Genomic DNA, 142724 nt, shown 5'->3' on the forward strand with positions numbered 1-142724 from the left:
GAGGCAGCAGTCGTTTTATTTGCATGAAACATGACCGCAGTCTGCTGCGCTGATGCCAGAAAGTCATTTAATCAGTGCTCGGAAAACAAAGGAGTGGAAAAAAAATGGAACAATGCAAAAGTTAGAAGCTGAACTGTCACATTTCGTAGAGACTCATTTATAAGACTTATGGTGAAAACAACAAAAAGAAAGCAACAGCTGCCAGGATGCAAGAATATACAGGATATATAGAGAACAGCCTACAAGACTACAATCATGTGTACATTAATTTTTAGTCTGACCTTTCTCTTGCAATGTCTCCTGTATCTGGTCTAATTGAATTGTACATTTTGGTACAATGGAAGCTATAGTAACACCATGATGGGCTCTCAACCAGTTTTTAAGGACACAAAAAAAGTACAAAAACTACTTCAAACAGATCAATGAAACATCATCAGAACGAGAGTTCCTCTTCAGCATGCTCTCACAGAGGCTCTGCAGAAGTTGCTGTCTGTGGATTTGACGAGCAGAGCTGGGTCAGGTGGGGTGTTTGATCTCAGTCGTTATCAGTATGATGCTTTTAATTGATACAGGTTCGTCCCCTGCAGCGGGTTCAGGTGAAACATTACATTTATCCCCTCTGTCCCTGAGACGTGCTTCTGAGTCACCTCTGTCCCTGAGGTGAGATCTAACATCTAAGACTGCAGAGTCATAACTTAAGTGTTTTTTTACAGGACCATACCAGCGTTTTTGTGCTTTGTGCCGATTTTTCTGCAAACTGTGCATATTCTATTCTGCTGCAAACCATTTTCCAAAGCGTACAACAGCATTTTAGATGAGTAACTGAATGTTTTATCCTTCTTGGGAGACACCGTTCACTTTCAAGATGATAATGACTTGGCAGAGATTTGGAATTAGATTGTTTATCCATTTTTCTTTGTAATTTATAAATTAAAACGTTAAAGTAGTTGGAAAACTTCAAACCTGAAAGACAAATATTTATGCAAACATAAACATAACCTTGTCATTTCTCTTAATATTCAGAATTTGAGTAAGCTCCTGGAACTGTAGCCACCCAGCTAACTCTGAATAAATGATTGAAAGAAACTATTTCCCTGTAAGGGATTAAAAAATGCAACTTAAAATAGTTTATTTTGTTTTATTTTACATTATGAAAGTTTTATACTTTTCATAAAACTTAGATATAGAATATAGTTCAGCTTATATGTATATGTAGGCATATATTCTAGCTCATCCCTAAAGTGACACTGTGTGTGTTCTATAACATATAAATGACATGTAATAACTAAGGGAGTAAAATATTATTCAAAAATACCTTTTGAAGGTTTAAAACTCCATGCATTATGTGCTCACTATGTTGTTCGAGCTAACCCATCAGGTAAGCAAACTGCCTAGTCACTGTTCAAATGAAGCTTCCACACAGCAACACGGACGTCCAAGAGGAGGTTTATTTATGAACCTGATACATCTTAGATGAGTATTGAGTCCCATCAAGCTATTGTTTTTGTCCACAAACATCTTGGTTTTCATCTCTAGATGTTGGATTTTCTTCACCAGTAAGAGTTTACATCAGCTCTTTGCCATTTCCTTCTGGCAAACAGTGTACTAGCCTATAGTCTGATTTTTTTTTATGTTTTTTGTTTTTTGCTGGAAACAGCTGCTCATGGTTTTAAAACACAGGGTTTGTTGAGAACAGAGAGACTCAGCCACGCAGTCCACACGCAGACCAGAAAACCAAAATCACGAGCTAAAAATGTCTGCGAGCTGTGAGCTGCATGACTGGATCGTATTTCTCAAAATTTAAATTCACTTCACTTGACTGAAAATGTGAATTCGGGAGCTTTTTGCACGAGAATAGTTGCTGAGATTCCTACAAGCCTTTGGTCACTGGAGCTTTCTCTGAGCTCTTGAAAGCATTTTCGAAACAATCCGGCCTTTTAAAGTGCATTACCACGCGACCATTAACTCAACATACAGACGAAGAATAAAGATGAATAAAAGTCCGTTATGATGGATTACCTTTCTCAGGCAGGTCTCTTGATGTTGAGTGTCACAGCATTTGGAAATGAACTGAAACCAATAGCTGTCTGGGAGGTGGAAAAGCTTCATTCATCAATCTAAAAACATATGGACAAAAGTCAAGGAGGTAAAAGGTCAAAGGCTTAAAAGTCAAGGAGGATTGACTTTTAAGATGTATTGGGGGGGGTGTCAACGGATTTCTACCGCCTGCATTACACTGCGTCGCCTAGCGTCTGTGAGAAAGCGGTTCAAAACTTCGACCCTTGTGTGCAAAGCCCTGTGGTCGTACGCTTTCATTTAAAACCATACATGAGTCATGACAAGTCGTTTGTCATGACGATGTTATATAGCACGAAACCAGCGCCATAAATGATTATGACCAGTGTCATGTCTTATCAGTTCTGGCATTACACAGGTTTTACAGTACCACTGCTTAAGTTTAATATCATCATAGGCCATTTACTGCACTGTTTGCATTGCTTTGAAGGATTTATGTCCGGACGACTCGCTGTCCAGCGTTCCTACAGAAGGGGGCTTATGTCGGTCCCAGGAGTGCAAAGATTGGGGATGGAAACAGTTGACTTGAGGGTAACACTCTCACTCGGCTGGGGCAGGGTGGGGGAGGCAGACATTTAAAAGAGCTTACTGCTGTAGCTTTCACTCTGGCTTTGATTGTCTTTGCTTTGATCTGGTTTGGAGCGGCCATGTTGTGCAGTGTTATCCTCCCATAATCTCTGCCATCTCTGAAACGCTGCAGTGGAAAAGACACTGACTGGATTTCTCTGTCTCAATGCTGCCTCAACCAATATTTTCACCCCCCCCCCCCCCGCAGAAAGCATGAATCACCTTATCTATGACTAAAAAAAAAAACTGGAGACAGATCTTCTGAGGGAACGCTGAATACATTATAAATAAAAAAACACATGGTTCAGTCTGTCAAGGAGGAAAATAATAGTTGTTTGAAATAAAATATATAAATATGACACTCACAAGGTGACTCGGACCACTTTTTTTCTGCTGTACTTCGTTTTTCGACTCCCTCGTGCGTGCAGTGCTTTGTTAATGAGCCGACCTTCCTCTTAATAAAATGCAACATTACCTTCCTTTCAGCAGCTAAAACAGTGAACCGCAGAGAAGCTGGTATGTGCTGTTTTCTAGGGGGGGGATTTTGAAGTGCGAGCACTAAAGCAGAACTTCAAAGGGATATTGTGCATCTTTCCCAAATTAGCAGCCTGAGCAACTGTCTGAGCACTTTTAGACCGTCCTCTGTTGGTAAGAATACATTATCTTGCGGTTGTGAAATTATAGGCATTTATGTTGTAGTGCACCACTGAGCCTGCCACAGGACAAAAAGGCGTAGATATTCCCTGCATGGAGGCACAAAGGAGACTGGGTGAAGAGAATTGAAACGGAGTGGAGTTATGTTTTTTGGGTCAATATTCCCAGACATATGTATAGTATATATGTATATGATACCTCTTCATGTGCAGTGCTCACCCAGCTTGGAGCTAATATATGAACCTTGCTTAAAAGCAAAGAAAAAAATGGGAAGCAAAGATATGAGGCATGTCCTGCATACTTATGGCTCTTGCTCCAAGTCAAATTCTTAACATCTTAATAAAAGCAGATAAAAAATGAACTACATGATAGTTTCAATTAGACGTTAGGCCTTTGCAATGGGTCATTTGAGCCTGTTGTGCGGGGTCCAAAGTACATATGCAACATAAATATATTCAGCGAGCAAGCTGTCACGAGTGTTGACAACATTTGGAAGACCTTCTGCAGTTTGCACATGATTTGTATCACCTGCATGTCATTAAACCATGAGCATTTGTTAGCAGTGTGAGCTGCGATAAAGACAGGACCTACATCACGCTGAAATATCTGATCGGTCCGCAGCTGAGGACGAGGCAACACAGTCCTCTCGGTGCTGTGAGGGTTTTTTTTCTTTTTCCATCTTAATTACATAAACAAATGCATGATTAAAAGTTGTACTGAAGCTCCGCGCCAGCTGTGTGAGGCGAGCTGACACAGCTGTATACATGTGTCTTGCACACTAAATCAAATGTCCCATTGTGCTCATCTGGAATGAATTAGGCTGCGGGAGGGAGGGGGACCTGGAGGCTTTGATATACAGAGGAGGAAATGGGTAATGTCCTGGAACCACATGCAACATCCTAATAGGAGCTGGTGACTGATAAGAAGGAGATAACCAGATCATCACTGTCCATCTGCAACCTGTAACCTCTTCTTTCGCTCACTCAAGCTCTTTTTTTTTTTTTTTTCTCACAACCTTGAAAACAGTGCTAATATTAACAAATTAACGAAGATACAATGGGGACCAGTATGAGACTTTCCTAAAAGCCTGAGACCACTTTCCCATAAGTGGTCTCAGGCTTTTGGACTCCTCTGTGCATTACATCAGTTTTCTCTCCTTTTATAAATCAGCGACACCACAATACATCATGTTCAGCAGTCAACAGCTTTATGCAGGCACTGCCACACCCACCATGCATGCCCTAAGTCCAACAGTTGTGCTCTTCAGGCCTCAGTAATCTTAAAAATGATACCAAAAATGTTCCATCATAATTTGGTTGGTTTGAATCTCAGCGTGAGGATGACAATTTAGGGATCCAGTGACAACCAGGAGCTGGATAACTGCAAATATCACACAGCTCACTCACTATAAATTCAGTTGATGTGCTGCGGAGGAAAGCACTTCAGCCCCAACCACTGGAGTGGAGTTGGTCGGTAGCCAACAGAGGAAATCTGTGGTTCTAGCTCCTGTGTGAATGTGTAGCAGGGTGTGTCTGAAATACAGCCGCTCCATGCAATATTTCAATCGCCTCGACAAATAAAGATTTAAAATTGCGTTAAAGTTACAGCATGTTTTACGCTAACCAGCTAGATTCTCGGCTACAACTACAAAATGTTCCCAATTATCGTTGCTGCGATTAAATCAAGTTGGATGCGTCAGGTTTAAATGATGCAGCGCAGTCCATGGTTACAGCTCCAAACAGGCAAGATCAGAAAACAGGAAAGATATGGCTTTTCATTCATTCATTTAAGGACATCAATCATTCCCTTTGAAGAACAGCCCAGTGTGTTTGCAAGGAGCATAAGAAAGCCAATATGGAGAGCAGCTGGTCAGTCGGGATGAACACGACATGCTGTTTGCTGGGAAGAACACAGAAAGAAACGAGGAGATAAAAGAGTGAAAACAGATGAGTGTCCCATTCAATAACAGAAATACCTCCTCACAGGCTTGCATATATTCTTTTATGAAAAACAAAAGGAGGCACTATACTTTATTGGCTGAGGGAAAACCTCTTGGATGACTAGGGTTACATAAAACTCTCAGATTTTTTTTTTTTTGCATGAACATACCACAGCTCTAACAAGACAATGGGGCATCATGTGTTTGCCCCAAAAAGTGCATTTTAATCACAAGAGAAACCCAGTTGACAACCCGCACGCCTGCATCAGCCAAATACCAAAATATCCTAATGAGGACATCTGAACAGAGAATTCATAACTGAAAAACAATTGATTTCGCTTATGAAATTACATCCAGTCACTGTGACTGTGTCCAAGGCTCAAACATCACCATCCACAGAACTGGCACACGTTCTCTCCACGGATTATGTAACAGAGATCTGCTGCCCTCTTGTGTACTTCAGTATAATAACACCTGAAGAGAGCACATCCACATCCATCGATAACAATACAACAGTTTTCATCACGCTGTGACAAGAAAAGCAGGACGGGAGAGTTGTTACTGAAATAATTGTTGATGTAAATGGGTGAATAACACACCATACAGTTCAAGTGTAGTCTAAAGATGTTGTTCACAGCATAAATGCCAGCAGGTGGTAGCACGGGGTTGGGAGTACAAACCAGTATTTTGTGTATTTAGAGAATAGTCATTTTGTTTGTTTGTCTTTAATATTTATATTGCTATTGTACCTTATCCAATTTTGGGAAATTTGGCTGCATATGTGTATTTATGTGTTTATGGGTTAGTTTATATGTTTGAGATTATTATGCACCATTAATGTGTTATTCTTTTTTTCATTTTGTGTTTATAAAGCAGTTTGTAATCTCTGAAGTGCTACATTTTCAAGATTGCACACATAAACCTGTCTGAACAACAGTGTACCAAGCAAGAAAAGGTCACACAGGCGATCGGGCTCTGCAGTGTGTCTGTAATCAAACACCAATCTTCAGACACCTTATCAAAATATGACAGCTGGCTCTGAGTGTGTCAGTGATGGAGGAACCTCCCTTCCCACATGGTAATAATAATTAGACCCACAGTATCTGCATGAGGCTGTGCAGTGACCTTAGCCATCACATCCGCCTCATAGTTAGCTATACATTACTCTGACAGTCACTTACACATTATCAGCAAGCAGTGGTAGAAATAAATAATCTTAACTTTTAATATTCTTTACAGTTGTCAATCAGTCAAATCAAATTTTATTTGTATAGCCCATATTCACAAATCACAATTTGTCTCATAGGGCTTTAACAAGGTGGGACATCCTCGGCCCTTAACCCTCAACGAGAGTAAGGAAGACCTACCAAAAAAAAACTTTTAACAGGGGAAAAAGAACACTTACACTTATGAATGATGGGTAAAATAAGTCAAATGTTAAAGGTTCAGTGTGTAGAATTTCTAGTGGTGAAGTTGCATGTTGCAGCTGAATACCCCTCACCTCATCTTCCCCTTCCAAAGATGAAGGAGAACCTGTGGTAGATGGGCTACTGTAAAAAAACACGGTGGTAGAGAGGACTCGCTCACAATGTAAATATAAAGTACTTCAATATAAAGGGTCCATTTGAAAAACAACAATTTTTACAATTTAGATGAAACACTGGTGAAAACATCACTAGGATTATTTTATATTGTATTTATCTTGTATTCTGCCAATCGATCCCTTTCACCCAAATCTTACACACTGGACCTTTAAAGCATTCATTTTCAGTTCAAATCACTTTAGATTATTTTACTGGATATTTAACTTTAGTGATAACGACAACAATAATAATGTCTGATACATACAAACTTACTGTTAACATCCTACTTACTTCAAGCAATATTACACAAATTAAATAAGGTTGTAAAAAAGTCATATTATTAAAATACAGTTTCAGAAAGAATTCAAGTGAGAATCTTTATCCTATTATAACTGTTCTGTCGGCTGTGGGGTGAAATAATCTTTTTTCAATTATGAATCTTTGTCTGACTGATATTGAAGAGGAAAAAGATGGTAAAATAAATAAAAGCTCTTACATAAATGTAGAGAATAAGTATATTTCCATCGCTGGTGTAACAGAGTAGAATAATAAAAGTGGTATTTCATCAGCAGCAGTTGGTCTCAGTTGAACATTCTGTTGCTATAGCAACCACGACGAGGTAGACTTCCACGTCAGTAACATTTCAACTGACATTCTTACATCCACCATTATGTCAGATTTGTCCATCAGTGCAAATATTGACAGACATCTGCTGGTATCTGCCTGCAACATTGTTGGAGCATAGTCTGTGGGAACAACTTTTTATTCTAACTGTTAAATAAATGTTGAAATGTTTTCCCATGATTGCTAATGTGCTGTTAATTCAACATGGGTGGAGCTATGGTGTTGTTATCTGATTGTTTTTATTTTAACTCTTTTGACATTACATTTTATATTCATTACTTTTTATGGGGACTTGTTTATACTGTGTTTAAGTATCAGTGTAATTTCACTTTTAGATATTTTTGTCTTGCCCTGTGTAAACATTACATCTTATCTAAGTACCTTTTATATCTTACATAAAGCTCTTTTTGTATTAGGTGCTATTTAAATAAATGTTAGTAAAGTTTGATTTGCCCTTTGTGAATCAAGTTTTTTGTTTTTGGTTCATATTTACAATTAATTGTGCCCCATATTTTTCATATTTGGTATAACTACTCTAAAATGTTTTGTGTTAGTTTCATAACTGCTTTCAGGGAATAATCCAAACCACGCTGCCTTTAACACTTACATGAGAGTGTATAATTATGATCCTACTCAAATATTGAAGTAAATTACAAACAACTCAAAATGTAGACTCCACCACCTCTATCAAGCAAGCTTAAACACAACTGTATTAAATTAGCTGTATAGCTGTACCTGGTGGCTCATAGTGGTTGCTACGGTGATTTAATGCTAATGCTTCATATAATTTCGACTGCATGCAGTTAAATGAGGCTACATTTTGAGGAAGTGAATATCATCTAGAAAAATTCACTTTACATGGATTCATGTGATTCTTGCCGTTAACCTTGAAAATGAAAACTTACTATTCTGTCATTTGAACCATTTCTTTATTATATTTTAGATATGATAAAGGCATGTAACAACTCTGAGTGATTCATTCAATCAAAGAAGTGAAGATTTATCTTAAATGGGTTATTTCAATGACCTGTAGTCTATTGGGAACTTAAACATGAATTCACCAACCCTCAGTTGATAAAACTTAGCACTAACAGAGGCCATTCAGCCTCAAGTACTTTAATTTGGATACTTTAAGGCCAACATCTGTCTGCACTTCATTGAAGTATTGATGCAGGACTTCTATACAACTGCATTTTGAGCTACAGTTTAACAGTCCAGTAATATTTACTTTTGACTCCCGATTATTTTAAATGTATTTTTATGAAATCCTTCATGTTTGACAAATGTAAAAACATACTTATATGCTTAAATGCTTTTATGCACTGCATGTGATAACATACAGTATGTGAAGCTATTAGAAAGTGTAAATGTAATCTCCTAATAGAGGAGTGCCATCTTTGCGCCATAAAACACCCTAGATTACCAGTGATCGAAATTAACTACTTTTACAAGCACTGCGCAAACGTTTTGAGGGAACTTTACTAACTTTACTTTGAGTATTTTACTTTAAGCATTTTTCTTTAAACCTCTACTTCTGAAAGGCATACACCATTAAATTTAATTACAAGATATACTTAAATAGAAATTAATTGATTCCAAATTCTTTTGCAAGCATTGCTTTACTTAGGAAGATCTGAGTTCTTCTTTCTTGTCCTTTAGGGTGAATTTTATTTTCAGATTGTTTTATGATGAATTATATCTAAACAGTTCAAGATGCATAAATAAGCAAATGAGATGCACAAGACATGAAAGTTTCAAGGAGTGGTTAAAAATTTAATAACGTCTAAATATTAAAATGCTAAATCATACTGGCAATAGTAAACACTTTTAAAAATAGATATTAACGGTTAGATTAGCAGTGTTAGAATTTAATTTAATTTACTCAACTGCTTTATATCAGAGGTATTTCTCAGGTGCTTTATTTGAGTACTTTATATGTTTACTTCACTACACTGAAAAGATTCATTAGAGAGTCTAGATTTGATGTGAGAGTGAATGGTTGTTTGTCTCTGAATGTTGGCCATACGATACACCGGCAGCCTGTTCAGGGTTTACCCCACCTCTCGACCCCAAGACTCTCAAAGGATTAGCAGTTGTAGCTAATGATACTTTGAAAAAAACAAAGAAGTTTAACCAACTTAAAGAGGCAGACGGCCGCCAACCTTCCGCTATTATATATTATATATTCCTGTGAGGTTTGTCATGGGAACTGTTGGATTCTTTAAAAATTGCTTTAACTGGTTACACATAAATAATTTAAGTTTGTTCAAAGTTAACAAGTAACATTAACACAATTGATAACTATAATTTGAATATTAAAATCCTAATTTGTTTGTGTGTCACAGTATATTTAATCATTGTTTCATAATCACTTCTACTTCAGCAAAGAACCTGAGCAGCCTACTTGTGATGTGATTTCAGGCAACTTGAATACAATTATTTTTGTTAATTTATTAATTTTATCAATTCAATTTTTGCTTTCCCAATATAAATACATAAACTTGCAAGTGTATCATGCATAGAATGAAAGTATTCTGTCTACGCAGCTAATAAACAGTGTAATTATCATGGGATAAAAGTTAATAGGAGCAATTTAAAACTATACATCCTGTTAATAACTAATATATTGGGTCATAATGGAAAGTCTGTTGCTGTCTGGGCCAAGTAAAAAAACTGGGGTGCAAATTAAGGGCTAATTTCTTTAATTAGAGTTAAAAAACTGACCAAAACAAAGTAATCAATATATAATCAAGACTACCAAATGGTCATGTGCACAAAAGTGCAACTTAGCGACTGAGTTCATAACAATACAACGCAAATAAATAAACTTGTAGACAAATATATAAGAAAACTAAAATAATAATCAGATGTCTAATGAGTGAGTAACATACTATTTTGGATAAATAACACTTGTTTTGTGTTCATGTATTTTATGATTTTGAATTCATATTTAAATATTGAGAAGTGTTTATTGGCCAATCTTCATTTGTTGGTTACATTTCCAGCCAAAATGATGGTGTGATGTCAAACATTTCCTTTTTTTTTTTTTATTCCAAATTTCACAACATTGTCATTATCAATTGTTGACTGAGAATCTTTATTCTCCAGGTTTCAGGTTGGACAAAACGATTCAGTGCAAAAAAACACTTGTTTCAGCCAATGTTGAACATTTGTCTTGAAAAATGTTGCTTCGATTATTGTCAACAAACGATCTGAAGTGAGTTTCTTTGGGGCTTCTTTCAGCCTCTGATAATAAAGTCCCGCTGACGACTCCCTGCAAAATGTCAAACCCGCATCGCGACGCTGGAAAACAACGCGGAAGCAGCGTCGGAGAGGAGCCGGGACCGCGGAGACGTCTCCAGACCTGAACCGTAACCTGGGGAGGGCCGGGGATGAGGACGTGCTGCGGAGGGGGGCAGAGCGGCAGCGGCTCAGTGAGGAACAAGTGACCGCTTTAGCTTCATGTCACACGGAGGGAGACACGGACGCTACCCTGCCGCTGTTAGCAAGAGGAGGAGCGGAAAAGAGGGAGAGTGAGGGGGGGCTGCCGGCCGGAAGGGACATCACTCGCTCGCGTCAGATCTCCCGTTTATCTGTTATCGATTTGTGTTTACCAATAATCTCCAAAAAGTAGAAGAAGAAGAAGAAGGGGGCTCGGGGGATACCATCCGCTAGCTTGTAGCCTACCGCCATCTCTCCTCCTCCGCCGGAGCGACCGCCGTGTCTTCCACACCATGGGGAACGCTGCCACCGCCAAGAAGGGCAACGAGCTGGAGAGCGGTGAGTCCGAGTTATTTCGTTTGTCGTGTTTTTGTTTTATTATTATTGTTTAATTGGACTCTCACCGAGCCTCCCGTGACAGTAGCTAGCTAACCCCGCTATCACAGTTAACGCTGTCCCATCCGGCAGCTGGGGAGGGCCGCCCCCCTCCAGCACAGTTATCCCAGCACCACCCGCAGACACTCGCTCTTTAGTTAGTTGACGATACAAACAACCATTTTGTGTGTTTATACTCAAATGCACGTTCAGCCATTGAAGGCCGAGCTAAAGTTAGCTAGCAGCAAGAAGACCCCCGTGCATGTTGTGGTTTTCTGGAGGCTTCAAGGGGGTTGGGGAGGGGAGAGCACTGACAGACTGTGGTAACAGTCTTTGAACGCGTATCACAGGGCTGCTAATGCAATGCTCATCGATCGACCCCCTCGATTATTGGTGATTTCACACGTTTGTGAACTAAAAGGTTGTTTGCAGCTGCAGCACAGGAAGGATCGAGCTTGATGACCAGCTAGCCTGCTAACTTTAGCTATGAAGAGGGGGGATTAGCCCTCAGAAGGCCCCTGTCATTGCATTGCCTCTTGGTGGTGGTGGTGCTGCTGCTCAGGCCTACACACAAACACACACACACCATGTAAGACCTTGGATAATGTCTAAAAATCTCCAGTGTAGCATCACCTCATCACATCTTCAGTTGTGTCACAATCACGTCTTGATTCTTACTATATTTAGTGTTACAGCCTCTTCCCAGCACACTTACCCTGGCATTAGACACATACTTAAATCTCTGATACTGAACCACAAAACCCTTGAGTAATTGTTATAAATACCCAGTAAATTTTTTACGTGTGGGACTGTTTCTGCCCCGGGCTTCGCTGCCACATGTTATTCTTGTCTTTATAAACAAAGCTCAGCACAGCACCCTGACCAAATATGGTGAAGAAATGACAAATGCCCTCTTTCCATTCATAAAACTGGGAGCTACTACTGTCTTCTTGGCATATGCACGCACACCTGCACACTCACACGAACACACTTGAATCGTGTCACTTGTGTTTATTTAGAGTCCCCATTTGTAATGTCGCTATGGTGAAGGTCCTCCAAGGCTCACTTCTCACACTCAGCTTGTCATTGACTGGGGCAGCTTGTCATCAAACCTTCGTCAGAGGATAAGGGGTATTACAAGCTTTGAAAGGTTTGACGTAATTCGGCCTAGGCCAATGTTACTTTGCACTTAAATACTTTGATGTGTGCAGCTGGTCATCGCTGATCATCCCATGCAGTGTATCACAGGCTGATGGTGTTTGTTGATTTTTGCAGAGTCGGTTAGAATTAGTCATTTATTCACTGAATGTGTCCACTACCTTCATACACGTTTTAAACTCTTAAAACCCTGTATGAATCCATCTGTGTTCAGTTACGCACTTAGTTTGTTTTAAAGCAAAGTCACTTTATGATGCAGTGAAACATTCCTCTGAAGTTTATTGACCTGTTGAGAGAGACCAGGCAGGTACAGTGAACTGTGCCTGCTGGAGACGTGCAGGTAGACAGAGATGATCATATCAGCAACACTGTCAAGCATTTCTTTTGAATGCAACAATGATTCTGAGATCTTGGGCTGTGGCTAACTGTTAAACCTGTTTAAGCTGACACGATGCCCTGAGCTGCAGATTTGTCTGGAGGGTAGCAGCTCTGAGAAGACGACCTGGTTACCTGCAACGCTGTTTATACACTAGACTACCTGTGTTTACTCTATTATAGCTGCCATTAGCTGGACCAGTTGGAACCGCACCAACCTGGTCACACTTGATCATGGGGAGATCAAACAGCTGCCATCATGACACCATTCACATGATACTTTGACAGAACAGAGCTGCATAACTAAAGTTATAAGCTAATAAGTTATTCTTGTCAGGGTTTGGCATTGTTTTCAGGGAAGTTTGGCTTAGGAACATTTATTTTTCCCTCAGGGCACAAAATATTGGCGAGAACTTTGTGTGCACGAAAACAGATCATATTATATCCATATGGAGAATATTAAATCAACATTGGAGTTTTGTTCTAGCAACTATTTTTTGACTTGTAAAATATCAGACCAGAACTGAAACAGCTGATATATCAGTTAGTTGATCACAAAGAATAATCAACATCTGATTTATAATTCACATTTTCAGTAATAGTTCAAGAAATTGGTAAAAAATCTAAAGTGTAAAGATTTTCAGTTTTTCTCTGTTTATGTTGTAAACTTGGTGGTTTATCTACTATTAAAACTTATATTATCTTTTCAGCTGCCTCTCAACTGATAGAAAGTTGGGGTAATTGTTCTAAATTATTTTATCTCAGTTTTCAGAATTAGATCTTCATTGTAAGTTAACAGAAACTCTGGCTATTTATAGTACACAGTAGATTGTAAATGTTTTTTTCTCTTGATTGTTATCTTTTCAGTCTGATCTGATATGCACGACTGACTTTCCACCACTTGACATTTCATTTCCTCCTGTTCTTTGACAGTCAGTCTGTTTTTAAATCCCACAGGTGAATGTCAACTCTGTTTTCATTCTTGTTGCCCTGATTCACTGCATATGTTTGTTGGTGTGTTTTGACTTGTTATGTACATGAACTCTATATTTCTCTCTTCTCTTCCGTATCACCCCATCCATGTGGGTGATTGTTCCTGCAAAACCTTGGTGATCAGTAGAGACCTTTGGTATGCTCATTCCTCCAAAAGATGACCAGAATGGCAGAACGGCATTGGTCTCATTGTGAAAAACTTGCTAGTTGTGCTTGCTTTTTAATGTGTGCTTTGATAATGAGTCAGTGTTTTTGTTGTCCACATTCTCTCAATCTGGATATCTGCTGTCTGCTGTGTTTCCCATACATTGGTTTGTCTCTGCTTACCATTTCTATGCTGTGTGTATTAGCTTTCCACCAAGTCGTATTAAGTGATGCACAAGACGCTCAGACAAATCTACCCTGTAACTTTTAAGTGTTGTGGTCCCCTCCCCTTTTAAACAAGGCTACTAAACAACAAAAAACCTACTGAGTGTCTTGGCATGCATCACTTGTCTGCCTGTCTTGAACTTTGTCGTCTTGTGTTTGTGTTTTCTTTCCTTTTAGAACAAATTATGTGATATTCTTAATATTTAATTTATATCCAGATGAGAGTTGACGTTGTCCCTTTTTCTTCTGCATTGATTTGCAATTTAATTTCAATTTACCGCATATTGTCCTTTTCCCTCATAGTATGATAGCATTTGGTCTTTTTGCCAGTCACATCTAATATCTGAATGTGTTTTTATACTAATAAACCCAAATTACATTGCCGAGGAAGAACAGTAGGCTAGCTGCATCTAAATATGCTCTATCTTTCTCTTTTAGTGAAAGAGTTTCTAGCCAAAGCCAAAGAAGATTTCTTACGAAAATGGGAATGCCCACCACAGGTGAGAATAAGTCAGGGCTGAACATAATATTTGCAGGAGCTCTGTCCACACATGAGGCTAATGCATTGTTATTTCCACAGAGCACAACGTGCCTAGATGACTTTGAGAGATTAAAGACCCTGGGTACTGGCTCGTTTGGGAGAGTCATGCTGGTGAAACACAAAGGAGCAGAGCAATACTTCGCCATGAAAATACTGGACAAGCAGAAGGTCAGTTGAAACCTGTATCATAAATATGCAGGTAAACTAGAATGGCACTCAGTGGAGTACCTCCACCAACAGTCTCTTTAAATTTTAGCAAGCTGCACCAGATTGCACACACTCCTAGATATATTTTTCTTCTTCAAGATCCATGAATTATTCCCAGGGGAATTAGTAAAACAATATTTAAAAAGCACCTCACTAGGTTAAAGAAAGTGAAGAAATTAATACTGGATCCAACCCTTTGTCCAGAGCTGTGCCAAGTTTTAATGGGCTCTTTCTTGACACATGTCCCGTCCCTCAACCAAGTTTTGTGGAAAATGGTTCACTAGCTTTTGTGTAATCCTGCTGTCAAACAGGGAAAAAACTGAGGTAATAAAAGACTGCTGCCATTATATTCAGCAAATGGTCTAAAATGACACATAACCTGTTTTTGTTGCATTAAGGGATTACCAGAGAACACAAGTAAAATATATAAATAAAGGACTCAAAAGCTTCCCTCATGCCTCTGTGTTTTCTATCTCTGTTGCTCTAGTTAGTGAGATTTGTCTGATCATCTTATCTGTTTTCATCTGTCAGGTGGTGAAACTCAAGCAAATAGAACACACATTAAACGAGAAGAGGATATTACAGGCTGTGAGCTTCCCCTTTCTTGTCAAACTTGAGTATGCGTTTAAGGTAAGTGTGCTTTGTTAATAATGTAGTAATTAAAAAGAAATACAATTTCTGTCAAATGTTCAGCAATTTAAGTGTTTTTTTGTTTTTCTAGGACAACTCCAATTTGTACATGGTGATGGAGTATGTTCCAGGAGGAGAGATGTTTTCACATTTAAGACGAATTGGAAGGTTCAGGTAAGAGATCATATACTCAGATAAGAGTATATACTTATTACATGCAATACACAGTGTGTTATTGTGCAGTGTTCCTTTGATTTCACCTTTTTTTTCTGCTATTTTCTTTTCCAGTGAACCACATGCACGATTTTATGCCGCTCAAATAGTGCTGACGTTTGAGTACCTCCATTCACTAGATCTCATATACAGAGATCTGAAACCTGAGAACCTTCTCATCGACCACCATGGCTACATTCAGGTGAACCAGAACATAACGAATGAGTGCATCATGCTTCTGTGTATCATCTGTCCACACTGTGCTCATGCTCAGTATATGTGCTCCTGACTTCTAGGTGACAGACTTTGGATTTGCCAAGAGGGTAAAAGGCAGGACCTGGACGTTGTGTGGGACACCGGAGTACCTGGCGCCAGAAATCATCCTCAGCAAAGTATGGAGCTTTTTGTTAAATTAATTGGAGAAAAAAAGCTAATGTTACTATCAACCCTTTCGGCATTTAAGACACATTTGAAAGTCCCTTTTTAAAAAGCAACCTCATATTCCTGTTTTCTGTCTTGACTTTTTAGGGCTATAACAAAGCTGTGGACTGGTGGGCCCTCGGAGTTCTCATCTATGAAATGGCAGCTGGCTACCCTCCATTCTTTGCTGATCAACCTATTCAGATCTATGAGAAGATTGTGTCTGGAAAGGTAAGCAGGCAGTTGTTTTTATTTATAACTTCTACATGAGGGAAACAATGCAACTGTCTAATAAGCTCGTCTTTCTTATTTCCAGGTCCGATTCCCCTCCCACTTCAGCTCCGACTTAAAGGATCTGTTGCGAAACCTCCTGCAGGTGGATCTGACAAAACGCTACGGCAACCTGAAGAACGGAGTCAATGACATTAAGGGCCACAAATGGTTCGCCACAACAGACTGGATCGCAATCTACGAGAGAAAGGCAAGACACCGAATACATTTTGTAGTGACACCACACTGTGCTACCCTTACAAAAGGGAATTCAGAGTTAATTAGATATTGATTCACTCACATTGATTTGTTTGCAAGTTGTAAAATTCCCAGCTATGATGCTGCAACATAAATTTGTCTGAGGACTGTACATCATCTTTTTTTATGGTTATGGGTTCCAGGTGTATGGACACTGTTTGTTTTGTGTGGATGTTCACAATCATTTCGCAAGTGGCTTTCAGAAATTAATGTCACATGCCATTTTGCAGGGAGGACAATAGTAACATGGTGTTTTGATCAATCAAAATAGACGTTTAGCTCAGGCGTCAGTCCTATTGATCTGTTGGTTCTGTTTAACCTCGGCCACCGAACTATCATACAATTACTTTAACCAAAGTTCTGGTCAAATGACTCCTTAGAGCTGAGTAGCTAGTTGTGTTTTATTTATTTATTTTTACGTCATGTTACCATTTATGATAATTTATGTCCTTCTACGATTTATTGTTGTCTTTATTCTTTAGAGTGATTCAAAAATATCTGCTTCAACAAGCTCTATAATAATGTTAGAGTGTAATATTATTCTGCTGGTTTGTTTTTAAAGGCAATTTTTAGATCGGATTTCTATTGAATTTTAAATTTCTCCATAATATTAATTTCTTAATGAATGAAAGATGAATGCAAAACTCATAGAACGACACCATCTATGTTGTTAATGATCATATCACTTTGCTTATATTTTAACACCTGCAAAGTCACAGCTAACGTCTTCTTTATTCGTCTGTCTCTCTCCACTGTCATTTTCTCTACCAGTCAAACATACGACATGTTTACTAAATACAGAGATGAGGGAGGTGGAATAGTATACTGTTGCCATACATCTGTCTCGTGTCAACCTTTAGCCAAACAAATGTAGATTCCTGTACATTGGGTGAAACATAGCAAACATGGGAAGTGTAATTTAGCCTTCAAAGTAGAAATAATGCCAACATTTATTGATAAGACTGAGTTTCACTTGAGAAAGGTTTTTAATGTCAAGTGATTATTTATTTAAAATTAGTTGTAATACAAAATATAAACAAGGACTGGGTGTAAAGTAAATATGAAATATGTTTTGGAATTGACTGCAAAACGAGCTACAGCTGAATGTTTGTTAAAAATGGTGGAAATAATCCGGTGTCACTTCAAGTCAGTGTTTATTGTCATGTGCAAAACAAAAGCCATGACAAAGCCATGTTGCAAACAACATCTTCTAAAGGCTTGGACTCCAAAGCGTACAGTACACTGTTGTCTGGCCGTATCTAAAGGCTCAAGAGTTCATGTTGTAACTGTTCAGAATGGCAACACTCAAAGTTGGGGAGATAAACTTGCTGTCGAACAGAAGGTGAAGAAAGGAGGAGTGGTAATGATTTTCAGTTTTGGAAACTCACAGAAATCTTTGGACCCAGACTCCAAATTCATTGTTTCACAAACTGATCATCTGTTGAGCACTTCATTTAAAACTCACTGACTATTTGAGTTGTCATCACACTGTGTTTTAGCATAACAATCAGTTCTTGCTCTTTTCTGGCTGTATATTGACAGTCCTGAAAGTTTTGGAGCGTTTTGATTTCTCCGAGAAATCTGTCCCTGACAAATACTGCATGTTGACATATGTATTTTTCTTATTCTCGCAGGTGGAAGCCCCGTTCATACCAAAGTGCAGAGGCCCAGGGGACACGAGCAACTTCGACGACTACGAGGAGGAGGAAATCCGCGTTTCTTTAACGGAAAAATGCACGAAAGAGTTTGCAGAGTTTTAGGATGCGGGAACATGGATATATCAGGGAAAAATAAGGGGATCTTTGCACTCTTCTAAAGACTTGAGAAGGAGCAGAGACCATCATTTTTTCAGATCTACTACATAGTCCCTTCATTCCACAGGGCTGAATGAGGTCGCCATGATCCTTGGGTGCCGATAACCTCTCACTGTCACGTACCCCTGCGTATTAAAGCAGACACACCACTTGTTTCTTTTACTTTTCTTTTTTTTGTACCTACCAACTGTTTTGTTTTTTACTTTGAAGCAGTTAGTCTTGGATGTTGTTATCCCCTTTTGAAATATGAATTTATGAGGAAAAACTGAGATAATGGCCAATAATAGTCCACACATTGTAGCTGACTTTGTCTGTGGCAGTTTGGCACACAGATGTGTGGGTTGAAGGGATCCCCTCTCGTCGTCAGCGGTGTATATTTAATGGTCTGTTACAAGTCCACATTACATTGGCTCTTGTAAAGTACTGGCCAGCTTTCAGACGTAGTGTTCGTCCTTATGTGCATATCTGTCAGTTTTGTAAGACATTTGAACACATCGGGTGTTTAAAGCATGACCAAATAGAAAATACTGGGTGACACAAGAAGAGAGGTCCTTTCCTTTCTTTGCTTTTTGCCTTAGAGAGCCAAATCCTCAGATCACCCCCCCCCCCCCTCCACACTAAAGCATCCGCTCACTGTCTTCTCTGTATTCTGACCCAGGCACAGCAAGCCATTGCAGAAAATGACAAAGGTTGTTACATTAGTGAAATGCTTATCCTGTTGTTTGTTTTTGATCCTTTTGGATCTGTGAGTTACATGTAAAATTTGTCATCTGGTATCTTTTTTTTTTCGTCGCTGTGTCGAACATTATAGTCATATTGTCCCTAGATTTCAGGTCTGCTTATAAAGACCCATCGTTACGAGTCTGTGGAACAATGTGACTTCAGTAAATTGAACAGAGTGAAGTGAAATCCTTTTTAGGGTTTTTATTGAGTGTATTGTTACGTTAAGGAGATCATTGTGAATAGTGTTGTGGCTTTGTGCCTCAACATTGTTAGTGGTACCTTACAAAAGGGACAGAATTTAATAATGTATTAAATTAAAGATCTTTTAAAATCTTAAGAAACAGGAATGCAAAACTGTAATTTGCCATATTTTCCCTTTTGCCACCCCCCCAAACAGATTGTTGTTTCATTCTTGTCAAAGAATGTAGACTTGCAACTTATAAGTTTGCATATTTGAAGGCTTGATTTCAAGGTACAGTTTTCCTCACAATACACTGTCTAAAATAAAGACTGCTCCTTTATATCACATGTAACCCTGTTATTGTTAAGCTCATTACATTATACGTATATGCATTGTTTCATATATGTTTTTATTTATACACATTAGAGATGCTAATAAATTTTATTTTTAAAAGTGTTGAAGGTATGCAGCTCTCCTTGCTTTGTGACATTTAGCACTGCACCACTGGAGATTAAATCAAAGGACTATAGTTCATGAATGTGATAGGACTTGTTTCTGTTGTTTGTCAGCAGGACTATGCAAAAACTACTGAACAGATTTCCATGAAACTTGGTGGAAGGATGTGACTTTGGCCAAAAAGGAAGCAAACACATTTCTGGGTGGTTCTGGTCAAAGGGGCATTGTATTTTTTAATTATATAACATTTTACATTCTATTTACAGTATTATATATATTCATTACACTTTTATTTACATTATATTATATTTTACAGTATTTTATGTTAAATTTACTTGTATTTACATTATATTTACACTATTTTATATATTCATTATACTTTAATTCACATTATATTTACTGTATATTTTTATTGTACTTTTGATAACGTTTTATTACATTTAACAATATATTTACAGTATTTTGTGTTAATTGTATTTACACTATATTTACATAGTATATTTTACATATATTTATATTTACATTGTATATATTCATTATACCTTGATTTACAATATTTTATATACTCATATATACCCTCACAAGAGGAGAGTAAAGTTTCCATATTTTAGACCGAACTTTGCCTTTTGAACCTTCGCTCTTGCCGTAGTTCCTCCAGCTCCTGGCGGCAGACACGTGGGTCGCTGCTGCTGCTGCTGCTGCAGAGGAAACATGGCGGGCATGGAGCTGCTGTCTGACCAGGGTTACCGTCTGGACGGACGGAAAGCCACCGAGCTGCGGAAGGTCCAGGCCCGCATGGGAGTGTTCGCTCAGGCGGACGGTTCAGCGTATCTGGAGCAGGGGAACACGAAGGCTCTGGCTGTGGTGTACGGTCCTCATGAAGTGAGTGTCATGGATGAAGGGCTCGGTGCGCCTGTTCCAATGAACAATATAAATATTGACCTACTTTAACACGATGCAGGGAGACGACTCTGTGTGTTTAGATGATCAGCTGGTTTATCCAGTCAATGTTTGACCCTCTGTTTTTAAAACCGACTCAGAAAACAACCGAGGATTAAAATGCAAATCTGGATTTTTAGCGTTTTATGATCAGAAGTAATGAGTACATTTACTAGAGCCAAAATAAACGTCCCGTTAACTTACTGCTCTGATCAAAAGTATGTGGACACTTGTGTGGCTTTCTTATCTTCCTTATATTAAGTTACAACACTGACATGTCCCTCCATCTCTGTGGGGAAGTTAAAGAAGAGGCACAGCCCTGACCTTTGACCTTTTCTCCATCCAACACCTCCGCACTAATGTTGTTATGGTAGAATGTTTGCACATCTCTGTGTCTGGGCTCCTAAACCTTGTAAAAGTTCTTTCCAGGAGAGTGGAGGCTGAACATGCATGACACATGGGTATAATGTTGGAGTGTCCACATACTTTTGACCAGAGCCCGACCGATGTGTTTCCTGTTTTATAATATTTCTTTTCTTCTCATGTACGTTTTTCATTGCATTTCTTGGACTTTGGTCGCCAACAACTCCTGCATATTTTAGCCATTTTCAACCATTTAACCATCAAAGCACTCATGGCATTATATATAAGCATAGTACATGAATATAAATATATACGTTATTAGATTGTGTTTGTTTGTCGCCCCTAGATGCGTGGTTCCCGGAGTCGGGCTCTTCACGACCGGGCCGTTATCAACTGCCAGTACAGCATGGCCACATTCAGCACGGCAGAGAGGAAGAGGAGACCTCATGGAGACCGCAAGTCAACTGAGATGAGCCTCCACCTCAAACAGACGTTCGAGGCCGCTGTGATGACCCAGCTTTACCCGCGGTCTCAGATCGACATCTATGTCAAGGTCAGTGATTAGAGCTCTAGCAGGGGAACGTGGATTTGACTGGGTTACGTTTGCTTCTTCTTGATTTGAATCAGTAAAACGTTTCTTCAAACAGATTCTTCAGTCAGATGGAGGAAACTACAGCGTGTGTGTGAATGCTGCCACTTTGGCTGTGATCGACGCAGGCATCCCCATGCGGGACTACGTGTGCGCCTGCACAGTCGGGTTTGTGGACGAGACGCCCCTTGCAGACCTTTGCCACGCAGAGGAAAGTGGAGGGATGAGCTCTTTGGCCTTGGCACTGCTTCCCAGGAGCGGACAGATAGCTCTGCTTCAGATGGACGCCAGACTACATCAGGACCACCTAGAGGCGCTGATGGAAGCGGCCATGACGGCTTGTAAAGGTGTGAGCAAGGTGCTGGATGAGGTGGTGCGAAATCATCTCCAAGAAGTGTCGATGCTCACTGGAGAGTGATGCGAGACTTTGGATAGAGTGTCTTGTTTTTATTATGCATTCATAGCAGTTACTTTGTACTTTTGTATATAAGTGGGGAAGCCAACAATAAATATGTGAACTCTGTACCCTGTCATTGTTGCTTATTTGTGAGTGGCTGAATTTATATATTGCAGTAGTTGTTGAACCTAATCTGACCAACTGCTAACATGTACAGAAAGCGACAAATTTGTATGGTTATTTTCAGACACTCGATCCCTTTCCAACCTCAAAGCAAGCGTGCAAAGAAGAAAAACAACAACAATCTTCTCACCACTTGCAAATGATTTATCTCTTAAACGCTTTCGATATGTTGTGATGTTGTTTCTTTTCAGTAAAAATGTCAAGAAATGAAGCAGGTCAGAAAAAGACGCATTTTTCATCTATAACTCAAACTCGTGAATTTATCAAATTTGTGTTAAACTTGTCAAGTTTTTTTGATACAATCAAATTATTTTGATATTGATATAATTTTGAAATAACACAAATGATAAAGTAATTGATTGACAGCAGTAAAGTCAACATCCTGTTTTATGCTTCGTATTTTTTATTTGATGTGGATATGAAATGTATTTTACTTTTCGACCGGAAGTCAGTCCGCCACGTTATTTTCCCCGCAGGAACAAGGAAGTTGAAACCTTTTATTAGCTGCTGTGAATGAGCTCCACCCCGGCAGGTGGATGTAACCGGCTGTAGCTTGTAAACAGGTACGTTTTCATACTTACTGTGTCCAGTGTCAAATCCACATCAGTGTTTTCACACAGTGCTGTGAATAACCTGCTCGGTTTCGCAGAGGGCCGCTGTTTTACCGTCCCGTGAAGTGAGCCTGCTAGCTAACAGAAGGCTAACCGCTGCTAACAGAGGCTAACCGCTGCTGTCAATCGATGCTGCAGCAGAAAACCTTAACAATGACTGATTACCAGATCTTCACATTTCATTCAAACTCCTGATCTTCAATGTTTGCGGTCGTTCATGATAAAACGATCTATGTTTCTATTTAAGTTGCGTATTTTAAATGTTGCAGTGACAGTGTGTGTGTGTTGCCTTCAGGGTCCAGTGTGCCCAGGCTTCAGGATCGTGTTACCGCAGACGACATCATGGGGCTGCTGTCCGACCCGAACAGAAGACGGGCTCTGATCAGCCTGCTCACCCGCCTCAACACCCCCATCTGGTGAGTCTGGAGCCTGAAACCAACTGAGGTCATCGGGTCCGGTGTTTGTGGAAACCCGGTAACACCAGCCGCATTCATAATATCACTCAGAACCTGCTCATATAAAATATTATTATACAGGTGACGCAGATATTTCACCTCACTCTTATTCATGGTGACCCCCACTGTCTGTGTGTCAAGTCTCAGAAGATTTTACTGTACAATCTTTGAGAAAATTAAAGTTGGCTACTTTTTCATAATGACACTCATAACCTGCCCACATTAAAATATTCATATTAATAAATCCTTGATAGGTAACAGATATTTAACCTCACTCTTGTTCGTTTCCCTAATTCTACAGTAAAATCATCTGAAAGTTGACATACAGACAGTAGAGTCACCATGAACAAGAGTCATGTGAAATGTCTGTCACCACTCAAGGATTTTCTTAAAATAATATTTAAAATGAGCAAGTTACGAGGGCCAAAATGAAAATGTAGCCAACTCTACCTTTAATTTTCATGAGACATACGTACAATATTCCATCTAATTTTACTCATCGTTAACATCTTGTGTGGAAATCACATCAATTGTCAATAATAATAAATTACTTTCCACTCCAATGACCTGTACCGTAAGATCACGAATAGACAGGCATTTTCAAAGGGGCGCTGCCGTGATCAGGTTTTCACAAACGATGGACTACATGACAGGAAACCTGAGAATGATATCCATTTTTTATTTTATTACCCCAGCCACTGTACACCTGTGTGTGTATACACCTTTATATGATTTCTGTCACTTCCATGTCACTTCCTCAGCTTGGTCTGCTACATGGCGGGCGTGGCCTGGTTCATGGGTTTGGCTTTTGAGCCATTCACTCTGCGGACGTACATGTCAGAGAACGCCATGGGGTCCACCATGGTGGAGGAGCGGTTTCCAGCAGGGGAGAGGGCGCTGGCCACCGGCAGAGAGTTTGCTGCTCATAAGAAGAAAACTGGGTAACATGTTAACACTTGAATATAATCTAGTGTCCATGGTTATTACAAATAAGTAATTTGTGAAATGTTTAATGCTCAGTCCTGATTTTTGATGCCATGCTATAGTGTGATCACTTGTGTCTCTGCAGGGGGATGCCTGTTGATTGGTTGGTGAAGACGATGCAGGCTAGAGGGTTAGAAGTGTTTGCACAAAGCTTCTCTCGCACTCTTCCCTTTCCTGATGAAAACACAGAGAGATATGTGAGTTTGAGACGTAAGACATTGTTCTATTTTTTTACCTTGGTGAAGTGACGGACTAATCTTTAAATACGTTTCTTGCACATTTGGTGGCTCCCTTTCATTATAGATGGTGAAAGGCACGAATGTATACGGGATCCTTCGGGCCCCTCGAGCTCCACGGACAGAAGCCCTGGTGTTGAGCGCTCGCTGCAGCCCGGGTGATGACAACAACCAGGCTGTGGGACTGCTGCTTGGTTTAGCACAGTACTTCAGAAGTGAGTATTGCACCCACTGTCTTTATCCAGTCTGTGTTATAGACATACAAATAGTCCACAAACCAATGCAACATTGTAAATTCATACACTGGACATTTGGTGCATTTTATTTATTTGTTTATTTATCTTTAGTTCATTCAGTTTGTGCGAGCACTGCAGGTTGACATCAGTTGTTGGCTTCACACAATATAAATGGTCATTTTTTGGTTTTCCTTCTGTTCTCTTCAATAGATCAGATTTACTTGGCCAAGGACATAATCTTCCTGGTGAATGAGCATGATCTGATTGGTATGCAGGCCTGGCTGGAGGGCTACCACCACACCAACACTACAGGTGATCACCTGCTCTCACAAACCACACCAATTCTTCATTTACTGTCGGAGTTGGCAACATTCAACTTCTTTCTTTAGAGCTGATAACAAGAACAGTAAATTTCTTGATTGACATCCTCTAGGAATGGACTGGTCTCCGCTGCAGGGCCGCGGCGGTTCAATCCAGGCTGCTCTGTCCCTGGAGCTCAGCAGCGACGTCGTCACCAGTTTGGATCTGGTGTTGGAAGGCCTCAACGGCCAGTTACCCAACCTGGACTTAGCCAACCTCTTCTATGCCTTCTGCCAGAAGATAGGAGTCATGTGCACCATCCAGGGCAAGGTCGGCACATTTCCTCTTCTCTCTCGTGTTGGGTGAAGGGCGGGTTGATTACCTCTGTGTTGGACAGGTCACATTATGCTCTTATCTGTTTCTGTAGCTGCAGAGGAACGACTGGGACAGTGTATCTGGCTACAGCCACGCAGTCCAGACCATGATGCTGATGGTGATGAAGCAGGCCAGTGGGCGACCTTGGGGGGATCACGGCTTGTTCCTGCGCTACCACATTGAGGCTGCCACCATCAAGGGCATCAACAGCTTCCGCCAGTACAAGACTGACGCCACCACCATCGGCAGGTCAGAGCGAGCTTTTATGGACTTTTTCTAGTATTTAGCTTTAACGTATTTACGTGGGTTTACACGTTTTTCTAACCTGATAACTGCTGTTTTTATATTAAACATCCTTAGACTCCTGGAAGGAATGTATCGTAAGCTGAATAACCTTCTGGAGCGTCTGCACCAATCCTACTTCTTCTACCTCATGCCGTCACTCTCTCACTTTGTCTCGATTGGTTACTACATGCCTGCCTTCGGCCTGCTCGCCATCATTCTGTTGCTTCGTGTATCCTTTTACAATTACAATTTGAAAAGGTACAATTACTTGTTAAAAGTAGGACTTTTTACTTGTCACAATTTCCCTTGACAAAGCTACAGGCCTTAGACCTGTGGGTTCAACTTGTGACGCCACCACCGAGAACAGAAGATGGCGTCATTGACATTGAGCAGGTGAGAAGCAGATATTGAAATATTTACTTCACCAGAGCTGATAAATCCCCGCTTAGAATAAAACCTGTTTCCTCCCACCAGTCCAGTCCAGGAGTGCTGTCTGTGATGACTCCTCTGGTGATCAGCCACCTGACTGGAGTAGCTCTGTACATGCTGCCGATCCGTTTTCAGGAGATGGCTGTCGAACACTTCCCGGTGTCTGAGACCGAGGCCGTGGTCCTGACCGCTATTGCTGTTTACACAGCGGGGCTGGCTTTGCCTCATAACACAAACAGGTAATAACTAAACACCTCAATACCCCTCAGACGTCTGACATGTTCCTCTTGTTCTTTTCGTGTGGCTTTAATGCTCTTTTCCTGGTCTTAAAAAATGTATTATTTGTTCAGAGATACAATTGTGAGCCAACTGTGCAGTGTGAGATGGAGTGAAATCCTGTTACACAATAAGAATAGTAAAGTGTTTGTGAACATGTGAGTACAGTCTCAGTGTAAGATATAAGAAATTAATCAAATTTAGAGATTTGTAGAACATCATTGATTTAATTCCATCCAAATGTCATGCATTTTTTTAACCACACATTTTTACACATTTACAGAGATTTAGGGTGATACAAACCACAGATTTGAAATCATGTCACAAGTTCAAAATCCTATCCCTTATTTTAGGAGCTGTAAATGACCATGTGCTACTTCAGGGTAAACGTGAGCAACCTCAAGATCACCGTGATGCTGGAAAGTGAGATGTTGTACTTTTTCCTTTCCAGACTCCTGTCGGGCGAGGGGACGGAGCAGGGCTGGAAGGTGCTGAAGCTGGTCGCAGTGCTTTACCTGGCCGTGCTGCTGGGCTGCACCGCCCTCATCAACTTCTCTCTGGGCTTCATCCTGGCTCTCAGCCTGGTGCCTGTGGCCACCTTCGTCACACCCCACGTCCCAAAGTAAGAAAGGGATACTTAGTGAGATGTAGACGTGTTGGTCCAATGGAAGTAATACTGAACTCTCCTCTTCTCCTCCACTCAGGGTTCTGACGGCCTTCATCTTGGTCATCCTCAGCCCAGCCTGCACGCTCCTCTTCTCTGTTTTTTTCTTCCACGAGCTGCAGGAAGTGCCCGTCAGCTTCCAGGAAGGTTGGTTGCTCTACCTATCAGTCATCTCGCAGGGCATCTTGGACCACTGCCTGTACGGCTCTCTGGTCTACCCACTGATAGCCTTGCTGGTCTATCCTTGCTGGCTGCTGTTCTGGAACATCCTCTTCTGGAAGTAGAGACTGATGAAGTAGGACTTTATAAGAAACCCCTCTGAGGTGTTTTCAGGTTTGTCTTCAGCTGCAAGATTGGGAGTTAAATCTACTGGAGATTGAAAAGCAGATAAATATCTATCACTGACTTGGAAAGACTGCAGTGACTCCTGTTTTCTTTTGTTGTTATTTGTTGATATTTCACCTACAAACTCCAAATATTAAATTATTAAAACACTGGAGAACAACCAAGCTTTCTTGATAAACAGAATAATTTTTTTCTTTTTCAACATCTCGCCAATAATTAAGTGAACAGGTGATGATCCTTAGATAAGTTAGTGCTGGGTTGCCTTCTGTAAAAAAATAGAATGTGGTTTCTGTCTTTTGCTTGTGACATAAGGAAAAACACTGCACTGTTTTGATGTTTTGTTGCATTTAATGTGTTTTGTTTCTGGATTATAATGATATAATAATCAACATGTTTATTCTACGGGGGAAACAGAATACACTAATTGGTAAATGAACAGCCTGTTGAACAAACATCATTATATCTAATATTTTTATACTTGTTTTGATAAATTTCTTTGGAACGTGTTTATTTTATATTTATGAATTCTAAAATAAAAGACTGGAATGTGAAATGTTTGGAGCCATGATACTGTTCTTTATTTTACTGCACTTTCATTAAACCTCAAAATGAAGAAAATGATGCATGCCCCAAAATTTAATTCAAAAACAATTTAGAAAAGTTTAAATCCTATTTTTTGAGTACGTTAGTATTTTACCATTACTAAATATGAAAACAGTGCATAAAGGATTGTACCAATATACAATTTAAGACTTGAACCTGCTACAAAGCAAAGTGTGAAAGCAAAGAGGTTGAACTTCAGTGATTTAGTGGGTTGATAAATACCGGGAGCTCAGTCACTGAGATGACCAAATCCTGTTAACTCCATCATCATCTGGGAACCAAGAATATCTACAATGTTTATTTTTGCTAATCCATCTAGTAGATAGACATTTTGGAATACGTGTGAACATTTAACTAGAAGAAGACATTTCAATAAAAGCCAAAAATATCATCCTGCATGTGATACCAGAAGAAAAGCTGAGGGAGCCAACAGTGTCCATATCTGACATTCCCTGGGAAAACCTGATGTACAACAATTTGTCAATCGATCAGTGAATCTGAGAAAAACAGATCAATAGATAGATTTGTTTAGTTCCATTATGTTTATTCAGCTAATGCAAGTTTTTACAGTATTATGTACTGAAAACAGATCATTCCATTGCTGTCACAGCCCAGAGGGAATCGGGTAAAATTAGATAAAATGATAAAATCTACATCAATTATTCGACGGCTCTTGTTAAAAATAATACACTTGATACACCGTTATAAAAAATAAAAGCACTTGACAACCCTGTAAATGCAACATCATTACTTCTGTTCATTTTTCATCGCTCTTCTTTTAAATTCCTAACATTTTGGCACCGACAGATGACACACCTGAACAGAGTGGGAAGTTGCCGCAGACCTCCACATTTCCTCTCGCTTCAGTCGGCAGAAACTGAAAGTACGACGTCCTCTCGACTTCAGATGCAATCACACGAGAAGTCACTTCTCTCTTCCCTAAAATAAATATTTAATCAGACTTTGCTGTTTGCACCACACATGCGCGCACACACACACACACACACACAAAAACAAACAAACAAACACACACACACCCACCCTGTAAAATAAATAAGAAAGAGTTCTGGCCAATTTCAGATGTATGTCAGGATCATCATCATCATGAATGGTCAAAGCTTGATGCTGCAGTTCATCCTCTGAGCATCCACCGTGGTCTGAGCCTGTGTCATGCTACAGCGCCTCAAACGTCGTCCGCAGCCATCTCGCTGTCGGACGACTCTCAGTGCACTCGACAGTCTGCATGTGAGTATTTTTGTTGACATGTACGTATGTGGCGGATGCAGCATCCTCACTCTGCGTGTGTGTGCATGTATGTGTGTGTGAGTGAGACAATGCAACAGGAGGGTGATGATGGGCAGTCAGCTGCTGCTCAAACCAGACTCCCCCCGGTCCTCTCTCCTCCCTTTCTCCTTTGTGAGAGAAAGAAAAAAGAGGTGACTGTCACTGAGGGGGAATGTGTAGCAGAGAAACACAAGTGCATTGAATGGTGGCGATATCGTGCCGTACCTGCTGGATGTGTGTGTCGGGTCGGGCTGTGGCACAGATCTCACAGCCCGGACGCGACAGTTTGTTGATGAAAGTGCATGAGGGACAGGCCCACTCTGTCTGTGGAGAGGAGAGAAGTTGAGGTAAGGTCATTTTACTTTTCTTCTTATTTATGATGAGTCTTACAGCTCATAGAAAACTTTTGTTTGTTTGTATGTATGTTGAAAAGTGAAAAGAGTCTAAAGCTGGGATCAGACAACAGGAGCCCTGAGCCTCAGAGGTGAAATCTACAGTGTCGGTGTTCGGCCCAGACATCTGCTAGTGTGAGGGGTTATTAAGGGAGACTGGAGCAGCTGACTGAGCTGCCAAGCAACGCTAAACATTCAAAGGCAAACGTCAGCTAGACAGACATTATGAAATCTTACCTCAAGAATAAATAACTTGTGTTGGCCACGTCTCTCAGATCATTTCCTCACCCTGACTCGTTTAGCCCTCTGCTTTTATTCATTAACATTAGAGCAAGTTGTCACTCTCAGACATTTTGATTATCTGCTTCCCCATGAGGCAACATGAGAGACATGAGGTGGCGCGTCGCTGCCTCTGGAACAATAATCTTAACATCCCGCAGTGCGTGCTGCACCATCATTTTCTTATCTTGTAGTATGGGTGTGTTTAAGATTAATGAGAAGAATATCTGTGACGATTCTCCTCATGTTTGTTATGAAACAAGATTTCAAAATCATTTATGTTTTTAAAACTGGTCATACAGTTACCTGTGTTTTACTGGCTTTGTTGCTGTGATCATTCAGGCGCAGATTCTCCAAATCGAGGACATCTTTGATATCACCTGGTCTATCGCCTCCTCCGCCTGTGCCGCCTAAAGACGACAAAAACAACATAAGACAAGTTCTGTGATTTCTCTTGTGTAATAATGAAGTATTTACTATTAGTCATACGGCCTTTGTACAGAGTGCCACGTTTCCTGGTGTTGGCTCTGTGCTCACATTCATTTTAAGATGGAACTGTATGTAGAAGGCTAAATTGTCTGTTAACATCAATATCTGATGAATGATTTTCATGTTTTATGTTTATTTATATAAATCTAACATGTAAATGCGTCAGATGTAGGAAGTACTGAACCAAATGAAGCATGTATATCATATTTTAAGACTTAAATGCCAACAATAAAACTCACAGATCACTGATAAAACATAATGTTGCTGCTTTAGCTGTTTGTCAAAGGTATAAAAAGATCATTCTGACCCTGGTTGTTGTGTGGTAGCCTCGAGGGCAGCGTGCTATAAGCCCTCCAATCCTGGGAGGTGGGTCCATTGCCTGGGGGGAGAGGCGGGGCAAGGAGGGCGCTCTCCAGGTCCTGCTGGAACAGCTGGCGGGTAACACGGGCCTGTCGAGCGGAGATCAGGTAGAGGTACGCCGTGTCCCCGTCCTTCTGCACCCCGTACGACGCTAGCGACCTCGGCTCAGTGCACAAACACTGACCGATCACCCAGCGCTGCACGCGAGGATGGAAACCGTACTCGACAAACACCTGAAGAAGAAGAGTGGAGGAGGTCACTGGAGCTGATAAAGCAACTATATGATATTTTGAATCTCATTATCAATGCAGTTTTTTTTACCTGTTGCTTGAGCGCAGCCACCGTCATGTAGGGGAACACTTTCACTGTGACGCAACAGGACGACGAGACGTCCTCCACGACCACAGACAAACTGCAACACACATCCAGCACAGTGAGTTGTCGATTACACAACCAGGAAGACCCATAAGTCATAGTTACTTTGACTAAATCTGTAGCACAACACCACTCACCTAATCTCCCCGTCAGCGTAGTTCTTTTCAGACAGCTGAATCGTCAGCACCGCTTTCTGTCGAGCCAGAGCGGACACATGTTGGGAAGCGGCTTGAGTGTCGCCTGCTTCGATCGCCCTGGTGAGCTCCAAGCACAGCTCCTCTACAAACAACGAGGCAGCGATCAGAGGTGACAGTTTTGGACCGGTTTTGTTGAGAGAGGGATGAAACACGGCAACACTCACCAGTTAGCGGCAGTGAGGCAGAGCTCCACTGCTCCATAGTTGCTACCGTATGGTTCTGTCTTCCCTCTGAGTCGTACATGTTAATGTTTGCAACTGTCAGATGAGAGAAGAGACAACAATATCAAACGATATGAGTATTTGTTCTGGCTACATTTTCTGATAAAGACACAAAGTGCGTATTAGAAAACACCTTAAACAAACAGAAAAGATTTCACATCTCAGTCGTACTCGGGTCACAGACTCACAATCAAACATTTCCTTACGTTTAATTCATTGAATAATTTCATTAATTTCGGCTCATGTGCAATTTACAAACATTATACTTTAACCTCTCATTTCTTTTTACAAACTTTAGTCCCAGTTCACAGTTGCTTGAAGAATCTACCTTGATAGTTTTGCAGCAATTAACTTTCTCTACTCAGCAGACATACTTTTTTAACTCTTTCATTTACTCACTAGCTTTCACCCGCAACTGAACAACGTGTTTGTCCACAACCTCGTGTCATAAATGTTTAACAGACAGTGAGGAACTAATAAGATTAACATCCAATTCATCTGATGTCTTTATTTTCACAATTCGTCCAGCCAACATTTACTTCCATGATGGTTCCTGCTCACGTACATCTCTATTTATTTCTTCCTGTATTTACTTCACTATCTCCACCAAGTAATCATCTGCATTTTGTCTGCTTGTGACCAACATTCCATAGAAAATACAAGACAGAACACTATGAAACTTGGTGGAAGGATGTCATATTAGTCCTAGAAGAACCAATAAAATTTTGGTGTTGATCCACATCAGGGAGCGGATCCAGGACATTTGTTTTTCACATGCTTTAACATTGCGAGATAAGTCGCATCTGGTGCAGCTTGATTGAATTTAAATGGACTGTTGGGTCTTGAGCTTCACTGAGTGCCATTCCTATTTGTATTCCTTTCCTTTGAGGCAAATGACATTTGTTGGTTTACCATATTTTATATTTGGCCTGAAAGAGGTGAAATGTAGATATGGACACTAAAGTATATAAAGTATATATAGTACATGGACACATCCGTCTAATCTAAGTGCTATTTTACTCTTGAACAGTTGTAGTGCTTTAACCACATCTTCAAAAACAACAGCAGGTTGAGGAATAAAGAAAGCATCTGTCGGACTCACCTCTATGTGCCTCTCTTAGTGATGACATCACCACAGTGGCCCACTCCTCCGCCTCCCGGTCACAGCGGAAGTTGAAGCGGATGCAGTCGTGTGGTGGAGCCGCAAGACGCATCTCATGGCAGCGAGGGGACTTGACCTCATACTGCACCGAGCGCAGGTCAAACTCTACAATGAACTGAGGGTCAACAACAAAAACAGATCTCAGAAGGCTTGTCGTATTACTGCAAGGTCATGTCAATAATTTCAATTTACAGAAAAGAAAGAAAAAGATTCTATCAATTTTACTCAACCAATGAAAAATAGGGAAATATTTACAATGAATTCTTTAAATTGATTGAGTCTGACCAACATCCGAAATCTAAAAAATCTTCCATTTAAAGGCAAATCCTTACATTTGAAAAAGCTGCAAATGTTTGTCACTTTTGCTTAAAAAAGAAAAAAGAAAACTCTAAATAATTGTTGATGAATTAATTATCTGCTGATGGATTCATCTATATAATGACTTTACAGCTCTACAGTGCTCTTTTTATTATTAACATTTTGTGTCACTGAAAAAAGCAAAAATAAATTCAGGCTCTTGGAAAAAAAGACATTCCTTGGAATTTGCAGATAAACCTATGGTAACCTTTTCTTAACCGTTAACGCGAAAACACTTTGCAGGACCGTGATAAAGTGAGAAAAGGGAAATAATTCCCTGAAATATTACAGAAAGCAAGTGGAACCCTCGCTCTGACAGTGAAAGACTTGTCATAAATGAAAGAGAGTGGAGGCGAAGGGATTGTCGAGTATAATCTGTTCTTTCACTGAGGCAATGTAGCAAAACATTAGGGCACTGAAGTCTGTTGTGTGTGAGACAAAGACAGCAAAGAGGGATTTGCCTCCAGCCAGACAGTGTGTGTGTGTGTGTGTGTGTGTGTGTGTGTGTGTGTGTGTGTGTGTGTGTGTCTATACATACTGTGAAATGACGGTGTATGAAAAGCCTGCCAGCTCAGGCAGACAAGCTAAAAGAAGCTGGGATCAAAGTAGAACCATGCAAATCAAGAAGCATCTCAGTTGTAGGGAGGGAATCTGTCTGGCATGAGATGAAAAGTTGATTCCAAAGCAGAGTGAATCTGATGAACAAAGGCCTGCGAGAGTTAAAGAGGTCAGACTGGCAGAGTGCAACAGAAGGTCAACTTCAAGAACGATCATGCGTCTCTACAGCTGGGGTCGATGCAGCCACTGTCAGTAATCAGCTGTAATACTGAGAGAGAACAAAGAACTTGTCCTGAAATGGAAACAAAGACCCTGAGATACAGAGAAAACAACAGGATTTAAAGAAACTACTTTAGAACCGCACAGTAAATGTATTCTCTAAAACAGTGAACAAGCTCTGTGTGCACTTAAAGGGAGACAAATCAAGAATAAACTGAGATAAAGTGGTGGAAGACAAGAATCAGATGCAATAAAAGCTGCTCGTAAAAGAAAAAGAAAATAGCAGCAGAAAACCAGCAATACTTTACTGAAGGGTCAAAAGTACATATGTTGAGCTGGAAAGACCAGAAGAAACTAGAATGAACCGCTTCCATTAACCCAGTAACACATCAAGCACTGTCTATCACGTGTCCTCTACATCTACACAAATATGTCATGATCTGTCAGGTATGTTGTTAGTTAGTGGAACATGTTATGATGCATCAAGCTCAGGCTGAAATCTATGAAATATACACCATGAAGTATACGCCATGAACTATACGCCATGAAGTATACACCATGAAGTATACGCCATGATGTATACACCATGATGTATACACCATGAAGTATACACCATGAAGTATACGCCATGATGTATACACCATGATGTATACACCATGATGTATACACCATGATGTATATGCGGTTCAAATGAAGTTTAAGCCTCATGTGAGCAAACTGTGCGGTGAGATGGCAACAAAGGTGAAGTGGATGTGCAGGGCGGCCAAACTTCATGTTAAACCAACTGCCGCACATTGTTAACTTTGTCATTGTCCTTTTGTTCTATGTTATCATGTTACAGCTCTCTGTAGCTCAAAAGGGAGGTTTTATTTGCCACAACAAAAATCATAACGCATAATAAGAAAGTCTATCCTTCATTTTTCTGGTTTCATAATATTCTTATCAGGGATTTTCCACAAGCCGTGGTTTTTGACCAAGCAACTCATGTATGTCCAGCTGGTTACTTTATTAAAGCTTTTTGGGCTTTAATTCTAATTCTCAGTTTGATTTGTAACGGAACATATTTAACTGTGCGCAACACAATTTACATTTTTACTAAACGACTATAAGCATTTAACAAGCATCTATCAAATGCACGAGGGACCGAGTTTGCTGTGTGTTCACTAATCTACCGCCTGAGACCCACCAGCCCCTCAGCAGAGAGGAACACAGCAGCAGCAGAGGACAGATTCTCTGGAAATAGCGTTTTTCATCTCAGATTTTCCAAATCAGGTTTTATAAGGTAAAAATTATGTCATGGACATTCATGCAGTATATGCTTAATCTACTTTCTCTCCACATCATACATTTTATCCCTCTTTATTCTCTAGTTCATGTTAACAATCAGATAATATGCAGTAATTAAGATCAGTGTGCATGAAGGACGTGCGGCATTAGAATGTAACTGAGACCATATTTGGTCTCTTACGACTGAATCACGTCAACACTATACCTTTGTGGAAAAGCCCAGTCTTGTATTATGACGTATGAAAAGCATGATAAGAGATTCTAGATCACCATGTGATCAGCAGATGAATCATGTGTAGAATTCTAAAGGGACTTTTACAAAGACTTCTGACAAGATTCAAGAGAGTGGACTCGACTGTCACAGTACATATATTATGTGGGTCATGATACATGGGACAAACTCAAGATCGAACAAAGTGTTTGTTTGTGCTTTCTGTAGTGGTGATGACAGAGAAACCAAAGAGTCGCTGTTGAAGGATTTTCCCCTGATGTGTGAACGTGTCGATGGGAAGGAAATGAAAGTGAAACTAAAAGCTCTCTGAACTGAAAAGAGTCAGTTTAAAGCTGCAGGTTATAACATTTACAAACTTGTTAGGAATTAATCTGAGTTATTGTCAGATGAGTGCAGTGAAAAATGAAATCATCAGGGGGAGTTAAGGTCTGCAGTGGATCCAGAGGAGAGTCTGCGGTGATGTTGTCAAGATAAAGACACAAAGAGAAGGACATCTAAAGTGATTTTAAGCCTGAATCTGAACGTGAGGAGCTGCATGTCTCTGGCTGACTGATCCATGCGAGGCTGTGCACAGGCCCGTGTTGTTATAAAACACAAACACAAGCAGCGGTTCCTCACTAACATGGTGAATGCTCTTCTGCTACACAGGTGTATGAACGAGCTCTCACCACACTGCGGTTTCCGCTCGTATCTCGCAGCGCCAGGCGGAACTCTCCGGCCCGGCTCGGGTCCATGCTGAGCTGGAGGCGCAGAGTCTCGCTGCCCGCCCCCGGGAGGCACAGGGGCCGGATCCCGGAGTGGCACACCGACACTCGGACTGACATCAGAACGGTAGTGCAGCAGGCGGTCGGCGCAAGCCCGCCGCAGGCAGCCTGCTGGGACGAGGAGGCAGGGACCGGGGCTGGAGGAGCCCAGCCGCCCGAGCTGAGAGCCATGTCGCGGACACCAGAGGCGGGGTGGGGGTGACTGAAGCCCCGCGGCGGGTGGGACTGCTGCCCGCTGCTTCTGAGCGGTTTATTCGGTCCACCGGTGTTCGGGGAGGGCGCGTTTCTTCGCGGGCAGGTTGCGTGTTTCGCCTCGCCGCGCAAATTTCTCCATTTCTGCCCGAGCTCAGCACCGAGCTACGTTAACACAACAGGAAGAGCCGGAGTCCGTGTCTTATTTATGTCCGGCAGGAAACATCACCGTGAAACATCCAGCTCAACAGAAGCGTTAGAAAGACGGAAGTACTATTAATATTAAATGACACCACCTACTAATTACTATTTATGAATCAAAAAACATCATGCAAACTTTATTTATGTCAAAGGCAGAATTTTTAACCTCACGAATTTATTTGAAGCAGCCTTTTATTTATACTTTTATTTCTATTGAATTCACTGTTTTTACGACGCTTCCTGTAAGCTTTTCAAACTAAAACCCCTCCAGCTTTTTGTGAAAAGAAATGCTTTACTCCTAATGGGGCCTATATGAGTAATCCACAACTAAAGTTAAGAAGATACAGTATTTGACCAGGGCTAAAAAGTTGATAATTAATGAAACAGTTTTTATTGTCTATTCGAAACATGGTTAATCAATAATATAAAACAACAAACCATCAAGAGAAGATGTTCTCAAAAGTGAAGTCTGTTAATAAGACACATATTACCCCATGTTTATCTTTAGCCAGGCATCCTTTCCTCTTTGTGTTGACCAGCGAGACACAGCTCAGCTCAGATCAGTCACAGGTCTGACCGAGGTTAGAGACCAACAGCAGAGATGTCTGTTCTGCAGGAGATCAGTCCAAATGTGAAGCAGATGAGGCAGTTGGAGTACGCACTCCTGGTCAGACAAGCAATCCGGATCAGAGAAGATCTCAAACAGGTAAACACAAAAAATATATTGACATAAATCTACAATAAGTGGATGCTACAGTCAATTTTCCAAAATGTGTTGTGATAACAGGGAATGAGAAAGCCATACAAAGATGTGATAGAAGTCTGCTGGGGCGACCCTCAGGGGACAGGAATGAAACCTCTGTCATTTGTCCGACAGGTAATCAGTGACCTTCACAGGCTGCACTTTTAAGCTGTGTGAAAAAACTGCATCATCTGAACTTACAACTTCTGTCTTTCTCTGACGTGTTTCATTTTGTGCAGGTTCTTGCAGCGTGTCTTTACCCTCAGCTTGTGAACAGTGACAAACTGCCTGTGGACGTCAGACAGAGGGCTCAGAGGCTGCGTCAGGAATGCTGTGGAGGGAGTGTAGGTAAGGAAATGGTTGTAATATCAAAAACCCGAATCGATAAAGATCTGCTCCTTTAAGTTATCTGAAACAAAAAAATAATCTTAGACTTTTATAGATGGAGGCCTTGTTGAATTTTTCATTGTTCAGTGTTTTGAACACCACTAATGAGATTTCACTCAAACACATAATGATGGGGTGGTGGTAGAAATCTTAAAACCTGTATGGTTAGAAGCCCAGTAAGTGAGGAGATGTTTTTGTGTTATTGCACGGTGACCCTGAAGTGCAAAACACAACAGCAAATTAAAAAATACACAAGGGTAGGAACTTCTAATGGTAAAGTGTCTGTCCGTCCTGGAAATGCAGTCAAAACATGTTTTTTGATTTCGCCTTGTGTTTTGAGATTTGCCGTCTCAGGGCCAATGAATCTTTGGGGTAATTAACCGAAAACAATCCTCAATATAGATTTAGTTTTACTTTTGGGTTCCATTTATAATATGATAAGGTGAGACACTAAAAAGCAATATACATTATACACATTACAATATTGCAGACTAGTCTAATGACTCACAAATATCTGTGTGAAAAAATACTTCTTCAATGTAAATATACAGTAGGTATGTTTATGTATTTGTATGATTAATAAATACAAGATACATCAAAATAAATTTAAGTCTATTGTAAAGTGTAACACTTATACACTAAACAATGATGTATAAAATAGAAATTATTTGGCATATAATAAAAAAAAAAAATTCTCAAAAGAGAATAATCATTATATCATCAATTTGTGCTGCAGTTTTTTTGTCTATTTTGTGACAGTTCATCAGAATCTGTATTATCTCTATAGGTTCCTATACTGCGACAAGGGGTATTCCAGAAATAGTCCACAGAGTCTCTGAATTCATAACCAGACGAGATGGTGGGGCTCCGTCCCACCCTGAAAACATATACATCAGTCCAGGCTCACAGTGGGCGCTCACAGTAACAACCAATATTACTATTACATATATTATTACAACAAACACAGTTATTTTTCATCCATTCTCTTTCTCTTGTAAATGATCACGATCTTCATGCTCACCCAGTCTTTTCCTGTGCCTACAAGAATATGCTCAAGATCCTGGTGAACAGCGAGTCTTCAACCAGAACCGGTGTTTTAACTCCAGTGCCGTGTCATTGCACAACCACATTGTCCATAGAGGGACTGGGAGCAGTTGTTGTTCCCTATTACCTGAGTGAGAAGCAGGGCTGGGAGCTGCAGGTGGAGGAGCTGCATCGAGCGCTGGAATCTGCCAAGGGACTGTGCAATCCTGTTGCTCTGTACGTCATCAACCCTGGAAATCCATCAGGTAATAAAAAAGAATGGAGATCATCCAAGTATACTTTAAATCAAAGAATATATTCAGTCAAATGGTTGTTTTCCTGTGTTTGCCTGTAGGTCAGGTCCAAAGCAGGAAATCAATGCAGGAGGTGATCCGGTTTGTTTTAGAGAAGAAGCTCTTCCTACTGGCTGATGAGGTGGATGTTTACAAGCATAATCATCTATCCAAGCATAATGGAAAAATTCATATATTCAGTAAATACAGGTGCAGAGTAAATGAAGACACGCTCTGTTCCACAGGTTTATCAGGACTGTGTTTACGGGGAGAACTGTGAGTTTCTCTCCTATAAGAGGGTCCTGGCAGAAATGGGGCCTCCTCTTTCAGACTCAGTGGAACTGGCTTCCTTCCACTCAGTGTCCAAAGGCTACATGGGCGAGTGAGTCCTTGGTGCTGATCAGCACCTGAAGCTTTTCTGATACTTTGTGTCGTGTGATCGTTACAAAACTTAGAACAAAGTTCATTCTTGCCTTGAGAAAACAATTTCACTCTCAGGTTCAAAGGATGATGAAGAAGATGGGAAGACGAACAATCAGAAGCCTTAACATAAACGTTTCATTAATGTTTTATTACTATTATGTTGTTGAATGCAGCATAATAAGTGGGAGTGTGAAGGGCTGAAGCAGATATTGATATTTAGGAGTAAACACTGATCCAGTTACATCAGGTGATGTAATAAATTCTCAATTCTGAAAGATGCTTTATATTTGACATTTCAACTTACTTACTTTACATTATAAATAAATAAAAAATATAGATAAAAAGTAAACATAAATACAAACTGTTCTGTTTATAATGTAAAATAAAACTCTTCATATTGGCAAACATGAGCGCAGAACTGTCTTCTTACAGCTACATTATAGTGTGTTACAGGAAGTGTCTCTGAGAACACCTTTAACTAAGATCCAAGTGATACTGTCAAAAGATTGTGAAGAGGTACTAAACATAGTTACCACCCCACTTGGGTTTGTGTCTCTCCCCAGGTGTGGTCTACGTGGTGGATATGTGGAGCTGGTAAATCTGGACCCTACAGTTATGGAACACATCTACACGATGTTCTCCAAAGACAGCTGTGCCCCAGTGCTGGGTCAGATGGCGCTGGATCTGATGACGAACCCTCCACAACCAGGAGATCCATCATACCCTCTTTATGATGTGGTGAGCTGAGATATTCCTGGACTATTTAGCAGAATGTTTAATTGCCTGAAAATGACTAATGATTACTGTTTCTGTTGTTGCCTCCAACTCACTCTTCTGCAGGAGAAACGACATATCAGGAACACGCTGGTTTGTAATCTCAAGAAAGCACGTGCGGTTTTGAACAGCCTGCCCGGTTTCTGCTGCCAGCCAGTGGAGGGAGGACTATTTGTTTTCCCCAGACTTCATCTTCCACCTAAAGCCATTCAGAAAGCCAAGGTTACAATACTGTCTTACAGAATACACTGCAAAACCAGAGCAATTCATTAATCTGTCACATATCTGTGATCAAATGCGATGCATTTCAATAATTTAGGAAGTGGGAATGGAGCCAGATACTTTCTACTGCTCCATGCTCCTGGAGGAGGCTGGTGTGTTTGTCAGTCCGGGTTGTGAGTATGGACAAAAGGAAGGTACTCTCCACATCAGGTATAAAACTGCAGATTAAACAAGTGTTATAAACTGTTCAATAGTGTTGGAACATTTTACACCTTGTGCCTGTAACTCTTCTTCTTTCTGCAGAATTGTCCTCACGACGCCTCAGGACGTCATGGAGGAACTACTGAAACGTCTGACAAGCTTCCACACACAGTTCATGAAAGATTTTTCTTAAGTTGATAAACACTTTTCAGCAGTTAAGAAATTCCGTGTAGAGAATAAAAAAATTCAATCATTTCCCTCATGTTGACATGTGAATATTTATTACAATAAATAAGATATTTAGTTCACACAGTCATGTTAAATGACCTTCGGCCAGACACTCTGTCTTTACTCATTAGACAAAAATTCTACCTCTGCTTTTCAGAAAGCAAATAACTCACCATGAACAATTAAGTCCAAAATCCATGCTCATGGATTCCTCCCACGTCAGTTCAAGTTTTATCATTTACCTCAAGAAGCAAACGACATTCCACAGTGTATTTTTTAAGAACAGTTCAGCACATCAAGCACAAGCTCATGTTCCCATACATACTAACCAAAAACAAAAAAAAGATGCCATGATCCCGCCTCTGTACCAGTCAGAGGAGCCAATGCAAGTGTAAGTGTACAAAGTTCGTAGTCTTCAATCCACCTCACTGTCGCTGTTGTAACTCTGAGCAAAAGAGTTTGAGTTTGAGTCTGTATTGTTGAGCAGCCCGATGAGTAAGGATATGAGCTTTCCATCTTGAGAAGAGTTGGTGATTGCGTTGCTGGGATTGCTGAGATTTCGGTACAGCATGGTCTGAATGGAGGTGCGGAGCTCCCACAGCAGCTCCCACGTCTCGACTGACAACTCACAGTGCACCAGAGAGCGACCAGGAAATGACACCTCCACTTTGTCTCCGTTCACTGGGACATAAGAGGAAAAAAAAATCTTATTTATGAAGGGGGATGATTTAAGACTGGAAATCTAGAAAACTGATTATATTTTGTATCGTCAGTGTTCAGGCGAAAATACTTTTAGAATGCACAGTCCAGAGATGAATTTAATTACACGACTTTCACATATTCATTCTTCAAGCTGACTAATAATGCTCAGGCTCTGTGGTCATTGGCAGCAATTAGCCTCGATGGAAAAACCAACCAAACAATTCAGAGATTTGTCTGAGGGGTTAAGAAATGAAATGTGATGTTTCTTGCCAGAGACAAAGAATGACAAAAGACAAAAAACAAATGAGATTTACTCAAGTGCACAAGTTGATGAATTTACAGAAATGTCCTAATATCTTCATTGTGAGCTGAAAACGACTGATTGACTTAGGTAAAACAACATCTTCTTCACTGCAGACATAAGCTAACATCAACACAGTGTCAGGCTTAATAAACTGAAGTGAAACTGCATTTTGTCCACAGTGACATGTCCTACCTGTCTCTGCGATATCACAGTCTGTGAGCAGCAGCAGTGCGAGTGGATGGACTACAGATGAGTCCCTGATGAAAACGGTCCCGCTGGACTTGACTGCATAGAAGAAGGTCAACCAGCGACTAGGGAACTCTTCTTTCCCTCTAAAATGTCAAAGGAACATACAGGAAGACATTTGATTTATATACACATACTATTTAAGTCAACACCTGCTGTAGCTGAATTTTCAATCATGCTCAGACCTGTTGACTGAGGAGCGGTGGAGATGCACCGGTCCAGTCAAGGTGCGGAAAAACACACCGTTAGGACGAAAACGTCCTCCTTTGGTCACAACACCTTTCTTCACCTAAACAAAACAGCAGTCATGATGTAATTAACTGAGGCACAAGCAGGAACAATATCACAACATGAAGACACAAAAAGATGGAGCACAATTTAAGAAGATAAATATATTAGACTCCATTCTGAGAAGTTGCCACGTACCTGAATGAGGTTGGGATAAAGTCCAGCCAGCAGCACAGCTTTCAGCATCTCATCCTTGTTGCTGTGTTCATTGTAGAAGGACATGCGATTCTGACATTCACTGGCATTAGAAACCAGCCCAGCCTCATGCAGGTTCTCACTGAACTGAGAGATGAGACCTATGACACAAGGGGAGGAATGATTTTGTGAAGCACGACTCATACTAGAACATTTGTGGTCCTTGTCCTGTCAATCTTATCTTGAAAACGGTTCTTCATACAAGCGATCCAAGTCCCATCTACTAACCGCTTTAACCCATTCACGAAGATGTGAGGTGTAGAATCTACAGTGATAAAATCTCTATATATGGATTAGTCTTGCTCCGTTTATGAACAAGATTAAGTCACAAAAAAGTTACCAAAGATTAAAAAGAATAATGTGACACAGCTTCAAGTCTTTGCAGTTGGAAGCTAGTTTGGCTCAGCCAGGACCACACAGTCCCCTTATAAAACCACATTTAAATTTTGTTTGCATCAAATTGCACACACTCATTAATATCAGTACCCTTGACATGCCTGATTTCTTATTTAATTTTTTAGATCCATGAATTATTATCTTAGGAATTAACAAAATGTTGAAAGATGCTATGTGTATGTTAAAGAAAGTGACCCACTAAGCTTCACACTAACCGTTGATGAATCGCAGGCTGGCCCTGGACAGAGTGTAATCCTGCAGATAGTCTTCTCTTTCCTCTCTCGTGCCCTCCTGCTGAACTCTCTTCCAGCCCAACACAGCTCTACTGAACACCAAATAATCACTGTAGCTGGAGCCAGTCAGAGATTTTTTGGCCTGGACAAACAGAGCACAGATCATCATATCAATTATAAAACATATCCAAGAAGTCAAATCTGTTGCGTTTTAAAAATGACATGATTAATAAACGTGGGTGTGTGGACAACTCACCTCGTTGACTAGTGCTCTGTTCTGCAGGCTGTTGTAGAAAGGGTCCCTGGTCAGACATGCCGCTATAGACAACATTGGCAGAGTACATCTGAACATGGCGCTCAGGACCAGCATCTTGCCCAGCCGAGGGTCACATGACATACAGGAGACACGCTCTCCCAAAGGTGTCAGGGTTTCCGTCTTGTCCAGAACTCCTGCCAAAATAAAAGCATTGACATCAATTTAATGCAGCAGTGAAATGCATGTAACCTGCAAATTAGAAAGACAGGATGGTGAAAATATCATCACATGATCCGGAGCAGCAGTTGCTGCGAGTCACTCACCTATGTCTTGTAAATTTCGGACAGCATCTCTCACAGCTTCTTGCTCTGGACTGTCCAAAACTTGGGATAAGAAATCTTCAGCCTCCAAACATAACAGAGAATCATTCAGTATGAGACAAATACATTATAGCAATAAATAAATATACAAAAGCCATTGTTCCACATCAGTACCTTGCAGTTAGGACTGTGAATTTTGGCCTGCACCACTAAACTCTCCAGCGGTGTGCGCAGGATCTCTGGGATTGGGAATGAAGTCATGGATTCCAGTTGCTCTCGTGGGAACAGGTGGTAGGACTGTCCTGGCTGACATCGCCCTGCTCGCCCTTTTCTTTGAGTGACATTAGAGCGGGATATCCAAACTGTGTCCAAACAGGAGACCTAAAAAAAACATTTCTCCGTTGTTATTTTTTCTACAGTTCCAGCAGAAAATATCACAAATTGCAGATCTATACTTTTGCAAATGTAGAAACTGTTAAATGAAGATACTATAATACCAACCTTCGTCCGTGGGTCATAATTCTGTTCTTTGTGAGTTCCTGCATCCACCACATGGACAATGTCATCTATGGTGATGGAGGTCTCAGCAATATTGGTGGCGAGCACAATCTTCCTCTGGCCCATTTGGGGGTGCTGGAACACAGCCTGCTGATCGGCCACTGACAAACTAGAGTGCACTAAAAGAAAAAAGGATAGAAATGATAAATGTTTTCTGTTCATAGGCAGAAATCCTCTTTTTACACAGAGAAGACAAGTCTTTGTCCGTGTGCTTACATGGCAGGATCATCTGTGAGCCGCAGGAAAAGTGGTGCTTCTCCTCAAGTTTCTCCCTAACTGCATTGATGTCCTGCCATCCAGGGAGGAAACACAGCACTGCACCTGAAGCATGATGGGAAAAGGGCTTTGAGAATCATAACCAAGGCCACCGTCTATAACAATGCTATAAAGCTTATACAAGTTAAAAAGGCAGTAGCTTAATTACCTGGTTCTCCATGTCTGTCAATGTGTTCGATGACATCAGCTACTAAATCTATATCAGGCGCAACTTCATCTCTTCCTCCCTTAAAACATGATAACATACAAATTCATCTTACACAGGACACAAGAGAATCGTTTGCACCATAAAGCAGGAAAGTGGGATGAATGTGAAGGTAAAAAACAAAAATCCATTCAGAGTTGATGCTTACCTTCTTGTCTGTCTCCTTTCTCTCTCTGATTGGCAGTCCACGTCCCAACTGTCTCAGCACATCCTCCAGGTATGTGTCCCTCACAGGGTGCATGAACCCTGGCACCTTCACTATGGGACTGCCTCCGAAGTACTCGGCCAGCCTCTGGTTGTCCCCGGTAGCGCTCATGAGAACCACTCGTAGGTCGGGGTTCTCTTTCAGGCAGGAGCGCAGTAAGGCCAGCAGCAGGTCGGTGTTGACGTCTCTCTCATGGACCTCATCCACCACCACATGGCTGATTCCCTTCAGGGACGGGTTCGACTGCAGCTTCCTCAGCAAGACGCCAACAGTGAGGAAGAGCAGCGCTCCTCCGCTCTGCTTAGGGGGTCGGCTCTCGAGTCTCACCTTTGTTCAAAGAGTATTAATTGCTTTGTTATTGTACACAGCTGTCACCACATTTATCCTCAAATATGAATATTCACAAGCACATAAAAAAATAATTTCATTTCAAGAGCAAAAAGATTATAACATTACCAATGCAGTCAAAATATAACCTTTTTATTTTAACATCTGCATATTACTTAGAGAATAATGAGGACCTTAGTTAATTTGCCCTGATAAATATTTTGTTTTGGACTGTATTAAAAACACAATTAAAAAAGGGTGAATTTGTATTGCATCTTATTCCAATTCTAAAACCAAAATAGCAGCTTTTTCAAAAGTAAATGTGAAATTCGAGCATTTTACCACAATCAAGGTTTTTTGGATATATAATAAATAAGTAGTTTTACTTTAATTGCATACAGGATGTAATGCAATAAAGTGTGAAATAAAATCCTCATCATTTAAAAATTGTCAAAAAATAAAAAATTGCCAACCACAATTTTTGATTATCCATCCATCTCTTTATATCATCTAACTGACAATAATACATAAAGAAAACGCAGTGTAAACTTGTTTCTACCTGATATCCCACACAGGATTTTAAAGCTGGGCCCATCTCATGAGCAACACGATGAGCCACTGACACAGCGCTGATCCTACGAGGCTGGGTCACGAGGATGTTGCAGTTCGCACCCTCCCCACCTCTCACACACTCCTCCAGCAAGAAACGGGGGATCCTTGTTGTTTTGCCACATCCTGTTTCACCAGCAATCACAACCACCCGAGAGGATCGCACCGCTGAGACCACACTCTGACGGTGGCTGTCAACCGGGAGCTCCACACTCAGTCCAGGGTTCACCTGCTCCCACTCCTCTTGTAGGTGGATGTTGAGCTGCTGAGCCTCATGCTCGGACAAAGGTTTGTACAGTCTGCCCGTGATGGCGTCTGTCACCAAGTCATCGTCGAAATCCTCCTGGTTTACTGTCTGGTCTCCTCTTGCCTCTTTTTCCTCCCATAGTTTCTGTACTTCTGTTGCCACTGGGTACTGTTGGAAAAAAAGAGACTCATGCTTTGGGGGAAAAATTAAATATTACCTCATGGCCTATGACAGTGGTTCCTAACTTGGGGGTTGGGACCCTCAAAGAGATCCTAAATGAAATCTGAGGGTTCACAAGATAGCTCAAGTTTTGAGAAAATAAATTATATATTTCTGTTAAATAAAAAAAAAAAATCACTGTATTTTAATTTCCCCTTTTTGGAACCTTCCTGAAAAGATGATCATGCTTAATATATTTTAACAATTAAATGTCTTTACGAGATCTACAACAAGATTAAGGGAAAAAAACCCCAGCCCAAGACCAAAGGTACATGTTCAAATTTTGGCCATGCAGTTCAAATACATATAAATGTGATTTAAAAAAAAGCTCCATCCATATTTCTCACCTGTTCAAGATACTCCCTCATGTTAACCTCCAGGTATTTGGGGATTTCCAGTGGGAGGGGTCGCCTGTCCCTCTCCCCAGCTTCCCTTACCATCTCATGGTTGTACTTGGCATGAGTCAGCGGATTGTTGTTTTTATCAATTAGCTGGAGCTCCTAAACCAGGTGACATAACACATGTGAGCACAAAGCTGACATGCAATGGGTAAAGTATTTCAGCAAAGTCGTTCCCACCTTCAGCTTCATGCACGCAAGAGCCGCAACTTTCTTCTCGGCAGTCACTCTGTTGTTCGCAGAGGCTGTGAACTTCATCTCCTCTGGCCATTTCAGGGTCAGTTCACACTTCTTCCACTTCCCTCCTGTTGTTCTGAAATTCATCAGCTCCTGCAATAACAGATGACATATTGATTTACTATACATAGTGCAAGCTAAAAGTGACTAGTTTTCACTGTGGCAGGAACAATAGCTACGAACCCTGATTCTGTTAGACGATGTGGCCACCTGAATGACCCGGGCTAGGAGAACTTTAGGTTGAGGAAACAGGGAGAGAGCTTCATCCACGGAGGAGTCTTCTACAAAGGGCAGGTATTGTTTTTGTTCACCTGCTTTAGATTTAGACACATGGATGTTATCTGTCCAAGGTTCATCCTCAATATCATAAAGGGATGAGCCTATCCCTCCTCTTGCTCTTCCCCGACCAGCCAGCTTCTTGGGGAGCTGATTGTTTGGTCCAATAACACCAATTTCCTGTGCACAAAAAGATGTAAATATAAAGGATATAAATATAAAGGGCCCATTCCAGGGTAAAGAAAATAATAATTTGTACAGTTAAGATGATCACACACTAGTGAAAACATCACTAGGATTAATTTATATTAAATGTTGCCCAAACATTCCCTTCACCCAAATCTTACACACTGGACCTTTCACAGCAAGTCTTACTTTGAGTTTGAGACAAGCAGCCGCTGCAGCATATCGCTCCGCATCAATCCTCTTGGAGGCAAAACCCTCCTCTTCGATCTTGTGGGGCCACAATAGTGTGACAGTCGCTTTCTACAGAAACAGAGACACGATACAAAACTTATAATCAAGCATGAGACATTATCACTCCCTCAACCTGGATCATCATGACTGATTCTCACCTTGACACCTTCTTGTTCAGTGTAGCTGTACTGGATGTGCCGAGACAGATCACTGGTTCCCAGTGACCGAGAGATGGTGTCACTCAAGAGGCTTTTCGGGTTTGGAAACTCCTTGAGGAGATCTGTGTTGAGGTGATCTGAACAAAAAGAACAAAAAGAAAGGTCAGACACGCAGCAAGGCCAACAACATACACTCAGGCAAACAGTGCCTGTGGAGAAGTGACGTCAGGATTTGTTTTGCAACCAAACTGAGAAATTCTGGTTTAATGTTCTGTGAATCTTTCTCCTTTCGAAGATGTTTGATTTAATGAGGTGTTTTACTGTTTGAGTGTCACAGCTGTGATAGCTGAGCTTTATTCACCGCTGCGTGTTTTCAGGATGGATGCCCTTGAGTGTTAGCACTGCAGAGGGCTGTCAAACACGTTAGCCGCTAGCTGACTTAGCTAACAGCCATTTCACTTACTTCCTTTAGTCTGGAAATACTCTGCACCGGGTTCCTCGAAGCTTCCGGATTTGGTCTTGTACCACCGCATGTCTCCGCTCCAGTTGGACGCTGTCGTGCCTCCTTTATAAACACATTTGGGGACTTTGCTCAGTCCTCTCAGCCGCACGAGTAAAACACCGGGTAGCGCCATTTTTAAACTACAACTTCTTCTTCTGCGGCGCTGACCGGAAGTAGACAGCAGTGCTCCCAGCGACACCGTCTGGCGAGGAGGGTAAAGCCTTCTCGCAACACTTGTATTGCGCGTGAAATCAAATGACGTCTCAACAAAATAAAAGTAAATAACACACTGGTAAATGAGTCATTGTTAAATAAATCAAGTGTATAATTTACACAACAATGATATTAGTTTTACAACATTGAATATTTCCTTGCTGACATGTTTTAATTCTTTGTGTTTCATTGGGTTACATAGGAATGATATGGGCCTGCCTGCCGCACCACGGTGCTGCTCTCGCCCACCACCAGCCGTGTCATGTCACAGGCTGGGGTCGTCTCCACTGTAAGACCCGCTGCCAAGTCTGCTAACACCCAGCTTACGATGGGTGCAGTGCATTTTAATGGTCAGGGACAAGAAGAATGTTATCTAAATTCTCAGCTGTTACTACAACAAGTGTGTGCAATTCCTCTGTAGCTGGAGGTCCACAGGCGACTGCACTACAGCAGGCCCTGCTTCCTGTGGTGGATCACAGCATCTGCAAACAAAACAGCTGGTGGGGCGGCTCAGTGGAGACGATGGTGTGTGCAGGAGGAGAGAGCAAGTCAGCGTGTCATGTAAGGGCCAACAAGGCAGCGTTATGTTTTGTGTAACATATAATAACATTTGTTGCGATTCTTCACGCGTGGCCCATTGAACTGTCAAGGCAGGGAAGGCAGGTGGTACGTTGAAGGAGTGACTAGTTTTGTGGACGGACGCTGATGTAATACTCCTCAGAGGCCCACAGTCTTTGCTCATGTGTCCTCGTTCATCCCCTGGATCAGTGAGGTGAGGGGAACCACATAAATATCACTTTACATAGAGACATACACTAAGTATCGTGTAGGATCTTTGTGACATGCACATACTTAATGTTGTGTTGTTTCCTTGCAGACGATAGCGCAAAACTAAAGAAGTGACTGAACAATAAAATGTATAATTACATTTACATATTATATTTGTCTTGTACTGAATCAAAGGGGATATTACAGTTAAAACATAAGACATTTTAATTAGTTTAAACAACAAATGGAATTTTAACAAAGACAGTAAATCGCAACATACACATATTTAACATATCTACAGAGTGAATCTATCACGGGGATACTAAGGCATATTTTGTAATCTTAGTGTGGTTATTATCTCTGACAAGTAGATTGTGTTTTTAGCTCTGTATGTTTGTTGGTATGCAAAATTACGCAAAAACTGCTGGACGGATAAACATGAAACGGTGGCATTTTTCAACACTTCCATTAATCTTTCAGAGAATTATTCATGGATCTTCATGGCATTTAATGAACTGCTATTTATAAGTGTGCGTAATTTGGTGCAGTTTGAATTTGAATTTTGAAAAGTTTTTTTTAAGGGGACAATTAGGCCTTGGCGAGTGAGTGCCATTATGGTTTGTTTGATGAATTAAGGACTCTTGATTGTAAATGAAATTGTAAATGGTTTGTGTATTCTTTAGAATTCAAACTTATTTGAAACAAAGATTATATAAACATTTGAATTTGACAGAACATGTCAATTTAAACAGCTGTGATGTTAATTCTTCTTTTACCTTTGAAACTGAGCAGTTTATATGTATATCCATCATTAATGTCAAAACATTCTTTTCAATTAGCTGCGTTGGATTTAGATGATACATTATGTTTAAACTCATGAGTCTGAGGGAGTCCAGGTGAAGAAGTCGATGCCCTGCAGCCCCTCAGGTAAGTACTCCTGCTCTACAGGGTCACTGAATGCAGGGTTGTATTTGTAGCCTTTAGCATAGCCCAGTGTCTTCATCAGTCTTGTGGGGGCGTTGCGGAGGTGCAGGGGGACGGAAGGCAGGGGCCCTTTGTGGTTCCTCAAACAGGCCTTCACATTACTATAGGCTTTGTAGATCTCCACTGACTTTGGTGCTCGTGCCAGATACACCACACACTGAGCCAGGATCACCTGATGAGCAGCAGAAATAAGTTGGTGAAAAACAACTATTGTGTGAGTCAGGGCAGTTAAATAGGGTCTAGATGAAAAACTGTGTAAAACCATAATTAACAGTCAGGTCAGCCTACCTCACATTCAGGCATCCCAATGAAGTGACAGGCCTGGAAGGTGGACACAGCCTGAGGAAGAGCAGAGGGATCTGCCATACCTGAGAACAACATCCAGTCAAAATGCATTTATTTATTAATCGTATTTTCTCTGGTTCAAATCTTTTCATTCCTACTTAGTCAGCAAAGATTCACTTTCCTGTAATTTCAATCACAATTTGTCAGGTCAGGGAAATTGACCCATATAGTTCTAAGGAACATTTAATAAGCAATTGACAGAACAGGAAAATAATCTTCAAATCCCCCTGTGCAATACAAAACTGTATGTGTGACTGTATTTGCAATAATTAAAATCAAACAATTCATACATTTTGTTTTAAAACAAAACCCAAATAAAAGCAGAATATCAAATCAATAAATGAATTGAGTGAAATTATAGAACAGTGAAGGCCTCTGCATAAAAACAAGTTTTGAAAGAAGAGCCAGACTCAACATGCCTGTGAATTTACGACAGCCCCCACAGCTGAGGGATCTCACCGCAACAGCCCTCAGTAATCTTTAATTATGAGCTGAGATTTAGGGACAATCTAGAGGCCCCTGTTTACTCTGGCTCAAAGTGAACTACAGCGTGGGTGATGTAACCAGGAGCGCAGCCAGGCAAGGTTGCAAACACCATCAGTCAAATCTAATCCTCCATGCAGGATATCCGTACATATTGTGGGAGACAAAACACTTGAGATGATGTGATGCAGTCATTCCACGTACCAACATCCTCGCTGGCAAAGCGGACCAGCCTGCGAGCCACGTAGAGCGGATCCTCGCCGCCCTCCAGCATGCGGCCCAGCCAATACAGAGAGGCATTCTCTTGGGAGCCTCTCAACGACTTGTGCAACGCCGAGATACAGTTGTAATGCTCTTCACCTTTGAGTAACACAAACAACAGAACACATCAATGAAAGATTAGTGAAGCTGAGGGCTTGAATGAAACGTATTCAACCCAGAAAGAATATCATTTTATTTATTTTGTTTGTTATGAGTTGTTTTCCCTTTGTTACATAATTAGGTTGTTGGGCCTTTTGATAAGATTGTGAAAATATATGTATCAGTCTGATTTAGTATCCTTTTTTGTGATTTTGCTGTTGTGTTGGTTTTTGTATTTATTTCATTTGTTTTCTGTTCAGTTATGTTAAATCTGTTTTGTAAATAACATTTAAAAAAAATACCAATGTGTGAAGCAAGAGAAATAAAACAGATTATGTTGCCATTTACCATTTACCACTGTGCAAAGAACATGACACACAGATTATCTGATAAACTAATGCCGCACAAGGACAAATGATTAAAGTGTAAATGTATAGCAGAGAATATAAAACCATAATGGAGGGTCATTAGTCAGACTGAGAGGCAGTGTCATCACCCCTTGGAACTGGGAACAGTAAATCTCAATCTCTTGGGCCAGCTGAGTGTTACGCAACAGGACAGTTTGGACAGCGGACCTTCAAGTGTCACACAGACAGACACACAGACTGAAAATAAATAACGCAGCACTCCTAAGCAACCGCAAGCTCGGCTATAAACACAGTTATATCTTTTATCATTTCATGGATTTCACGTGAAAGCTCCATGATAATGAAGTCACAACAGCTAACAGGAGGGTAATATGATCAGGCCTTCAAACTCCAGTTATTCAGAAGTTATATAAAGTGAAAATACTGATGACAGGTGTTACAGTGAAGCTGCTGAGAGGATTTAGAAAATATGGATTTGTAAAACATGTGTTAATGTTCCTCTGAGAGTGTCTCACATTTCAGCAATCATTAATAATGCCTCTATATTCACAGACATGAACTAGAATGGTCCTCAGAAGGCTCATAACTCCATCAGCCCTCTATCTGACCATGTTAAAGAGTAACACAATCCTGGAAATGGCCGTTAATCCGCTACAAGATGTGTTGAGTTCCTTAGTTCATGTCCCACCCCTCCACAAAATGTACTGGAAATAAATTCAGTAACTTTTGCGTAATACTGCTGACCAAAAGACAAACTAACACAGAAAACAAATAACCTAATGTGTGTACTTAATAATTTGGAAGTAGCTACAGTTGATGCTCTGATAAATGTAGGTTGGCCCCAACTCTCACTTCTCAAATGTGTGGGGTTCATAGTTTACTTCGGTAAGTAACTACAGCAACATGCAAATGATAAGTACATACATGCTCACCAGCTTTATCATAGAGAATGTGGGACCTCTGAAGACCTTCCTTCACATGCTCCTCCGTCACCACTATTTCTTGAGGAGAACCGCTCTGCGATGACGGGCTTGAGCGGTTAAAGCTCACCTGAGCCTGCACAGCGAGCTGCAGACTGTTGAGTCCTGTTCTTGCATCACCATCACAGAGGTAAGCAATGGTGTCCAGAGCTTTTTGCTCAATGGATATCTTTGGCCTGGGAAGTGAAAACATATTTAGGGTCAGTGTGAATACATATTACTGTAGCCTCTTCCCTCTGATAATAATTAATACCTGAGAAATGAAATATTAATCAATGATGACAAATATTGCCAAAATATGAATATTAGTGTTTTGTAGTAATTTTACAATAAGGTCAATGCATAATTGTCATATTACACCTGAGAAATAAAGAACTGCACAATCCGGTTACTGCTTGTTATTGGTTATGTTTATGAAAATTGCTCTGATATAACAATCATTAGAGGCAAAGTGATTGAATTTAAAATTCAGTTTAACAATGTCTGGATTAAGTTGAAATTAATACTTTATTTTTCATAAGGTCAAACTGTTACCATGTGTTTTATCCTGCTACTTTCACCTCTCCCTCCATAGTGCTGGTTACCATGGTAATTTAACCCGGATAAAAGAGAGCCAGCTTCATTCTGGTTTAAGATCCAAATTAGCTGGCTAATTTTTAATCTCAATATATGCTACAGGATCAGATTTCAGTGAATCTTAAATATTAAATATGACAACAATTCGATCAGTATCACACATGATCTGCAGCCAGCAGTTGACAGCTGCAGCTCATACACAAATTCTTTTCTGTCAACATATCAAACTGATATATCCACCCCTCCCATTTATTAATGAACTGAACTCTGTAAGCCAGGAACAAAAGAGGAGACTTGTAGGGTGGCTCCCGATCATGAAATCTGGGACACAGCGGACTCAGCTCTTACTCGTGTCCATCAGTTTTGTCTTGATCTTCAGGATTTGATAGATCTCGTCCCAGGACTCTGATACTGAGTGTGGCCACAGCCCGGTCCAGGATCGAGCCCATCGCCTCCACAGACAGCCTCTCCAGGACCAGCACCCTGCACCTGCTCAGCAGGGCTGCGTTCACCTGGAAGGACGGATTCTCCGTGGTCGCTCCGATCAGTGTGACTGTCCCGCACTCAACGTGAGGAAGGAAGGTGTCCTATAAATACACAAACATAAGTGAAGAAAGAAGAGAGAGACTAATGTGAGAAGAAATAACCACCATCTCTGAAGGGACGATAAAAAGTAAGTATTTGTTTTACTATTTTCATTATGCTTCCTCCATTAGAGAATGCAATGTCACACTTGCATCACTATGATGTGTATTTTCATGGTGAGTGGAAGTAAGGGAAGCAAACTATTCAAACAACTCAAATCTCAGTTTAAAATCTGTGAATATTTACGACCTGAAGCTTTAAATGTTCCTGAATACTACATTTAAAACAATGGCTTCAAACATAATCCGGTTTCAGAAGCAAAGTAGAACCTTCTTTTAGTGACTCACATAATATTTGATTTCCAACAAACACACAGAGGAATTAATGGGTACTGTATGAGAGGGGATAAAGTGTTGAGCACATTCTCATAGTGGAGCTGCTAAGACAGCTAGTAGACATGTTAGTCTGTAAGCTAATTATAACTTTATATTTATTCTTACAGAGAACATTAAACTGTGGTTTACCGAGAGGGATGACATCGTAAAACATGATCATGTAAACAGACTAAATGGAAACTGTACGACTGAAAAGAAATGGAGGTTAAATATAAACTACCGAGAGGAATGCCTGTGGACCGCACAAGCATCTTTTTTCTTTTGGCTTAAGCCTACAGATGTGTTGTCGGCTCACTTTGATTGACACCTCAACAAAAATCCTAACAAAAACCAGAAGGGTGGGGCTGTAAAGCAGAAGAGCAAAAAATTAAATGGAGGGGAATGCTGGGAAAGGTCTGGGTGAGAAAATCCAGGGTGCATCCAGGGTGCATTTTAAACATTTAGTAGTTGAATCTAAAGACTACAAACTAACATGCATACTCAGTGATTCACCTGTTGGGACTTATTGAAGCGGTGAATTTCATCGATGAACATGATGGTCTTCCTCTTGCACAGTCGCAGCTCGTTCTGCGCCTGCTTGATCACCTCTCGGACCTCACTCGTGGAAGTGCTGGTCGCAGACAGAGTGACAAAACGCGCTGTGCCATTCTTTTTACTGGTGCTGGCAATGATGTGAGCTAGTGTGGTCTGAAAGACAAAATCAAGCACAGAGTAATTATATTTAAAACCTATGCACTGCCAGTTAGAAGATAAATGGGTAAAATTGCAACAAAAAAAATTCCTGTTTATCAATGTGGGATCATAATAATAGTTTATATATATATATATATGGTAGCTTTAATCTCCATTGTGTCAGTTATACATTTAATTACCCATAAATCATTTGACCCAGCCACAAAAATAACAATGCACTGATGAAACCTGAACACTGTCAGACAACTGAGGGAGGGAGTTACAGACGTTAAGTATGAGTAAAGCATGTTAACAACGTCTAAGTATGGCAAGCTGCTGTACAACAATCTGTGCAAGTACCCTGGCATAGTTAAGAAGTCATTAACACGCTATACTCAGGTCTGACAAAGAGAAGTGAGGGATAATCAATCAACTTATAACTTACTGCAGCTCTAGTTTAGATCACTTTTAAAGCAAAAACAGGAGCACTTTTAAGTGCTGTACAGAAAGTTTAGTATTATTATTATTAAAAGTCCAAACAAGTGGTTGAATCACTGAAAAAATAATAATGAAGAGTTAAATTGATAATTTGAATAGTCTTAAAGGTTCAGTGTGTAAGATTTAGTGACATCCAGTGGTGAAGTTGCATGTTGCAGCTGAAAACCCCTCACCTCACCCTTCCCTTCCAAACATGGGAGAGAACCTGCGGCAGCCTTCAGCCGGCTTTGTAGAGTGGACCCTCTCCCGACGTAAATTGAAAGTATTTAAATAGAAAAGGTCCATTCGAGGGTAAAGAAAACCACAATTTGTACAATTTAGATGAAACACACGAGTGAAAACATCACTAGGATTATTTTGTATTTAATTTCTGCCAATAGATCCATTTCACCTAAATCGTACACACTGGACCTTTAACTGAGAAAACTTACAGATGCAGCTATTTGGAATAGTAATAATAATATCAGTGTTGGGTTATCAAGGGGAGAGTGTGCTGTTGCAAACAAATGCATCATATCAGACACACATAATAAATCAAATCACGGGGATGGAGCATCATGTAGGGACCACCACACCTTCCCACACCCCGGCGGCCCCCACAGGATCAGGGACGGAATCTCCTGGGAGTCCAGCAGTGACCGGATGAGAGTTTGTTCTCCCACAACTTGGCTCTGACCGAAGTATTGATCCAGAGTGTTCGGCCTCAGAATCTCCGCTAAAGGCTTGTTCAGGGTCAGCAGCGATGGAGCAGGTGTTGCCTTCACGGACACAGATGTTTGGCTCCTCACGGCCTCAGTCCCTGCGGCTGGTTCACTGTCAGCCTCATCCACAGCGCCACGTTTCAGCCCCTTGTTGTTGACAGCACTTTGTTTACTGGTAAACAAACCAGTCCGATCACTTTGTTGTGATGGTTTCAACTTGCTGGTGTGAAACAGAGAAAACGATCCAGCCCCCGGTTTGTTGACAGCGGGACTGGCCGGTGCAGCCCCCGCACTAACCCGGGGTCTCTTCAGAGGAGGCTCGCTGTTGTCAGCCATGGTGGACGGGGTATTGTCGGCAGCACCTTCCAGCAGACACACGTCCAGGTGTTTGTTGATCGTTGTCGGTGTAAAGTCTTTAAAACAAACCGGACATTGAACCGAGTCCGCGGCAGAAGAGCTCATCTCGTCCGCCTGCGCCATGTTCAGTCCCCGCCAAACTTCCAACCACGTGACCAAACACTGTTTTAATGTTAAATGGTTGAAACTATTTTAAACGTTGAATTCACACATTTCGATGTTTTATTTACTCGCTAATCGTGACGTCAATTAGAAGCTTATAATAATTCACTGTTTCTAATAAACCAATGATTCAGTTCCGGTCCGGGTGCGTTCACGGACACACGGGGCTGTCAGACACCATGTGGTGCGTTTGCGACACAAGCTCCGCGCATGAAGTCACATTCATCCGCATTTGTTCACGTTGTATATTGAAAAAAAACACTTGTATCACTTTAGGTGAGAACTTCCTCACTTGAGTTTAAAGATAGCCGATGATAGCCGGACACACTGTGATATTACACTGTATTTATTAGATTTTAATCTATATTTAATACATTTATATTTTACGAATATTCTAAGCTGCATTTCAACTATTTGTTGGTGAACTTTAAAAATGTAAAGTTATTCTAATGTCACGTATGCTTTAGAAATGACAGTTACTCTTGAAAGCACACTATTTCCAAGCATGGGATGATGTTATGAAATAAGGAATTTTGAAAATGTCTTGTTTATGACAGATAATTATTATCATATGTTTCATATTTATGAATGAAAATATAATCATATATGGTCATGAAATCAACTATATGAACAACTAAAAACACCCTGATAGATTATGGGTGAAGTGTTGATGAAATAACCAAAAAAGGCTTGGTTGACAAAACAAGATAAGATAATAACATGTATATAATATATTATAATATAATAAAATATTAAAAGAAAGAATGTATTATAAATGCACATATATTCATCATATATAATATATTATAAAATGATAGAATATAGTGTAATATTAGATTAGATCATATAATACATAAGAATATTAAAAGAAAGAAGGATACTTTAAGACCTGGAGCCTCCTGGAAAGTTACTATGACTTAATGAGCTACTTTTTTTTACCCTCCAGGTCCTTCATACAATTCTATAGTTGTACAATGTCCTGGTACTGTGAATGATTTACAGTCTAAATTAAGGAACGTCATTGTTTAGTTAAACAAAATTCTGACATGATTTAGTGCTGCTATTTTCTTTATTGGTGATTTGCTGCCCTCTTCCTCAGCCGTTCTCTCCTTCTCCACTCAGATTAAACATCCAGCCAAGAGAAACACACCAGAAAGGTCGACCAGGCTGAGAAGACGGAGTGAGGGCTCACAAGGGAAAGGGCTGTCGGCCAAGGGTCTCCCTCAGGGAGAGAGGCCAAGTTGAAGTCAGTTCATCATTTTGCCAGCAGCCGAAACATGACCAAGCTGGCCTTACTCCCCTATTTAGAGAAGGTGAAAACCATGCGCTGCTTCTGGGAAATGAAGTGTGAGCCAGAGGTATCCATGCAGTTAATGAATTCCTCATAATAGGTACTTAGCCTGTTAAAAAAAACTACTAATATGCTTTTTGAGTCAACCTTATGATTCTGCTGGAGGCCCACTAGAGGGTGCTAATGCAAGAGTAGAAATGCTGTAACATAGTGCATTAACTGATTTGAAATTCAAATTATAAACAGAGAATATCCCAGTAGAGATATATTTACAGTAAAGTATAAAAAACAAATATGGCTTTACATTAATAATTTAATAAAGTAATTTACATTTGTTTTCTACATTATCACAAAACTTATCACAGGGAGCAGGAGGAATTTCTTTTCACCCTCTTTAAGATTGTGAGATATACTTTTCACTGATTTTCTAGAGGATCATTAATGGATCTTCATGAAAACAATGAGGCCTGTGTAGAGGATTTATATCTATGAATTAATTTTGGTGAAGTTTGATTGAATTAAGGTTGGACCTGGCAGTGGTGTGCACTCAACTGAGTACCATTCTAGTTAATGATGATTCAATATGGTCGTTAATAGACTGTAAACAAAAGACACCAAATTATTTCCCACAGTATAAAATAGCATAATCTGACACCATGTGTAGTGCCTACTCAGCAAACTGCATCACTACCAACATAGCGTTGGAAATGTCACTTTTATCAATTGCCAAATTATGTGATGAGCAAGAAGTGCCACAAATAGTGTAAAACACAGAGACTGGGATTCACCTCATTATATGTTGTAGTTGTAACTAAAGTCGATTTATGTAATTCACAACTGAGACACTAAGAGTAATCAAAGACCGGTTTTACTTTGTTTTTGTCATTTGAGCAGCGAGTCATCTGAAAGTGAGCTCTTACTGTGTTAGACAGTGTCGGTGGTGAGGCCAGGAGAGTGTGGAGGATCCCAGACATGCTGCACATGCCACTGGCTGCCAGATGATGCCTCTCAAAGTGTGATTGTTGCACAAGCAGAATAAGTGGCTCTCTTCAGAAATCCTTATTTAGAACTGACACTAATTACTCTCAAGTTGAATTATTGCTGTTTTTACACTGGTTGCTTTTATTCTAAGTTTGTCAAACAATAATGGTTGATGTAAAACTCAGAATGCCAAGATCACTGAGTGTAACCCCTCACATGATAGTTAGTGTGACATTTGCAGCAGTAATCCAATAGCACAGGCTATTTATTTACACCACATCCCGTCTGTGCTGACAGGGACACTAAACCCCCCTGTCACGATTCTCCCAGGTTTCAATGTCACTGCTGTGTTTCAGATAAATTGTGTTTTCTGTGGACTCTTGTTAACATAGTTTATTCACAGAGAGTAATGTGGGAATAAAGAAATGAAAAGGGTGTGAAGATGTGAGGTAAGACAGAGTGAGCTGAAGTTCTGGCACCTGTCACTCCTTTGTCATGAGGACACACTGCTCGTCCTGTGGCTCTGAGTGTTGGGGGGGTGTTGACTGAATTAACAGAGGCTGCAGAGGATAGTATTAATGTTTGGGCGGTCCTTACCCAGAGAAGAAGCTGTCATCTCCTCCAACGCTCCTCCACTCGACTCTCTTCTCCCTAAGCTCCACGAGGGCCGGTGTGTGGTTAAAGATAGGAAGAAGAAAAAAAAGACTGCAGAAGAAGGATGAGGAGTAAAGTTAAAGCCATGGAGAAATTTGTCACAGGCTTGGATGTGTGGCTCGTCAAAGGCATGTGTTTGGTTGCCTCCTACCTCTGGCACAGGCTGTGTGATTTACTCTGCTCCAGGAGGAGGCACAGAGCATCTGCTCCAGCTGCGTCTCAGGTACTGATCTGACTTCAGGAATTATACTCAGACATTCGCTGAGCAACACAGGTTTTACTGCAGCAGATTTATTAACCTTGTTACAGTGGTAGATGTTTCAAGATTTTATATTTTCACGCATTTTGTGGTTTATGGACCAAGAATTGCCCCAAAAATGTTGTTGGTGTCACATGTAAATGTTTTAATATTAATTGATGTAGACAGAGCAATCTTTAAGATGATAATCCACTCAGTTTTCACCATTTACATATAATTATGGAAGGATTTCATTTACATATTGATCATCAGTCATAGATATATTGCATAAAAAGCAACTATACCTGTACCTCATGCCTTGATCAGTTACTAATAGATATAATTAACAGTTTTGTACTGTCTGTCTGTGATCTGTGATAATATTAACTGTCCTCATTGTGATGCCCCAGTGAAGCTTTAGTCATAGTGGAATAACTGTACTTTCCTCCCAGACAACAAAGAAGCTTGTCTCATAAGTTATTCATTAAGAAGCTTAATGAGGATTCAGCTGTGCACGAAGCCATCTTTGCGTTGCCTTTAAAGTGCAATTCATTTGTGCAATTTAGTGCTTACTTTACACTCACTATGCTATGTTCTCTCTAAATGTCAAATCTAATTGAATTAGTTAGCTCAACATATGGGGATTATCCTTGCAGCATAATTCTCAGTATCGGAGTGACAGGTGAGGCTGTTACAGTTGTGATGCATGAGGGGTCTCAGCTATGGACATCAGCAGGAAGGATAGAACATGAGATAAGGTGTTGGTGGCGTTTATGAGTGGAGATTTGAAAACGAGCTGTGAAGAAACAGTGAGCTCTAGTGGTGGATCGTAACACAGGCATGATGGAGGCTCAATATCCTGCTTTTGCTGCTATCTAGTGGTTAATAAATGGAATGGCTGCTGTGATGCAGCATTGCAGGACTCTTCACAAGCATGAGATTGGAAAAACAAGTCATCACAGATCAGAGGAAAGAGACTTTGTATATATATATATAATATATATGGTTTTGAGTGCATGTTATAGGGTTGGCCTTTTATATATAAACATAAGATATGAATCAGCGTTTTACTTTGTGAAATGCACATTTATACTTGCACAATTCTGCCTTGGTATGAATGTATTCACTGCACTTGGATTATAAATACACACATTCTGCAGTTATCTTTAATGCTGTGATAGTATGCTGCAGGGACAAGCTGAAGCCCCCTCACCCACTCTTGTTTCCATTCCTCTTTTGGCATTTAGGAGATCTACACTGACATTTACTGCAGGAGATCCTTGAGTATGCGACTAGGCTTTCTTTGCATTCTGTCACTAACATCCTTAATGTATGGCGCTTCTTATATTTCCACACTGGTAATTATAGCGCATCTGGAAATATCTTGCCTAAAGAATAAGCACCACACTTGAAAGTATTACTTAAGTACAAGTGGGGTTACTTGTGGTTAACACTGGTTACGCAGGATCCAGGTAGTCATCTTCATTTAAAACTTTTATATATGAATACAATTATATTTCAGATATTCACTGATTAATCAGTTGAGTGTTTTTATTCTGTAGTGTTTAAGTAAAAAAGCCAAAAAACCATTGACCCCAAATCCAGGAAGTAACTCAAATGTGAATGTGTGTTGTTTTCTTAGTCATCTGTGTAATCTAAGAACCAACTGCATGTTGGACAGAAAAAACGACCATCTGTTGCCCCCTGGCAGCTATTCTGACACTACTCTCACTGTCACCTTTTTAAATCCCCTGCCTTAGACAACCATACTAATGTCAAAACATGCAAAGTTCATCATTTATAAAATGTATACGATGTCACAAAGCTGATTTGTTTAGTTGCTAAATAGCTTGTTATCCTTTTAGAGCTTAAAGAAACTCAATTCAAACATGAATTTGAAAGTAAAACATTTCCAACAAAACTTTGAATATTTTGGAAAGAATTAAATATATTGCAACACTTTATACATCTATAAATTTCTCTATTGAGATGATCATTTAAAATTTGAATGGACTTTCGGTGTTCAAGTGTGTAGAAGAAATTATCATAAATAATGTTTGTACCAGAGAACAACAGTTGTGTTTCAGGCATTTCAAAGGTTATCCTTGAATGATGACAAGCAAATAAAAATGATGCATTCATGATTTAAGTATCATAAGGGAAGATATATGTAAAATATGTCATTTTACTTTCCCTGTTGGTCAATGTGAAAGTAATTTAACTACTTTATATTTTAAAGGCTTAATTGACAGCAGTGCTTGATTTCTATGTTTGATGCTAATCTGAATAGTAACTGTTTGATGTCTATACATATTTTCCATCAGTGCAAGTGACAGAAGTTAATAATTGGACCAGGCCCACATAGTTTCATGTTATTAAGTTCATCTGATCATGTCCAATCAGATGAAAATCTCTCAACAACTGTAAAATTCTAGACAGATGTATAATGTACTGGATCAGCACAACATAGTCTAATGTTGTACAAACCAGTAATACTAAAAAATAAAACATCTTTTGACGGGCAGCAGCAGAATGTGCTCACATGCCAAGAGAAAAGCTGAGATGACAGGGAAAGAACAGAAGAGACGTCCTAGACGTTAGAGCATGGAGTAAAGTTTCATGGCTGCCACACACATTTAAGCCCCCAAGTTTCCAAGAGAGAGTATAGCCAGAGCTGGCAGGCGGCATGTTGTGCGAGTGGAGACTGGAGAGGTGACTGGACAGTAGCCACAGCACACAGACCCACCGCTTCCCAGGACATTGTGTTCTCTCTGCAGGAGGTGCTGCTCCATTTTTAAGTTCACCTTCTCCCAGACGCCACACAAACTGCTGAGGTCATTCTATTCAGACATATACCATATAACACATGTATGGATTATTCAGGAAAGAAAACGTCACACTGAACAAAACTACATCTGAGTGGCTGTGACTGTTTTTGCTTTTTTGTTTTATCAGTTGATATACAAACATTTATTTGTCATTTATATGGTGTGTAAAAAATAATGCTTTAGTGTAAGTGTAAAGCTTAAAACAGTTGTTTATGTAAAATGATCTTATTATTTCTTGATTTGAAGTGTTCTCTTATTTATTGTTAGTATAACCAGCTAATACAATTCAATAATAATTCAATTTCTTGAGGTAGTTTAATGATCAATTAATTGTTTTAATTAATCAATTAGTTTTTTGATAAAAGAACCTTTAAATCGGCTCAGGCCAGCTTCTGAAATTGTGAATTCTCAGTCATATTTCATGCTCACACATTTGGTTTTTGGTACATTTGGTCAGACGAGAATAAAAATAGGATTTTGGATAAACAGACTAACAAATCAGATCTCAGTTATAATTAACAGAAAAATCTTCAAAATGATAGATAATGGAAATACTTGTTGACTGCAGTGCTAACTTTACTATATTAATGATTTTAAGTCAGATTTATACTTTTGATCATCAGGTGAACTAATGATACACGATGAAGAAGCAAAGTCCGTACTACAAACTCAACAAGGACAGACACATGCACACAAACACTCAATTATTTGTCACATTTTTCACAGGCTTTCCAGGGAATAACATGCATTTGACATTGTCTCCAAGCATCCTCATCATTTTGCTGTGACATTATCTAACCACTCTAATCATGCACCAGTGAGACAGGGCAGTGATATCTCAGCTGCCACCTTGTGTGCACACATGCCTCTATGGGTTTGGCAGAGGAGGTGAGAGAGCACTTTGAGCGCTGGTCAAGATGCTGTGATAAAATCCGTATTCGCTTTGTGTCACAGGTCTGTTTTTATCCCCTGCAGCGTTTCATAACCCTGAAGTGCCCGTCTGATAGTGTCATTGCAAACGTACCCGCTAACCTTTGACATGAAAATATGTTTTTTTCTCTCTTTTGACATTCGTAAACAATCACTTAGCATTCTTCTTGCAGCTCAAGTGGAAAAAAACACACCCCGGTCGATGTGCATAAATTGACACGACATGCTGCAAATGACCTACGTTGTCTGTCATCTGTTGGCATCCAGGGACAGGTGTGAGCGTCCCAGTGGCTGATTGATGGCTGGTTTCCACTCCCATCTGTTTCTGCCCCGTCAGAGGCTCTTGTTATTTCCCCTATAGTCATCTTACATGACTGAACCCAGAGGAAAATGAGAATTCAAGGGGTCAGGCTGCTCTTGCACAATGCAGTTTGGTTCTTATAAGACAAAAAGTGACATGCAGTCTTGTGTGCGATGACTTGCCGTGAAACCTAAGCTGACAAGTAAACTCCGTCCCTTCCATCACATTACCCTGCTCAACCCTGCTCTATCCGTCAAGTTCACGTCCCTCCTCAGGCCCTTCCACGGGCCTTTCCACGACGTAGATGGCTTTTGGCTCGAGCCCCCAGGTTGGGGTGAGTTTGGCTGGGGTCACCGTGGCTCAGTTTGCAATCCGTGGCTCTGTTGTCAAAAAGCATTTCATGGTGGCTTGAGCAAAGCTGGAGTCTCCCCTTGGCTCTATCATCTGTGAATTTATGGCGGCTAAATGAGTTTGGGAAGCACGTGAGGATGAACTTGTCAGGAAATAGCTTGATTACCCGGCAGCGGGGCTGTCGCAGCCTCCAGTTATTGAAACATTGAATAATTGTGAGGCTGTGAGTTCAAATTGAGCCCGTACTCTTTTAAGGGAAGTTTTCAGTGATGTTTTTATCAGTGAGCAGGCGTCATATAAATCATAAGTGTCACCCATCTCTTCTTTCAGCAGAAGGTTCCCTGGAACCACAGGGTTCCTCACGTTTCGACACTGGGTGCATATTACAGCTGGAGATAAGGAGGGCATTTGCATTGCAACACGGTCCTCTTTCACTTTAGTGCTCAGACAGAACCGCAAGCAGCGCTGCTAAGTAACCAGCAGCTCAGTCCTTTTAGTCTCCTCAATGCCATTACGGTCATTTATTTATTTATTTTTTTTATGTTGTCAACACAGCTTCTATTTTAAGTCTATCTCAACGTGTTCTTCTGCTTAAAAAAAACCCCACCTGGAAACTCACTCTTTACCCGTCTCCTTTTTTGGACACCTGCTCAGCCCACTCAAGAATGTGAACCAGATACGTCCACCTGTTACAGCAAGTCATTTGAAGAGGAAATTATTTTTTTAAATCAATGAGCATTGTCTCGCTTGTCTTACATGCTGAAGAAGGACTGTGCACAGTGACCATTTTGACACCCAGAAGGCGAGTGACGGTGGTGGGCTTAACACTTGAAGGCTCTCAAATGTCTCATTGCCCAAGCATTGCTAAGCCCCCACCCCAAACACTTGACCCCTGCTGACGTAAGCTGTCCATTTACATTTAGGGACACCGGCTCACTCCATTCTTAATACCATTGCTATTGTGGAGAGAAGAAGGCACCAGGGATGAAGCCTGAGAGACAGACTTTTTTCAATGATACTTTTCAGAGCTTAATTCACAGGGTTTTACAGTTTTAGAGATTTAAAATCTTCATAGCTGTTGAATCTTTTCTTGCTGGATTTTTTATTTTGTTTGGTGTCACGTTTCTGTATTTAAATTAGTTTACCCACCAATGTGGAGCACCGAAGGGTAGAGCTGGCTACGATTTATTCTTTGTCACGGACGTTGCCAGTCCTATTTTTGTCTGAAGTCGGTGTCTTAACGTGATTTTAGTATCACCGGAAGCCATGAGTGCCTTGATAGTGAACACAGAGGGAGACGACAGCGGCGTAAGCTTTGACCTCATCCAAAATCGGATTGAGTCACTGAGCAGCAAGATGGACAAGCTCATCAACATTCAAGAGAAGGTGCTGAACCGCCTGGATGGGATGTCTCAGGACATTGACGGCATCGAAAAGGATATGGAGAATCTAAAGGTTGACAAGGAGGAGATCCATCTGCCGCCCAGGATGGTGAGCCAGACCCAGGTCGTGGGGAGAGAGGTGAAGGAGATATGCCAGGAGATGAGCACCATCATGTCGGTGGTGAACCAGCGCTCCGAGCAGCAGGCTCAGAAGCTGGAGGGGATGGAAAAACTGGTCCTCAGCATGCAGCAGGTTATCGGCTTCATTGGGGAGACGGTGAAGAGTTCAAAGATTATGGAGCTGATACTGAAAGGCCCCACAGCTCAGAAGGGCTGCAAGCCCAAAGACAATAAAGGAAAGCAAGCTACCAAGAAAAAAACGTCTACAGACGCAATAACCAAGAAGCTGGACAAGGTGAGGTTGAGAGCCTGAAATGCTGTAAATCAAAAATATTTTTGAACAGTGCAGTCTAATGTAAAGAGGCTGAATTATATTGGTGTTGTATAAAGTGGGTTTTAGAGAAATATGATCCAACTTGTGTTATTGTAGCTTTGGATTGAGAGTTTATTATTCTTCCAGTTCAGATTCTAAAGTATGCATTTAACATGATTTTTCAATCCAAGTAAATAAAGTTGTCACAGTGCGTCCATCACTATAGTCGTCTCGTGTTGACAAATATGCTATATCTTCTGACTTGCTGACTTAGATTTTTACCAGGATCTTGTTGTTCTTGGCAGAACATGTGAAAATGATCATAGCAGTAAATCAGCCATGTTGCCCATGAATGTGACTTGGCTCATGTGCTAAATGCTTCATTTAACAGGCAGGTGTAATGGGCCTCAGTGTAATTGCCAATTTGCTGATTGAAGACAAAGTGATTAAGGACACAAATGTTCATGGCATTATGTAAGTTTCTGCACAATAAGTATGTCACAGCTTAAATAAAGTCCAGACTCAAACAAACTCAGATTTGTACCCCTGTGCTGAATGCAACGTGGCCATCTTGGCATGGGACCCGATGTGGGACCTCCCGGCAGGGCATGAGAGGGCCAGGGTGAGGCCAGGGGTGAAATGTGAGTGGCCCAGTTTAGAATATGCTGTTTTTGGATTGGGGCTACAGTGTTTGTGGTCTAAAAGGGATTTAACCCCTTCAGCTCACAGGGAGTTAGGTGTCAACAAATTGTAATGAGTCAGTGTTTCTCCCCTTCTCTCTTGTTTCTCGCTCTGACTCACTCAAACTGGATTTGGTTCCGCCTGTCTGTGTATCCCTACCTCTGTCCATTTAAATTCTGTGCCACCTCTTCATCATCTATAGTTTCCAGTCGTTAGACCCTCTGCTGTAACATGGGCATTGACTGAAGTCTGTGCAATGTGATTCTGCAGCGGAAAATAACTCTTCATAAAATTTTATTGGGATTCCTGCTAATAATGCTGTCGAAGTATTTTTTATTTAAAGGCTCCAATAAAGATCTGCATTTAACACGGAATGCAGAGCTTGAGAACCGCTGGTGCAGCTTCAGAAAAGTAAAAAAGTGAATATGTGTTTACATAATTATGATCGTTGTGAGGTAACTGTTGTTCCACTGCACTTTGCACTGGTAGGTCCTGATGCAGAATTTCAGTTTTCAAGGCCCAAAATTTCTACTTTTCCTTGTCTGGATTGTTCAAACTGGACAAGATACCAAACACTTGAGACTGAAAAACATTTCGTGTGACAGACATAAATCCAACCTGAGGATTTTCCCTTAATAATCTCATCATATGTCAGATCACGACACTGTATAAAGGTCAATCAGTGCTGCTTGGTATCAGAGGCTTCTGTTGCACTTACAGACATAACCACACTCCTATCACTTGCATGACTCTAGATGTGAAGAGCCATATCTCTTTTCCTCTGTGACCTACAAGCAACGTGCAAAAGTACCTGAGTGATTGTGACGTCATGCGAGAGTGGTATCACATACTTGTAGAGATACTTGCGTCATTCTGCACAGCTCATTAAAGTGCAGTCACCTCTTTTATTTGAATCTGCATTTGTGTTGAATTAAGATATGACTTGGACAATGTGGATCCTTAATTTACGACATAAATTATATTCTGATGATTGATGACCACATACCAATCTGATGGCTTCCATGTGAGTCACATTTCAAGGAATCTCTGTTGTCGTCAGAGCCCTCGTCAGGTGGTTACTCCATCTTCCGCCACCTTCTGAGGTGTGAAATTTCTGTCTGTTACTGTGCCCCCCGCTCTCCCGATCAGAGATTTGAACTTTTGCAAACATAGCTGTCGCTGGGGAAACGCTGAGCTCCAAAATACCCCCCCGTGCTGTTTACCTCACGACAGCATTCGGAGAACAAATGTGAGACAGGCCCCGGCAGTTCAAGACAGCTTTTTCCATTTGCTATAACCTGATCACAGAGTGTTTAGTGTGTTTCCTCAGCTGAGAAATTTGAACAACAGCCTACGGTCACTTGTAATATTTTCCGCTCAGGGTCAGCATTGCATTCCATTGCCAAGTGTGACAAGTGATAAGCTATAAATTCCCTGCCCTGCTGCTGTCTATCCATCTGCCATGAATAATCAAAGGCATGCCGTACGAGTCAGTCTGCGCATGGAGATGTACAATAAATGTGCTAATCTGTAAGGAGAAAACAAGGGAGGTGCTGCTTCTACTTTGTCCTTTTCATAACTTTATGTGTCATTTCATCGAGTTATTGATTCATTTGTCTTGTGCATTTTTTCATTTGGCCCTAACTTCATCAAATCTACCTGTCTCTGTCTTTTCATTTAATTAATTACATTTACAGTTCTGGCTCATTTCTGATATTGTGTGACCCTAACTTCTTCATATTTTATGTTCCGTGTTTTGTCAACATTCATATTTAACATGTGATATTTTTATTCCTTTCCATGTAACCCACTAAACGTTGCCATCTTGTCTTTTTACTAGAAAACTACCTCTAATAAAACCAGTAAAGGGAATCAACAGATAACTCCTGCATGTGAGCCCAGTTCTCCGCAGCCTTCTCACAAGATAAAGCTCCACGGACCAAAGCATTTCCTCGCCTCTCGCAAATGTGGAAAATGTGTAGGTGTATTGTGCTTAACAAGCTGCTCTTACACAGGAACTTGTCTTTTCTCTTTGTTAAATGTGTGTATGTGCTGTTTTCATTTCTGTGTTCACAATTGTTCATCATGTTTTTGGATTAAAGGGCTGTAGCTGTTTTCGTGCAGGTATCCTTGACAAGTAAAGTGTGATGATATGAAATGTTTGCATAGCTAAACCAGTGATATGCAGGCAAAGAAAAAAAATATATTTGCCTTTTAATTCTAGTTTAGGTGAAGTTATTTATATGAACAGGCTGAATGATGTACTTCATACAAGAACAGAAGAAGCAATGTTTGGATAAAGAACATCAAACTATTTTTATTATATAACATTGTAAGTCAGGTTATTTATTTTAAAATGAGATCATGTAATAAATTGTGCCGTTATTTTCTTTTGACTGTTTATATCTGTATTTCACAGATGAAAGACCATAAAGCTAAAGACGGGACAGAGAAGCCTTGTTTGAGCCCACAGAGTCACAAAGCTCAAAAGAGGATGAAGCCCCCTGACACAGCAGGTGCTGAGATCCACATGCAGTTTATAGTTGTACAGTTATATACTTCAAGAAAAAAAAGCTGTCTTTTAGTGCTTAAAAGTCCAGGTTCTATGTTTGTTGTTAGTATAAATGCATACATTTGCTCACAAAACATCTATGGGATGAACATCTTTTGTGAGATATTCTTTTAAATGTACTGCTATACTTGCATGGGTATCGTGACAAAGTTCAGAAGGTCAGGGTGAGATATTTGACAACCTCACGCTTTACCCTCTAACCTTTCACAGCCTTAAATATGACAGGAAGCTATGATGAATATTTAGCAGGTTGTAAAAGTGTAAGTGTAAATTCTGTTTCAGATAATATCTCCCTGAAGAAGCAAGTTCTGCTTCTTGAAGAGGTGCAGAAACTCAACAGGGAAAATGTAGAGAAATCAGATCACCAGCTCACCCCCGGATATCTGGATCTGGAGGCCGGAGTTTCCCCCAAAGATCAACAACTCGATGCTTCCACTTGCAATTTAGTGGACTACTTGCAAGAAGATTCCCAGGTGGCCGAGAAATGTGGGGCAACGAGTGACAAGGTAGCTGAGGAAGAGGCGGTGGTTACAGAGCAGGAACCCAAGCTTGATGTGGAGGAGGCTGTGAAAGAGGATGAAGAGGAAAAGAAGGAAGAGGAAGCTTCAGCTGCAGAAGAAGAAGAGATCCCTGCTGAAAAAGAACCAACTGCTACAAGGTAGTTAATGTTTAATTCATATAACATCTGCAATTATTAATTAACTAATCAATAGATTGATCAACAGGAGCAATATAATACAGGGTTATCATTAATTAATTCAAAATAAATAGTGCCAATCAACAATGTGAAACATGCTACATGATATGATATTATATATTATTAAATTATGTTATCTTGTATTATATTTATATTATACTATATTATATTATAGCATAGCATAGCATAGAATAGCATAATATATCATACAGGGGTTGGTTTACCTTAAGGTTTTTGGAAATCATGATAGCAATAATGTTACTATTTTCTGATATTTCATGCATGTAGATACACAAACACATATTTTATACAGTACATACATACTGCATATTTAATATATGTGTGTGTATTGTTTAAAGAAATCAAGACAAAGGTAAAGTGTAAGTGTAGTAGTGGTAGTTAATTATTATGATGTTTTTAATACATCAAAATCAACAAAAATTTTATCCAAGGCATCTTTCAAGGTAATGTAATATTAACCATAAAGACAAACAAGCTCTGTTACACAGTAGAATGGAGAGTATGTACAATAACCCCTGGAATTATAATAATAATAATAATGTAAACCATCAATTTGTTTTAGCCCTGATGACCACAGAGATGCTTCCCCAGCTGAGCAAGACCAGAAAGCAGAGAGGAGCAGCTCAACTGCCCAGACCTTTGTGACTGAGGAGCACTTTTTGGTGGAGGAACCCACAAATAGCCAGGTGTTAGAGGAGGAGGAGAGAGGAGACAGGGAGGAGGACGTACAGAAGCTGGAGACTGAGGGCTGGGCTGTGTTCAGGGCAGATGGAGTTGAAATCCAGTTAAACCTCAAACAGCGGCTGGAGAGGGAGAGGAAGGAAAACGATGCAGAGGAGGAGGAGGACGACGATGCTGAGCGGTACTTTATTGGTAAGTCATGACTCAGGAAGATGGAAGTTTAAATAATAATAAAAATAGCTATAATTATAGTAGTCCAGAAAAAACACAGTGAGGAATTGATGAAATCTATTAAGTATCACAAAAATTACATGCTGGAGACATTTAAAGATCCAGTGTCTGTGGACGAAATTTGCATTGGTAGTTTGAATTAAAATACTTAAAAGACTCTTAAACTGCATATAAGTCGATACTAGAACTAGACTAATGAATCTACCGGGCTGATAAATCAGTCAATATAAGCTTTTTGTGTATATGTCACCTGAGAAGTGATAGCACAGAAATACCAAAGTTGGTTTGAGTTAAGACACAGTGTCACTATTACATAGTTTGCCCAACTGAGACTGCCAGGTTGGTGCAGCACAGCAGTAAGAAGTGATTTAAAGTCTTTAGGGTTGTCAGGCAGCGTAAGTAGAAGATATATAGAGCCAAAGCACAGTCACGCCTCTCTAATATCAAGGCAACAACCGTGTTTATCATAGCACGTTAGTGCACAATGTGCTAACGTGATTATGGCAGACATGTACCCTGTCAGAAGACATGCTTTAGCTGATCAACAATGAAGCCCCTGTGTTCTCACATTCCTCATAACCTATTAATACAGATTATATCTTTTCTCCCCCCTCCCCGTCCGACTTTAGACACCACTCCTCCACCAGCAGCTCCTTTTAATCACCGCATTGTATCGGCCAAGCCAAACCAGATCAGCAACTTCTACACCATCAACTGGCAGGAGGTCCTTGGAGGGTGAGTGTTGTACTTCTGAAATCATAGAAATCAAAGCGACCGTGACAAGTTGAACCATCACACAATCCAAGATGATGAGAATGAATTTCAATTTCCATAAAGCCCGATTGCGTAACCCACCCCCTCTTCATCCCCTCTCCTCTTCTCTCCCCCTGGTTCATAACTTCAGAGTCACAGCGGTTATTTTTACTCCAGAACTGAGTGGTATGTGAAACTGAATCCACGGTGCCAGCTGGTAGCTAATCACTAAGTGTTAATCCAAGTCTTCAAAGAGGAGACAGAGCCCAGCTCAGATTTAATGAAATAACAGATTAGGAATCCCTGTTTGAAGCAAGATCACTTTTTGATTTCTCATGGGAAACCACATAAAACTCTGTCCTGTTCCACAACTGTTTCTCAGCTGTACGATTTGAGATGGCAATTTTGGAAATTAGATTTTTCTTTTTCTTCTCTATCCCTCCTCCAGGGGCCGTTTTGGCCAAGTGCACAAATGTGTCGAAAACTCTTCAGGTCTCACTTTGGCAGCGAAGGTCATCAAAGCCAGGGCACAGAAAGAAAAGGTACAGCACCGAGCGTACACTGTCATGAATAATGAATGAGTCCTATTTTGATAAGTACAGTGACAGTAAGAGCCACGACACATGATATAAAAAGCAGGAGAGGGGCTCAGTTACACATTTTTAGTACATGCTACAAGGCCACACTTGGAACAGTAGCAAAGGGAATACTTCTCACCTAGGTGAGAAATGTTTGACCTAGAAGATAAGATGCATTGTCTCATAGCAGAGAACAGCTGACACCTCTCATCGTGTGTGTGTCTGTGTGTGTGTGTGTGTGTGTATGCTGGCTTCCCTGTGTCTCTGTGTGTTTGTTTGCATTTGTGTGTGTTTGTCTGCTTCTGCATCTGTGTGTGTGTCTGCACCTGTGTTTTTGGTAGGAGGTGGTGAAGAATGAGATCCTGGTCATGAATAATCTGGACCATGCCAGCCTGATCCAGCTCTATGCAGCTTATGAGTCAAGGAATGACATCATCCTTGTACTTGAATAGTATGCTCCTCCTTCTTTTATATTTTCAGCACATTCGTTTATTCATTTCAAATCAGCTCATTCATCACTTTATCGCAAATGAACATCCTTTTAATTGTACTGATTTAGTGGGACACCAGCAGAATTTCTGCTTATTTATTTGATTGTTAATTAAGTTTACATGAAAAATGTAGTCATTAAAAGTTTTTCTCATGATTAAAGTATACTTAATATTTGATAAGCTTTAAATTCTTGGAGTTTTAATGTGTTTTATGTCTTTTGGTTTTTTACCTTAGTGTTGGTGGAGGGGAGCTGTTTGACAGGATCATTGATGAAAACTACACTTTAATGGAGCTGGACGCTGTGGGGTTCATCAGGCAGATCTGTGAGGGCCTGCAGCACATGCACAAAATGTACATCCTGCACCTGGACCTAAAGGTAGAAAAAACACAGTTTATAAGAATTGAATTAACACACAGAATTAAAAGACTCCTGTGGTTTTATCAAAGCTCTGTTAAAATACTTGTTTTGTTTTGAATTTCAGCCAGAAAATATTCTGTGTGTGAGCCGAATTACAAATAAGATCAAAATCATCGACTTTGGCCTCGCCAGGATGTAAGTTTTTATTTCCTTCTATAGCATTTACAGTATCATTATCAGCGGAACTCATGCAAAATGTTTTTATATCTCTGCATAGATATAAACCGAGGGAGAAGCTGCGAGTGAATTTTGGCACCCCGGAGTTTCTCGCTCCGGAAGTCATCAACTACGACTTTGTGTCGTTCAACACAGACATGTGGAGCCTCGGCGTCATCACATACATGCTGTAAGTAAACATTGAAACACAGACATTTACATTTTCACTTTAAATTCTTACTGATGTTAATGACAGTACGTCTCGTCCCTTCAGTCTCAGTGGTCTCTGCCCCTTCCTCGGTGATGACGACAACCAGACTCTCAACAACATCTTGGCCTGTCAGTGGAACTTTGAGGAACAAGAGTTTGTTGATACGACAGAAGAAGCCAAAGATTTCATCTCCAAGCTCCTTATTGTAAATAAAAGGTATCAATCCAATGTATAATGTTAACATCTGGTCATACTTATAATTGGAATACAGTCTGTGCATTGATTATTTATGTGCCACTGTGTTTCTCATCAGTTGGAGGATGGGGGCGTCTGAGGCATTGAGACATCCTTGGCTTTCTGACTCAGTGCTTCATCATCGCCTTAATACAAAGGTAGAGAACACAGTCTGGGCCTGTTTATCATAAATAAGATGAATCATGAACATGAATCTACTTTGAACCTGTGGCTATGGACAATGTATGGGAATGATGTTTATGCTTCTTTTAAATGAAAGTGTACAATAAAGGTTTTTATATTTCTTATGTGGTAGAAATGACATAGTAAGCAAAATATGCAATTTTGAAAACAAATTATAGATACAGAAAAACGTTAAGGGAGTAATATAATATATGTCACTGGGCTAATAACTATGATTTGTATGTGTTTATTATTGTTGACCCTCTCTGTTTCACAGAAAACTATGTGCAGATCACGGCGATCGTCATGTGTGCCCACGACCGATAGTTGAGGTTGGTCTGCTGTTTTCTTTCTTTGACACTTTTGTCACATTTTTATCTTGAAAGTCTTTATTCTTCTTCTTCAGAGATATAAATATTGCACACAACCAAACAACCACAAGGGGGAAGCATGTCCAAAATTTTGTGCAGAGACCAGAGACTCAGTACTCACCCTAACTAACTGTCCCTTTTCTCAGGGCTCTGCATTGATGTGACAGCTCCAGCTGTGGCCACTCGGACCAACCCTCCATGTATGTTACCCGAACATCAGTCACCTGCGGCATTTTCCTGGAATGTTTGAAGCAATATACAAGATTAGTAGTGCATAGCAATGCTAGAAAAACAAAAACTGGGGAAAATAGAAAGAGCATCTTTCAATATAAATCTGATTCCATGCAATAAATGTGACCTTTGTGAAGATTACAGTGTTCAGTTATTGTTGAGACTGTGTCAGAGAGGTAATCCTTTGACTTTTACACGTGTGGTGAGGTTTTATTACATTACGTGACTCTGTAGGTATTTTTTTCTATTTTCTCATCCTGTTGTAGATGTCAAATCAAAATGGTGCTAATCTGACCTTCCTTCATTAGACACACGTTTGTCATAAATATATGAGCTTGACTGTGGGCAGCACCTTTTGTCTTGGAAGCTGAACATGCACATACTACTATATACTCTACTTACCCTCACTTACTTATAGCCAAATACACTGTGCTGTCATTGTTTGCTGCCGTTTTCATGTCCTGCTGATACTGTAGATAAAAACCTAAATGTTTAGAAACATACCTCATCCTCTTTCTCTGTATGGAGGCTACAGCGTGATTCAGTCGATTCAGTGACTGTAATGATCTCCCCTCAGTTAGGAATATATTTTTTGGGCTGTAAATAGACGCTGAACTGTAGATTAAAACCCAGATGTTGTCATATCTTAGTGGATGTGTACTGTACGTGAAGACAGAATGAAATTTGTGTGGCTGGTGTCATGAGCTGTAGTATGTGCACTTTATATACTGTTATTTATTTTAACATACATCATACCCGAACCTATGGTAGTACCACTGATGTCTTCTACATCGTGCTTCGTCCTAGTGTTTAGAAAGAAAATATATTTCACCAGCACCGTTTATGTCTTATCAGCAAAATGTAGTATTTTATTTTCTTCTTTGTTGCATGTCGTATTATGTTTATGTGAGATTAAATAGAAAAGAATTATAACTTAGATGCTTTTTCCACATAACAAAGTTATCTTTGAAATACCTTCTGTGAAGGTTCAGTAACTGAAAGCAATACACTACCTACCTATAATGTAGCCTAAGTGCATAAACTGTTGTTAGATGTGTTTATGTGATGTTATTTTACTGTCATGATGAATGCTACATTAAATGTTAAACATAGAGCGATAGTAAGAGAACTTGTCACCACAGAGTGTTAATTCAAATTCAGCATGTACTTGTGAAGTGTGTACACGTCCATTAAACTGAAATTGTTTCATCAGAGTTTGTTTTACTTTTTTTCAAGTTTTGTCAAGGTTCAGTTTAAAGTTATAGCCGAGTGTTAATAATACTGTAAGTCGAAGAGAAAATAAGAGGATTGGGAAACATTTGTTCAATAAAAATATTAAGAATAAAGGGGGAGTATGCCTGTTTGTTATTAAATTATTAAAATCAAAAAGTAGAGCTGAGTCCAGGAGCCTAATGAAGAGCATCTGAGGGAGTGTTTGCAGTTCTGTTTGATCACCTGAGAAAACAAGTTGAGTGTGTGCGATGATGATGATGATGGCGATGATGATGAAATAGGGCTTTGATTCAGATATACTAAGAAAAAGTGAAAAGAGAAAAAAAAAATCAAGGATTTTTACTGAGGTCACATAATGGAAAAAATGTAAATGAATGACATTGAGGAAACAGCCATGTGAGTTTGTTAGGAACATATGTACATTTCAAGCTACATTTCCACAAAGTATACCTTAACATTCAGGCTGCTCTATCTTTTAAAAGACAGTAACATCTTATTTTACAGAAACCCACAGGGTTAGTCAGGGATACGTGCAGACTTTATGGGGGAGTACCATCTAAAACATATATTTAATTGTACAGAAATACCAGAAAAGCAAACTGTACCACCAAAAAGCACAGAAACCCAGTAGTCGACCACTTTTACATCCAGTAGTTTGAGACTGTCAGGGACATAAAAATGTCAGGGCCGACAAAATAATTCACAGTTTTGGATTTTTTCCTTTTTTCTCTTCCATTTTGATTTATATGGCATGCACTAGACGATGACAAGAGAGATGGATGGCAGAGAGAGACGAACTGTCTGAAATCAACTCGAGCTCATGGTCCTTTTGTGGAATTTTTCTTAGAAAGTGGACAAGGATAGAGAAGTGCTGCTAAAAATGGAAACCCGCCTTAGGAATATATACAGAACATCTGATATAAAAAAAAGCCAACTCCAAAAGAAGTTAAGATGAATATGTAATGAATTCAAACCGGCAAGTTATATGTTACATAACGGTAATAGATGACTGAAAGAACCAATAATTATTATATCATGGATATAAATAAAATTGGGGAGATAGCTAACAAGCAACTACAGTGAGATTTGCCTGTGGGCTACTACAACAACATTTTATGGATCTTTCTGTTAACATTTTAAAAATTATTTAGGCCATTAAAGCCAATTATAAAACCAAATATTAACCTACATATACACAAATAATAAGAAAGTGCTAAATTTACTTTTTAAACTTTTACCTCAGATATAGTAAAGACAAACCCAAAGACTTTAAAGTAATAAGTGGGTGAACAGTTTCTGATATTGATTGTATACGTGAAATAAACAACATGCAAAGTGCAGGTACAACTAGCTTGATGTAGCTACAGGCTATTTAGCCAGGTAGCTTGACATATAGACTTTTATGATGGCTACTGTACATGTACATCATCAATGTATTAGTCTTTGCTACAGATGTTAGATGTAAAAAAAAACATTCCTCTTTGTGCAGTGTACATTTATTCATTTAATAATATATTTACAACATGTGCACACCCAAATACACCCCACACAGATCATAAATACTTTCCATCCTGATTACTCATTGAGGTCCAGCAGCTTTGTTTAGTCTACTGTTTGTTTATTTTCACACATCATTTCATCGGACACAAAAGGTTTCATGTCGGGACTGGTTCAGGCAGAGTTCGTACATTCCTCGGTCACAAACAAGTCGTTAATAGCCATTACTGCGAACATAGGAGTCGTATTGACAAAACAGGTGATACTGATTTCTCCCAAAGATTTTTCTCCCCCCTCTGACTCACTATTTTTTTTTTTTTTGCATAGCTTTTCAGGAGCCTTAGGGTTGGAAGCCGAATACAAGCTCTTGCTCTATATCCCTGGTCCGAGGCCCAGGTTGGAATGGTGAGAAATTCAATTTACGGTGAGAAAAAAAAAAAAAGGCTGTTAGAACTGCCCCTCCACCACCTCACCCTAAGTCCCCTCCATCCACATCTCCAGGGGTGATCTTGAGGAGCCAAACCAAAACCAGATGGACTTATTGGGCCTAAAGATAACAAATAGTGCCTGAGTTCCTGTCAGTTAGAGACCACCAGAGCAAAGAAGCTGAGGGGGAAAAAATGCTAACTGACACGTCTAAGTCTTTGTCTTGCAACAAAAATAAGTTTTATAATACTTGAAAAATGTAAGTTGCTGCTGAAGTTGATTTGTTTGGTGTGGATAGGAGCTAAAGGGAAGGGATGCTGTTGCCGTGTTGGTGTTTATGTAAAAACGGGGGAATGCATTCAGAAACCAGGTGCCATCTTTGCTTTGGGAAGGTAGGCTGTCACCGGTGACCCGAATCTCTGGGTGGCATGCACTCAGTTTGTTAGCCGATACGCCTACCGCCCACACACAGGACGGAGGGAGAGAAAAAGAGGGGAGGGTGACCCCAGAACTCCTCACGGCCTCCCTGCAGATCGACTAAGAAAGTGTCCTTTGTAACAGGAGTTTCCTCTACGTAATTAAAAAATATTGGGCTCCGCTCAGAAGGGAGGGGACGAGGCCCGGGGGTTACAGGAGGCTACGTGAAGGGCGAGATTCTCTGCTCCACTCTTTCGTTTCATGTAAGAGCCCCGGAGCTGGCCCTGACGTTTGTCCAAACAAGAGGCGCTCTCACTCTCTCTCTCACTCTTTCTCTTCAAGGAGGTCCAGGGGAGAAGACCGGCCACTTCTCAGGGCCGGGGGCAGGTGGTTCTGATTTGCGTTGGGTTGTGGTGGGGGGCCAGACCACGTTTATGTTCAGTTAATGGCAGAACACGTGTCGTCACGTCCAGCGCTGGGAACACGCTGGGTTGAGTGATCTGTTTTTAACACAGCTGAGGTTCGCCACCAATGAGAACAATGTCCAGTTATCCAGTTATGTTCTCCCATTAGTAGACATCTTAGAAATATAGATATCATCTACAGAGACAAATTAAAAGGTGATAGCATATCAGTGCTGTTTTTAAATCTTGTTTGCACAGCCTGCAGCTGACCATAGGAGCATTAATATCCCATGTCTTTATAATAGATTGTCCGTATTCCATGATGTCCTATAATGTGAGGTTAATGTAGATGGATAATTAAGTGATCGGCTCATACATGCGCCATATTTTTACTGTACAGCACATTTTCTTCAGTGACTGTACAACATGACATTTGAAATGAAAATAGCCATCATCCACCCACACGCAGATTGATTTCCAGATGAGCGGGAAACACAGCAGCTTGCTGTGTCCAGTGTTTACAGTCGGTGGTTTCAACACTGATCAAATGGCCACGGCGAAGCCTTTAATGATCTTGAAGGTTCCCCGCTGTCGGGTCATATGCTTGGCTCCATATCATCTCCAGGTTGGGCCCTTCTGCTGGTCAGGCGGTCCCACAATGGGGCCCATTCCATCAGCTTTGTATTTACTCGTCCCTCTGGCTCACCCCTTGGCCTGCACGGGGTCTCTGTTCAGTCTGCCAGCCCTGCTGAGAGGCCTCGGTGGCCCAGAGAGCCATAATCCATCAGGCCTCCATGTGTGTGTGTACTGCGCTCTTTTATGCTTTAGCTCTTGCTGAGGAGTCATTGCTGAGGGAACTAAATGGAGCCAAGCATCTTGTTCAAACAGACTGAAGGAGCATGTTTTCTGTGACTGAGGTTAGTGTGTTAACACAAGCTTGTGTGCAGGCGTGGGTGTACATGCTGCTTGTGTGCATGTTTTATCACGTCAGACCTTTCCAGCCAGACAAATGAATTCCTTCTTGACCCTTTACCCATGCAAACATCTACTTTTCATGCTCAAAACATGCCCCTGTAATATTTTATTGGATCCCCTTTATCTGCGCCGACACACTCACACTAACCCCACAATGCTTCCATAACTTTCATTTATTACAGCAAATGCTGGACGTGAACAACCTTCATACATGTCCATATTATACATGTCTCTGTTACGTTCTCTCATCCCACCCACAGAGTCTGTCCTCCCTCCTGGTGCACAGTGATCGATGAGCTGAGGGCTGGTCTCTCTGCAGCAGGGACGTACTGAGAAAGAGGGAAAGACCCTTAGCCTGTTCTCTGTCTTACTCCCAAAAAACAGCTCTGATGGCCAACAAAAACATAGGACAGGGCACCCAAATAGCAACCCGTGCTGCCACTGCTATTGCAGTGTGAAACATTTCCCACGATGGAGCCCAAGACGGCAGAGGAGGATTGGACACACGGATGACACAGCCCTGTAAGTGTGAGACAAGGGTCAGACTGAGGTGAAGCAGAAGACGCATGTGAATGAATATCGTAGGAGCATGCATCTTGTTGAGATGTAAAGTACAGCTTGACTCTTGAAACACAAAATACTTTTAGGAATGTGATACAACCACAGCAGCCAGATTGCTTTATTTATATCATTGTCCAGCAGCATAACACAAGCAGCACAAGCAAGGTAGGAGATATGATACCTGACCTTATTAAAGCTGAAAATTCATTGCCTGCTTTGCTTCTGGTATTCTTGGTTTGGCATTTTTTTTGGATCTGCCTTCGTTTCAGTCCAGTCTGCTTTTAGACGGGGGAAACAGGAAAAGAGCCACAGAGCTGCGGCTCATTCTTCGGGCCATATTCACTTGACCACACAAAGAGCCCATTTTGAGGGAGACATTTTATGTGTTGTGCGGCCGGCAGCGCAGGCAAAAAAGATTTACTGTGTCTGTGTCTTTTCAGCGGCGTATTTGGATGATGTTCATGCTCTTACTGGCAGGGGCTGGGGATTTATTGCAGCTGGGGAACAATATCAGGTAGATGTTCCTGAAAACAGTGAACGGACCTTTTATTTTAACAGACCAGAACAAATTGATTCATAATTATCTCTAACATCCAGAAGAGTGGCCCTATCAAATAATATATGTTTTATCTTACACCGTTAGAACACAGGTTTAATACATATTGACAATGATGTAATACCTGCATGAACACATGTGCACTGTTATGGAAGCTTTAAGAAATTAATATAGTCAATATAATAGCAACATATTTTTTATTAGTTTAGGAATAGGCAAAATTTAGAATTATAATAACAATTATATTTTAAATTAAAGTAAAGTTGCTTTTCTTAGTCTTTGAATAGGATTTGATGACATTATGATTTTTCATACTTTTGCATTTTATAGAAGTAATATGTACAAATCTTGAATTATTGTTGATCAACAATGTAATAAAAAAAAATCTAATTTCATAAACTAAATCCATATATGATATACAGTATATTTTACATTAAGTTTTTACACTATGTTTTTATTTATTTCAATGGTTAGTGAGTGGTTTATTTCAATAAGATTAGCAGTAAGGGTTTAAAAAAATATATTTAAATGGACTCATCATTCAAAAATGTCTATGTTGTCTTCACTTGAAACTTTTCCTGACAAAGTGAGTGATGCTGATTTAATTTATACAGTAAAATGTACATCTAATGAGATGTACCTGCTAATCCTAACCCCAAAAATTATACCAATTAGGAATTAGGAATACAATGTGAGTATGAAAATGAGACAGAGCTGAGATGAGTGACTGTTAAGCAGATGGGTGTGTGGGTGTATGTGTGTGGGCATGGAGGTTGGTGGGAGAGGAGGAAGTTGTACCACTGAGGTAGCACTTGGAGGGGCAAACAATAGCCTCCACGTATCCTGTGGCTGTCAAAATCCTGAAGACCCTATGAAAACACACTTTGGAGTCAGGGCCTACAATTCCCCTTTTCCCTTGGTGTTCCAGGTTTTGTTTCAGTTGCACTTTTTCCACTTGTTTTTTTTTTTTTTTTTTTTTTTCCACTGTCTTAGTCGGGAAACAAAATCTGAAGTTAAAAATGAATTGTTGTTTAATATGGGTCAGGATTGTTCAGCCAGAGAATACAAGTATCTTTTTCATTCGGTGGTGTCAGTCTTGCTATAACGTACATAAATGGATGGACATTTTTTTTTATTTACTTGATCGTGGACCTTTCCCCTACATGCTGTCTCAGCAGTCCTCCTCCCACATATTCTGTAAGGGAGAGGCCGTCAACCTGCAGCACTCACATCAGCGCACATCCGCATGGGGAAAACACGACGCTGATTGCCTCGGAGCAGAAGCTTACTTTCCAGAAACTCAGCAGAAAATGATTGCAGACTGGCTCCATGTTGCAGCTAATGCACACACACCTGTACACCCGACTATTTTCCCTCTTCTCTGCCTCTATTTCTTAAGCAGTTGCTTTTTATACCATCATATCAGTCTGGACGTCTGGCTTTGAACACCTCATAGATAACACCTCCCAAACAAAACTAATATCCCCTTTAGTCTCTCGTCTTTCCACAACTGCAGCTCGCAGAGAAAACAACTCAGACAAGACTAGGGACTAGACAAGTCAGGCCGGGAAGAGTGTTTTGAGAAAACCCTTCGATAGCTCCATGCACTACTTGGCCAATGCAGTTTGCTCTGATGAGTTGCTGACAGACTGACCTAAGCAGAACTCTATTTACTGCACCAAACTCTCTTTTCACATTCACAAGAGCTTGCTGTCACTGAGTTCAACAATGCAAAAAAAAAAAAGGGACCACCCATGCAAAAATAGATATTATGATGAAGCTTGCTGCGGTTGCTTTGGTGGTAGTGCTGTATAGCTCTGTGCAAACGAGCACACCACATTACTGCTGACTGGGAGAGGAGAACAGTGCAACTTTTACCCAACAGAGGGCGACTAAAGCTTTGGAGAGAATCCCAGAACATTATTAATATGACCTCCCCTCCCGATTTCTTAAGAGTGTCAAAAATAACATCTCCTGTTACATTCAGGGCTATAAAGGAAATTTAAGTAGGATGGTATGAAAACCTCTTGCCAACCACAGCTGAGACAAACTGTTTGAGTACAGTCTGCAAGAGGAATTTGTTCATATTCAGTCCCTGTGTAATTAAGAGGTGCTACGTCTTCATAAATTTCCCCTAGATAGTCACAGGGAAATGCCACCTCTTTTTCATAATGGTTTCATGGTTGTGTAATGGTTGTCAACCACTGAAAAGCTCAAAAATACAAAACTCCAGAGGAGCCCAACAAGAGGTCACCAGGCCACACAATGCAGCAGCATCCCTATATATTTTGCATGTCAAGGACTATAGCCGCATTTAATCATACCTTCACCCTCCACAGCATAGAAAATCCCCACCACTAAGCCACCGTCAGCGCCACTCCCCCTCCCACTCCAGCACCTCTCCCCGTTGGTCCCATGGTGAGGGCCGTCGCCGGCCAATCCGAGGAGGCCGCCAGGGCCTTGGTGGTCTGGAGTGTCTCCGAGGTGGCACGGCCGCAGGGCTGCAGAGAGTAAACAGGACACTGGGGGATGGAGGGATGGAGGAAGAAGGATAGAGGGATATAGGGATGAGATTGTGGAGTCAGCAGCCTCTCCGCCCTGCCTGGGGAAGAGGAAAGCCTGTAAAGCCTGCAGATTCAGAGCTCACACAAACAGTGGACCGCCCTGAGACTCAGCTTAGTGGATAAGGCTTTGGCCAGACAGAAGGGGTAGTCAAATAACTGCTGAATTAATTTTCCTGCATGTGAGCACAAACCTGACGTTTTCACCTGAAGCCAGTTCATTAGATTTGATTGTTTTATTAGCGAACACTATTTTTGGGGTTTGTTTAAACTGTGAAATTCCAGCCTCAGAATTACTTCATAATTTATTTGTTTCAACTAGATGGACAGTGGAGGAATGAAACAAAATACTTTAAGTCAAATTCTGTAGTTTATACTTACTCCTTTATTTCTAAGGAAAAGGTCAAGGTTGAGATTGTTGATCAAAATAACTTAGGAACATTTTTATAACCAAACAGTAATATAAAAGTAATAGTAACACTGGTTTAAAACAACACAGCCAGTCAAATGCTATATTGTGAGCAATCATTAACCCAGGGATTTTCAGTGAGTTGCTTAAAATACATAGAAATACATTCAAATGTTAGTATACACACACAAGCTTGCTGTTGTTGATGTTGCTGATATTTTTACAGTGTGATAATTTTACTTTTACTACAATCTGAATTCTTCCACTACTGACAGTGGACTTAAAGATGTTTCTGTGTGAGTTTTCACATAAAAGAGTGACACATGAGATAATGAACAGTTGGGGGAGAAAAAAAAGCCATCAAACTCTCTGCCAAAACCAGGTTTAGAGATTATTCATAAAAAAGTGTGGAATTCACTGGTGCCCAGGTCATAAGGGACCGTGAAATGAGTAGCCAATATCCACATGTTATACACACCGTCTGTTTCCAATAATACTACCCTCGCAAGTGATGACAGGTTGAAAAGTGATTTACCTGAGCAGGCTTTTATTACAAATCTTTCTTGCACCGTTCGCTCTGTTACTTACGGATCCAGACTCGCTTCATCGTGGAACCGAAGCCTGGCGCTAAATAGCATCGACGGCTTCCAACTGCTTTTGACTCTGGTGATAAAGATAGATGAGGTGAGATGACACGTAGGATTTGCAACTGTAGCACTGTCAAGAAGAAAGAAGTGACGCCCTTTGTTTATGAGGAAGAAAAACTATTCAAAATGTATTTCAACGAGAAAAATGGTTCATAAACAGATACTAATAAAGTTAACAGAGTCTAAAGTTGGTTAAGTAGCAAACCATGACAGCAGACTGTGTCTTCTCAATTGAATTGTCCTTTAAGAAACTTTTTTTTTCTTCCAGTGGCTTTTTCATTATTTTCTTTTAGAATCTACATTCAAAGCAGTGTACTTAGTGCATGTTTTCATAGATTCAGAACCAGTCATCTGGGTTTTGTCTCTCTATTAAATGTGCCAAGGGGGAAGGCAGGGATGGAGGCCGTTCAACCAGGAAATATAGGTATCTAATAGATCTACTCCCCACTTGTATTTTGACAGCAATGGCAGGTCTGGTGAACTAATGGCATACTTCTCCTTCTGCCTGGGGGGAGAAACACACCGCCACGGGGGAAGCCACAATCCTAACAGGCAGCTGGAAAAAGAAAGACAGACATAAACTACTGCACTGGCTGCAAACTTCTGCCTGAGAAGAAAGAGAAGAAGACTCTGCACAACAAATACAATATGCTGAATAAGGAGAGACTTTTATATGATTCATTTTATGTGAAAGGTTGAAATGGGGCAAAATATCCACAGATAATCTCAATTCGATCGTATTTCACCCAGACATGTGCTTCCCCTTTCCTGGATTACTGAGGCATGTAATAAAACACACACTGTTTGATTTGCTTCCTGTGAACCCTGGAGCCCCCTTGAAATGGTGTTTAAGGTGAGGTTATGAATTTCATATTCAAGAGCAGGAGTGAAAAGCCAAAGCAGGCAGGTAAAAGACACCAAGAGAATGGATGAACTGATAAAGAAAATTATAATTACATTTGCAAATAGAAGTTTTGCGAACTTTTTATTTTCATTATGAAATGTGAGCACAGAAAACAAATCTCAGAGAATTATTCGCCTGCAAGAATTTTTCAATTATCCGGGGATTCTTATCTGTGAATCAAATCTTTTTTCTTTTTCCAATTACAAAGAGCAGCCCACGGAGAGGACTTTTAATAAATGTAATGGAAGCAAGCATCATTAAAAACAGGATTCAGACAATTAATTTGTTGAAACAAAGCCTTGGTGGACAGCCAGAAGCGTTCGAGGGGTTATTGCTGGGTGACTCACAAAAAAACAGAAAGAGTTAAATATGTTTAATTGCTGTTGTATGAACATGTGGGAATCAGGTGGTACTTTTTGATGATGAATGGTTGAAAAAGAAAGAAATAAAAACAGCTGTGTGTCATAAGGGAAAAACTTAATGCATGCTTGATCTGAACGTCCATGAATTACTGAGTGTGTGTGTGTGTGTGTGTATGTGTGTGTTTATGTGTGTTTGTGTGTGTATGTGTGTGTGTGGCCTCCATGCCGGCCTCTCGTGTGCTCGAGCGCAGAGCATGAAATGGCTCTAAATTGGCTGTGTTTGCCTTCAGAGGAGCGCTCTTTTGAGATCATATCCTAATCCCTCAGAGAGGCGGTCCACAGGGTCGCTGCTTATTCAATTAGTCCGAAGCCGTGGCTCTAAACATGGTAGGGGCAAGGCAGAGTGTGAGAAAGTGTACAGATAGAGAGGGTGGTGGTCTGTGGGTGTATGTTAGTGATCGTGTGGGGCCACGATGGAAGCTGAATCTGTTTATACTGAACATTCACACATTCTGTGTCTTCACTGCAGGAGCAGGAATCAAGACTGAAAACATTTTCTGATAAGGAAGGTGTTGTTGAGTGTAGATGAGGACTCCCGCCAGAGGAGGGCGCCTACATGACATCCCTACAGAACAACTTACGGAGCTTGATAAAGGGAGGTGAGAGGATGATGGGTCATCGCTATAAGCCTGAAGCCTGAACCACACTACCTGAGGCAGCTGCTAAGTTACCTGAAGCTCTTACCATCAGCTTAGTTCAACTCCATATAAAGTCATCAAGTTCTTGTAAAGAATAAATAATCGCGAGAGGCCGCGTGAAATCATGGAACCACACATTTAGCTTACTTTGCACATGCTTGCAGTTCAGGTTTGTTGTGGTATACACTTCAGTCATTAATTAGATTCATTATCACCCTTCTTTTAAAAGAAATGTGTTGCTAATTAACACAGTTCTTGAAGTACAACTCCAAAAAAACGAATAATAAAATCTGAATCTGATGCTCTGAATCCTGGAGGAAATGAAGCCACATCTCGGCTGAGAAGGAGAAGCCAAGAAGGGACGAAACATCTGGTTTGAACAGTTTGTAAAACGTTCACCTGTGAGCCTTAACCTTGTTGTGAATCATCAAACACTGCTTCTCATTTTGGTAAAAAAAAAAAGAAATCTCCACACCACGCTAAATGTTAAACCTTTCTCTCATTTATCATTTCTCACTGCACTGTCTCCTCCTTTGTTTGCAGGGGAAAAAGAGGAATATTTCTGTGTTACGGTGAGCTGATAGACAGTGACACTTAGACTAAACAAGGTAGAGGTGATGACAGGAGCTGTGCAGCCCAAACGTGCAGGGCCCACCCTGCCAACACCGGTTGTCACTGGGGAGGTTTACAGCTGTGACATTAGGAGCTATTTGTACCCCCACATCCAGCGTGAAACAAATAATCTTACAGACCTTTAAACATGCACACATTTCATAATGCAACATCATTTAAAAGTCTTAAAGGTTGGATGATTGTAGAGATAAGCTTCAGTATAAGATGTCTGTGTTTAGCGTAAGTGCTAAAGGCAGGGGGAACCTCCCATGTTGTCTTCTTAGAAATATCAACAGTTTCTACCTTCAAGCTGTGTCAATAAATCCCTATCTTGCTTTCATGATGTATTATTCAGACTGTGGAAATGAACACCTGTGTTTATGTGTCTGCGATATTAGGTTAAATATTTCGTTTAAAAAACGAATTGTTAGCTCCAACGCAATTCATTTCTAGTGGTTACGCAGTACTCAAACATTTTACTTGAGTAAAATGATGAAAACTGTACTTAAAATCCAAAAGAATTGAATTAGCACACAGTAGTTGAGATCGTAGAAGAGCAGGAGACGGCCTCTAATGATCTTAAAGTAACGCTGCGATGTAGTTTGGAAAATACTGAACATAACGGTGGAAAAAACGATTATGTAGCAGGAGCGGTTTGACAAGTTTCTGTGGATGTTTTCTTTCAGCTGTGAAACTTGTTACCATTGGAATCTGTTATAATTGCAGCTAGTCCAAGCTGACCGCAACCTCTGTTCTCCTCTGTGATGGACAAACTTCTTTTTTAACTCTCAAAAAAAAAGCTCAGTTGGTGGAATATCACTTTAAAAAGTCGTCCCTCCCAATTAATTGTGTTTCCCTGACATCATGGAGCAAAAAATGTTCTATTTTTAATCACACTGTGCATTTTGAAAAGCAAGCACAGGATAACTCAAACCTTTATGTTGCATTAACCTGACTTGAGGCTGGGGCTCGGTACTTTCTTTGGCAAATCATTGCAGCGTCAGGCAAAAATTTTTTTCACTCGCCCACCTGAATAAAAGTCGAAACCTCAGCTGAGGTACAAATGAGTGCGGTGCAGCGGGGCCAACTGAGAGCTCTGTGTGCGCTGCGGTGGGGGCCGACCTGCAGCCAACCAGTCTTTCAGCGAGCCAGCCTCTGTCAGACCGAGCAGCCCAGAGTGCATAGCTTACCGGAAACCAGGGCAGTTTGATTGAGTTCCTGTTATTGACTGCTTTTTTCTGCAGAGAGCAGGTTTCTGCCAGGTTAATTTTTCCCCAGCCAGCTGTCAGAGCACAGACTGCACAGAACCACACAACCAAGCACTCAAGACTCCACCAATGCTTTCAACTCTAAATAGTCATTTGTCATCCAGTGGCAAGCAATGCAATATTTGATAAGCAATTAAATACTTGAATGTTCCCTTTTCCCCGAATACTGCATGATTGTGTTCAAGGATATTTGTCCACGTGCTGTGTTGTACTGTAGCTTCTGTGTACTCTTGGAGCAGGAAGCCCATAGCAACCCTCTGACAGTAAATCAACCCTGGGATTGGGATGCTCCTGTTCAGAGAGCAGGCGAACTGTGCGAGATGGAAGCAGTGGAGGTTAGGCGGTGAGAGGTAATGCATTGTTTGGCCCCTGTCCCAGCCCATATTGAGGCCGACGCTGGCTCAAGAGCCTGAAAGATGTGTTTGTTGTACAATAAGTTGTAGCACCATCGCCATCTGGGTATAGACCTTCGGTCAGCGCTGCACAGACGTGTGTGGCTCCCCGTGCCAGAAATAATAATAATAAAACAAAGAGGCCCATTCATTCCTCCTCCCCCAAGATGAATTTACCACAGTAATGATATTAGAGGTTCAGAGAGGATTAGCAAAGTAGCAGACTTTTTTTTTCTTTTAATGTCACTGCTGAGGGCATGCAACATCCTTAAATCCTTTGAAAAGGGACCCAGTGGATAGAGATGAAACATGCCTCATGTCTTTAACAGCTGCTCAAGCAGAGCTGCATGGAAAGTCCGTCTTCCTGTGGTGTGCCATTTGTGTCAAAAACAGTGTCTTAAATTGTCTTGAATCTGTATATAAAATGTTAAAGGGTTTAGCTGATGCCAAGGTCAAGTGAGGTGTTGGGACATTGTTGAATGTTGTTGTCCCTATTTAAAGTCTCAGCAGTAAACCAAACCGGTCCGTCTGCACTTATGTCCCCTGTGCCTTTCCTCACCGTCAAGCAAAAAGACAAAGATATATCAAACACTCAAGATTTCTGGTGTTCTTATTACACGTCTAGACAAACACACCGCTTCCAGAGTCCTCCTCTTCCACTCTCTCCCTCCACCCATATCCACATCCTCTTCCGGCTCCTGAAGTGAGTCTGGAGTGAAGCACGAAACGAAGATGTCAATAAAAGACTCTCGGTGGGTCAGAGGTGGAATGTGACTGTGCTCCAAATCATTCCATGTCTATTATTTACTTTCCAGTGTGTTCAAATGCAAGTGCAACATTTCTGCAAAAAAACATCTTCATTACTTCACGCTTAAAATATCCAACAATGCAATGCTTCACCTTTGCTCCAGAGTTTACTGACGTGTAAATTACAGCTATGCAACACTTCACCTGTCAGCTGTGACGTAAATACTGGATGATTAATAAGTGGGTGAACTATACGGAGGCGATGCCCTGCCATCACCTCTGGACTGCATGACTGCTGTTCCTCACAGCTTTTTGTAACTCAATGTCTGTTCTTACTGAGCATTTATGAAATGTGTTCACAAGGTTTACTGTCAACAAGTCCTCCAACCTAAATTATCACATTGTGTTTCCCTATTTTGATCTGTAATATGACCCACAGGAGTGTGAGCAGAATACGAGTCTTCTCCAGAAGGTAGGTGCTCAAAAAATAAATAAACTATATGTACATTTACAATTTATCACCATTGAAACATGTAGGTTTGACTAATTGTTGTAAGATATGATAATAATAATAATAATAATAATAATATTTGTTCACAAAGTTACAAAGTGCTTCACAATAGGATAACACAATAAATTATATAAAATTTTAATCAATAATAAATAAAATAAATTCAAATTCTCTAATAACTTGTGCAGAAAACCCAGTATGCTTTATTTCCATTTAATTAATAAGATTGTTTTTACTAATTTAAATATTTATTATTGATAAATTATTGGAAAGGTCTTACAAAATAAAAGGATACCAAGCAGTTTTAATGAAGATGGATTTTGGACACAATAGAACTGATTAACCCACAAATAATTTAAAGCCCTCTTCTAGTTTATCACAGACCTTTTTCAACGTGGCATCATCTTTGCTGTATTGTTACGTGACAACATGTCACACATGGGGGCCTCTTCTGATATTGATTCTGAGGCACCACACAGCCACCTGTCAGCGGCACAGCCATCCATTAAGAACTACGCAGCGGTGCTGATTGCTTTGCCCCCGACCCCGGCTGCTTGTTTACTCAGGGCATGGTTGCTGGTGGGGGGCGTGGGGGTGGCGAGGAATAATCTGAATTCCATTGAGTGGAGCTGCAGCGAGGGGTGCAGGTCCTTTTCCACCGCCCTCTATCCCCTCCACCCAAACTCACACAAACACACTCAGTCTCTGGGTGATGGGCTGAAGCCAGGCTCCCTAAGCACAAGCGGCCCACTGCCTGCCTGCCCGAGGAGAGCAGGGCTGTGTTGATACAGCTGGGGTAGGCAGAGGTGCCGAGAAGTCAAGTGTCTTGACCGGGGTCAAAGCACCTCTCTCAGCCACACACACACACACATACACACACACACACACACGTATGATCATATGTGCACAGACCCACATTGACACTCAATATATCTTCATCATCTTTCTTTGCCGGTACTGATTCAAATTTCGCCTCAGACAAATGTATTGTCCGCACCAGTTCAAGTTGTTCAGGAATGTGTTTATGTAACACTCTCAGATTGCCCGCTCTTCCTTCCTCTGTGAATTATGCCAAACTTTCAACATGGGCACTCTTTTAAGTCCACCTCAGGTCGCACCTCTCTTGTTTCTCTAGTTGACTTAATCTTTGTGAGAGCCAGGAGCAGCTCAGGAAGGCAAATAGACCACAAAGGAAGCCAATATCCCTCTCACTTCTGGGACTTTTTGCTGTTTTCTTTCAATTGTCCACCAGGAGGAGGTGCTCTGTACAGTGAGTCACAGCTTTATCCTGACTAGGTGCATGTATTGGACTGATGCTGAACAATCAGTGGGGCTGCTGCATTTTTCACCTGCAGGGCGAACACCAATATCCAAAATATTCATAAACCCACAATTAAGTATTTATTAAGGCATTAGAACAATGTGTTTAAATACAAAAAAGACCTTTAGGGGACTTGCTGAGCTCAATGGAGATTTTTATCATCAGCAAAATGTACAGTAACATTTGGCCATAACGCCCAGCTTATCAGGTCCAGGCTGTTTGAATCTATTCGTGATGCTTCTCTTTCACTTTTCCTCACTTGAACTGACCAAATTTCAGCGGCTTAAATGAATTTTAAACATAAATAACACTCTCAAGTTACTCCAGCCTCCAATTAAACTCAAATTTGACAACCCATTCCAACATGATTTAGTGAGTATACCCAGTTGCGGATATATCATAATGAATGCCCTGCCGCCTAAGTCTCAATTCATGGACATCTCTAACAACCACTTATCTCTTATAATGAAGAGGAGGGAGTGTGCATGTACAACTGAGTTTACAGTTTAAGGTCAGAAATATGTGACCAGAATTGGTAACTTTAGACAATGTACAACACTTTAATATAGGCGGCTGGATGATAGAGCGCTCATAACCTCAGCTCTTTCCAGCAGATTAATTATGGATTTTAAAGAAGACATTCATAGGCAGAGGTGTCTTGCCAGAGGTGATCTGCAAAGTAGGTTAATGTATCCGACAGCTCTCCCGCTGGACCACAGCGCCAGCCAGGACTACATCATCTCTATCTGTCTGAGGTGGTGTTGGACTGACTGCTCCTCAGTGCTCTCACCGGGCAGGAGCGTGTTTCCACCTCATGAGTCAGCCCACGGAGGCCCAGGTGTTTTTAATCCAAACTCGAACAGTCCCTGAAGAAGATTGATGAGCCTTGTTACAAACGTCCAGACAAATAGTGAAAGGGACTACACTCCACGCCAGACGGCGCGCACACACACCCTCTCTCTGAATATGTGCTCTTAAGTGAATTATTAAGTGATTGATTGAGTGAAGGCTTGTATATAAATATGCATCTGTGTGACTGTGTGTCACCATGTTTAGGTGTCGGTATTTGGCTGAAGGCGGAATATAAGTTTTACTCAACTGAACAAATCAGAGACCTCTTCTCTGGTCAAATGATTATAAAGAGAAAAAAATAGTGTGTTTCTATAATCATGCTAATGTCAGCAGGCTAGCATGCAAACAGTGATTATCTTAACATGCTAATGTATAATGTTTACCATCTTTCCAAATCAGCAACAAGAACAAGAAACAGATAAGATAATTGCACTATGACTGCGAATGAAATGATTGGCTGGTGTCTGTCACTGACTGACCCGACTGCCTACTTATCCGTGGACCTACTGAGTATGACCGGAGACTTTGAAAGACAGAAAGACGGACACCACTGAAGCAGATATAATGGCCAGATGTTTGGGGACGAGTCATGGAAATGTCAACTAGACAAATGTCATCTAGCAGTTGTCCAGTCGGTGGTGGAGGAGTCACTTTGATGAAAAGGCTGCTGTATTGTTGCATTTTTCAAAGTGTAGCCTGGTCTTGCTAGTTTTCCAGGATTACCAACCCTGGCTTTAAGGGATCATCAAACTTAAATTCATATCATCCTGACGGGGGGGGGGGGGGGGGGTCAACCAGCTTCTATGGAATGCATCCAATATGAACTACAAATATGAATCTCATAGTGGCACTAGAGGGAAAATCAGGGGATTATTGCAGATTCATCCGCTGGGAACCTTGAAAACCTTCACAAGACTTCATTGATTGTAGATGAATTTGTTGAGATATTTCATTCTGACTGAACAAACCTTCTGCTGAAAACTAACACTCATGCAAGGAGCTCAACACAGGGTTAAACAGGCCATGCAACCATGTGATGGAGCCCCATTGTCTCGTAGTTCTGCTCTTTTTTCTGAGCAGGGCTGCTGTTTTTGATCACCTATACCATCTGTGACATAGCTCGACTGACTTTGTATGAGGGGGAAGTGCTGGCACCGGGGGCTGGGCACCGTGGGGGCCTCTGGTCTTATCAGCAACCAGGTCATAAGGCAATCTGGCGGGGCATGTAGGCAGGGACACGGTCGGACGAGAGAAGGCAGACAGAGCAGGAGAGGGAAGGGGGAGGTGGGGAGACTTTGACTGTGGGACTGCTTTATACCCGCCGGTGTGGGTTTGTTCTCCCGGGGGACCCCTGCTGTGCTGGACAGGCATGCGGGGCGTAGATAACCACGACAGAGGATGAATAGATGTGAGAACAAAATGAAGGGAGAATAACAACACATGGCAGTCATGCACACACAACTTACTGAAAAAAGCGGTTTGCACATTGTTTTTTGGGGCCGGACTATGTTTTTGACGGTGACGCCTTGTTCAAAACATGTCTGTCAAACCTTCAGCGTTTGAAAGGCAACTGCACATTTCTTTCAAAACCAAAAAAAAGTAAAGAAATCAAAAACATTTAAGATTTAAAGACAAACACACTATGTATTTTGCAGAGAAAATGCTTTTGCGAGTGTGTGTAAAGAGCTTACTCTCTGGTGTTTGTGGTGTACATATTTCACTGGCACAACCTGGTTCTTTTCTAGTCTCACTCTTTATTTTCCAGCCTTTTCTCCAAGTGCCTGCAATTCCTCAGGTTGCTGCTACAGTGGAGGACAGACCCGCAGGGAGCCGCCACTGTAATGCTAAACTGAGCCATTTACCGCTGCGTCTCTGGTGCCAGCAGGCCTGCCTCACTTAAACACACACGCTCAGAGATATCCTTTCCAGAGTTCGACTTCCTGCGCTGCTTAAACGCACCAGCCACCTTATTCAATTAGAGCTTCGTTAGGAGCCATTTGAGCTGCAATTAGCTTGACTGTCTGAATGGTGATTTATGCAGCTGGGAGCAGAATTTTCCCTCGGCTCGCTCTCCTGTGTATCTGGGAGATATCTGCAGTGATTTGGTGTATGATTTACACTCAGAATCATGACAAGCAGGTGTGGAAAATAAGCCACGTGGAGAGCGGAAAGGAAAGGAATGAGGGGAAGTTGATGGAAATGATGGGATGGATTGTGGAAAAGACACAATGGTGGGAGCAAAAAAAAAAAAAAAAAAAAAGCAGGCGTGATATGTGTGATACAGACAGTGAGATAATTAGACAGACATAAAGGCAAACGGCACGTACGTGTTGATCTGAGAGAAAGTGTTTATAAGCGTTGATCCTTGCTCACATCGATGACCTGCTGGAGGAGCTCGTCTCCGAGGGATTGGAGCAAAGGGGCCGGAGCCCCAAAGCTTCCTCCTCAGGATGTCAGTAAGGAAGGGCCACGCCATGTTTGTCTGGGCCACTGCCTACTTCTTATCACAATCGCTCTCTCTTCCTTTTTCTCCCTCTTCCTCAATATCATACTATATCTGTGTTTTTCTATCTGATCTCAAATCTTGAAACAATGTTATTTCTTCTCAGAGAGAGGCAATAAAGTTGCAATGAGGCAAACAGTGTTTTCGTTTTATTTATCTGCGCAACCCGCAAGTGTTTTATAGAAAATCGTGGACTTCAACAAATGTGCAGTGAAACATAAGGCTGAAAATCAAGGTGATTACATGCTGATGCCTTGATCTCAGTTTGTGACATGTGTGTTCCTGTGCACATTCTCCCTGATGTTAGAGCTGCTGGCTGCAGGTTTAAACTGTGCCTCTGTTTGTGTAAGTGTAAATGTTGTAAATCAACACTTCCAGCAGGTTATGATCTGTGTCTAAAAACTTTTCCAGGTACACGGCTGCAGTTTTTGTTAACTCCACAGTCCCCACAGAACAGAGAGCTGGAGCGAGATGTTGGCAGCACAGATGTCAAATCTCTCTACAGTGAAGTGCTGCTGATACACAACCTTGTGACTAGGGATGTCAGGATTAACCGATTTTACAATAACCGTAATATCTAACTATTGTGTCAAGCATCTCGCGAGTCACGTAGCATGTGTCCCGTGGTGAAATCTCCTCTTGTGAGTCACGTTTTATGTTCATTAGTTATTTTATTAGCTATATATTGCTTGTTGTGTGTCTTTTCCTTCTATAGTATGGATAATCGTGAAACTGTGATATTTCCTCTGACAATATAACCTGGCATCAAAATTTCATATGGTGACATCCCCACTTGTGACACCTTTAGACAAAACTGTGTAACACTGCAGGTCTGTGCTGGGAAATAACAGTCATATGCAGTCTAATGGCAAATGTGATGCGTTGGCCCTTAGTCATGCATCACCCAGTATCTAAGAAGTGTGTGATTTTAGGTTCTAAAGTCAGGAAACTGCAGAACCAACACTGTCCACCTTACATTTGCAGGAAGAAAAAACCCTGCAAATGGAATAAACTCGACTTGGACTGACTCCATTTAATTTTTTCTCGTCACAATGAACTGTGCACTTTGCATTGTCAGCTATAATCACTAAAGTCATGGTAGTCCTCAAATGTGCCCAGACAGTGTTGAGCATGCCTGCTCTTGGTCTCTTTATCGTTTGCTAAAAACAAGTGAGAACAAGCGCGTCTGCCCCTCTTTCTACGGAATTCCAGCCATTCCCCCCGCGTCCCATTTTCCTGCCTGTTAATGCAATCGAAGGGAAACAGAGTCAGCTTCCCAACGCCACAACCTCCAGATAAGACCCATTTATCACACGTCGTTCCTCTGTGGCTCGCTCCATTTGGGCCCGACCAGATTGAGGCCCAGACCTTGTCAAATCACAGAACCTGCCTCCAGAGGGATAGGGTGTGCTGGTGTCTGGCTGAGAACTGGCTTTTTAGCTCATATAAATAGGAAGGAATGATAGCCAGACACATCTTACACAAAATGTTAAAAGAAAGTTGTCAAGTTGCAGTTGTTCGTTGATTTTGTCAAAGACTGGAAATTATTTCAAAAGAAAATGTGGGTGTCAATGTTGATTTTCAGTTTACTTGAAGGGGTTATTTTAAAACATTTCAGTAAGAAATGAGGGAATAAAATTCATAGTGTTGACACATTAAACTGTAAAATAATCTTTTCCTTCAGACATAAAATGACTCATGTTCATGTTAACATAGAGTTGTTCAGCATTCAGACATTAAGTAAGTGCCGCTGTGAATGGACCAGTGTCTCACCTTTAATCTCATCAGAGGTGCACGTTGATTACAAATGATTGGATTTTCCTGTGAATTTGTCAAATTTGTCAGAGGAAAACATGATGAAATTTACTCCCAGATCAACCTGTCTTCTCCCCTCGCTGATGTGTGGAGAGCTGCCATGAGTCTCACTCAGCAGACACACCCACACACTCCCACTCATGAACACAACCACACATTGCAAGGTGAGGTCAAAAGCAGGAGGTTTAGGTCAGAGTCGTCCGAGCCTGCTTTTTACCACGCGTGATTGAATTAAACAGGATTCAGTGTCGTTAAATGTTGTGGCAAGCCCTAATCCTCTCACCCCTTTAGTTCCAGGACAGGAGAGCTTTGGTCTGCTTGTTGTCTGTATAGGCGGACTACATTAGTGCCGGTCTTGGCTGAAAAGACTGCTTGTGTTTCAGGAGTCAGGCCTGGGTCTTTTTCCTCAATGCATGGAAATTCTTAACTGGCGTGACTTCAGGAAAACATTACCTGTGGCAGTGTTTGTGGTGAAGAAGGCACAATGTGCCAGCCTTCAGTGGCCACTGTGCCTGCAGGGAAGCCTGACTGAGTTACCTACTTAGGCTTTCCATGTGTGCGCTCACACCAAGCAGCACTTCTTGGCCAGCAGGAGATCCAAATTGCCTGTGGCGGTTCTGCTGGAAATAGGACCTACAGTGGTGCAGAGTTCTGAGATGCCTGTCATGTCAACAAAGACCAGAATGCAACCCCTGGGTGGAAGAATAACCACAAACCTGACACTAAACATGTCAATCACTAGGGTCTGTGACTTCGGCATGATTCCTGGCGTATAGTGTGCACCAGACAGGATACAGCTCCAAGTACAGTCACATGGTTCAGTGAAAGTCTGTTCATGAGTAAGGTTGAAATTACTGTGGGAATCTAACAAAGAAAAGGTTGCAGTACACATGCTTAAAGGAAACATATGGTTTATTACAACATAGCTGGTTTTTGCAGCTTGGACTAGTTTGTCTACATCAGTTCAACCGTATCATCAATTATCTGAAGGTAAACTTGACAGTGACTTAACCTACAATGCACAAGAAAACTGTGAGTGTGCACTTTCAAGGATGGTAGGTCAAAGTTGAACAAAACAGATGATGGAAACTATGATGGTCTGACCTTTGTGCCAAAGGCCAAGACTATGAAACTGGGGACAAAAATGTTATCCTGTGTTTTAAAGTGAAACAGGAATTTAACATTTGCTTTACAGCCGCCTCTGTGGCAACACGGACATCATGACAATGACACACTGAAATTGAAATGAACTCAATTTCTGTCTTTTTCTTGTGTTAGCTGCTTTAGCCACCTCAAGTGATCAGTTATATCAGACAAAGTATGCGTCCATGCAAACAGAAAAATAGCTGAATGAATTTCAAAGTCTATCAAATGGAAAATCACTGCAAGTAATTGTATGATGTTATGATAATATGAAGCAGGATACTGTAGAATGCAAGTTTTTGATGCAAACATTGTTTTTTCCTGCAATTTGACAATTGGGATTTTAATTGTAGAAATTCAACTAATCCATGATGGAGGCTAATACCTCTTTACACCAAAATTAACGGGTATATGCAGGTTTTTTAAACACAGGTAAACCCACTAAAAAAGGGATTAACTCTTTTCCCATTCCCAGTAGAGGAGTGCGTACTGAAAATAAATCCAGTCTGGCAAGAGTTGATCCAGAATCAAACTGACAATGAAAATTTCTAGAAGCAGGGCTGTGATAGTCTACCTTCAAAAGTTACATAACCTTGCAACAGATTTCTGCAAACAATTTCTACGTGATACGGCCAACCACATTTCTGTTAGTTTAAAGGTCAAAGAACAACCTAGTCCCAACATGACAGTCTGGGTCATCCTTGAGACAGTAGCAGGGTGGAGGATTATCTGTCAGACTGTAACTGTGATTTGGCACCGGAGTCGAGGGAGTGTCCATACTCAATCACTGCTGACCACCTGACCCTCCCTCCACCGTCCACTGTGTGACTGTCCGGCCCTGGCAGCAGAACACAGGATACTCTCAGCGGGAGCTTTGCTGTTCTATTCACAGATTTGTGTTCCTCTGTAGTTACGCCCCCTCACCCGATACACATGGTATGGTTTATGATGTAGTGTTAAAGGTTATCCACAAAAATATACATAAATATTCTTTTAATGTAGTTAACACTAGGCATGTGGTGGCTAAAAGTAGAAAAAAAAACAGCCTTGGTGTGACATGCTGCAGTAGCCTGATGAGGCTTGGCCTGTGGTATCCGGGTGGAGTACGGTGGCAAGTTGTGGAGAGGCCTGTGTTTCATCTCTGAGACAGAGAGAATAAGAGCACGAGAGAGAGATAGACAGTGGCAGAGAAAGGGAGTTAGGAATTAGAGTGAGAAAGGCCACGGAGGTGAGGGAGCGCAGCTGACAGGAGCTTCCTCTGGGTCCGGTGCCTGTTTTCCAAAGGAAGTGCAGGAGGTCTAATCTGTGGCCCCCAGAGGACAGGGAACTGGTGGCCCCCGCTTATTGTCCACTTTATCATCTCCTGCTTTTGATGGGCCTTTCTCTGTACAAACCGGGACTTATCATGAAAAGGAGACACTGGAGACAAAGACGCTCAAAACTCAAAAGATAGTTTACACGTGCCATCATACTGATTTGCTTGAAAATGTGCACGCGTATTATTCATGCTCGAGACAACAATCCAGGCAGATTCATGTCCCGACTGACGAAATAATCCTCGTCTGCTCACTCTTCAACCGTCTTGTGTGGCGTCTGAGAGGAAAAGTCAATCTGTGGGGTCAGGAAGTTGATGCAACAGTTTGTCAGAGTGTCACTTCATAATGAACAGCTGAAGAGGTCACACACAAACACATGCCTGCTCGCACACATACACACAAATACTCCCCAGATTCACTGCATCATGTAAACATCTTAAAAACATGAATCCTCCTGCTGATTTCTAGTTCCTCCTTTCTGTCCTCCTTTACTCTTTGCTTCCTGTACATAAGGTATTTATTTCTGTAAGACAGTAGAGATATTATCCAGGTGTACTGCTTATTCAGTTGCTATTTGCACCACCAAGGCATTGCATCAGATTCACCCTACATCCTTCCACTCCTCCTACTCCTCAATGCTATTTTGGAGCTGTTACACGCCCTCCCCCCTTTGTTCCCACTGATTAGGGGCTCTGCTGCAGGGCCCACTCCCTGCTGCAGGAGATGTCCGATGACCGGGACCCTTCCTTTGAGCGTTGCCAAGAAACTCTGGTTCTTGCGAGGAGACACACACGCACACACACACACACACATACAGGCAGAAGCACGTTTCCTCCTCCTCGTATCCGCACCTGCATCTGCAGCCGTCGTCGTCGTCTGCTGCTCGAGCGATCATTGTTATCATCATCACCATCACGACTATTATGACTAATGTTAAACTACCCACCATCTGTTTGGTGCTGTCACCACCACATTTCTTCCCAAAGAAATGATGGGTGATTTGTAAGGAATGAAAAGACAACTGTTCCTTCTATTACGCAGCTGTGGCTGCAAACAGAAGCAGGAGCCGTGTGGATGGATTTTGGTGTATACTTCTGCTGTCATACGACAGTGTTATATATTTGCTGTCACTGCCTCATGACATGACTTAAATCCCCCATTCGTTGTCACTGGTACAATGGTTTTCCATTTTTGTGGCCATTGCAGATGTTCCTGAAATCATCGTTATCATCTGGGTTGGAGGTTGGACTACACACTATGAGTTTGGCAATTGAACGAGTTGGGGCAGTAAACATCGCATTGTACACGACCCTGGTTCGCTGCACCACACTTTGCTGGTCTCTTGCTCCTATGGCGATGTGTTTTTTGGAGGACTCACCTGATTGCTAACAATCCAACTAATAACAATAAACGACAGGAAAACACTGCAAATTATGTATTATGATTATTTCTAGGTTACAATCTATTTTAAACTTTCTAATACTAAAACCAATAGTAAATCTGGTGCCTTGCATTGATGGGAAATAGCAGGGTTACATTAGCTGTTCAGCGAAGGAGATCATATGATGAAATCCCTTCTCTTATTATTTCTTTTGTGGTCTCCAACTCTCATTTTCCTGCAGTAGATTTACTGAATGACCTATTTCGTCTTTTACTCCATTCACAATTTTACAGATGTGCTGCATGTACAGCAAATTAAATGCAACATCAGCAGCAATACAAGGTCTTGATTTGGTTGGAGAGAAGAAAAGGTCAGGCAGCGACAGATGACAATTCCAAGCATGGTCCAATATTTGTTTTTACCGCAACTAGGAGGGCCTGTCAAGGTTTGGATTTCTCCAAACGCTAGAATCATGTGTACAGGCTTCATGAGAAAGAAAGGCTGAAAACACCGTAGCAAAAATATAATGAAAAGATTAAACTGTAAATAGCACAAATCTAATTCCCCAAAAAAATCCACTGAAAACATAAAAAGTCAACTGGAGACAAAGGTTTTGAACCGAATGAGAATTAATAGTTGTTGGCTTGAAAAGAGAAGAATTTGGTTTAGTTGTGTGTTAAATTGAAGATTTGCTGGTTGACATATCGGTAAATCTGCCACGTTCATCGATAGACACAGCAACAGTAACTAAGGAGGCAGGGGCCGGGATTAGGTCAAGTCCACTTTGTTTACAAGCTTTGTTTTCGATCCTGACCTAAGAGCGCCCTCAAGGCCCCACACAATCTCCTCTATAAGCACTATAACCGTCTCCCTCATTCTCTGCCCCTTCTATCTCTGTCTCACATGCAGACACATTCCTGCAATCAAAGTCTGGCCTCCCCTCGCTCTCTGAAGCTATGCATCAGGCAGAATCAAGAGCTGACCTCAGCCCCTTTCAAAAGGAGCCTCTAATCCAGCGTTCGAAACTCGATTACAGGGTGTCAGGGGGATCAGAGGGACCCTCTCACCTGTCATCTATCACACAGCTCTGAGCTCTGAAATCCTGCCAGCCACAGCGAGGGGAAGGGGAGAGGGGGAGACACTGAGGGGAGTGTTAAGTAGTGTTTCATACGATTCTACATGAGTGAGCAATCGCATATCAACCTGTACGGTGTTTATCTGGTGTATCACATGTCTGTTTTTCTTTTGAATGTGTTGATGTGAATCCACAGGTGGAGGTGATGTCACCGTACCTCAGTAGAATTTTCTTTGGCGTATGATTATTCTACATATTTATTGACTTAAATTTAACTCTAAGCTTGAAAACTGCAATTGCAAAGGAAATTTACAGTTAAAAGAATGTGAACATAGCAAATCTATCATTTACTTTCAATTAACGTTGAATTTAAAACAACAAATATGCTTCTCAGAGAAATGCCAGTTATTTTGTTCTTTCAAATCTACATAATGAGGACAAGATTTTCATGAACACACCAATTGTTCAACTGATAATGTAATAATCTGCTTTTCCTAATATTTGGGGCCTGGTGATGGAATGGCGATATGTCTAGGGTATGCCCCGCCTCTTTCCCAATGTCAGCTGGGATTGGTTCAAGCCTCCCTGCTATACCCTAAAAAGGATAAGATAATATCTATATAATATATAGATAATGGATGGATGGAAGATATTTGGTCTTGCAATAAAACATATATTGTATTATTAAAATATGATTAAAAACTGTTTATTTTCTGGTTAAGTTTTGTCTATTATTTTTGTAGGAAATTATAAACTTTACAATGAACAAAGTGGGACTCCACATCCTTATCGTCTCAGCCGTGACGTTATTATTTCAGTCATCGTCTCGTGATATGTTAATGTGTGGTCTGTTCCCTTGTCGACCTGTAGAGGAGAACTAGTGACCACCACTGAGGTTGATTTTCTGACCCTGCAACTCTCCCTCTCTCTCTCTCTCTGTTGCTTTCTTTTTCTCCCTCTCCCTCCCCCCTCTCTCTCTCTTCCTCTCACTCTCTCGCCTGGCATGTTGTGTGAAGGCAGGAAAGAGAGAGATTCACCAGTGGCTCATTAAAGCCATTAAGGAGCAGCACACAGACAGGATGCTGGGAGTGAATAGAGGAAAGCAGGGCAGGGCTGAGGACACTGTTACCCCCCCTCCGCCTTGCACTCCCCTCCATCACACACACACACACATTTACAGCCACACACTGTTATCTTCTCCACGCAGCACTTCCTATGGCCTCACACATATTCAAACTAGCCTCCTGCTCTTAACTCTGCCAACACACCCCTCTGACCTGAGTGTGTGACGAACAGGCTCCCAGCGATAACACGTTTTTCACTCCGCTGCGTTCTCTTATCTGTTTGTCTGACACCTTATCTCTCACTCGCTCCCATTGTTTGTACATCTCTTTACCCTTTCTCACCTTGGGCTCTCCGCTCCCTTTTGATGGTTGCCATCTTTTTTGGCACGAAGCGTACAGTGATGGACCGGAAGCAAACTCTAGCTGCAGTACACAACGCACTGTCTGGGACCTGAGGGTCACAGAGGGGATTTAAAAAAGGAGATCTGTGGAGTGGGGATCGTGGCCCTGTGGCGTCAAACAGAAGCTCCACCTGAGTGTGACCTGAGGACCGGGAGGGACAGACATTATCAGCAGTCCTTGCTGGGAGTGATGGATAAATCAAGTGGGGGCTTTAGTTTTGCAGCAACAAAACAGATTAATGTACAAATCCCAACCTTTATCTGAAGGACCTGATAACCCATTCTAATCTGCACTGATTCTCCCTTTATCCAAGTGAATCCCGCATGAAAACACTGTTAGACTGTGTTGTATTATATCTGCCAAAATAAGAGTGATGCCAAAAGTGGTCCAAACCTACACAGGTGTGCATATTCATAGATTATGTTGTTTATAATTAGGAGGAATTAGCAAATGCTTTCAGAATTAATAACTAATTAAATACATTTTAAATGAAGAGGCTCCTAACTTTGATGCTTGTTTTGCCACAAATACCAACTACTTATAAAGAGAAATATAAAAGTAGTCAAACAGTGGTTGTGATGCTTTTAAAGTACAAATATATCCCTGGGACAAAACTGTGAGTGCTGCCAAACCTTTCGTAGAAACAGGACGGCACAGTTCTCTTGCATCTGTACTGTTTGCTCCTTTTGCTCTGCATGTTCTGTCTTTGCAACAACACACTGAATGACTCATCCTGAGTTTTAACCAAGGAAATGTCAATGTCACAGCCAAGTTCACAGAACTCCGGAAATCCAGAATACCACTATTTTTTTTTTTTAGCTTTTGCCTTTCAGGACTTACAGGGTACCGTACAAATTAACTCTTGAGTTGTCCATCTTTTGATTTTCAAAGTGCACATGTTTTAAAACATAAACAATGAGCTCAGGCTGACATTAATGTTCTGGAGCTGCTACACTGCAATCAAGGAATATATCATGAATTAATTCCCCCACACAGACTATTCAGTCACTAACATTATGAAACACTTTCTTTTGGCTTTAAATTCCACGTCTTTCCTCCTCCACCACATTATTGCATTGTGTTCATTGACTGGCTGAACAAGTCAGCTCAGCTTCTCCAAACAATTAGAAACTCTGGAGGACTCCAAGTCACTTCACATCACTTGACACCATTGACCCTGTTTGGAAACTTCACTCCAACACTTGAGTTGAGAGTCACATTGGCACTGTTTAGACTGGCTGAGGTTAGAAGGGGAATGGCTGCGTCGTCCAACGCCAAAAGGCAAATATAAATATAGCAATGTCATTATCTGCCTCAGTTAACCAGGATCATTTCTCTCTCCCGCTTGCACATGCTACTTCCTGGTGTTGCCATAGTGAGTAATCTTGTTGCCTCGACGAGGCTGCTGCCGCTGACAAAAGTTCTACTTTGGAGTTTGCAGGCTTCAGGAAAATCACACGGAGGGAACTTGGTTTTGATTAACTAAACTCTCTGATATGATTTTTTGCTGCTGCTGCCCAGGACGCAGGATGGAAGAGACTGCATCATGCCCAACTGACAACTTTCAGAGTAAATTAAAATATATCCCATGTACTATCAAAAGAGTGCATGGAATTTTTTCACCTATAGAATGGCGTTCAGTAGAGCGTGTACCTTTGCACATGCCCAATAGTCTCCTTAAAACTTCTGGATCCGCCCCCTGATCTGTATCAACACCAAAATTTAGTAGGTTCTTCCTCGTCCCATACTGAATCTTTCCCCTAAGTTATGTGTCAATCTATCAAGTAGTTTTCACGTTATCTTGCTTGCAAAACCTAACCAAAATGGACAGGGGTGAAAAGAAAATCTCCTTGACTGACACAATCAAACTCGTAGCATCTGTACATTTGGGGAAAACACAACAGCTGCTGCACTATGCAATAAAAATCTCTTGAATGGGATGACCACAGGAGCTTGGAGAGACAGCAACGACACCGTCCGCAGAACATTTCTGACCACATTTACCATGGTCTCAATATGTGATAAGTTTGTCTGTTGTCATTTTCTCATTTCCTCTTCTTAAAAATAAGAGCCTGTGTTTCCTTTTATCCAATACTTATATGGCAACCACTTACAAACGACTGGACATGAGCGCTCATTCCAGAGCTATTTGTCAAATGACTAAATCAGTACATTATGTTGCTCCGTTGGTCTGTTTTCAATGTTTAGTGGTTTGGGAGATGTTGTCATATGCTCAGGCAACTTTCCACGCTACTGCTGCATCAACCTCCACTGGCACAAAAGCTTTAAGTTCTCCAAACTGTCCGATATTGATGAGCAATAACTTTGCTTTCACCTATTATTGTGCCTCTCCATCTTCCGTGCCAGTGATGGCCTGACTGTGCAAAATCCCCCCTCCTGGGGAAAGCTTCAATCTGTTTGTGGTTTGCAGCTGGATGCAGGTGATGGAGCTCTGCTTGTAGCCTGGACGACAGCTGTGTGAGCAGGACCTGAGTCCAACAAGCTGTCTGCAAAATCTGCAAAAATGCAGCGAGGGAAGTGAACGGTTTTTTCAAGAGGAGTCAGGAACATGAGATGATCGGCTATTGTTTATAATCTGCCCAATTGACAAAAAGATAGAGCCATTAGATAAAATGCCAAATCAAAAACAGCTGATGGGTTCTTACTTTAAAAATATGTGGAGCTTGCATTATGAAAATCCTTATAAAAAGAAAAGACAAAGCAATCATGTTTTAAGTAAATAAACATCTAGAAAGTTGAGACTACAATGAAGCTTTGTACGAGAGCTTCTCCCTAACATGTTTGCTGCGACGCTTTGATTTGGTCGGTTCGTTGGAAGGAAATCCATTCACTAATTGATTGGTGCATATTTTGAAACAAAGCTGCTGTTTGGTTTACTCTTGCTTTGATTGCTATTTATGTTAGACCTTCAACGACTTCCTGTTGGGCTATCAAATCATGCAAAGCACCAGTTCACTCTCCAAAACACTCATTTGTAGGAATATTAAAGCCGTCCTATAGGGAGTCAATACGATTATTGATCTCCAATAAGTCTGGTCACACTACATTAGAATTTTCATGCTGTAATTTGTGTGTTTAGTCTTGTGCTTAAGTTTCAATGAAAGTTTTAAAAATGAACACATGATAAAAAGATCTTAATATCTGTCCCTCATGTCAATGAAAGAAGAAATAAATGACATTTCGATTTCTCGAGACCATCAAAGCTATTTCACTATGATCCTAAACATTACTCAGCACATTCTGCAGTTCAAGCCTCAGACACCGCAGCTCCTCACCCGATCCTCCTCAGACAGACAGGTGGCAGCAGAGAGCCATGAGGCCGCAGCAGTCGGTGGCCTCAGGGTCCACTGCAACACAATTAAAATGTAGGTCTTTTATTCCATGCCACCTCCATCTTTGTGTCACTTCTCCAAACGTCCAGATTTCAGCAGGCAGCAAAACGCACGAAAGACGGCGGCCGTGGCACAAGAGGAAAAAGAAACGCAGGCAGGAGAGGACAGCAGGTTCGAGGGTAAATGGGATGAAGGCCTGGGGCTAAATGGTAAGTAATTAACTTGATTTTATATTATTTTCTACTAAGGAAATTCTCCTGTACTTAATAAAGAAAAGGAGCACAAGCTAGGCATGACATAATTCATGAAAACAACCAAAACTATGGGCAATGTTGCAGCAATAGAACAATGATCAGCCTTTGTATACTTTTCTGTAAACTCGGTTGTTGGACTGTGCCTACAAATCTTCCCCATCATGACTTCCCTTTGTGTCTCGCCCACACTGGGGACGCTGTAAATGTTTTGTCAGGATTCTTGGTGTGGTGTCAGCATTCTGGCACAGGGGAGTGATTTAAAGGGGCATGGCGTGTGTGTCATGCCCCCATGCCTGACTGTTCCTGCTCTGCCCTCGGAGTGTGTGCAAACAAATAAAGCGCCAGGGCCTTTTTTAATTAGCTCCGGAGCAGAGACTGACAGCTTGTAGTGGTGGAGATAGCACAGTAACCAGCTATTACCCTAAATATTTGGTGCGTTGCACAGTTGAGACCCTGAGCGTGGGACCTCTGGGGGCATATTAGTGGGTGGAAAATTGAAAACAAGTCTAAATGAACTTGTTGTTTATGTCACTTCTACTAAGATTCCTAAATTATGAAACCATACTTTAAAAAGCAAACATTGTATATTTTAAAACTCCTTCTTTATCCACAGCTGGCAGGCGATTGAATGATTTATGATAAGACTGGAAAAGTTGGCGAGAAATGTTTTGTTGGGCTCAAAACCTTTTTCATGTCTAATTCACTGAGCAGATCCAGTGTTTAACATTGTTTTATTGTGTCACAGCGTTTGCACTGCTCACACTCACTACAACAGAGAGACAGCACTCATCAGAGGCCTGTCCAAATGACTGAGCTGTAAATCAAAATTTAACATTGGAAAAATATATAAACATAAAAAAGAGATAATGCTATAATAGGACTCATTATTGCAGTGGTTGGAGTTTTTTCAATATACCACATATCCTGTAGAAGTTGTTGGTTACATGTTCATAATCTTAAACTTTATTTTAATAATTGAAAATCACAGTAAATTATAATGATGATTAATAGGGGAAAAAATGTAATCAAAAAAATATATCCTTCACTTTTTAAAAAGCAAATAAGACTTGAAAGCTAACTCTTAAGACAGTAATCGATCTGGCATTGTTTTATAATTGCAGAACAAATTGTTGTTTTTGATCTCAAACTCACAATTGTCACTGAACGAGTCTAAATCCTCGGTAATGCGCGTCGTCGTAAGTTCTTAGGAGTTCATTACACTCAGGGTATTGGCACGGCATCAGAGGCGAGCCGGGGCAGATGAAGAATAGAAATTCCATCACATGTGCTGGATATCACGTTTCAGTTGTCTGGAAAACAAGCATGCCTCCCTGTGATCAACACATTTATCTTTTCAATAAATATAACATTCCTTTTTTATGAGTGAGGATATTTTTTTTAATCTATGGATGTCCCTGTGTTACTGTGTTTGTTGTAAGAAAAGCTTTAGTGTCATCATCCACAGTCTACTGGTGTTGTGCTGTGTTATGCCCCTGACAAGTAACAACATGTTGCCTGCTGATCTTTCCTCATGCTGAATAATCGGCATCTTATATTGATAGTGTTCCACATTTTTAGAAGGGATGAACATGGACTGATGATACAGCACAGCTTTAATACCGTGCATTTTTGGGCTCTTTAATGATTAACCCACATTTAATATATCATTCAATAGCATGACTGCTCTTCACATACCCTGATCATGACCCCAGATTTTTGTGCTCACGGCCATGAAAGTCATCATTTACAGTGCGACTGTGTGAGGCCATATCTGACGCTGATGGGACTCGTGTTTATTTAATGCCGACTAAATGACGGGGTTCGGGCCTACAGCTTCCTCTGCTCTTAAAATGTAATTACAGGGGGATTCCTTTCCACCACGGGCGTTTGACAACTCTGTTGAACTTTTCTCTTTTCATGATACGTTGATTCATGGTGCATTGTAAATATCTACAGAGGCAAACATAATATTTAACATTGCTTATGGTTAAATTATTAGCTGTCTCCCCTATTGTTTCTCAAATTTTAAACACATGATACTTTATTTAATGATAATATAGAAGCCAAGAAATTATAAATCCATATTGTTGTAAAATAATATATTATAATAGTGTCTCAACACTGTTAAAATGTTATAATAGTGTGATGTTTTGGGAAAATCAAATCATTAATGGTTAAAGGCAAGTCAACAAACGAAAAGAACTTAATCGCAAAAAAAAATCAGACATCCCATCATGCATTGCAAGTGTGACCCCCCCCCCCCCCCCACAGAAGAGTTACAGGATGTACTTTGCATGTAATGAGTCTGTTATTGTAAAATTCATGTAAATGGATGTTAGTTTGCTGCACAAGAATAATTCACTGTTAACAATTGTACAGTGGTGAAATAATTTGCATTCAGTCAAAAAACGAATGGGCCAGATTCTACTACAATTTCAAAAGTTATTTTTGTCTGTTTTCTTGATTCGTTGCACTATAATAAGTATTTTAACCTCTTGTGGGCCCATTTCACATGTAGCTTTATTTGATTTTTGAATTGAAAAACCTTTTTTCCTGTGATTGGACATGTTTTGCAAGGATCTCTCTCCACAATGCTCAGAAATAATGAAGAATGTGAATGTGTTAAACTGTGATTCATCAGTCAAATTAAATTCATCATAACCAAAGAAATGAGTGAAAATTAAGGTTATTCTTTGAAGAGGTATAAGTTGCTAATATTTAAATGGAAATATACATTTTGCCAACGTTAATTTCCGTTATGGCACCGATTTCTCCAAAATCTGTCATAAACATGATCTGAGGTGAGCCCATACACACATAAACTGGAGATTAGGTTAGATGTAAGCTGCTTTTTAAAGCTTTTTGATGCACTAATTGATCTGTCATCACATTAAAATGGAGCCTGATATATTTAGGATTATATCAAAAAGGTTGAATTTATAAAATTATAAAATTAACAGTTTGAACAGTGCGTGTTGTGCCTAAGGAGACAACTTTATAACGGATGTGACAATGAGACTGGAAACTAGTTATTTGTTTTATTTTTGCAGTATGTGCTATAAATCGGTTTGTTACAAAAAAAGTTTACTTTGTATAACATAAACATAAATCCAGTATAAACTAAACTGCTAAACACAATGAGCGAATAAATCTTCTACCCAGAAAATGAAAAGTTTCAAAACAGTTCCAGAAATAATACGTCTCTCAGCCAGTTCAAGTATGTGATATTGCTGCTTTCAGTGAGTTTATTTAGTCTGCTGTTCATCCTCAAAGTTTCCTTACTTGTACTGCAACGCATGGCTGAGAAAGTAAAACACACCAGGGCCACAGGAAAAGGAAAAAAAAAAATCTCATTCAATTAATACTTTTGCACAGTTATACTTTTTGTCACCTAATTCACAGAAGTGAACAAATAGAGAAACAACAATACATATTTTACACAGCTAAGGAAAACACAGTTGTTTTCATTCAATGTTAATTTGATCAAATAAAAACATAAACACTAATAGAAAATGTAAAACCAGACTATGAATTAAATTAATCATGAAGCAACTTAAATGAAGTGGTGAAGTTAAAAATACATTTATAATTTTTTTTAAATATTTACAAAATATGAGTTTCTGATTCACCTAATGTTTGATTTATAAGTATCATGTTGTGTTTAGACATGAGGAAAAATAAATTATTTTTGAATAATTTACAATGTAAGATGCAAGTTATTTAGAAAATGTCAGTAGAAAACAAGGGGTAAATAAAGATGTTGACATCTTCCTTACACATGTGTGTGTGTGTGTTTCCATGCATGTCAGAGTGAATTAGAGAAAGAGAGTGAGAGGTCGGCCTGGGAGCGTCAGCACAGCTGAATTTACGACTGTGTAATGAAGCATCTCTGACACAGACAGACAAAACAAAGACTGCATTGGCCTCACACACACATATATACACACACACACACACACACACACACACACACACACATAGGTTTGTACTGTTCTAGCATTGAGAGGATGTCATGTGACTTTCAGAAGGAAAATAAAAATAGTACAAAGGCAAACTGATCACCAAAAAAAACATAAATCCAGTAATAAATTACATTTGTACCTGTTCTCCATTGGCTACATACTACACTCTACAAATGGTTTAAAATTCCTCACAAAGAGTTTGAAGTTGAATAACGATGGAAGTCATGATTATAAAGTAAAATTACATTATTCAAAATTAAAATTAGGTAAAAAAACTATGAAAAATATCAAATGCGCTTCCAGCTACAAACCAACTTGACAATCCTACTGAAAACTTCTATGAACAACAAATCAGGTTTCCTCACTACAGTTCCACAGTCTCTTCTCCTCTCAGAAATGTTTCTCTGCCCTACACAGCATGACCAACCCGGGCACTGTCAGGCAGTCAGGTGACTTTGGGAACCTGCACTGTACTTGGTGATACGGGAGATTGGACTCGGATGAGGTTCCTCACCTCCCCTTCTCCAGCTCTGTTTTGACTAGCATGCCAGCTCTCTGACTACCAGTGAAGCGCCGACACCCCTGGAGTGGATTCTGGGCATACCAAGGAGCAGATGCCTTTGAAAGGACAGATGTTCCTGGGGCTTAACCTGCCTGCTACTCAAACCACTACCCTCCTTCCATTGTATATTTGTTCTTGCTCTATAAATAACTGGCTAGTAACTCGCAGAAAAATGTGACTGATGTGCAGCTGACCCCCGGGCCTCTCATCTTCGAGGGTTAAAGGGACTTTGAAAACGCTGGAGAAATGCCGGTTGATACAGTTACGGTGGATGAATCTGGGCGAGGGGACGCAATGAACACACCCTTTTTTTTTTGTCCACATAAGGACTAGTCTAGATGTCTGGCCAGGCTCCTCTGTCTTATGTAAGAGCAGAGTGTAGTCCTGGCAGATGAGGCGTGATGGGCTCGAGCCAGGTTCAGCCACATAATCCAAAAATATACTCGCCAAATTCACAGGGGAATATACACTTATTTGGTGTTCTTCTTAAAATTTCACAATGGACGCTCGCCTGAGAATTTCAAAGGTGGTGGTGTGGGATAACTTACACCCAGTGGGCTCACACACCGGCGTCTTGCAACATATTATTTTATTTAAAATTAAAAAAAAAAACGTGTGGGTAAAATAAAATCCCTGAACACTTTAAAGTGTAATCACAAGAACGCATTTTTAAAACAATTTTCGTCAACATCGAAGGCTGCAGGGTGTTCGCTCACTTGTTGTGGCTGAAGGGATGAATGGGTGATTGTTTCGAGGGCCTGGCGATGACTCTCCTGGGGCCCATCAATTCACTGAGGCTCCTGGAACATCAGGTCACGGCTAACCAGGCTCTGAAGCTGCAGCCGCGGCTTCACTGTGCTGACTCGGCCCCAGTTAAAGCTCGGGACCTCCAGGGCTCACAGCTGGGTCCCTTAAAAAAAACCCAATGAATGGTTTTAGAAACACTGCATCTCCTCTTACCCATGTGCTCTCCTCTCCTGTACTCGCTCTCCATCGAGCGCAGTACAGATATCAGATACTATGTTTTTTTACTTGATATGTTCATCTTTGCTTGCCAAAGCCCCTGGAAACCATATTAAAGCTTGCGTTCCATATTTTTTAACCAAAGGGCCTCTTTAGCTGGAGAATTTGTCCAAAATTTCCATTATCCCCTCTCTCCTTTCTCTTTCCTCTACTTTCTTTTTCCCCCCACAGCTCTACGTTTCCCTGTCTCTTCCCCACATGCTCACACACACACACACACACACACACACACACACACACACACACACACACATCTTCATTTTCACCTTTTCCCCCTCCAGCCATGCTCTTGTGTTGTATCAGTTACAGCTGACCACCAGTCATGTGGGTCTGCGGGACGTTTCAGATCACGGAGGGGCAGCCAGCTCACTCAGCGCCTCCAGCCTGCTCCTACAATCCAGTCCCAGGCCCCGCTGAGGCCTTGTCCCAGGCAGGGCAGAGAGACACCTGGCCAAACCACAGAAACACTTCCAGCTGCAGACTGCCTGATGCTCACCACGGAGAGAATTCAGGCCAAAGGTGGAGGAGCTCACCGAGAACTACGCAGCACTGCCAGACGTTTCTCCAGGCTTTACTGCTTTTCATGCGTTTATTGTAGCCACATCATCTGTTCAGAGGTGGAGGTCGTTCTGAGCAAATTTTTTATCTTCTTAAAATGTTTACACTGTGTCACAATAAAAGCCTTCTGCTTTCTAAAAATGGAAAACTCATCAAATCGCTGTAACATTTTCAAACCGGGCTCCTCAAAGTGAAAGTGGGAGAACACAAGGGGGTGAAAGACGGCAAAGAGAACAACAGCTCCCTTTTCTCTGCGAGCAGTTGACATGAAAGACCACATTATGTCTGAGATTAGAGGCAATTACTCTGGGAGTGTGCTTTAAGACCTTTGTTTGCCAACATGACAGGAGGGAGCAGGGCTGTAATTTGATGAGGGGGCAGCGTGAGTGAGAAACTCTGCATGGCGAGCTCCCAGCGGAGAGAGGCAAAGGGATGCCTTTGTCCGCGGTGTGGACATGGCAGTTAGCAGAAATGTGAACATTTGGAGGAAGATTAATCCAACGGGAATTCATTAATTAGCACAAGTGTCTCAATCCTCATCCGATGTATTGTGTGGCTACCGTTTATGGCTGAAAAGTGAGTTTAAAGAGACTTTACAGCCCCAGAGGAAACGCTTTCATCTTCGCCTTTTGCTCCAGATGAAAAAGCCGCTATCTATTGTTTCAGCATTTATATTAATCCAAATGGTGCAATTGTGTTAGTTCATTCAAATGTCACATATACTGTAAACACATGATTCATGCCCGAACCTGCGGTCAAACAGAAGCATCGCGCCCGATCCTCGAGACGTGACATCTCCTCTATCCTGGCCGGCTGCATTGTTCGAACACGCTGCAAGTTTTCAGGACAGGAAACGAGCTGCTTGTTCCAGACCGAGCGGCAGAATGGAACACGTCTTTATTTGAGGGAAGTCATTCCGCTGATATATAAAACACCAAAGCAAAGTTTCCTTCCCCCCGCACTTTCCTGGTGCTATCCCCTTCAAAAGGACGCGGCCCTTTATGCTGGGCTCACATGCACACACGGGACCAGAAGAAAAACAAACAGAGGCCATTTAAATATCAACCAACCTGCCTTCTGTTTGAATAAAGGGGGCTACTGCACAACTCCGGCCTGGGCTCCTCGGCAGCGTGCTGGAGTTACGTGTTCAGTCCTTTGAAATGTGGATGTGGACGCAACTGCGAACAAACCACTGTTATGATAAATTCTACAGGTATACTATAAAAATATATAAACTGTATGTGGTTGTTAATACCAGACACCACGTATAAAAATGTATAAATATTTTTTGAGCCAGTATGAAATTTTAGACTCTTTCCTTTGGTTCAATTAAAAATACTGGATTAATTCCCCAAAGGCATGTGGGAGCACAAACCAGAGTGCACAAACAATTAATCCACACACACAGATGATAAGACTCTATCCTGACAAATATAACAAATACAAATATGTCACATTAGAAAATACCTACTCACGGATACAGTGGGGATACTAGAATTGAAAAAAATGGTTTTGTAGAAATTGGATTTCCTGATTTTAGATAATAACACTGTCCCCCTCTTTATAAACAACTGAACTGCAAGACAACAGAATTGGAAAAACAAATACAAGGGCCGTAAAGTGTATGTATTGTTAAATTAAAAGAATTAATCAAAAATCCTGGTTGAATAAAATACTAAAAACTAGATAAAAATGTCAGCAACGCTCATTGTTGTAATATCAGTCATGTATCAGTATTAAAAATGACCCTCATCAATCATCATTTTTCTCCAGTCCTGATTTTCACCTTTCCCTGTCTTGTTCTCTTTAGCCACATTTTCCCATAAGGCTGTGTGAGAGGAGGAAGAGGGACCACCTATTAAAGTGAAATCTTAGGAGTGATGGATGGGAGCTTGTTGGGGGGAGCGGAGCAGCGTGCACCCCAGGGGAGGGGGATGATGAACAAGTGGGTTGGGGGGGTGGGAGAGTTCACTAAATCCCCACTCACACCTTCTCGCTGTGGGTGGAGGGGATGGAGACCTCCCATGCTGACTGTGACTCACAGATTTGATTGACTTCATTCTCGTAAAGTACTTTAAAACTTTTGCCTGTTTGCCCTCAAAATCTTTGACTTTCATCTTCCTGGTTAAGAATGGACTTTCAGGAGGTTCATCATATTTAAAAATGACTTATGCTTCACTTTGGACAGCTGCCACCTGTGTAGGTAGCAATTTAAAAAGAGATAGATTGATTATGGATGAAGCAATAGTAGAAGCATTACAGTAGCATGGTATTCTTTTGCTAAATGAGAAGCTTCTTTATAATTCTCAAAAACCTGAAACATCCATGGCATTTATCATGATCATAAAGAGTGAGAGTTTTGGATAAAAGCTTTGACAAAATCATGACAAAATCATTTTCATGACTTAAAAAATAGAGAAACACAAAATCTAAATCACTACGTGGTTTTCATTGGACGGCTACAATATGCATTTTGATAGAAGTCAAGTAGGTGCAATTATTTTTGGTTCTTAATTACAACACTAAATCTACCTTGTACGGACCGGTGTTGATAAAATAACCTGAAAATTTATGACATGCTTAACTTGTACAAATGACGAAACTGTGGGCTGACACATACCAAGCAGAGATGACAGAGACGGATACGTGCTTAAACAAACACACCAAATCATCCGACTAATAAATGGAAAGATGTCGGGGTCGACTTGTTCGTAAATTTTGAACCTGTAGTCGCGTTTTTATGACAATAAAGGCAAATGGAGAGGCTGCAGCACTTGTGGTTTAACGCCTGGTGTGCGGAGGAATTACTGCTGTAGTAGTTTGCCTTTAACTGTCAGGAAATGACCCATAATCTGCAAGCGTTTGACTGCTGCGGCATTCCTGTGAAATGACACAAGTTGAGGTAGATTAGGGGTTGGGTAATTAGCTCATTAGTCAACATAAACACATGGCAGGGCTCCCCCATTTCTCTACACCCTGCCCCCCCGCTCAACGCCCACAGCTGGTAGGCTCTCACAAACACATGCACACATACCTGCACAACTGCATATACAGAGACATACATTGCACCCAGATCACTCCATCATTATTCCAATTCCTTTCTTCTGGACGTATTCTCCCTTTTTTCTTCTACTTTCCGTATACTTTTTTCTGTATGGTTCTTTGCTTTGCCCGAGACAAACCATTCTTTCAGCTTGTAGCCCTGGGGGCTGAGGGCCAGCCACTCTTCACCAGCACCTTACAGCTTATCAGAGCACTTTATCAGCCTGAGGGATAGAGATGAGGGTTAAAGCTCTTCACTCTTCTCCCCTGCAGCTCAGAAAACCAGCAGGCTGTCAGCAAACACGCATTTGTAAGCCGGGGCTCGGAAACGTGTGCCTTGTGACGAGGAGAAAAGCTTCAGGGGTCATGTGCTGCAGTGTGAGTTTCACTGTGTGTGTGTGCATGAAAAACACAGGACTTCCTTTGTGCAGTGAGGTAAGCTGGTCACCACACAGCCTTCCTTGTTGCTCAGGGGGACAGATGCTGAACACTGGAACCTGCACGGCCCTTCACACCTCCTAAATGCAGCAGGAGGCCTTAACTTTCTCCTCCACTTATTTTTCGGACCTCTCGGTTCACCCAACCCCCCGGCACAGCCCCTGTATATCGACATAATGCTCTCTTTCATCAATGTTTCACAAACCATACGAAATAGTTTGCAAAACCTTATCAAGAAGGTGTTGAAAATGGAAACATTCCTGAGCTTCTATTCCACCACTTCGGTCTTCGGTTTCAGTCACAAGCAGCTTTTTATTTAAGAACAGGCCTGGGTGTGTTTGCCTCAATGCCATTTGGAACAGAAGGCCTGTTTGATGGCGTTCGGTCACTCATAGAAATGACCATTTGTGCAGGTTTTCACTGTACAGGTCACTCTGGAGGCAGGGTGTCCTGGTCATGTGGTGCATGACGGTGGAAACGGATGATTGATACAAGAGGGAAACTTTTGTTAGAGATCAATCAAGTGGAGTCATTTAACTTGGAGATAACATGGCTGACGGATCCATCCATCATCACCTCAGGAGACGCACAGCGATGGATCACACATCATTTCCTGCTTAATTTAAAGAGCAAAACACTTCAGTTTAGTCTCGTTCTTTCAGTGGCAGTGCTTACTGTTTCATTTATTGATGGGTTTGACTGTATGGACGTGTGTGTGTGTATGCACTTGATGGATTGTGCAACTGAAAATTTCGCTCCAGGTGCAGTGAAGCCACGTTGGTTTCCAAAAAATCCCAGTCAAGGGTGGAGAGTTAACGTGCAGAGACACAGTTCATTCCTTGCATTGGTTGTGTATTGTTACCCAAGCGATGGAAGGAGTGGAAAAAGTGCAACTGCAAAATGTCCATCACAGTGTTGATGAACACATCTCTGTACACTCCCTGGATGGTTTTGAGTTTGGTGCATGTTCTGAGTTCTATTTACAAACCTCTGGGGTCCTGGTCATTCACTGGTGAAAACACAGGGTGATATTTATTTGTTGTGATAAAACTTTGCTAATATATCTTGTAGAAAGCAGATGAAAAAAATTTAAAGTGCTGATGTGGGGCTTTCACACAACTCATCTCATTTAAATAAACTATATTATACTCACATTTACATAATTGTGTCTTTAAACAGTTAAAAAATATATTTTGTGTATTTTTTAGGTCCTGGCAGCTTTATCTCAATAATTCAATGCACTCTGCTTTTTCTTTGGATCTGCACACAATCATAAATATCAGTCTCCTAAAAATCCCAGATTTTTTTCATCAAGATCCATAAATCATCAACTGAGAAATAGAGGAGAATATTGAAAAATGCCGACAATATTAAAGAAAGCCAAAGTGAAATCCTTGGATCCGCCCCCTGATATGGATCTGCACCAATATGTATTGGGTTTATTCCCTGACCCATCATGCATCCTTCCACCAAGTTTCGAGGTAATCTGTTGTTTTTGTTCAATCCTGCTTACAAACAAACCAAGCATAAAACAGACTGGGTAGAAAACATTATCTCTTTTGTGGAGTTAATTCACAAAGGCTATGATGAAATCCTCACATCAGATAGTCAACGATCCAGATTTGCCAGCTGTAAGTCCTCATTTCCATTTTCGTCAACACTGATATTAATAGTCAGCCTAAAAACAACAGCGGCTGCGGGGGACGCTACCACTGACGGTGATTGGAGATGGAGAGGGCCACACCTTGCTCCTTGGCAGCGGCCCCACAGCCTTATCAGGCTTGATGAATTACAACGACACCATAGCTATCTTAATGACTCCCGTCTATCTACCCATCTCCCCTCTCCTTCCTCTCCCTCTCCACAGCACTTGGCCTTGCTCCTGAACTCCCCACCACACCCCTATGCGTGTGTGTGTGTCTGTGTGAGAGTTGTATCAGATGAGAGTAGGTTATTATTTGCGGTGAGGATTGATATAAAAACATATAAAGTTTTTTTTTTTTTTTTAATTGACAGTGTCAGCAGCGGTTGATGACTCATGAAAACTGAAAAGTAAAAACACATCAGTCTGTGTTTTGTTGTCTGAGAAACAAATATATACAAATAAAAAAACCACACATGCCGTAACTTGAAGCACAAACAAAACACCCAGTCGATTATTTTAAGACTATTTTCATCTATGACTAAATGTGGCGTTCCTGTGGTTTTCTGTCGCATCCTATGTGTGTTGAAATGAGCCGTGTTGTCGTTGCAGACGGTGAAATAGACGATTGAGTAAAGTGTCTCACTGTCTGACCCGATCCTTGATGGTGAGCAGTTGGCATCCTGGAGTCTCATTTCCTACTTTTTAAGAGGGTATCCTTCCTTCTTTGACTCCAGCTTCCTCTGCTCTGACACCCATTGTGCAAGCACTGCTTCACAGGTTCTCCTGCTGTATATTAGGAGAGGCCTTGCGTGGTCCTCAGACTGCGGCTTCAATTTGCTGCAGCCAAATGGTCGCCAACTGCAGCCGTTCTCGGCACCTGTCGACTGTGAAGAATCACTGTGAGAGGTATCATTGACCGTGGCTTTAAAGGACAAATTCAGGCATCAGTCAGTGAAAACTTTTGCCCTTGGAAAGGTTTGTTGATGTTTACGCTGCTTTTTTCGTCCAAAGTGGACGATGACTCACTGATAGAAGAGCAAGGCTGTTAGATGCTGCTATTTTGGTGAATGCAAATATTATCTTATTGACAGTTATAAGGGCAATCGTATTTTTCCAAGAATTAGAAAAAGTTTAATAACAAGAACAACTTTGTACATGCGAGTAAATCACATGATGTTTAAATATAATGCATAGGGTTTTCACCCATGTCAGTGTGTTGTCTGGTTTGTTGTTAGTTAGCAGTATTACTCAAAAGCTACTGGACACATTACACCAAAACTCGGTGGAAGGATGTGGGTCAGGGAATAACTCAATAAAATTTTGGTGTGGATCTGGGTCAGGGGGAGATTCCAGGAACTAATTTGACTTGACGGAGTAATTCATGGATCTAGATGAAAAAATCTGGCACATTTGGGGGACTAAAAGTTAAGGGGACTTTGCAGAGTGCCATTCTAGTTTCTCTAGCTTGAAAAAAACTTGATCTACAACAATGATGACATCCTGCTTTTGGAAGATCACATAATATGATACTATAAATAAGATACGAGGTCCACACTTCACAACATAAAATAAAACTGTCTTGTATTCAATCTTAATAATCTAAATCTGAATCATATGCCTTATGAAGCATTTTGCAGAAAGGCGTACAAGCATCTTAGAAAGGCAAGAAATTAACATATTAACGAGGAAGAAAATCCACTATCAGTCAATATATTTAATGGTTGTTGCGTGAAAAATCACTTATGGGCTTCATATTTGACCTGAGCTCAAACTCACAGGGATCTTTTTGCAGTTTATCACCATTATTACCTGGAACCAAGACAAAAGTTGGAATCGGTTATTAGGGGGCCGGCTGGGAACTTTATCCCACTGTTCTAATATTTACACCCACGGCTCAACCTCAGCCTCACGTCTACCATTGGCCGTCTCACATGAACACCAATTAGGCGTGATGCAGGGCAGAAATAAAGGCCCATGCACTTTGCTGCGAGGATCATTTGTTTTTTCTTCTCTCTAAACGTCAGAGAGGGTAGCCGGTGTGCGGTCCAAGTATTCCGGTCGTAATAGTAGCTCAGTGTTCCGGGAACTCTGGGATAAAAAGTGAGAGAAAAAAGAAAAAAGGCAGGTTTTCTGGGTAATAACTTCATCTCTATGTATTGCAGCGCAGGAGGGAGGAGGAGCATTTCTGTCCTCTCTCTCTCGCTCTGTCTCCTTTATTTCATTTTTTTTCTGTTCTGGCAGGTTCCACAGCCTCCTGTCCACAGAAAGCACACTCTGCACATTCTGCAGACGAGGGTCTTCGGGGAGGAAATAGAGAGGAAATTGTGCAGAAAGTGTAAAAATCAGTCTCTCCTCCTCTCGCTCTCTCACTCTCTGCCTCTCTGTGGCTCACTTCACACAAAGAAAGACGCCTTGTTTTCAGTGCACTTCTAATTACTTACATTCATCCTTCAAGGGAAAAGTAAGGCTGAGCAAGGTTTGAATCAACAAGGAAAACAACATAGAAAATAAATCCTAGACACATTAAATTGAATGTAGGCCTTTGAAAATGACCAATTAATATGAAGGAAGTCATGTTTTTATCCCTGTCCATTTATTTCTTGCTTTGTTTGTTTGTGAGCAAGAACTGACGGATTTCCAAGAAACTTGGTGGAAGGATGGGGTACAGGAAACATCCCATTAAATGTTGGTGTGGATACGGATCTTTAACATTGCAAGAGGGTGTTTTTCAACATTTTCACTGCAGGGAATAATTCCTGGAACTGGTTGAACAAAGTCTGGCACATTTAGGGAACTAATATCGATCAGCATGTTTAATTTGGTGCAGCTTGATTGAACTTAATGAGACTGATGGGACACTCTTACTTCACTTACAAGATAATGTATATTCAAAATAATTTTGCACTGCTGAGAGGACAATGTTGGAAACTTCCACAGCTCTGCAAGATCATGACGCATTTTAACCATAAGTCCATTAAACATTATAACAAAACTCATCTTGTAATTTTGCTGTACATGTACATTTTGCTGTACACGCTGAGGTGACCATTTCTGCCCGACTCTCAGTGTTTGGCAGATTTGAATCATGCCTCTGTTGAGGTACAAATAACGTACATGTGGGACACTTACCTGTGTCCTCCACTCTGTGCATGATGAATGGGATCAAAGTAGATCTGCCAATCAGCTCGGGATGAATTTAGGTCACTTCCTTTTCATGCCAGGCCAAACCTGAAATATAGCTATGATCAAACTGTCACCTTGTAATCGAATACTGCTGGTGGGATTTAAAAAAAGGTTATTCATTATTTTATCTGTCACATTAAAGTTTTCTGCAATGTCAGGACAAACGTTTAGGAAGGAAAGCTCTGCATTGTCTTTGAGACGTTTTTGAAAGATACAAGCTTTGTGAGTTTGTAAGACTGTGAGGTTGGAAATGTTGTCACCCTGGATCATGGCTTAATAAAGCAAAGACAGAGGGGGAAACACTTCAAAGAAACTTCTAAGTAAATCTGGCAGTGGGGGGCCATGCCACAAAGACCGTGTTTGGGATTGAATGAAAAGAAGCATGTCACCGGAGGGAAATGTGGTCGCGCATGTCCAATGTATCAAACGAAAATCACTGATAATTTAAAGGAGGATGGAAAGGTTGTAAACTTCACAGCCTGAGCCGAGGAGGGAAGAGACCCCCCACCGCCTCTGATTATTTAACCACAAAGCTTCGTCCAGTTTCTGTAGCAGGCAGCATCCTAATAATAAGATCACACAAACACACTCACGCAGAGGAGAAACACGCAGAACCGCAGGCTCGATTCCAACCTGACTAACAATATGAGCATTATATCAATGTACCGGACAAGGCTGCCTCCGTCCACAACCACGCAGGAACACACAATATTGATCGATAGAAATATGAATAATAGATGTATAAAAGTATTTACAGCAAGGTATGAGATGCTCTTAGGATAGTAGGGAATTGCAAGTACTCCTCTAACACATGGATATGGATTTGGGCTGTAAAATTAAGAGGCTTCTTGTTTATCCCTTTTTCAAGGTGAGTCCAAATTAAGTTAACAGGCTGTAACGTAGCATTGTGGACATGTTGCTGCCATCAACAGTTAACCAGTGGACTAGCAGAACTTGAACATGAAACTCTAAATGCGTACATGTGGGTTTCTGTGGTGGTGGATCACAATACAAACAAAATGAGGGCACGCTTACCTTCATGTAGCGTCACCAGAGCCCAAAAACTCCACAGGCTTCCTTTGAATTTAGCTCTTAATGTTCAAAATGAACCTTTAAAGATTCTGGCTCATTTACCATGAAATCAAAGGGGAAAACTTAATTGGACAAGGTTGCTTCAAGGGAGTTATTTTCCCTCCGCTCCTCAGACTTTTGGCCAGACAAAAATGTCTACGCCAAATATCCTGTAACAGGCGGTGAGGGATTAATCTGCGTGTTGTGCCTTGACTTCGTTTGGCCTGACATCTCTGGTAATGGAGCGTATGAATGGTCCAGATTCCACTACAGGTAGAGAACCCCAGGCCAGGAACCTTTCAGAAACCCAGCTGATTACAGGAGAACACTTCCACTGCTGGCTTGGTCAAATAAACAAATGTGCCATGGAAAGCCATCAGTTGTACTGGAGTTGTGGGGGCAGGCTTGGAGGGCACATTATTTTCTCTCTTCAAAGGGAATAAAGACAGAAAGAGAGAAAGACAGGGAAGCAAAGATGGTGCCGTTTTCCACGTCAACAGCAGGATATTCATCTCTCACGAGGGTCGGCAGTTCACAGAGAGCCTGTGGTCGAATATTCTAGGAGAGGAGGAGTCGAGAGCTGTGTTAGAATTTGAGAAGTGTTAATCAGGGAGAGGATGTGGGCCTTCTGGCTTGTACCTGATTACCACCAAATGGGTCATCGACAGCAGCAGCAACAGCTGGGCCCTGCAACAGTGTGGGGGGTATAGTAGGCGGAGGGCGAGCAGTGGAAAAGCCTTTTTTAAGATATGGACTCCGGAGAATGTCTGCATGTTTGGGTACAGACAGTTTCCAGGGGTTTGCCTTTCATGTCCCATTTCTGTCGCAGAAATTAATGTTTTTATTTACGACACATTGACACCAGTGTCGGAACTTATCACCCAAAGCTCTCAAATTTCGTTGTCTCTCCAAGTTGACATCTTCGTCTGCGTCTTCTACGTGTATACCACTTCTTTTTCAACTTTTCCATCTTTTTATTCCTTTTGTTTTTTTGTTGTGTTATGTTAGAAATGTCATCATCATGCCCACTCAGTCGCAACAAATCCTCTGTACATAATCCTGGTTAAGGGTGTAGGCATCCATACACAAATGTCAAGCGAACATTTTGGGTCAAATTTCACTAAAGTTGAACTCCATTGAAGCCACACTGTGATTCGCCTCCTTGCTCACGTTGATTGGAAGTGAGCAGGAGACGAAGGCTCGCCACCGAAACATTCGCATATGTGTAACAAGGCCCTTATTCTCACCTGGGCTCACTCGGACACTATCCATAGTTTATACTAGGGGGTTGGCAGGAAAACTCTGAATTATCCAGAGTTCAATGCATGTCTGAAAGCAGCTAAACACAAGGGGTGAAAGGACAAAAAGACCAATTTCATGTAGGGACTTTCCACAAGAGGGGAGATCAGGCCTCACACGCCTGAGGAATTAAGCATGTTTCTACAGTATCTCTATGACGTATTATGTGTTCCAGACAAAAAGGTCAATTGCTAATTGAGCTGATGGGAACTGAGAATATTTAACCTCCTAGAGGGTCTCTCGTGCCATTATCTGTGGTTGCCCCTCGCAGATGCCCCATCATGTGCCGCTAACAGATTTTGTCAGTTCATTAATCCCAGCTGCAGGAGAAGAATGCTGGTTTTCTCCCCATGGATGATTGGTTCTGACAGTGAGAGTGAGCCAGTGACTGTTGGGAGATAATCAAGGATTTTTTTTCTGAGCTCAGCACATCACTCACCTCTCTCTGGCAACTTTAATTACATGACTCAACATTATGACATCTCGGGTGAATTATGTTTCTCTCTCTGGGTTTTTTTTTTTTTCTGTCTGTCTCTCTTGCTCTTGTCAGTTTTACTCCTCATTGGCTTTTCAAGTATGTTATTTAAAACACTTCTGCTACTAAGCTTTTTTAAAGGCCTGTGATTTTAACAAGACAATAAAAACAAAAACAAGATCTACTTTGTTTCTCATTCTTTTTCATGTTCCCAGCAGATACCTCTTATGCCAACAGGCCACAATTTGTAGTGAACATTATCTTACACGGCAAAATTTAAAGGAATAGTATATTTGCCGGTAGGATGCAAGATATTACAAATAGAATGTGTTTTTAAATAGAGATATATATATATATATATATATATATATATATATTATAAATGTAGTTCTGATGCAGTTTTAATTGACACAAGTTTGCAAACTTGCCACTGTAGGAACAATGGTTATATAACCTATGAAGCATGTGCGCAAAAATATGAGTTACAATAATTATCAAAGTGTTTTATCATTGTGTAGAACAAATAAATATGCATGTGAATTTACAGTATAACATGTGTCAAACTTGAACTCAAAGAGCATATGTTCTTTTTAACATTTTACATTTAAAAGACATTTAGCACCAGCCCTGTTCTTAAGGGACATGTGTTTATGTTAATAAGCGAGATATATAGTATCGGCATTGTATACGTATAAGTACACTATCAAAACCGCAGTACAATCAGGGAAATGTAAGTTACACTTAATCCAAGAAGAGAGTTCCACAAACTGTTCACTATCCAAAGTTTTAACAAGAGAGAAGATTCTTATGCTCACACTGAAATTCAGGACATTTAGATACTGTAGCAACATCTCACTCTCCTTTTATAGCATTATGCTGTATGTAACTTAACACATCAGTGAATTGTATAAAAAAGACACCTGTAGCACAAGCTATATTTATTTATAAATGTGGAAACTACGGGAAGACCAGAGGCCTGTCTGTGACCTCATAAAGATCAATGTGAAGCTTTCACAGCAAGAGAAGGAAATGTAACAATGTAACAATATGATTGTTTTGCACTTCCTCTAACATGAAAGCCACAGGGAAAGAGACGAGACTATTCTGAGCCATAAAAGGCTCATTTCTTGTCTTATTTTAAACCTGTTTATTTTTTAGGGGAATATTTAGAATATTTTGAGACTACATAAAAGTATCTGGGGCTCGAAAAAGGCGGAATTCACGGGAGTAGGTGCAGATGTTTTGAACAAGTGCGCACACACACGCGGCATCACACATCACAACTGTCTGCGTGTCACACAAAATACGATATCACAACATCCGGCTTTGTGCTTTGCAATCATAAAGCGACTACAAAAACACCTCCACCTGTGAAGTGATCCAACATGTGATAATAGCTCTGAGTGCTCTTCATGTGCTGTGGAGCAGGGTGCTGTGGTTCATTCTGTCATGGCTGCCTGGGGCCAGGTGAACGTTTCCTTCCCTCCCTCTTTCCTGCTCCTCTTTAAAGCCGGGCAGGTGACACAGGCAAAGCCCACTTAAGATAAGTGGATTACATAGCCTGTATTTTTAAGCCTTTCAGTGACCGTGTCAGTCTGCAGCACAGACACACTGGGCATGTTTTTGTAATCAAATAGTCAAGTTAAGGAGGTGAGTATTTTTCTTGATACAAGAAATATTTGAAAGTTCAAAAATTACAGTTGAATTATTCTTGGGTGATTGTTTTTTTAATGTTGTTGTTTTATTTACATGTTTGATTACTTCCTGTACATAAAAAAAATGATAGAATGATTATGAATATTAAATAATACTATTCAAATTGTTTTCAACACAAACCCTTTTTAGAATATTCTTCTTTCGGCCATGTTGTTTCTTTTCTCAAAAGGTTTAGTATCACAATTTAAACTGCAATATCTGTTTATTCAGCCACTTGTGGAAATTGGCCAATGTAAATTTTCAAATTACAAATCTTGCATATGTAGCAATATTAATTTTCTTTTTAGTCACTTCACAAATGCAAGACCAACTTTCAGTGCCCTTCTTGCTCTTGTTTGGTCTCCACCAACCTCTGAAAACAATAGCTGTTTCTTTAGCTGTAAAATGTTCCATGGTGTCGATAGTTGCATACTTCATCTGTAGTTTGGTGATGGTTATCCTACAGTGAAGTGGTCAAAGATTTTTGGCAAAAGAACTGATGAGTTTAAAAAAATTAGGTTTGAACAAAATTGTAAAGTTGCGGGAAAAACTAAATAAACAGCATTGTGGAAGATGCTAAAAATGTTCCACAGAGCTGAGGAGAAACGCAGAGTTGGGTAATCGTACTCTGTGGGTTCATCACTGGGCTTTCATATCCACAGTTATTTGATCCAATATGAATAAACAAATACTGATTGAAGCAGCTTTAATGAACAGACTAACACGCATGCAGGAAAGCTGTGTAAATGGAGACAAAATGAGATGTGTGAGATGTGAGAATAGGGAAACTGGTTGAGTTTGTTTTCGGGGAACATAAGTGACCTCTTCAAACGCTCAGTCCAGAATAATCATTTTCACTGCCATGAGAGCAGCTACATAATCATGTGTAATGCAAAACAAAAAAAGAATCAGAGTGATTTCTTGCTTCAGTTTCTCTAATGACTGATCGATTTATCCTGTCAGTAAGCTGCGATCCCCTGATACCGCTCCGTAAGTGATGGAGTGAGGAAAGGAAGGGGTTTGTTGAGTGAATCGAGCTAAAGGTACAGAGGGAACGAAGACAAACAATCACCTCCACATCAGATCTGACAGAACAAATGGAGATCGCTTTACTCAGAGATTATATTCAAGTGGTTTTCAGATTCCGGCAGCTGACTTCCAACTTTCCTCATCAAATGAAACAGAGCAATTCAACCTCACAAGCCAAACTAAGTTTATCTTTGTCCGCACAGAACGTATGTAGATGTTTTCTAGCGCAGCCGGCTCAATGTGCTCTGCTGCAGTGGCTCCATAAATTAGTAAGAGCAGAGTGTGTTGTTTTTGCTATATAAGGCTCTCAGCGAGTAATCACTGAAAAAGCATGTTCCTTTAGTCACAACCTGGGAATTTGGAGATTTTGACAAGACTCTGCACAGAGTCATGGAGCAGGCACCAGTTGAACTGACATGTGGGTTGATCAAGGCTGACCTTTTTACTGCTAAATTTCCACCCAGTAGGTTTTTACTCAGTTTTTTGCACTTAAGTAACTTTTTTGAGTAAATTGTACTTGCTAGAGCAGTTTTAATGAAGTCGACTCATTTTGGAGCAAAAGTTGTTCTTCTATATTATGTTGGATACAAAAAAAAACAAGATGGCATGTTCCCATTATTTGATGGCCACATACCAAATGTTTCTGTTTTAGTAAAAATGATTTCTGCAAAGACAACATGTTGCTTTATCACGTTAAATCACAAAAATTCACAAAGAACATTTCAAATTTTTCCTCATTACAGCACATTAACTTATTGTGTTATAAAGTTTTATTTGTGTATTTGTCTACATTTCATAAATGAGTAATTTGTAGTTACACGTTTTCTTTAAAATATCAGGTGAACTCTGTGCCTCATATTCTTCTTTACATAAGACATGTTTTAACAGCCCTTCTATATCCTGCACAACATATATCTTCATGTTTAAGTTACGATTATATGAGTTACGAATGTTTACTCTTTAGTTTCTGTTGCAGTTATGTATGTGAGTGCTTGTTTTTATATGTAAGTAAGTAGTTTTACTTGGCTTCAGTATTTGGCTTCTCAACCTCTGCAGATAATACACAAGATGTGTAGTAATCAGGCATATTTATATCATTGCAGAAACGTCTCAAGATATAGGCACATGATTTTACTCAAAGATTAAAATTCTAATTCTGCTGACCCCACTGTCTTCTTGAATTTAATGTATCGTGAATAGTATTCAGCTCAAATAACTGCATTCCCCTGTAAAAACGTGTCATTGAGACATTGAAAAACATGTTCCAGACTTCCCTTTTCTAATAAGGGAAAGTATGACAGGCATGCACGCCGCCTCCCACACTCTATTTGTTGTCCTTAATTCCCTTGGCGCGTATAAAAAGAGGGGGGGATTAAAAGTGATATCTTTTACGTCTCAGTACTCGACTCTCTCTGGCGGCTGAGGAACCCCCATATTTTCACCCTCCTGCCCCCAAAAAAGTTTAAAGCCTCTCGCTCAGCTGGGTTCTCCCTTTGTACAGAGAGTGTTCAAAGTATTACACTGTCACTAATCATCCATGTTACAACATCTTGAGCAGCGAGGGATCTCACTCTGACTCCACCAAACCATTATGGTGCCACAGGGTTGAAGGAATAGTCCACTTTGATCTGCTCAGAGGAGAGAGCTCTGGAGACATCTTTCTGCTCCTCTCCTCTGCACGCTCCCCTCCTCTCACCCATTCTGCTCTCCTCCCCCTCACTCCCTCTGGTGAGAGACTTAAAACAGTAGGCTGGAGGCTGTTATTTTGGGAGGGCGAGGGGGCGAGCGAAGAATAATATCTTCTACTCCAGGGCCCGGACGGCTCCCCCAGCCCATCAAACCAGTAACAAATACGGTTACGAACCCATAAAGAATAAAAAGGGAGGGGAGGGAAGAAGGACGAGAGCGCAGCATTTTTCTGACACAGTTTTACAGCTCTGCTTATTACAAGGAGCAGCTTAAGCTGTCCCTCCTCTCCTCACTCAACTCACCGCCTCCTTTATCAGTTATATCTACACATTCCTTCTTTTGGGATGGAGGGGTGCAGGATGTCGGGCTGAACAAGGTGAACAAGGTTGACAAGAGCGTGGGGTGCCAACACGATGAGAAGAAAATAAACAATTTTAATTTTGTCCTTGGTTTTCCATTTTAAACTTTGTCAAACTTTTTTTGTTTTTGGTATTTTAGTAACTTTGCTGTAATATTGCTCTATAGGGTAATTAATCACATCCTCCAAATGTATATGTAGTATTCATATAAATACAGTAACACACACATTTGTATAGGATTAATATTTAGTTCACTGCTCACTAAAAAAAGTTATTGCACATATCCAGGAAAAATGACTTGGATTTAAATACCATCAACTCTAAATATAACTATCAGTGAACGTAATGAAATCATGTATAAATATAAAACTGTATGTTATAAGCATTAACAGGAAGTCATTTAGTTAAGTTTAGTTAGTTAAGTAAACCAAAAAAAATCCTTATTTCTATATAAAAGTTGCCTTACTGTAATATTTCTCATACAGTCACATATTAATATAATATGAATAAGTACTATTCTAATAATTTCCTTAAATTATATTTTTATATGTGGACATTTTGGAAATTAAATCTCACATGAGTCTTTACTCACATGAGACTTACAAATAATCTCTAGTTTTAATATATGTAATTATAATTACCATTCTAACTCTGACTTTTAATGGATTTATTGGTAAATTTAATTATCAATTGTACGTTTTTATTTGTCTTAAGACTGTATTTAGTTCCTCTCGTGCAATCACTGTAATATGTTCACTGATGTTTTGGATTACTTCTTTATGTCTTATTTTTATTAAATTGACTGTTGATACAGAAGTTTTTTTTCCCAATATTAGTCGTCAAGTTCTTAATGGCAATGGACAAGGGTTTCACATATGACTGTACATAAATGAAAACAAAGAGATGAAACAAGTGATAGAGGGAAGCTGTGACCTTTATTGATTGTATTGGTGGCTTTTGTAAATTCAGTGATGAAAGATAGTGGTCCTGTCTGAAATGGCTGCCTACCTTCATAATTGATTGTCCTAATTCTAAATGTTGAATAGTGTCCATAGCACATAAGATAATTTCTCCTGAAAATCAGATTCAATAAATAAACATTGTGCTATTCTTAAACTGTAAATACTGATGGAGAATGAAATCGAAAACTCCTGCTAACAATATCTGTAAATTCCTGAGTGTGTGTATGGTACGGAGTAGTGACTGAATTAACAAGGGAGGGATTTCAGACAGTGAAAAAAAAAAAAACTAAATTACATTAAAGCTATACCGAACCTCCGATTTGAACATTTTAACACTGAGGGCAAAAGAGCCGTTTGTTACAAATTAAAGCGATTAAGTTACTTTATGTGCTTTTCAGTAATTATCAGCTTTCTCTGTACGGGTGCGTTGCTCAGGAACTCAAATATTTTCTTTACCTCCTTGTTGAATTGTTCAGGGCTAACATGCCAGGGCAGTATAATCTCCATAGAGCGGCCGGTAGCCCATATGGAATTGCTTCTGCTGTGGTTACAGTTGTATCAGAGGACTGATTGTAACGCAGTTTTTTTAGATCTGAAATAATTAGTGGAAGTGCCTCAGTAGCTGCCAGAGATCCCAGATGTTTTGATCAGGTAAGAAACCTGCTTACACCTACAATAAGTGTTTGATTTTAAATGGCTTGACTAGACAAAAAACGAGCTGGTAAGTTATAAGAAAATGCAAGACCAGATATTTAAATCAAATTACTTTCAATAAAACTTCCTTTTATCATGCATGCCCATCCTAACTCTCTCCTGTACAATTATCTGCTGATTAATTAAATACACTCAAATCATATTATGTAATACACACTGAACAATATATACATATATATACATATATATATATATATATGGGATTTTATTTACTTTTCTTAAAATCAACTAATTTTGCTGTATTACTGAAATAATAACACAGTAATGATTGTTCAGTCTGGTTGAAATAAATTAGCTCCCTGATAATTTCACGTCACTCTTATCACCCCCCCGCCCCATTTCATCTCCCACCACTTTAAGCTAATGAACCACAGTTCACTGAGCAGCGAGATGCGGCTGATTAATTCAGAGCCAGATAGGCGGCTCCGTCCCTTTTCATTTCTCTCAGGCGAAAAGGGAGGACGGCTGGACACTTCATCCCGTCTGACTCATTCAAACCAAGACCCTCCTCACGTTACCTCCCCCATCGCTGGGACAATATCACTGAGCTGCTTAAGAAAACAGTAAATTGCCAAAATAAAACCTGTAAAAAGCAAATACTTGTACATTCATCTACAGAAAATTTTACATTTACTGTTTTTATATTGATTTACTGGACTACTCCAATTTTCTTCTATTTTTGTATGTGTCCAATACAGATTTTGTATATTAATAAAAAACAGCTACTATGAACTGCTCATTTTCTGGTAACAGGTAACTTACCTCTTCCCTGAGGCATAATTATTTATCATAACCTCTTGGAGTCGATAATTAATGTGTTATATGCATAGACTGAATATAAAAAGACGTAAAGACTATGGTTCTGGAAACTAAAGCCAATGCAAAAGTGCCTGAAACCTGCATTTTCTCTAATGACCAGCAGTGGGCGACTCCACTGTATGCAAGTCTATGAGAAAATAACAGTACTTCTCATTAGATTAATAAAGTGAATTCTGTAAATCATGGTCGCATTTACAGTAAAATAGGGGCAGGGTATGCATTAGGGCATGGATACCATGTGACAGCTAATACAGCCCAAATGACAAACTGAGGGTGTTAAGACACCAGTTCACAAACCAACGGGTGACGTCACAGTGGATTGCAAAAATGACACGCAGAGGTTAGCTGTTTCCCCTTGTTTCCATTGTTTGTGCTAAGCTAATTATCGGCTCAGTTTAAATTCTCATTAATCACACAAACGTGAGAAAAGTGTGGTTTCTCTTGTTGAACCCTGTCAGAGAGGTGGCATCGGGAGGAGCTAATTGAAGATGGTCTGTGAAAATACAAAAAAAAAGGAGGAGTTCAGAGTTCTCATGAATGGAGATGACGCCACCGCTATCAAATATTAACACTCTAATTCCGTAGCCAACTGATGCTGTGAGGAGATAAAACCAAGCAGACTATTGGGTTTCATATTCTTTGTTGGTTAAATGCATCAGTAATGGCAGTGCATGACGGAGATATGAGACAAGGACAGCGCAGAGACCATGGGAGATAACATTTCAACTCTTTAGGCAGCCATGATTGTGCGCCACCTTCCCTTACTTCATTCGCGTCCCTGACATCCTCACTAATTAAACCTGACCTAGTGTGACACCACTGGTCACAGTTTAAGCATTTGTCAGGTATTTTGGGGTGTGTGTATCACTGAATTGGAGTTAAGGTTGTAGGCATGATAAGAATCTGCTGATGAACCAGGCAGCCATGAGAATAACAGCCTCCCTGCTCCTGTGGTATCTCCTCTCAGCCGTGAGTGAAGGGGCGGGGGGCGGTCCAACGAGGACCTGGGACCTCTCACTCATCCCCCACTCATCCTCTCAGCTAGTGGGTGTTATCATGTCTTTACCTGTGAAATATTATCGCCCTGTCATCTTCACGTAAGAGCTCTTTTGACAAGGCCTCATGGCTCTCCTGTTTCACTTGTAGATGCCATGGCTTGCCTGTAATTTATACTGTATGTCTGTCTTCCTTTACATGTATGCATCTGTTTCACTGGGCAGTCACCCACTCCCCCTCCCCTGGCTCCATCCAATGCACGGCTATTGCTTCAGGAAGGGTCCAGCTCCCCCATTTACTGTCAGTAGTCTGATAGTCTTTTCTGAGGTGGCTGGCAGGGAGCGAGCAGATGAAGAAACCCAAAACCGTTTATTAGAAGCACTTTGCACCCTTCAAGCAGAGTGGAGCCACTGTAAATAATGGCAATAGCAGACCAGCCTGGACGAGGCTATAGTGTGAAAGTTCAACACAGCACTGGATTTGTTTTTAGCAGGGTCACGCCTGTGCAGTCATTGCAAAGTAAAGCACTTCTAACCTCAGAAATCAAGGTTTGTCAAAGTAATGAAACTCTCAGATGACATGTCTGGCAACAAGGATCTTTTTGAAGCTAGTGTATGAGCTGCAGCTACACTCTAATGGGTCGAATCCAAGGGTAGGGATGAACGGTGTGGGGATGTTCAAGTTGGGGAACATGGTAGTGAAAATATGAAAGGCACAGTGGTTCAGTGGTTAGCACTGTCGCTTCTTGGATCCTTCTGTCCAAAGGCATATAGGGGTTGGGTTGATTGGTCACTTCAAATTGACCATAGGTGTGAATGTCAGCTTGAATTAGTGTCTGTATGTTGGCCCTGTTATACGTTGGTGAACTGGGTGTACTCAACCTCACATCCCAAGTCATCTGGGATTGGCTCCAACTCCCCCCGTAACCCTTTAAACATAAATGGAATAGATAATGGATGGATGAATTGAAGAAAAGTGGCTGGGCTAAATTGTATATTTTGGAGGTAAAAAGCAAAAGTGATACTAGTTCCTCAAGAGCAAAGTTGTAACCACGAAAACATTTGAGAGCCTTTTATGTATATTTCAGTAATGATTTCACTGTTTTCCTTCGTTTCTCTTCAGAATACATTTGGTATCTTTGTTTCACGCTTGTGTTCCCAAAGCAATCTCACATAATAACTCTATGAGTATTACCAGTCAACATGAAGGCCACGGGCACAAAAACAGCACCAAAGCTGAAACAAAACCCTGAATTATCCCTAAAGCATTTTTGTTTTTCAATTCCTTGTTTTTTTCTCTTTCTTAAAAAAGTGGGAACGTCATGGAGCTTCACACTTTTGATCAAGATAAGCACAGGATGAGAAGAGTTCATTCCTTGTTTTAGTGTTTCAGAGTGGCCATGAATCTCCTTTGTGAGTGCTCATAAAGGCTAATGTTGATTTCAAATTCATTTTTAAAATGTGGACGTACTAATTCACACAGTAACATTTATTATGAGCTGCAATTAGCGCTCGAAAAGAGAATGTGTCACAGCATGAAAATAAATACAGTGCGACTTTAAGCACATAATTGTCTCAATCTGAGAAATACTAGTCTTGAGGGAGAGTATTTATGAAAAGCCAGGATATTATTACAGCCCAGCTGGGGCTGATGCTGAGAGTCACCTGCCTGTGGCCTCACTGGTACTTTACAGCACTTAGCCTGTGGGGCTGAGGTAACAGCCATGACATCATTGTCTCCAGAAATGCCGGGGAGGGACGGTGCCACACAGTTGCAAGACTTCATAGCTGCACATGAGGAGGAAATTACTTCATCCTCTCAGTTTTCACACAGGGCCTGTTTACCAGCTTTACCCATGGGAGGTGGTCAGCATGGGGCTGGCACATTCAATTGCAGCTCCAGACATTTAACATGAGTTAGGCACGTCTCAAAATAATTTTGTGAGCTCTCCCAGGTGCACACCTGTATTTTTGTTTCAGCACCTGGTTGCTGTAGGAACTGGTATTGTGCTGTACAATACAGCAATGGAATTTTTTTTTATTTGTACATTAAATGAATCAATACCAGACATGTAACACTTATATTCTGGCTCTTTCAAATTTGTTATGTTGTTGTATATGGTCATCAGCTGAAGTCTAAAAAGGAAGCAAATTAGCACCATCAGTCATCAGAGATGAAGTTAAAGGGTTAGGGTTGTGATTAGTGTCTGTTTTTTGGGTTGTGATTAGGGTTAGGGTGAGGGATGAAAACCTTGTTGGTTCCAGCTCCACTAATGTGGCTATGCCCGATCCATTGGGACCACCCCCGAGCTTTTACGACCTTCGGAAATTGTAAAACCACCAAATCTAAAAAAAAAAGTAGAAGATATTTGTGAATAACTTTTATTCTGAAAGTCATAGAGACTTGGGAATTTCATGACTAATAAAGGGTAGCCTGCCAGACAACCACACCAACTTTCAGCACGTTTCGAGCAAGCAGCGCGGAGTTATTCACCCTATGGTGAATATGGGTTAGGGTTGCAATTAGGGTTAGGGTTAGGGTTGTGATTAGGGTTAGGGTTAGGGTTGTGATTAGGGTTAGGGCTGAAAACCCATTGGAGATCAAGATATTCTTCAATAACTTTTTTTCTGAAGGTCATAGAGACTTGGAAGTTGGTTCCATCTCCACTAATGTGAGTATGCCCGATCCATCGATACCACCCCTGAGCTTCTACAACCTTTGGAAGGGGTAGCGTTAGGGTTGTGATTAGTGTTTGGTTTTTGGGATGTGATTAGGGTTAGGGTGAGGGATGAAAACCTATAGGAGTTCAAGATATTCTTCAATAACTTTTTTTCTAAAGGTCACAGAGACTTGGAAGTTGGTTCCATCTCCACTAAAGTGGCTATGCCCGATCCATTGGGACCATCCCCGCACTTCTACGACCTTCGGAAATGGTGAAACCACCAAATCTATAAAAAAAAGTACAAGATATTTTTGAATAACTTTTTTTCTGAAAGTCCTAGAGACTTGTGCATTTCATGATTTATAAAGGGTGGCCTGCCACGCAACCACACCGAATTTCAGCACGTTTCGAGCGAGCAGCGCGGAGTTATTCCAATTAATCCCTAATATGGGTTAGGGTTGCAGTTAGGGTTAGGGTTGCAATTAGGGTTAGGGTTAGGGTTGTGATTAGGGTTAGGGTTAGGGTTGCTATTAGGGTTAGGGTTAGGGATGAATACCCATTGGAGATCAAGATATTCTTCAATAACTTTTTTTCTGTAGGTCATAGAGACTTGGAAGTTGGTTCCATCTCCACTAATGTGGCTATGCCCGATCCATTGGTACCACCCCCGAGCTTCTACGACCTTTGGAAGGGGTAGGGTTAGGGTTGTGATTAGTGTTTGATTTTTTGGTTGTGATTAGGGTTAGGGTTAGGGATGAAAACCTATAGGAGTTCAAGATATTCTTCAATAACTTTTTTTCTGTAGGTCATAGAGACTTGGAAGTTGGTTCCATCTCCACTAATGTGGCTATGCCCGATCCATTGGTACCACCCCCGAGCTTCTACGACCTTTGGAAGGGGTAGGGTTAGGGTTGTGATTAGTGTTTGATTTTTTGGTTGTGATTAGGGTTAGGGTTAGGGATGAAAACCTATAGGAGTTCAAGATATTCTTCAATAACTTTTTTTCTGAAGGTCATAGAGACTTGGAAGTTGGTTCCATCTCCACTAAAGTGCCTACGCCCGATCCATTGGGACCATCCCCGCACTTCTACGACCTTCGGAAATGGTGAAACCACCAAATCTATAAAAAAAAGTACAAGATATTTTTGAATAACTTTTTTTCTGAAAGTCCTAGAGACTTTTGCATTTCATGATTTATAAAGGGTGGCCTGCCACGCAACCACACCGAATTTCAGCACGTTTCGAGCAAGCAGCGCGGAGTTATTCCAATTAATCCCTAATATGGGTTAGGGTTGCAATTAGGGTTAGGGTTAGGGTTGCAATTAGGGTTAGGGTTAGGGTTGTGATTAGGGTTAGGGTTGCTATTAGGGTTAGGGTTAGGGATGAATACCCATTGGAGATCAAGATATTCTTCAATAACTTTTTTTCTGTAGGTCATAGAGACTTGGAAGTTGGTTCCATCTCCACTAATGTGGCTATGCCCGATCCATTGGTACCACCCCCGAGCTTCTACGACCTTTGGAAGGGGTAGGGTTAGGGTTGTGATTAGTGTTTGATTTTTTGGTTGTGATTAGGGTTAGGGTTAGGGATGAAAACCTATAGGAGTTCAAGATATTCTTCAATAACTTTTTTTCTGAAGGTCATAGAGACTTGGAAGTTGGTTCCATCTCCACTAAAGTGCCTATGCCCGATCCATTGGGACCATCCCCGCACTTCTACGACCTTCGGAAATGGTGAAACCACCAAATCTATAAAAAAAGTACAAGATATTTTTGAATAACTTTTTTTCTGAAAGTCCTAGAGACTTGTGCATTTCATGATTTATAAAGGGTGGCCTGCCACGCAACCACACCGAATTTCAGCACGTTTCGAGCAAGCAGCGCGGAGTTATTCCAATTAATCCTTAATATGGGTTAGGGTTGCAATTAGGGTTAGGGTTAGGGTTGCAGTTAGGGTTAGGGTTGCAATTAGGGTTAGGGTTAGGGTTGTGATTAGGGTTAGGGTTAGGGTTGCTATTAGGGTTAGGGTTAGGGATGAATACCCATTGGAGATCAAGATATTCTTCAATAACTTTTTTTCTGTAGGTCATAGAGACTTGGAAGTTGGTTCCATCTCCACTAATGTGGCTATGCCCGATCCATTGGTACCACCCCCGAGCTTCTACGACCTTTGGAAGGGGTAGGGTTAGGGTTGTGATTAGTGTTTGATTTTTTGGTTGTGATTAGGGTTAGGGTTAGGGATGAAAACCTATAGGAGTTCAAGATATTCTTCAATAACTTTTTTTCTGAAGGTCATAGAGACTTGGAAGTTGGTTCCATCTCCACTAAAGTGCCTATGCCCGATCCATTGGGACCATCCCCGCACTTCTACGACCTTCGGAAATGGTGAAACCACCAAATCTATAAAAAAAGTACAAGATATTTTTGAATAACTTTTTTTCTGAAAGTCCTAGAGACTTTTGCATTTCATGATTTATAAAGGGTGGCCTGCCACGCAACCACACCGAATTTCAGCACGTTTCGAGCAAGCAGCGCGGAGTTATTCCAATTAATCCCTAATATGGGTTAGGGTTGCAATAAGGGTTAGGGTTAGGGTTGCAGTTAGGGTTAGGGTTGCAATTAGGGTTAGGGTTAGGGTTGTGATTAGGGTTAGGGTTAGGGTTGCTATTAGGGTTAGGGTTAGGGATGAATACCCATTGGAGATCAAGATATTCTTCAATAACTTTTTTTCTGTAGGTCATAGAGACTTGGAAGTTGGTTCCATCTCCGCTAATGTGCCTATGCCCGATCCATTGGTACCACCCCCGAGCTTCTACGACCTTTGGAAGGGGTAGGGTTAGGGTTGTGATTAGTGTTTGATTTTTTGGTTGTGATTAGGGTTAGGGTTAGGGATGAAAACCTATAGGAGTTCAAGATATTCTTCAATAACTTTTTTTCTGAAGGTCATAGAGACTTGGAAGTTGGTTCCATCTCCACTAAAGTGCCTATGCCCGATCCATTGGGACCATCCCCGCACTTCTACGACCTTCGGAAATGGTGAAACCACCAAATCTATAAAAAAAGTACAAGATATTTTTGAATAACATTTTTTCTGAAAGTCCTAGAGACTTGTGCATTTCATGATTTATAAAGGGTGGCCTGCCACGCAACCACACCGAATTTCAGCACGTTTCGAGCAAGCAGCGCGGAGTTATTCCAATTAATCCCTAATATGGGTTAGGGTTGCAATTAGGGTTAGGGTTAGGGTTGCAGTTAGGGTTAGGGTTGCAATTAGGGTTAGGGTTAGGGTTGTGATTAGGGTTAGGGTTAGGGTTGCTATTAGGGTTAGGGTTAGGGATGAATACCCATTGGAGATCAAGATATTCTTCAATAACTTTTTTTCTGTAGGTCATAGAGACTTGGAAGTTGGTTCCATCTCCACTAATGTGGCTATGCCCGATCCATTGGTACCACCCCCGAGCTTCTACGACCTTTGGAAGGGGTAGGGTTAGGGTTGTGATTAGTGTTTGATTTTTTGGTTGTGATTAGGGTTAGGGTTAGGGATGAAAACCTATAGGAGTTCAAGATATTCTTCAATAACTTTTTTTCTGAAGGTCATAGAGACTTGGAAGTTGGTTCCATCTCCACTAAAAAGGCTATGCCCGATCCATTGGGACCATCCCCGCACTTCTACGACCTTCGGAAATGGTGAAACCACCAAATCTATAAAAAAAAGTACAAGATATTTTTGAATAACTTTTTTGCTGAAGGTCCTAGAGACTTGTGCATTTCATGATTTATAAAGGGTGGCCTGCCACGCAACCACACCGAATTTCAGCACGTTTCGAGCAAGCAGCGCGGAGTTATTCCAATTAATTCCTAATATGGGTTAGGGTTGCAATTAGGGTTAGGGTTAGGGTTGCAATTAGGGTTAGGGTTAGGGTTGTGATTAGGGTTAGGGTTAGGGTTGCTATTAGGGTTAGGGTTAGGGATGAATACCCATTGGAGATCAAGATATTCTTCAATAACTTTTTTTCTGTAGGTCATAGAGACTTGGAAGTTGGTTCCATCTCCACTAATGTGGCTATGCCCGATCCATTGGTACCACCCCCGAGCTTCTACGACCTTTGGAAGGGGTAGGGTTAGGGTTGTGATTAGTGTTTGATTTTTTGGTCGTGATTAGGGTTAGGGTTAGGGATGAAAACCTATAGGAGTTCAAGATATTCTTCAATAACTTTTTTTCTGAAGGTCATAGAGACTTGGAAGTTGGTTCCATCTCCACTAAAAAGGCTATGCCCGATCCATTGGGACCATCCCCGCACTTCTACGACCTTTGGAAATGGTGAAACCACCAAATCTATAAAAAAAAGTACAAGATATTTTTGAATAACTTTTTTGCTGAAGGTCCTAGAGACTTGTGCATTTCATGATTTATAAAGGGTGGCCTGCCACGCAACCACACCGAATTTCAGCACGTTTCGAGCAAGCAGCACGGAGTTATTCCAATTAATTCCTAATATGGGTTAGGGTTGCAATTAGGGTTAGGGTTAGGGTTGCAATTAGGGTTAGGGTTAGGGTTGTGATTAGGGTTAGGGTTAGGGTTGCTATTAGGGTTAGGGTTAGGGATGAATACCCATTGGAGATCAAGATATTCTTCAATAACTTTTTTTCTGTAGGTCATAGAGACTTGGAAGTTGGTTCCATCTCCACTAATGTGGCTATGCCCGATCCATTGGTACCACCCCCGAGCTTCTACGACCTTTGGAAGGGGTAGGGTTAGGGTTGTGATTAGTGTTTGATTTTTTGGTTGTGATTAGGGTTAGGGTTAGGGATGAAAACCTATAGGAGTTCAAGATATTCTTCAATAACTTTTTTTCTGAAGGTCATAGAGACTTGTAAGTTGGTTCCATCTCCACTAAAGTGCCTATGCCCGATCCATTGGGACCATACCCGCACTTCTACGACCTTCGGAAATGGTGAAACCACCAAATCTATAAAAAAAGTACAAGATATTTTTGAATAACTTTTTTTCTGAAAGTCCTAGAGACTTGTGCATTTCATGATTTATAAAGGGTGGCCTGCCACGCAACCACACCGAATTTCAGCACGTTTCGAGCAAGCAGCGCGGAGTTATTCCAATTAATTCCTAATATGGGTTAGGGTTGCAATTAGGGTTAGGGTTAGGGTTGCAATTAGGGTTAGGGTTAGGGTTGTGATTAGGGTTAGGGTTAGGGTTGCTATTAGGGTTAGGGTTAGGGATGAATACCCATTGGAGATCAAGATATTCTTCAATAACTTTTTTTCTGTAGGTCATAGAGACTTGGAAGTTGGTTCCATCTCCACTAATGTGGCTATGCCCGATCCATTGGTACCACCCCCGAGCTTCTACGACCTTTGGAAGGGGTAGGGTTAGGGTTGTGATTAGTGTTTGATTTTTTGGTCGTGATTAGGGTTAGGGTTAGGGATGAAAACCTATAGGAGTTCAAGATATTCTTCAATAACTTTTTTTCTGAAGGTCATAGAGACTTGGAAGTTGGTTCCATCTCCACTAAAAAGGCTATGCCCGATCCATTGGGACCATCCCCGCACTTCTACGACCTTCGGAAATGGTGAAACCACCAAATCTATAAAAAAAAGTACAAGATATTTTTGAATAACTTTTTTGCTGAAGGTCCTAGAGACTTGTGCATTTCATGATTTATAAAGGGTGGCCTGCCACGCAACCACACCGAATTTCAGCACGTTTCGAGCAAGCAGCGCGGAGTTATTCCAATTAATTCCTAATATGGGTTAGGGTTGCAATTAGGGTTAGGGTTAGGGTTGCAATTAGGGTTAGGGTTAGGGTTGTGATTAGGGTTAGGGTTAGGGTTGCTATTAGGGTTAGGGTTAGGGATGAATACCCATTGGAGATCAAGATATTCTTCAATAACTTTTTTTCTGTAGGTCATAGAGACTTGGAAGTTGGTTCCATCTCCACTAATGTGGCTATGCCCGATCCATTGGTACCACCCCCGAGCTTCTACGACCTTTGGAAGGGGTAGGGTTAGGGTTGTGATTAGTGTTTGATTTTTTGGTCGTGATTAGGGTTAGGGTTAGGGATGAAAACCTATAGGAGTTCAAGATATTCTTCAATAACTTTTTTTCTGAAGGTCATAGAGACTTGGAAGTTGGTTCCATCTCCACTAAAGTGCCTATGCCCGATCCATTGGGACCATACCCGCACTTCTATGACCTTCGGAAATGGTGAAACCACCAAATCTATAAAAAAAGTACAAGATATTTTTGAATAACTTTTTTTCTGAAAGTCCTAGAGACTTGTGCATTTCATGATTTATAAAGGGTGGCCTGCCACGCAACCACACCGAATTTCAGCACGTTTCGAGCAAGCAGCGCGGAGTTATTCCAATTAATCCCTAATATGGGTTAGGGTTGCAATTAGGGTTAGGGTTAGGGTTGCAGTTAGGGTTAGGGTTGCAATTAGGGTTAGGGTTAGGGTTGTGATTAGGGTTAGGGTTAGGGTTGCTATTAGGGTTAGGGTTAGGGATGAATACCCATTGGAGATCAAGATATTCTTCAATAACTTTTTTTCTGTAGGTCATAGAGACTTGGAAGTTGGTTCCATCTCCACTAATGTGGCTATGCCCGATCCATTGGTACCACCCCCGAGCTTCTACGACCTTTGGAAGGGGTAGGGTTAGGGTTGTGATTAGTGTTTGATTTTTTGGTTGTGATTAGGGTTAGGGTTAGGGATGAAAACCTATAGGAGTTCAAGATATTCTTCAATAACTTTTTTTCTGAAGGTCATAGAGACTTGGAAGTTGGTTCCATCTCCACTAAAGTGGCTATGCCCGATCCATTGGGACCATCCCCGCACTTCTACGACCTTCGGAAATGGTGAAACCACCAAATCTATAAAAAAAAGTACAAGATATTTTTGAATAACTTTTTTTCTGAAAGTCCTAGAGACTTGTGCATTTCATGATTTATAAAGGGTGGCCTGCCACGCAACCACACCGAATTTCAGCACGTTTCGAGCAAGCAGCGCGGAGTTATTCCAATTAATCCCTAATATGGGTTAGGGTTGCAGTTAGGGTTAGGGTTGCAATTAGGGTTAGGGTTAGGGTTGTGATTAGGGTTAGGGTTAGGGTTGCTATTAGGGTTAGGGTTAGGGATGAATACCCATTGGAGATCAAGATATTCTTCAATAACTTTTTTTCTGTAGGTCATAGAGACTTGGAAGTTGGTTCCATCTCCACTAATGTGGCTATGCCCGATCCATTGGTACCACCCCCGAGCTTCTACGACCTTTGGAAGGGGTAGGGTTAGGGTTGTGATTAGTGTTTGATTTTTTGGTTGTGATTAGGGTTAGGGTTAGGGATGAAAACCTATAGGAGTTCAAGATATTCTTCAATAACTTTTTTTCTGAAGGTCATAGAGACTTGGAAGTTGGTTCCATCTCCACTAAAAAGGCTATGCCCGATCCATTGGGACCATCCCCGCACTTCTACGACCTTCGGAAATGGTGAAACCACCAAATCTATAAAAAAAAGTACAAGATATTTTTGAATAACTTTTTTGCTGAAGGTCCTAGAGACTTGTGCATTTCATGATTTATAAAGGGTGGCCTGCCACGCAACCACACCGAATTTCAGCACGTTTCGAGCAAGCAGCGCGGAGTTATTCCAATTAATTCCTAATATGGGTTAGGGTTGCAATTAGGGTTAGGGTTAGGGTTGCAATTAGGGTTAGGGTTAGGGTTGTGATTAGGGTTAGGGTTAGGGTTGCTATTAGGGTTAGGGTTAGGGATGAATACCCATTGGAGATCAAGATATTCTTCAATAACTTTTTTTCTGTAGGTCATAGAGACTTGGAAGTTGGTTCCATCTCCACTAATGTGGCTATGCCCGATCCATTGGTACCACCCCCGAGCTTCTACGACCTTTGGAAGGGGTAGGGTTAGGGTTGTGATTAGTGTTTGATTTTTT

At 40.9% G+C, this 142724-nt stretch overlaps 8 protein-coding genes, 1 long non-coding RNA gene and 1 pseudogene across 13 annotated transcripts; 7 read left to right on the forward strand and 3 right to left on the reverse strand.

The window, feature by feature from the left end:
• The first annotated feature begins 10397 nt into the window (after window positions 1–10397).
• On the forward strand, window positions 10398–19867 carry prkacbb (protein kinase, cAMP-dependent, catalytic, beta b). Of its 3 annotated transcripts, XM_069511300.1 has the most exons (11): window positions 10398–11223; window positions 14136–14189; window positions 14593–14654; window positions 14735–14863; window positions 15434–15532; window positions 15624–15706; window positions 15821–15947; window positions 16042–16137; window positions 16274–16396; window positions 16482–16646; window positions 18328–19867. In XM_069511300.1, exons 1-11 carry the CDS (start codon window positions 11178–11180, stop codon window positions 18451–18453), a joined length of 1110 nt encoding a protein of 369 aa, XP_069367401.1. In that variant the 5' UTR covers window positions 10398–11177; the 3' UTR covers window positions 18454–19867. The 3 variants fall into 3 exon arrangements, with proteins under 3 accessions (XP_069367401.1, XP_019962506.1, XP_069367403.1); XM_020106947.2 differs by lacking the exon at window positions 14136–14189; XM_069511302.1 differs by lacking the exon at window positions 14136–14189 and having other exon boundaries at window positions 14599–14654.
• Window positions 19868–20512: 645 nt separating this feature from the next.
• On the forward strand, window positions 20513–22281 carry exosc4 (exosome component 4). Its single transcript, XM_020106945.2, has 3 exons — window positions 20513–20749; window positions 21516–21722; window positions 21817–22281. The coding sequence occupies exons 1-3, from the start codon at window positions 20579–20581 to the stop codon at window positions 22174–22176; spliced, it is 738 nt and encodes a 245-aa protein (XP_019962504.1). The 5' UTR covers window positions 20513–20578; the 3' UTR covers window positions 22177–22281.
• Window positions 22282–22774: 493 nt separating this feature from the next.
• Window positions 22775–28087, forward strand: gpaa1 (glycosylphosphatidylinositol anchor attachment 1). Its single transcript, XM_020106942.2, has 13 exons — window positions 22775–22901; window positions 23245–23365; window positions 24166–24345; window positions 24474–24585; window positions 24692–24839; window positions 25071–25172; window positions 25294–25490; window positions 25588–25784; window positions 25896–26049; window positions 26142–26213; window positions 26295–26488; window positions 26977–27147; window positions 27230–28087. The coding sequence occupies exons 2-13, from the start codon at window positions 23292–23294 to the stop codon at window positions 27471–27473; spliced, it is 1845 nt and encodes a 614-aa protein (XP_019962501.1). The 5' UTR covers window positions 22775–22901; window positions 23245–23291; the 3' UTR covers window positions 27474–28087.
• A 573-nt stretch (window positions 28088–28660) lies between these two features.
• On the reverse strand, window positions 28661–36484 carry sharpin (SHANK-associated RH domain interacting protein). Its single transcript, XM_020100437.2, has 9 exons — window positions 36218–36484; window positions 32837–33011; window positions 31678–31770; window positions 31454–31595; window positions 31263–31353; window positions 30889–31174; window positions 30399–30502; window positions 29647–29745; window positions 28661–29549 (listed from the first exon to the last, which is right to left on the reverse strand). Exons 1-9 carry the CDS (start codon window positions 36482–36484, stop codon window positions 29499–29501), a joined length of 1308 nt encoding a protein of 435 aa, XP_019955996.2. The 3' UTR covers window positions 28661–29498.
• A 542-nt stretch (window positions 36485–37026) lies between these two features.
• On the forward strand, window positions 37027–41026 carry LOC109646015 (alanine aminotransferase 2-like). The gene is made up of 11 exons (XM_020111712.2): window positions 37027–37412; window positions 37494–37583; window positions 37688–37796; window positions 38623–38756; window positions 38881–39124; window positions 39214–39293; window positions 39397–39533; window positions 40138–40312; window positions 40415–40570; window positions 40668–40780; window positions 40874–41026. The coding sequence occupies exons 1-11, from the start codon at window positions 37308–37310 to the stop codon at window positions 40962–40964; spliced, it is 1434 nt and encodes a 477-aa protein (XP_019967271.2). The 5' UTR covers window positions 37027–37307; the 3' UTR covers window positions 40965–41026.
• Window positions 41027–41030: 4 nt separating this feature from the next.
• Window positions 41031–48725, reverse strand: dhx30 (DEAH (Asp-Glu-Ala-His) box helicase 30). Its single transcript, XM_020111701.2, has 19 exons — window positions 48535–48725; window positions 48072–48208; window positions 47872–47982; window positions 47404–47676; window positions 47164–47313; window positions 46933–47085; window positions 46070–46534; window positions 45127–45510; window positions 44922–45000; window positions 44714–44818; window positions 44441–44616; window positions 44114–44320; window positions 43943–44024; window positions 43620–43813; window positions 43346–43505; window positions 42678–42835; window positions 42437–42540; window positions 42198–42337; window positions 41031–41680 (listed from the first exon to the last, which is right to left on the reverse strand). Exons 1-19 carry the CDS (start codon window positions 48704–48706, stop codon window positions 41415–41417), a joined length of 3516 nt encoding a protein of 1171 aa, XP_019967260.2. The 5' UTR covers window positions 48707–48725; the 3' UTR covers window positions 41031–41414.
• A 164-nt stretch (window positions 48726–48889) lies between these two features.
• On the forward strand, window positions 48890–49681 carry LOC109637822 (proproteinase E-like; annotated as a pseudogene).
• An 80-nt stretch (window positions 49682–49761) lies between these two features.
• On the reverse strand, window positions 49762–57187 carry wrnip1 (WRN helicase interacting protein 1). Its single transcript, XM_020100411.2, has 7 exons — window positions 56376–57187; window positions 55123–55317; window positions 53999–54237; window positions 53027–53250; window positions 51571–51726; window positions 50827–50906; window positions 49762–50710 (listed from the first exon to the last, which is right to left on the reverse strand). The coding sequence occupies exons 1-7, from the start codon at window positions 56979–56981 to the stop codon at window positions 50429–50431; spliced, it is 1782 nt and encodes a 593-aa protein (XP_019955970.1). The 5' UTR covers window positions 56982–57187; the 3' UTR covers window positions 49762–50428.
• Window positions 57188–59907: 2720 nt separating this feature from the next.
• mylk4a (myosin light chain kinase family, member 4a) lies at window positions 59908–76133 on the forward strand. 3 transcript variants are annotated; one of them, XM_069511311.1, is made up of 15 exons: window positions 59908–60169; window positions 68931–69068; window positions 69510–69606; window positions 69945–70320; window positions 70943–71253; window positions 71922–72027; window positions 72494–72587; window positions 72965–73074; window positions 73350–73491; window positions 73598–73668; window positions 73751–73879; window positions 73964–74116; window positions 74214–74292; window positions 74595–74649; window positions 74835–76133. In XM_069511311.1, the coding sequence occupies exons 1-14, from the start codon at window positions 60011–60013 to the stop codon at window positions 74646–74648; spliced, it is 2019 nt and encodes a 672-aa protein (XP_069367412.1). In that variant the 5' UTR covers window positions 59908–60010; the 3' UTR covers window position 74649; window positions 74835–76133. The 3 variants fall into 3 exon arrangements, with proteins under 3 accessions (XP_069367412.1, XP_019955170.2, XP_019955177.2); XM_020099611.2 differs by lacking the exon at window positions 59908–60169 and adding an exon at window positions 65063–66391; XM_020099618.2 differs by lacking the exons at window positions 59908–60169; window positions 68931–69068 and adding an exon at window positions 65067–66391.
• Window positions 76134–106243: 30110 nt separating this feature from the next.
• Window positions 106244–114445, forward strand: LOC138405159 (uncharacterized). Its single transcript, XR_011238840.1, has 2 exons — window positions 106244–106533; window positions 110958–114445. It is a non-coding gene; the product is annotated as an uncharacterized lncRNA (long non-coding RNA).
• Window positions 114446–142724: the final 28279 nt, after the last annotated feature.

Source organism: Paralichthys olivaceus, chromosome 16 (assembly GCF_024713975.1).
Source record: "Paralichthys olivaceus isolate ysfri-2021 chromosome 16, ASM2471397v2, whole genome shotgun sequence".
Classification (NCBI taxonomy): domain Eukaryota; kingdom Metazoa; phylum Chordata; class Actinopteri; order Pleuronectiformes; family Paralichthyidae; genus Paralichthys; species Paralichthys olivaceus.

What these genes read in the sequence shown, in the direction of transcription:
- prkacbb (XM_069511300.1), top strand. Translation starts at nt 11,178, where the DNA reads ATGGGGAACGCTGCCACCGCCAAGAAGGGCAACGAGCTGGAGAGCG. An exon ending in AAATACTGGACAAGCAGAAG is followed by an intron (nt 14,864 to 15,433) that starts GTCAGTTGAAAC and finishes TTCATCTGTCAG; the next exon opens with GTGGTGAAACTCAAGCAAAT. An exon ending in AACTTGAGTATGCGTTTAAG is followed by an intron (nt 15,533 to 15,623) that starts GTAAGTGTGCTT and finishes TTGTTTTTCTAG; the next exon opens with GACAACTCCAATTTGTACAT.
- exosc4 (XM_020106945.2), top strand. Translation starts at nt 20,579, where the DNA reads ATGGCGGGCATGGAGCTGCTGTCTGACCAGGGTTACCGTCTGGACGGA. An exon ending in TGGTGTACGGTCCTCATGAA is followed by an intron (nt 20,750 to 21,515) that starts GTGAGTGTCATG and finishes TGTCGCCCCTAG; the next exon opens with ATGCGTGGTTCCCGGAGTCG. An exon ending in AGATCGACATCTATGTCAAG is followed by an intron (nt 21,723 to 21,816) that starts GTCAGTGATTAG and finishes TTCTTCAAACAG; the next exon opens with ATTCTTCAGTCAGATGGAGG.
- gpaa1 (XM_020106942.2), top strand. Translation starts at nt 23,292, where the DNA reads ATGGGGCTGCTGTCCGACCCGAACAGAAGACGGGCTCTGATCAGCCTG. An exon ending in GCTCATAAGAAGAAAACTGG is followed by an intron (nt 24,346 to 24,473) that starts GTAACATGTTAA and finishes GTGTCTCTGCAG; the next exon opens with GGGGATGCCTGTTGATTGGT. An exon ending in GACGCCACCACCATCGGCAG is followed by an intron (nt 25,785 to 25,895) that starts GTCAGAGCGAGC and finishes AAACATCCTTAG; the next exon opens with ACTCCTGGAAGGAATGTATC.
- sharpin (XM_020100437.2), bottom strand. Translation starts at nt 36,484, where the DNA reads ATGGCTCTCAGCTCGGGCGGCTGGGCTCCTCCAGCCCCGGTCCCTGCC. An exon ending in CGAGCGGAAACCGCAGTGTG is followed by an intron (nt 33,012 to 36,217) that starts GTGAGAGCTCGT and finishes GTTGACCCTCAG; the next exon opens with TTCATTGTAGAGTTTGACCT. An exon ending in ACTAAGAGAGGCACATAGAG is followed by an intron (nt 31,771 to 32,836) that starts GTGAGTCCGACA and finishes CTCATCTGACAG; the next exon opens with TTGCAAACATTAACATGTAC.
- LOC109646015 (XM_020111712.2), top strand. Translation starts at nt 37,308, where the DNA reads ATGTCTGTTCTGCAGGAGATCAGTCCAAATGTGAAGCAGATGAGGCAG. An exon ending in ATGCTGTGGAGGGAGTGTAG is followed by an intron (nt 37,797 to 38,622) that starts GTAAGGAAATGG and finishes TTATCTCTATAG; the next exon opens with GTTCCTATACTGCGACAAGG. An exon ending in AAGCCATTCAGAAAGCCAAG is followed by an intron (nt 40,571 to 40,667) that starts GTTACAATACTG and finishes TCAATAATTTAG; the next exon opens with GAAGTGGGAATGGAGCCAGA.
- dhx30 (XM_020111701.2), bottom strand. Translation starts at nt 48,706, where the DNA reads ATGGCGCTACCCGGTGTTTTACTCGTGCGGCTGAGAGGACTGAGCAAA. An exon ending in CCGAAATTTACAAGACATAG is followed by an intron (nt 43,814 to 43,942) that starts GTGAGTGACTCG and finishes TTATTTTGGCAG; the next exon opens with GAGTTCTGGACAAGACGGAA. An exon ending in CACCGCTCCTCAGTCAACAG is followed by an intron (nt 42,338 to 42,436) that starts GTCTGAGCATGA and finishes TTGACATTTTAG; the next exon opens with AGGGAAAGAAGAGTTCCCTA.
- wrnip1 (XM_020100411.2), bottom strand. Translation starts at nt 56,981, where the DNA reads ATGGCGCAGGCGGACGAGATGAGCTCTTCTGCCGCGGACTCGGTTCAA. An exon ending in GACAAAACTGATGGACACGA is followed by an intron (nt 53,251 to 53,998) that starts GTAAGAGCTGAG and finishes TTCACTTCCCAG; the next exon opens with GCCAAAGATATCCATTGAGC. An exon ending in TTGGGATGCCTGAATGTGAG is followed by an intron (nt 50,711 to 50,826) that starts GTAGGCTGACCT and finishes GCTGCTCATCAG; the next exon opens with GTGATCCTGGCTCAGTGTGT.
- mylk4a (XM_020099611.2), top strand. Translation starts at nt 65,861, where the DNA reads ATGAGTGCCTTGATAGTGAACACAGAGGGAGACGACAGCGGCGTAAGC. An exon ending in TCCTGCACCTGGACCTAAAG is followed by an intron (nt 73,492 to 73,597) that starts GTAGAAAAAACA and finishes TTTGAATTTCAG; the next exon opens with CCAGAAAATATTCTGTGTGT. An exon ending in GACTTTGGCCTCGCCAGGAT is followed by an intron (nt 73,669 to 73,750) that starts GTAAGTTTTTAT and finishes ATCTCTGCATAG; the next exon opens with ATATAAACCGAGGGAGAAGC.